At 43.5% G+C, this 130074-nt stretch overlaps 1 protein-coding gene and 1 pseudogene across 2 annotated transcripts; one reads left to right on the top strand and one right to left on the bottom strand.

Moving 5' to 3' along the window:
* Positions 1–31574: 31574 nt before the first annotated feature.
* On the bottom strand, positions 31575–35235 carry LOC123581416 (annotated as a pseudogene).
* Positions 35236–42624: 7389 nt separating this feature from the next.
* Positions 42625–109980, top strand: EIF2AK3 (eukaryotic translation initiation factor 2 alpha kinase 3). Of its 2 annotated transcripts, XM_045446804.1 has the most exons (17): positions 42625–43215; positions 55863–55992; positions 74453–74647; positions 76638–76768; positions 79027–79261; positions 80432–80594; positions 81920–82060; positions 82766–82888; positions 84226–84446; positions 84792–84904; positions 88293–88415; positions 92487–92636; positions 93628–94405; positions 98188–98355; positions 101249–101350; positions 105666–105728; positions 108758–109980. In XM_045446804.1, the coding sequence occupies exons 1-17, from the start codon at positions 42908–42910 to the stop codon at positions 108956–108958; spliced, it is 3345 nt and encodes a 1114-aa protein (XP_045302760.1). In that variant the 5' UTR covers positions 42625–42907; the 3' UTR covers positions 108959–109980. The 2 variants fall into 2 exon arrangements, with proteins under 2 accessions (XP_045302760.1, XP_045302761.1); XM_045446805.1 differs by lacking the exon at positions 101249–101350 and having other exon boundaries at positions 42698–43215.
* The last annotated feature ends 20094 nt before the right edge of the window (positions 109981–130074 follow it).

Raw genomic sequence — 130074 nt, 5'->3', positions numbered from 1 at the left:
CAAAATTGAGCAGAAGCTACAGAGATTCCATATATACTGTCTGCCCCCACCTATGCATAGCTTTCCACCGCTATCGACATCCCCCACCAGAGCAATATGTTTATTACAGTTGATGAACCTACATTGACCTATCACCCAGAGTCCACAGCGCGCATGATGGGTCACCCTTGGCGTTGGACATTCTATGGATTTGGACAAATGTATAATAACATGTATCCACCACTGAAGTATCATACAGCGTAGTTTCACTGCCCTAAAAATCCTCTGTGCTCTGTCTGTTCATCTCTCCCTCCCCTTTAATCCCTGGAAACCACTGATCTTTTACTGTCTCCATAGTTTTGCCTTTTTCAGAATGTCACATCCTTGGAATCATATACTATGTAGCCTTTTCAGATTGGCTTCTTTCACTTAAAAGTACGCATTTAAGTTTCCTCCACATCTTTTCGTGGTTTGATAGCTCACTTCTTTTTAAAACCGAATAATATTCCATTGTCTGAACGTACCACAGTTCATGTATCCATTCACCTACTGAAGGACATCTTAGTTGCTTCCAGGTTTCGACAATTATGAGTAAAGCTGCCATAAGCAGTGTGCAGATCTAGGTGTGGACATAAGTTTTCAGCTCCTTCGGGTATAGCAAGGAGCACAATTGCTTGATCATATGGTAAGAGGAGGTTTAGTTTTGTAACAAACTGCCCGACTGCCTTCCAAAGTGGCTGTACCATTTTGCATGTTAACTAGGTTAACATAGCACGTTAACCAAGTAAAATTTAAATTCAAAATAACTAAATAAACAAACAAAGTGGGCTGTACCATTTTGCATTCCCATCAACAATGAATGATTATTTCTGCTACCCCTCACCCTCACCAGCATTTGGTGTTGTCAATATTCTGGATTTAGACCAGTCTAATTGGTGCGTAATGGTATCTCATGGTTATTTTGATTTGCATTTCCTGGTTGACATGTGATGTGGAATATCTTTTCATATGCTTATTTGTCATCTGTGTATCTTCTTTGGTGAGGTGTGTGTTAAGGCATTTGGCCCATTTTTAAATCAGATTGTTTGTGTTCTTATTGTTGGGTTTTAAAAGTTCTGTGTATGTTTATACAGCAGCCCTTTCTCTGATATGTCTTTTGCAAATATTTTTTCCCAGACTGTGGCTTGTCTCCTAATTCTCTTGAAAGTGTCTTTCACAGAGCAGACATTTTAATTTTAATGAGATCCAGTTTATCAATTCTTTCTTCCGTGGCTCATGCTCTTGGTGTTGCATTTAAAGAATCATTGCCAAACCCACGGTCCTCTGGATTTTCTCCTATGTTATCTCCTAGTTTCATAGTTTTGTATTTTATATTTAGGTCTGTGGTCCATTTTGAGTTAACTTTTGTAAAGATTATAAGGTCTGTGTCTAGATTAATTTTTGCATGTTCCAGAACTAACTGTAACAAATTCCCTTAGAGCTCAGGTCCCAAGAAATCTCTGTGTACTCCTCCTGGTTAACAGCAAAAGTTCCTGCTATTAGACAACAAAAGCTATGATCAGACTTTTCAGAAGCTCAAACTTTCTACTTTTCAGTAATGGAACACAGCCGGTGGATTTAAAGAAGTTTTTCCTACTTTTTGCACATTTCCTATTAGTCAAGCATGTTTAAGTTTACCTTGTATTGTCCCCTTATATATTCAAAAAATTTTTTTAACGTTTATTTATTTTTGAGACGGAGAGAGACACAGCATGAACGGGGAAGGGGCAGAGAGAGAGGGAAACACAGAATCAGAAGCAGGCTCCAGGCTCTGAGCCATCAGCCCAGAGCCCGACGCGGGGCTCGAACTCGCGGACCGCGAGATCGTGACCCGAGCCGAAGTCGGACGCTCAACCGACTGAGCCACCCAGGCGCCCCAGTCCCCTTATATATTCAGCAGGACCAAAATATAGGCGGTGCTTCACCTTATCTATTTTATGAATGCCTTTAACTTTTACGCCAGAAGTCCTTGAAAGAAATACATTTATCCCAAAGCCACACTATCCACTAAGGAGAGAAGTCACCACCTATTCTTTCAAATTATGCTCAACTACCTAGACTGGATCATGCAATATGGACCAAATAAGACAGCCACCAGCGACGGAAGGGGCCCCCAATTTGCTAACACCCTACAAAATTTAACACAAATTATCAATGTTTCCCTCTCCTTCAAGAAATCTCCCCTTCTTTGTTTCCATAGAGAACATGTCTTCCCTTACCGTTTTTCTTTTTTTTTTTTTTTTAATTTTTTTTTTTTCAACGTTTATTTATTTTTGGGACAGAGAGAGACAGAGCATGAACGGGGGAGGGGCAGAGAGAGAGGGAGACACAGAATCGGAAACAGGCTCCAGGCTCCAAGCCATCAGCCCAGAGCCTGACGCGGGGCTCGAACTCACGGACCGCGAGATCGTGACCTGGCTGAAGTCGGACGCTTAACCGACTGCGCCACCCAGGCGCCCCCCTTACCGTTTTTCTTCTCAACCTACTCAGCCCAAGCAGAATGTGTCCACTCAGTTGTCTCATATATTCATTCAGCAAATATTTATGGAGCATTTACTCCATGCTAGGCATCAGGACTACAGCAATGGGCCACACAGACAAACACCTGTTGTCCTGAAGCTCACATGGAAGTCCAGGTTCCCGCTTCCACTCCGGAGACCGGAGCATCTTCCCATGGAAGTGACCCCATTCCCTTGGCACCTCAAAGGCAGATGATGCTATTAAAAGAGAAGCCTACAAAAATAGGCAAAGCATGACGCTTACACAGGTTAAAAATGAACACATTGTTTACTGTTTCAGGTCGCTCGTGAATGAGGGAAACTAGGAAGGTGTTACAACCAGTTTAAAGTAAGAAAAAAAAATCATGTATTTATATGGAGTTGGGATATTGAAATGAACATGCCAGTGGGGGCAAAACAAACTTATTCCACAGCGGGACCGGGATGTCAATTGAACCTCTGCTAGACAGACTTCCCATGACCCTAGAGAAGAATGAATGTAGACGAGCAGACTACCATCAAGAACAATTTTGTATTGTTGTTGGTTATCTATAGCTTACAGACCTTTGAAATAGCTTTCATAGAATCCGATAACCCAGAGGAGTGTCCTCTGCCAACTAGACAATGCAGAGTTTTCCACCGAAGCACAAAATTTTCCCTACAATGCTAATGTTAAGGCTCCCATGGATGCTACCTCTCTAAAGCTACGGGGAACGGGCACAGGATGTCTCAGACTCAGCACTGTGGACATTTTGAACCACACAATTATTTGTTTTAAGGAACAGCAGCATCTCTGGTCTTTGTTCACTAGAGGTCAGTAGCACCCCCACACTCTGCAGTTGTGACCAGTGGTGTCTCCAGACATTCCTATCCTTTGAGCAAAAGCCCTCAGCTTGACTTTAATTAGACCAATTTAGGGAATATGCCCACTCAGAACCAATGGGGGTAGAGGTGGGAGGTGGGGTGGATTTTATTTAGTTTGAACCTCAAATTCCTTAGAAGCTAGAGTCACCTTGGCCCAAGGACTATGGAAAGGAGGGGTAGAATAAAAATTGGGTACTGTTACTGGGTGGGAGGAAGAAATGGATGCTAGGAAGCTGAAAACAGCACAGAGGCACTTGTGCATTGGAGGACCAAGACTGTCAATCTTTTGCTATCGCATTCACCCTTACTGTATTTGTGGTTCAAAGGAGACTGTTCTGAGCTCCTCCTGGAAACAGGTGGAGTTATAAATACATTAAACAGGGGCGCCTGGGTGGCGCAGTCGGTTAAGCGTCCGACTTCAGCTCAGGTCACGATCTCGCGGTCCGTGAGTTCGAGCCCCGCGTCGGGCTCTGGGCTGATGGCTCAGAGCCTGGAGCCTGTTTCCGATTCTGTGTCTCCCTCTCTCTCTGCCCCTCCCCCGTTCATGCTCTGTCTCTCTCTGTCCCAAAAATAAATAAACGTTGAAAAAAAAATTAAAAAAATAAATAAATACATTAAACAATCAATACAATATTAAAATGAGTCGGCAGCTACTGTTTACACAACTACCCTCTGCTACTGTCAGGGACACGGTCTGTGAGTGAGCAATGTGGTAAAGGAAAAAAAATAGCTGGAATTAAAATATTTTTGTGGGCGATTTTCATTCTAGATATTTGACACAAAGCAAGGGAAAGTTGATTTACAATGCTATTCTAGTTAAGTACTATCATAACCAACACCAGATCATTGGAAATGTCTCTATTTCCCTGCAGATGATATATTTAGGCAACTAACAAACCAGAACCATTGTAATGAATGAATGAACAAATTCCAAGCCAGGGTTTTAGGAACAGTCCCCTCTTTCACTATATCCAAATAATCACTTTCTACCTATGTGTCCTGCCTCCCTTGTAACTGTCAGCCCAGACCTTGTCTTTATGTTCAACAGCCACACCCTCCCCCCCCCCCCCCCCCAGTTCAGGCTCTTGTCAATTCTAGATCACCACAGCAGCTTCATAACATCTGTCCTTTTCCCCAGTTTCAACTCCCTTCCACGACCATCAGAGCAATTTCAAAAAAACAAATCTGATCACGTTATCCCTGCTTAAATCTTACAATGGCCCCTCACTGTGCTCACGTTAAGTTCCAAACTTCCTGACAAGGTGTGCAGGGGCTTTCCATGAGCTGACCTTTGCCTTTTCCTTCAGCACTGTCCTTCCTCACTAGCATCCTCAGTGACCAAGCGCCCATCATAGCCAGCCAACAAAGTTTCCCCAGGGTACCACATTCTGTCATACCACGATGCCTCTGCAAAACTGTTGCTTCCACCTAGAGTGTCCTCTCCACAGCTCTGTCATCCCCCAGCCTGCACTGTCATCTGACTAACTCCTACTCATCCTCTAAGACCCAGCTCAGGCCTTGCCTCCTGGATAAGCTTACCACATCACTACTTTTCACACTGAAACACTGTATATGCCTAGGCCTATTTTTGCCCACTAAGAGGGCAAGCTTCTTGATTCAGAGCCTGGAGCCTGCCCTTCTTATGTCCATATCCTCAGGGCTTTATGCTGGCACAAGGTAGACATTCAGTGTATGGTTATTGGATGAGCGAATGGATGAATGGATGGATGTTAACAAAATTAACATGTTAAAATTTTGTACAACCCAGAAATTCTATAATTGCTTACAGTTTATTAAAATATGATTTAACATATATAACATATGATTAACATATAACATCATACAGAACTATATGATGTAATGGAAAGAAAAAGGAATTGAGTTAGAAGAACTAATTTTTGTCCTGTCTTTGTACTCACTGGTAAAGACTGCCTGCATTTCTTGGCTTATGGCTGCTTCCTACATCTTTCCATCATCTTTTTTTTTTTAATGTTTATTAATTTTTGAGAGAGAGAGACAGAGAGTGTAAGCAGGGTAGGGGCAGCGAGAGAGGGGGACAGAGGATCCAAGATGGGGTCTAGGATCTGTGCTGACAGCAGACAGCCCAATGCAGGACTCAAACTCATGAACCGTGAGATCATGACCCAAGCTGAAATCGGACACTTAACCAACTGAGCCACCCAGGTGCCCCTCCAACATCTTGGTCCATAGTCACATCACCTACTGCTCACTCTAATCTCCTGCTTCCCTTTTGTAGAAGCCTTGTGGATACACCTGACCCACGTGGATAATCCATGATAATCACCCCCTCTCAAGAACCTTAACTTAATCACATCTACAAAATCCCTGTTGCCATATAAGGTAACATTCACAAGTCCCAGATACTAGGATTTGGACATCTTGGAGGGGTCACTATTCAGCCTACCACAAATAACCTAAGCAAAACAAACAAACAACAACAACTACAAAAAGACAAAAAAAAAAAAAAAAAAAAAAAAAAAAAGACCCTCAATCTAACCCTCACACATCATACAAAAAATTAATTCACAATGGTTCATAGATTTAAGTGTAAATTATACAACTACAATTGTTTAAAAGATCACTAAAAGGAAAACTCCTTTCGCCCCCTCCCCTGCCACCCACCCCATGCAGTCTCGTGTCCCAGGTCAAAATCAGAGCATTCACACCTGCCATCAGGTCTGAGGGGCCAGTATGTGGCCAAGAGGGTGATGCCAGGTGGTTAAGAGTGGGAGGTGAGTGGGGCACCTGGGGGGCTCAGTTGGTTAAGCGTCCGACTTTGGCTCAGGTCATGTTCTCGTGGTTCGTGAGTTCAAGCCTCACATCGGGCTCTGTGCTGACAGCTCAGAGCCTGGAGCCTGCTTTGGATTCTGTGTCTCCCTCTCTCTCTGTCCCTCTCCAACTTTTGTTCTCTCTCTCTCTCTCAAAAATAAAGATAAAAAGGAAAACTCCTTTTTCCTCTCTGTTCTACTGCTACTCTCAATACTTTACTTTTGACACCAGATATGTGGGTGTTTTCCTACCCCAACCAGTTCTTTGACTCTATGCAGATACCAACTGGGCATCCCATAATTCAATTCAGTTCTGACCCAATCTATCTGGGTAAGTGCAGACCCTCCAGGTGAAGGGCTTGGTCCCAAGAGACGGCCCCCACTTCAGGGACACTGGGTGGCTCAGCTGGTTAAGCATTTGACTCTTGATTTTGGCTCAGGTCATGATCTCACAGTTGGCGGGATCGAGCCCCACGTCAGGCTCTTGTGCTGACAGTACCTCAGAGCCTGCTTGAGAGTCTTTCTCTCCCTCTTTCTCTGCCCCCTCCCCCCTCATGCCCTCCCCCCTCTCAATAAATAAATAATAAACAAATTTAACTAAAAAAAAAATTACTTAAAAAAAAAGACAGCCCCCACTTCAGTGCTAATCACAAGTCCCAGGTTATCACCTAAGCTTCTACTAATTGGCTATAAATTGGAGGTTCCCACAACCACCTCTTTGGGTTCAATAATATGCTAGAATAGCTCACAGAACTCACGAAAACAATTTACAAACTAGGTTATCAGTTTTTTTATTTTTTTATAATTTTTTTTTTAACATTTATTTATTTTTGAGACAGAGAGAGACAGAGCATGAATGGGGGAGGGGCAGAGAGAGACGGAGACACAGAATCTGAAACAGGCTCCAGGCTCTGAGCTGTCAGCACAGAGCCTGACGCGGGGCTCGAACTCACGGACCGCGAGATCATGACCTGAGCCAAAGTCGGACACTTAACCAACTGAGCCACCCAGGCGCCCCTATCAGTTTCTTATAAAGGGATACAATTTAGGAACAGACGGATAGAAGAGATGCATAGGGCAAGGGATGCAGGAAAGGGCTCCGAACTTTCATGCCATCTCCAGGGCACCACCCTCCCAGGATCTGCATTTGTTCACCAACCTGGATGCTCTCCAAACCCCTTATTTTATGGGATTTTTATGGAGGCTTCATTACATAGGCATGATTCATTAAATCACTGGCCATCGGTGATTAAACAGTCTCCCTCCCTAAGGTGGGAGTGAGGCTGAAAGTTACAACTCTCTAATCACTAGATTGGTTCCCCCCAGCAACCAGCTTCTCCCCATCTCTGCTCCCCCCAACCCCATCTTTAAGGGCTTTCTAAAAGTCACCTCATTAACCTGACCTCGGGTGTTGATGAAAGGGGATTGTAATGCATAACACAAGACATTGCTTTCACCTTTATGATCTCAAGCTATTTCAGGAGCTGGGAACAAAAGTTAAATACTATGACAAAGGCTGCTCTTATAGCTCTTATCACTTGGGAAATCACAAGGGTTTTAGGAGTTGTGTGCCAATGGATAAAGACCAAAATATATTTCCTATTATATCACAATACCACAATTGCATAGGAGAACACTTTCAGGACCTAGGACTCGGTGAAGAGTTCTTAAACGTGATACCAAAGTATGATCCATAAAAGAAAAATCGAAACATTGATTTCCATCAAAATTAAAAACTTTTGCTCTGTGAAGGATGCTGTTAATGATGAGAAGGATGAAAAGACAAGCTACAGACTAGGAGAAAATATTTGCAAGCCACCAGTCTGAAAAAAGGACACATATCTAGGATAAAAAAGAATGCTCAAAACTTAATAAAAAAGGGGGGCACCTGGGTGGCTCATTTTGGTTAAGTGTCCGACTTCGGCTCAGGTCATGATCTCACGGTTCATGAGTTCAAGCTCCGCGTCAGGCTCTGTGCTGACAGCTCAGAGCCTGGAGCCTGCTTTGGATTGTGTGTCTCATTCTCTCTCTCTCTCTCTTCCCCTCCCCTGCTTGCACTTTCTCTCTCTCTCTCTCTCTCTCAAAAATAATAAATATTTTTAAACATTATAAAAAGAGAGAGAGAGAAGAAAAAAACAATCCAATTAGAAACTGAGCAGAAAACATGAAAATTCATTTAACTGAAGAGGATATACTGAAGACAAATGAACACACAAAAAGATTTTCAACATCACTAGCCATTAGGGAGACGCAAATTAAGACCCTCCCTAGAGTTATCACTTTACACCTATTAAAACAGCCAAAATAAAAATGGGTGACAATACCCAACGTTGACAAGGATGTGGAGAAAGTGGATCTCTGTTACGCTGCTAATAGAAAGATAAAATAGTACATCACTCTGGAAAGAAGTTTGGCAAACTACTTTAGTTAAAAAGCTAACCATGTGGGGAGCCTGGGTGGCTCAGTCAGCTAAGTGTCCAACTCTTAATTTTGGCTTGGGTCATGATCTCATGGTTCTTGAGATTGAGCCCTGCATTAGTTTCCGCACTGACAGCGCAGAGCCTGCTCGGAATTCTCTAGCTCCCTCTCTCTGTCCCTTCCTCACTCGTGTGCGCACACACACACACACACACACACACACTCTCTCTCTCTCTCTCAAAATAAATAAACTTAAAAAAACCTTAAAAAAACCCTAAACATGCAACTATAATATAACCTGGCAATTGCACTCCTAGACTTTTAGTCCAGAAAAATGGAAACGTGTCCACACACAAAAACCTATGCATGAACGTTCACAAAAGCATTCTCTTTTTTTTTAATATTTGTATGTGTGGGGGGGGGGTGGGAGGGGAGAGAGAATGAGCAGGGTAGGAGCAGAGAGAAAGGGAGAGAGAGGATCCAAAGCAGGCTCTATGCTGACAGCAGAGATCCCAATGCAGGGCTCGAACTCACGAACCATGAGATCATGACCTGAGCCAAAGTCAGACGCTTAACCTACTGAGCCACCCAGGCACCCAACAAAAGTTTTATGTCTAATAAGAAAAACTGGAAGCAACTAAAATGTCCTTCAGTGGGTGGGTGGTGAAACAAAGTGTGGTACGTCCATTCCATGGCACCAGACTCATCAATACAAAAGAACAAACTATTGACACACACAACAACATGGATGGACCTCAGAGCTTTATACTGAGTGAAGAAAAGCCAATCTCAAAAGGTCACATACTGCCTGGTTCCAATTAAATAACATTGTCAAATGACATTATAGAACAGGTTAATGGTGACGGGCTTTAGGAATGGTGGGCAAGAGAGGTGTGAGGATGTGTGGTGTCGATGCCTAACACCTTTTTTTTACTGTAATGTAAGTGCCTGCCATTAAGCTTTTCCACTTCAGAGACGTCCATCTCCAATAAACACATTGCCAACTACACCACTAGATAAAGAGCCAAACTGCCCCACCCATGAAGTTCCCCTTTTAGAAAGCCCTGGTTGACCCAGATAACTGACCATCTGAGTGACCCTGCTTTCCCCTTCCGCGTCTTCATTCCCCCAAAGGGTGAACCTGAGACCCCAGGCACCCCACCCTTGACCCCAATAGAGGCAGAGCCCCAAGTCCATGCTGTTTCTCTCTACCCACAACCTCACTGTGTGGCCCCGGACAAGCAGGGTACCCTCCAGGACTTGGGAGTAACAAACCTTGTTTTTTCAAAGTTCCCTAGTGATTGTTGATGAGGTGTGTCCAATGATCATAATAAAAACCACAAGGGCCAGTCCAGCCACATCATTGGCTCCAAAAGGGGAAATGTCTGTGGGGGCTCACAGTACGGGCGATACGGGCATTTCTAGCCAATAGCATCGCTGTCGACAGGCTGAGACTAGCACAAAACAGTGTGACTATAAAGGGGGTCTTTGTGGTGCTGGAACAGTCGGTCTCTTGAGTGCAGTAGTGGTTACATGAATTTACACATATGCTAAAATAGCACACACAAACACTGTACCAATATCAATTTTCCAGTTTTGGAATTTTCCTGTAGTTGTAGATGTAAAATGTTTGCAACTTCCTGTTCCTATATTATATGTGTAAATGTTTCAACATAAAATGTTAAAACATGCAATTAGATTATATGTAAACTACACAGCAATGAAGTTAATTTTTTAGCAGGTGATCTGTTAAATGAGTGGAAAGATGCAATGTTAAAGCCTGACTTCATCTTTGGAGCCATAAAGAATTGTGCTGTGCCCTTCATTTTCTTGTTTAATCTCAGGGAAATATCTTAAAATCTCTGAGTATCCATTTCATAATCTGTAAAACAGATATAAGACTATATCACAAGGTTGTGGTGAAGAGAAGTAATCTATGTGGAATTTCTAGTTAACATATATATTCCATAGACTTTTGTTTCCCTTGTTTCCTTACCCTGTTATGAGATACCTCATATAAAAGAATTCACAAATCATTTAAAGATATTTTGGGGGGTAAAGAGATGGGCAAATGGGTGAAGGGGAGTGGGTGACACAAGCTTCTAATTATGGAATGAATCAGTCACGAGGCTAAAAAGCACAGCATAGGGAATATAGTCAATGATATTGTCATAAAGTTGTACAATAGCTACACTCAGGGTGAGCATAGCATAATGTATAGAGAAATTGAGTCAGTATGTTGTGCACCTGAAACTCATGTAACATTGTGTGTCCACTATACAGAAATTAAAATTTTTTTAATTCTTTGTCAGGTTTTTCTATTTTAGTGGTTAGAAGTATAGTCATAACATAGGGACTCTCTCTGTTCTTAACCTTCTATGATACATTGAGCTAACGCAGGAATTCATGGTTTACGGGGGAGCGATGCTAAAAGGGACCACCAGGTGGCAGACCATCCTATCTCTTGAAGGGTCAATTTAGTCACTGGAGGCGATGGTAACCAGCTATATTTAGATTATGAAGTCTTTCTGTTTCCTGTTGTGGAGAATTTCTGGAACAGCCCAACTTCCCCAGATTTTCTGGCCCTGGGGTTTTGAATGCTGTCCAATAATGTACTCAATTAAACTTGATTTAACAATATAGCAAATATTTATCCAGGCTCATATGACAGATACCAGTGAAGGGCTGGGGACCAGAGCCATGTTAAATGATCATGCTATACAGCACATTTGCTTTTAGGTTGTGTGTGCATGCTTACTGCAAGGTGTTTTTCTATTAAACCCCCTGTATAAAGTCCTACAAGGTGGCCTGCCAACCACGGCACCACATCTAGCTCGTCGGTAGACCTAAGCTACACTTTGAATCCTGGGGCAGCGTCCACAAGAAAATCGGAGACAGCAAAGCCCAGGAGAATGCAGTCGGGCCAGAAGAAGGTCACTCTGAGGACGTGGCATTTGAGCTGAGCCCCAAATGAAGCCAAGGAGACAGCTATCGAAAGTTCTGGGGGAAAGCGTTACAGACAATGTGCCGAGACCCCGACACAAGTGTTGGTGAAAGCAAAATCCTCTCAGTGAGGCTGGAGCAGAGTGAAAAGGGAAGTGGAAAAAGAGGTGAGTTTGTCAGGGCAGGCAGGGGCCAGTGCAGGCATGGACTCATGGGTCTTGGGAAGGAGTTTGGATTTTGTCGTTGATAAAGTGAAACCATGGGAGAGTCTTCACGCGGGGGGAGGACATGACCCAGTTTGCATTGTAAAAAGATCTCTCTGGCTGCTGTGGGAAGACTGGACGGTGAGGGAGCTGGAGCAGAAGTGGAGAAACCATTCAGTTTGGATTAAACTCACCGTGTTGGACAGGGAAGAACCCCCTCCCCCCCCACTGCCATGTGAGGCACAGAGCATGGTCCAAGGAAAGAGGACCGCCACCAAGGACATCTCCTCCACCAGAATCTCACCCTGGTTTCCCACTCCCTACTTTGTAGCTAAGAAGCAGCTGAGTCGCCCAGCCTGCGACCTCACCAAGAGTCTGCGGTGCGGCCCCAGGATGGTGCCCCCAGAGATAGATGCCAAGCATGTGGAACATGTCCACACTACTTCACCCTGATGAGAGAGACGAGACAGTGAGGAGCTGTGGTGGAAAAACGAGAGAAACACGAAAGCAATGAACACTTGTAGCGTTCTCAGCCCTGACGTGCACACCCGCTGCCCGATCCCACCAGTTTTCCCCTTCTGCCCCGTGTGACGCAGGAGCCGAGCAGAAAACCATTGGAAGTTTCTTGTAGAATCTCAGGATGCAACCGCCATAGCCCTTGAAATGAACGGGGGTGGGCACACAGGACCAGCCTTCCCCATCACGGCAGATACTCAGCCCCAATGTGCCATTGGAGGGATCAGGTTCCAGAGAGCAGCGGAGCCTACGGGGCACCCCCCAGCCGCAGGGCAGCGCTGAGAATCTGGGGAGCAAAGGCAAGAGCTGTAAGAGAGCGAGCGAACCGTAGCAGGTTCCCCAAGTGGTCATGCTGCTTATAGGTTTCTGGAAACCCCATTTCACCTTTGGACTGGGCCTAGGCAGATGGACAGTGATTCGGGAATGAAACTCGGGGCAGACCGAGGCGGGTCAGGGGGTGCTAATGAAAACACTCAACTACACGCGGTCAGTCTTTGGCAATGCCCCACCTCCCTCCCCTCCGGGGCCAAGGAGCACGGGAGACACACAGCTCTGCATTCTGTTGTGAAGAGCATTTGGTCCAGTGTGGTTAAATCAGCCACGAAATGAGGGCTTAAAACAAGCGAGGAGGATCGAGCAAAGGCAGACCGCCTGGGCCGGAAAGGCTGTCACCTGGGTGGGCGATACTGGAAACAAAGAGGGACAGTGGGGCAGAGGAACCCAGGCGCCAGCGTGGAGTCCGGCTTGTGGCCTGGGACACGGCCCGTAAATCAATCATGGATACGGGGCGGCGAGTGTGACAAGTGGTCAAGGCAAACAGGGCTCAGGGCTCTGCAGCTAATTGCCTCTGTGGCCAGTGTGTTTGATCTGGCAGGACCAGGGTGGGAGCAGAGACAGACGTCCCGTGGTAATGACTCAGAGCTGTGCTAGTGACCGTGCCTGAGAACGGGGCCACCTGAGAAGGGCAGCAGTGGGGGAGGGCAGGTGAGCATGGGGGTGGGGGTGGGGGCCCAAACCTCGTCTGAGCCAATCACAAGGCATGGTCAGCCAGTGTTGTTCTGTCCTCCAGCCTTAGGGGGGTAGGCTCTGAGGGGACAGATGGATGTCTACAAAGATGAGCTTCCCCTTGCTGACTCTTTGGTAAAGTCTGAGGTGAAGTCTGTATAAAATGAAGGATAGGGGGCGCCTGGGTGGCGCAGTCGGTTAAGCGTCCGACTTCAGCCAGGTCACGATCTCGCGGTCCGTGAGTTTGAGCCCCGCGTCAGGCTCTGGGGCTGATGGCTCAGAGCCTGGAGCCTGTTTCCGATTCTGTGTCTCCCTCTCTCTCTGCCCCTCCCCCGTTCATGCTCTGTCTCTCTCTGTCCCAAAAATAAATAAACGTTGAAAAAAAAATTTAAAAAAAAAAAAAAAAATGAAGGATAGATGACTGACTCTCTGTATTGATAGGCCACCATCACTTTCAGCATGGTCCTGACTAAAAACACCCCATCCTGCCACTTATACCATTGCATTTGGTCACCCACATATTTGCACGTCTCCCTCACTCAGCTGTGAGCTTTCTGAGAACGGGGCTGGTAGCAAACACCCTCAGAGTCGAGTATTTTTCCTGGCACGTAATTGAGAGTCAAGACTGTTGAATGAGTGAATATTTGTACGACGGGTCCGGAATTTTCTGGCTTTTTTCACGCGGCTACCACAGACTGCTTCCAAGTGGGACTTCTCTCCCCCTGTGACCTTGAATCAGAGAGAGAATGGAGGCTTGTTAATAAAAATAAAACCCAGAGCCCCCAAACTGAACAGCAGACCCAGAATCTCCACGCGAAGTGAGGGCAGAGGGGCTATGAGGTTTCCCTTTGTTCAGACCCTCTGGGTTTTGTCCTCTGCTTGCCCAGCTATGAACAAACTCTTCTTATTATACCTGTATCACAGCGGGAACATCCAATCTCTACTTCAAGAAGGACCGGGCAGGGATACCCAATCTCTGAGTATGAGCGCTCTTTTTTTGTTTGTTTGTTTAACTTATGTGAGAAAACATCTTGTAGACCTCTACTAGCTAGCAGCTGTTTTTCTAGTATTTGTTGACTGAACAAAACTCATAATTAAAAATCTACTGTAGGGGCGCCTGGGTGGCTCAGTGGGTTAAGCATCTGACTTTTTTTTTTTTTTTTTTTAATTTTTTTTTTCAACGTTTATTTATTTTTGGGACAGAGAGAGACAGAGCATGAACGGGGGAGGGGCAGAGAGAGAGGGAGACACAGAATCGGAAACAGGCTCCAGGCTCTGAGCCATCAGCCCAGAGCCCGACGCGGGGCTCGAACTCACGGACCGTGAGATCGTGACCTGGCTGAAGTCGGACGCTTAACCGACTGCGCCACCCAGGTGCCCCAAGCATCTGACTCTTGATTTCAGCTCCGGTCATGATCTCACGGTTCGTGAGTTGGAGCCCTGCACTGGGCCCCGCGAACTGACTGTGCAGAGCCTGCTTAGGACTCTCTCCCTCTCCCTCTCTTTCTGCCCCTCCCCCCCCCCAAATAAATAAATAAAAGGCCTTTGTGGGTTGTCAGACACCTTACAGTGATTCCTTGGTCCCTAAGGTTGGGATGCGACATGCTACAAAAGAGAAGGCAGCTTGGCCCCCAGGTACAACCTCACCCCAGACTCGGGAAACTCCCATTCAGTTGGGATCCTGGGAAAATAAGGGAGTCTCCCTCTCTTAACCCCTCAACTCTTCCTTCAGCGTCAGCTCTGAGTCCCCCCACCCTTCCAGAAAGGCATTCTTTCAAAGTCCTCCAAATAAGCATTTAATAATTCTAGTAGTTCTTGGAGGTTGGATGCCAGTTCAAAGGTCTTTGGCTTTGGCTAGTAAAAAACAAACCTAAATGAAACAAAACACGGGTTTTGGTTTTGTTTTTTTTTTTCACATATAAGAGAGTTCCGTGTCCTTAAACTTACGGCATCGTGGGAAGGCTTGAAGACACAGAATCTAGAAGGCTGAGCACTCAGGAACAATCCCCAAGCCCGTACTGAGGACATAGTCTACCAGGAGCTCTGCTGCACTGGGAGGTGCCGCCCCAATCCATCCAGCTCTAGAACTTTCGCTACAATCCACACAGAAAAATGGGGACCTCACATTCTGCCACTATCCTCACTTAGTCCTGAATTCAAATATCACCTGAGTGTTTACAACTCATGGGATGGGAATCAGATTCAGAGCCCTAGATGCAATGGGAAATGAAGTTTTTTAGTTTCTTGCCTCTATAGTGCAGGAAGGCACATTAGAAGAGGCCGGAACAGACACGGAGGGACACAATCCACAGCATCCACTATACCTGGTCGCACTTCATCTCGACTCTACCCCCAGTGGAAGTCTTGGTATCCTTCTCAGAGTTTCTGGTACTTCGTTAATCCAGTGAGTTATGGACCAACAGCATCCGCACCACCTGGGAGCTTTTAGAAATGCAGAATCTCAAGCCTTATTCGTACTTAATTAGAAGCTGCACTTTAACAAAATCCCCAGGTGATTTGTATGAATATTAAAGTTTGAGCAGTACTGGCCAGACACTGGTGCTCAAACTTGGCCATACATTGGAATCACTGGGGGAGATTTTTAAATTACTGATGTCTCCTTCCCACTCCCAGAGATTCAGATTGTGTTGATCTAGGGTATAGTCTGAGCATTAGGATTTTAAAAATCAAATATACAGTAAAGTTAGAAAACTACCAACCCCCCAAAAGAGAAACATTCGTTTTGTGCTTTGTGCTTTGGCCAGTGCTGAGCATTTGCACGGGCCTCACTGAGATTACATGCTAATTCCCACTCTCTTGCCCTGCTAAGGGTCTCAAGCGATCACAGACCTATGATACTATTTCAAGGACTTGCTCTTTAGTTGGAGAGACCATGAAAATCAGGATGGTGCTAAATACTAACGTTTCCAAATTACCATGAGGATTATATTCCAAGACAAGGGAGTTGCAGGTTGGACTACACCCTTTTCTTTAATTTTATTTATTTATTTATTTATTTATTTATTTATTTATTTAGAGAGAATGCAAGCAGTGGAGGGGCAAAGAGAAAGGGAGAGAGAGAATCCCTCGATCTCTCGAACCGTGCTGGGCTCGATCTCTCGAACCGTGCTGGGCTCCATCTCTCGAACTGTGAGATCATGACCTGAGTGGAAATCATGAGTCAGATGCTTAACTGACTGAGCCACCCAGGTTCCTCTACACCCTTTTCTTAAAGTCTCCTTCTTAGATACTTGACACAATAGCCACCATGTTACACATGTTGATTAAGTGGTCACAGAAATGAATTGGATATAGATGACATCCTGTTTCATCATGGATACGAATGCTTTCAGACCAGTCATATTCCTAAGAATATGCATTGTACACACAATTATACTTTTGGATTAGAGCAATGTTCATTATGATGATACTCTCAGGCTCCACATCTTGGGGCCTAGTGTGGTCCACTGTATTCTATAGCAGATAAATCCTTGGTTTAGTTCCAAGATGGACCCATATTATAACAAAAAAAATTTAAACATAATGGCATTCAAGGATATGCGGTGTTATATGTTATAGGATATGTATATGAATAGAGGGTCTTATCTAGGCTATATGCCAAAAATATTTTCTAGCTTTAGGTACATATGCTTTTTCATTCAGAGCTGGATATATCCCACCTACAAAGACTGAAAAATTAGCTACAGGCATGAAAAGCAGCGTTGTTCATTTCCCAAAGTGTATATGCATTCTCCTTCCACCTTCTGGCATTCGCATTGCCATGGCTTCCACAGTCCATAATGAGGCCATCTTGGATTAGATACAGTTTTTCATTTTTGACAAGACTTAAGTGGCCCCACCCACCTAGACCCCTCTTATACACTGTTAGTATTAGAAAAGTTAACATTTCTCAATGCTATGACCCTTGAGCTAGTTTACTGTGTAAAATGAACACAAAGTTTCAAAGTCTATTTGCATGGCTAGTCACCAGGTACTGTCTGGGCACAGAAGCCTAGCTTCCAAAAGAGTCCTAGTATTGACATCTCTAAAAAGGAAAGATGAAAAAAAAAAAAAAAAAAGGCAAGGGTAAGATTTCAGAATGGGAAGAGAGGAGAAAAGTGAAATTTAGAAGCTATTTAGTAGACGAAACCATAAAATCGCAAAAACAAAGACAAGTAAGTCTTAATGAATCTGAGGCTGGGTCTAGGTAGGCCTAACCAAATCACTATGGCTGCAAATATTCTCTGCCTTCATCTGGACCCGTAGAGCATGACACAAGTTCCCTGACTGTGTGCAACCCATCTTTCCCCACCACACAGCAACATCCGCGAATCTCTTCCCTGGCTCCAAATCTAGTCCTTTGACCATCAAGGTATTGAATGGCATGGTCGCCTTCCCTCTGTTGTCTGGTAGCCAGCAACTCTCCATTTCCATGCTGTCATTCTGTTCGGTGTTTAAATAATTGTACTTAAAGCTTTTAGTATTTGAAGGATGGAGAAACTCTTTGGCAAGGGGACTTTGAAGACAGAACTATAGAATGCCATGTAAACTAAAGCTGGTTTGATACGTTTAAGAGAAGGGCTCTGTCCACATTACTCACAGTACGTGAGTTAAGTGTTTAGTCAGGGCCCGGCCCCAGGGACCCAGACTGCACAGAGGGACAAGCAGCTTGAGAGGAAAGGCATTGCAAGTGACCCCGGAGCCTGGCTGAGTGAGCCTAACTCCACAGCACACCTGGGTGTAATGGTTAATTTCATGTGTCAACTTGGCTACACCATTGTACTCAGTTTTTCGTCAAACGCCAGCCAAGATGTCATGGTGAGGTATATTTTAGATGAGATTAATATCTAAAGCAATAGACTTTGAGTAAAGTAGATTATCCTTCATAACGTGGGTGGGCCTCATCCAATCAGGTGAAGGCGTTAAGAGAAAAGGCCGAGGTCTCCCGAGGAAGAAGGAATTCTGCCTCTAAACTGTCTTGCGACCAGAACATCAACTCTTCCCTGAGTCTCCAGCCTGCCAGCCTGCCTTAAAATTTTCAGACTAGCCAGTCCCTGCCATCACATGAGCCAGTTCCTTAAAATAAGTCTCTTTCTTACTCTCTGTCTCTACACACACACACACACACACACACACACACACACACACACACATGCTTACTTCCTATTGGTTCTGTTTCTCTGGAGAACCCTGGCTAATCCAGGAGGTGACTTACCCACCGGGTCCAGTTTTCCCCATGACACACATCCAGTGAGCTAGCGGGTTTTGGGCTTTGAGAAAAGGAGAAGTGTAACATCAAAGGGAAAACCACGGCACAGAGGCCCTGAAGCTCTTTGAGGAGCAACCCCTCTGAAATGAGTTTCCTTGCTGGCCAGAGAGGAGACAAACCTGATGAAGAGACGTGTAGAAGGCCTCCATGAATGCTGGCAGGCAGTGAGTGAGCAGCGGGGAGCAGCGGCAGCCCACAAAACAGGACCACGTGAGCAGGGTGTGGGTCTGAGCAAGGCAGCCCCTTCGTTCTTCAAACTATAGAGGAAAGAAACTTAACCAGAACTGCAGACTGGCCAAGCCTAGGGAGCATGGGGACTATACCTGTGAGCATCCCAGGAATTTTTGTGCAAGACTGTGTTAGAAGCACTGAGTGTTGAGCGTTGTAACATTACCATCAGTGGGGCTTTACTTTGAGGTCACTTGCTAGTGGGGTTTTCCTGGTGCTAAATTGATTGATAGTATTCTGGTACGAAGAAGCTACTTACAAATTCATCGTCGTGAGATTGGCTAGAAAAATGGAATCAGGTTCTCAGCAATACAATCTCCTCCCGGGTTAAGCAGAGTCAAGTCAGTTTCTTGTCACTTCTCAGAGACTTTAAAACAAATGTGCTTGGGGTGCCTGGTTGGCTCAGTCGGTTAAGCGTCCAGCTTCGGCTCAGGTCATGGTGGCTCGTGGGTTCCAGCCCCACGTCTGCTCCGTGCTGACATCTCAGAGCCTGGAGCCTGCTTCAGATTCTGTGTCTCCCTCTCCCTCTGCCCCTTCCCTACTCACGTGCATGCTCTCTCTCTCTCTTCCTCTCTCTCTCTCTCTCTCTCAAAAATAAATAAGCATTAGCACAAGCAGGGCAGAGAGAGAAGGAGACACAGAATCCAAAGCAGGCTCCAGGCTCTGAGCTGTCAGCACAGAGCCCGTCATGGGGCTGGAACTCACGAACTTCAAGATCATGACTTGAGCCAAAGTCCATCCCTTAACTGACCGAGCCACCCAGGCACTTCCGACCCCACAAAAATTTAAACATGCTTTTCCTGGGGCGCCTGGGTGGCTCAGTTGGTTAAGCGGCCGACTTTGGCTCAGGTCATGATCTCGCGGTCCGTGAGTTCGAGCCCTGCGTTGGGCTCTGTGCTGACAGCTCAGAGCCTGGAGCCTGTTTCAGATTCTGTGTCTCCCTCTCGCTGACCCTCCCCTGTTCATGCTCTGTCTCTCTCTGTCTCAAAAATAAATAAAACGTTAAAAAAAAATTTTTTTTAAACATGCTTTTCCTATTACTCCCCACCTTTCGGCTTCTTTTGTTTGCAGAACAAATCCCTTAGTCTGATGTGGAAGGCTCTTTTCTTTGCAGTCTGGCCCCCTCCTCTCTAGGCATGTCCCTCACATTTTCTGTACAGTGATGGGCTTCTTCAGCCAAACTCCCCCTTCCTGAACCCATCAAGTCCCAACCCATCTTTCATTCACTGAAGAGGCTTTGTTGTTGTGTTGTTATGACAATAAAGGCCTATGTCCACAGGTCTCTTCCTAGCGTGTGCACAAAGGGCCTTCTGGATTTATATAAGAAAAGTGAGGAGCTACTAAGTTCTTTGAGGCCCTTACACCTCTGAGAAACTGAATCCGAACTAAGAACCAGCCATAGCAGCCAGGGTTTATATTGAAAGGGCTTTTCTGAAAGTTTCCTTTCTGTATGATTTTGGTTATTTATAGGCTTTGGTTATGCAGAGGACCAATTAGAGTTTCCTCCTTTAGCCACACAGCAAAGCAAAGCAGAGCAGAGCAAAACAAAACAAAACAAAACAAAACAAAAAGAGTCTCTGGTATTTCCATAAGCTGAGAAATAGACTCAAATGCCTGTGCAGAATGGTGGTACCATGTGGTTAGGCTGGCCGGGAGTTAAGTAGATACATTGATGACCTGTTACAGTACTACAGTTCAAGAGTTTCCTTTCAGAGAGAACATTCTCTCTCTGCCATCCTCCAAGAACCCTTAGTTGGGGGTTGTCTCTTCTCCTCCCTGCTGAGCTCAGCAGTTTATGGCTACCTATTGCACATTCAAGTTCATGGTGTACTTGGCCTTTAAAGTTAAAAAAAAAAACAATTCTGAGGAATGTGGGAGAGCAGAGCTATATATAAAAACTGCCTTGGAGCTCCTGGGTGGCTCAGTCCGTTAAGCCTCCGACTTCAGCTCAGGTCATGATCTCACGGTTTGAGAGTTCGAACCCCACGTCAGGCTCTGTGCTGACAGCTTGGAGCCCGGAGCCTGCTTTGGATTCTATGTCTCCCTCTCTCTCTGCTTCTCCCCTGCTCACCTTCTGTCTGTCTGTCTGTCTGTCTCTCTCTCAAAAATAAACATTAAAAAAATGTTTTTAAATGCCTCTCTGTCTACCTTCTTTTCAGAACCAAGATCAAGATTCTTCTATTAAACAGCACTTTTGGGGCGTCTGGGTGGCTCAGTTGGTTAAGGGTCCAGCTTCAGCTCAGGTCATGATCTCACGGTTTGTGAGTTCAAGCCCTGTGTCAGGCTCTGTGCTGACAGCCCAGAGCCCGATTTCTGCTTTGGATTCTGTGTCTCCCTCTCTCTCTGCCATTCCCCCTGTTCACGCTCTCTCTCAAAACTGAATAAACGTTAAAAAAAAAATAAATTTAAACAGCACTTTTGCCCCCTAATTTAGCAATGAGGGAGAGGGTCATCAGTGAGGTGGCCGAAGGGCCACTCCTCCACCTCACAGTCTGGCTTTTCCAGGTCCTGCCCGTTCTCCCAGAACAAACTGGTAAATAAAGGCACGGCTCCTCCAGGCCCCACCCACTAGCAGCCAGGCCACAGCCGCTTCTGCCTTTGGGGTTTCAGAAAAGCAGATACAGATCAGAGCCAAGAGCCTCTCTGAGTGAAACTGGGGGGCTGGGCTCCGAGGTCAGGTGATTGTCACCCCACTGGAAACACAATTACCAAGCCAACAGGAAGAGCTTATCATCAGCACACACTACCTGCTTCTCGAATTCAGGCCCTGCCAGGAAGCTGCTTTCAAAGAGAAATAAGGGAGCTGTGGAGTGCCGGCAAGCGGAAAGTATGGAAACATCTTCTCACCTCCAAATGCAGCCGCGGGAGAGGAAGCCTGTGTCCCAAGGACAGAGCAGAGGGGCAGACTTAGCGGGCGGACAGCGGAACGCGGCTGGTGGAGGAAGGGTGAGGCATGGGCTGGCACTGGCCTTTACCCAGCAGCTCCCTTCCCTCCAAGTCGTCCAGACTCGGCACTCAGAGGAGGGCGGAGAGCCCTACGGTCCCAGCCAGAGAACAAGTCCAGGCAAACACTGCTCGTTCAACCATTCACTTATTCACTTGTCATTTAGCTGATATTTACCGAGATCCTATCATGCGCCTGCTCGGGCACAGGTGCTGTGGGATGGCAGTCAGCCAGAGGGCCCCCACGCCGGTGGGGGCAGCAAGAGACCGGACAGCACCACCCAATCACCAGCCAGTCAGGATTACCTCTTGCCTTCTTCATTTTCCAGCTACCGGTGCTATTTCTATGCCACCCAGGAAAATGGCACTGACTGACTCATGATCAAGAGTGTGAACGCTGAATTATTTTTCTAGTCCTGGATCAGCACTGATTCAAACTCTTTTCACCAGCCAACTGCACTCGCTTCAATTTTTTTTATGTTTATTTATTTTTGAGGGGGGAGGGGCAGAGAGAGAGAGAGAGAGGAAGACGGAGAATCCCAAGCAGGCTCTGTGCTGTCAGCGCAAAGCCTGACGCGGGGCTCGAACCCATGAACCACGAGATCATGACCTGAGCCAAAGTCGGACGCTCAACCGACTGAGCCCCCAGGTGCCCCCCGACTGCACTCATTTGAGAGAAAATTAATGTCAATTATTCTATAGCCAATAGAATAGAGGCAGGGAGGGTAAGTGTTTATTTTCCCTGCGGTGCACATTCAAAAGATAACCAAGAATTAAATAATGTCCCTAATACCATCAGTGCCTTGGCTTGATCAAAATAAATGTACAAGTGATAGGAAGCAAAAAGGCAGGGAGGAAGAGGAGAAGTGGAGCTTACTAAGAAAGAAGTCAGGAACTTGCCAGAGAGACTCAGTGCCACTGTGAGTGAAGCAAGATTAGAATTTAATAACGCTACCTCCTGGGCCTCTCGTAACCACTGTGCCAAAGGTTATATAGATCTTTCTGAAAACTGGTGAGCAGAGATAACAAGCCGCTCGTTCTCCAAATCTCAGCAACCAAGCTTCAGAACGTGGAAGCCAGCAATTATGCAATGTGCCCAAAGAGGCACCAAAATGATAATAGAAAGACACACCGTATTTTCTTTTTTTCCTAATTTTTGTTTTTAATCTTTATTTTTGAGAGAGAGAGAGACAGAGCGTGAGCAGGGGAGGAACAGAGAGAGGAGGAGACACAGAATCCGAAGCAGGCTCCAGGCTCCGAGCTGTCAGCACAGAGCCCGACGTGGGGCTCGAACCCACGAACTGCGAGATCATGACCTGACCTGAGCCGAAGTCGGACGCTTAACTGACTGAGCCACCCAGGCGCCCCAAGACACATTATATTTTCTATTTTTACGTTTTGGCTCTCGAGAGAATAAAACCTTAGAACCGGAAGCACCCAGAAAAGCCATCTTTAAATTGGTATTTAGCTACAAATGTATTTTATTGTGTATTTAAAGACATCTCAGGAAGGGAATTCCACAGCTTCCTGGATAAATCACTCCACTGTTTAATAACTTCTTTAACTTTCCCTAAATCCACTCTCCTGGGTTTATTTATATGCTCTGGTTTTGTGATCAGGAGTGTTACTATTCTCTGCTTTCACAATTCAGCATCCCCAGTGAGACAACCCTCAGTGGGCAATACGAGACTCTCAAGCAGTGGGATCTGTGGGAGATGGTGGTACAGGTGAATTGGGAAGGAACTAAACACAAGGCTGGCTGACTGGACCGACAAATGGAAACTTCTCTGTCAACAGCACATAGCAGAACTCTTGCCTTGAGATACAGCGAGTCCTCCTGCTCAGGAATCTTTTGTGTTGTTTCTTCTCTTTGGTTCATTTGAACTATATATTTTTTACATTTATTTATTTATTTTGAGAGAGAGAGAGAGAGAGAGAGAGAGAGAGACTGCAAGTGGGGGAGGGGCAGAGAGAGGAAGAGAGCAGGAGCCCAAGCAGGCTCCGCACAGTCAGCGTGGAGCCTGAGGCAGGGTTCAGACTCTCAAACTGCAAGATTATGACCTGAGCCGGAATCCGACGCTCAACCCAGTGAGCCACCCAGGCGCCCCTGAACTATATTTTTTAATGTCCAGGGTGTTTAACACCTGTTTAAACGTCATGGGTCCCCTGCCTCTCTAGTGCAGCCCTTGTTTCTCAGGCTACGCCAATGAAAAGAAAATCAAGGGTCTGGGTTATAGCCCAAGAGATTGACCTGTTACCGCCTACCCAATCTTCTGGTAACTCCAGCTCCCTAGTTGGCCATGCGAAGGCCCCACCCAGAGTTCTTCCTCTCCTCAGTATCAGACGTTTGTTGTTTTGTTCAGCCAGCATCCATCCCCCCATCCGCTGATAGAGGAACTCTGATTTCCCTGTAGGAACGCACCCCTCTCCCACCCACTGAATGCTGTCTTGAGGGGCTTGCTGACCAAGGGGCCCTGCCCTTCTCCAGCTGAGAAGGGACTCATAATCCAAGCTCGGTCAAAGATCCCTCTCTCCAAGGAAGGTGAACTTTGACAGTGTGACTCCGCGGAAAAAAAGACTGAGGTGCTCTCTCCTGATGACTTATCTCTAAGAGCCTGTCCATGGGGATCTCCTTTCTCGAGTCCCCCCAAACTGCCACAGTTCCTGTACTTTCAGAGACTTGGTTGTTCATTCAGCCTTTCCTTTAATTCTGTGAGCTATCCAATACCCAACATCCTTCTTGCGTGTCAGGTCCTAAAGACAGTGGCAAGGCAAATCACATAGAACTGAGACCACCCTGGGCGCCTGGGTGGCGCAGTCGGTTAAGCGTCCGACTTCAGCCAGGTCACGATCTCGCGGTCCGTGAGTTCGAGCCCCGCGTCAGGCTCTGGGCTGATGGCTCAGAGCCTGGAGCCTGTTTCCGATTCTGTGTCTCCCTCTCTCTCTGCCCCTCCCCCGTTCATGCTCTGTCTCTCTCTGTCCCAAAAATAAATAAACGTTGAAAAAAAAAAAAAAAAAAAGAACTGAGACCACCCTATATAAGGAGATATTCTGCGGCAGTGAAAAAAACAAGCAAACAAGGAAGCTGTCTTTGAGCTGAAATTAAAAGATCCCCAAGATATATATCTTTTCAACTTCTTATTGCATAAAATTTCAAACATATACAAAGGTAGACAAAATAGCACAATGAAATGCCGTAGACATACTTCCAGCTTCAAGACCCTTAAACTCATGGCCAATCTTTTTCCATCTATACGCTTACCTACTTCCAACCTTTCCCTCCAGATTATTTTGAAGCAAATCTCAGACTTCATATCGTTTGACCCACAAATATTTTAACATACGTATCTCTTAAACAGAACTATGATACTATTACATCATCTAAAAATTAATTCTTCAGTGTCATTATATTGAGTTCAGATTTTCCTCATTTCTCATTTCCCATCCTCTGCACCCCCCCCCCCACTGTTTGTTTGTTAGTTTGTTTATTTGTTTGTTTTTGTATGTTTTACCAGCCTCCAAATAAGGTACTATGTCTAGAGTCCCCAAGACCACTCCTAGGTTCGGTGATTCATTAGGAGGACTCACAGGACACAGCATATGGTCATACTCATAGCTATAATTTATTACAAAGAAAGGACACAAGCAACATCAGCAAAGGGAAAAGGCGTACAGAATGAATTCCAGAGGAAATTAGAAGGAAGCTTCCAAAAGTCCTTTCCCAAAGGAGCCACACACGATGCACTTAATTCCTCCAGCATCGAATTAGGACAACACATGTGAAATGTCTGCCAGAGAAACTCACTAGAGACTCAGTGACTGGATTTTACTCAGGGCTGATCATATATGGGCACCCATTGCTCGGCATGTACCAAAATTCCAGACTCCCAGTAGGAAAGCAGGTATTCAGCACAAATTACATTGTTTTTATAGTTTATGCAAAGTGAGACATTCTTATTAGGGAATGGTGAGAACCCACCCCAATCTAAGTTCCCAGATGCCAGCCAAGGGCCATCCTTGCAAGCAGGCGTTTTTAGGGTAGCAGGCTCAGGCCCGCTGTGTTAACTCTTTTCTCCACACGTGCACACACTGCAACTGATTGATATCTCTTAAATCTCTTTTATTTTTTTATTTTATTTTTTTTTTTTTAATTTTTTTTTCAACGTTTATTTATTTTTGGGACAGAGAGAGACAGAGCATGAACGGGGGAGGGGCAGACAGAGAGGGAGACACAGATTCGGAAACAGGCTCCAGGCTCTGAGCCATCAGCCCAGAGCCCGACGCGGGGCTCGAACTCACGGACCGCGAGATCGTGACCTGGCTGAAGTCGGACGCTTAACTGACTGCGCCACCCAGGCGCCCCTATTTTATTTTTTTAAGTTTATTTATTTTGAGAGAGAGAGCGAGAGAGCGAGCATGTGTGCATGTGCCAGCAGGGTAGGAGCAGAAAGAAAAGAGAGAGAAGGAAAGAGAGAATCCCAAGCAGACCCCACATGATGAGCACGGAGCCTCATGGGGAGTTTCAACGCAGGGCTCAAACTCACAAAAGGTGAGATCACAACCTGAGCCGAAATCAAGAGTTGGACACTCAACTGACTGAGCCACCCAGGCGCCCCTCTTAATCTCTTTTAATCTACAGGATCACCCCCATCTCTTTTTACCCCTTGTAATTTGTTTGTTGTTTCTCATAGTTCAGATTTTGCTTATTGCATCCCCGTGGAGTTAGTTGAAATATTCCTCTGTCCCTTGTCTTTCCCATGAACTGGTAGTTATATCTATAGGCTTGATGCAATTTAGGATTGGTTTTTAACATTTCTCTGGTAGCAAGATGACTTCATAAGTAGTACCATATACTTTTAGCCGGTGGTATATTACATATGGTTGTCTATCTATTGTGATGCCACTGCCTGGCTCTAGGGTCTACACCCATTAATTCATCAGAGGTACAAAACGGCAGAATTCTAATTCTATCCTTACTTCTTCATTAGTAGAATACTTCTATAAAGAGAAGCCTCCCTCATCATGTTTGATTATTCAGTGGTATAGTTTGTACTGAAATGCTTGATTCACACCCTCCCCCCACCTTTTCCAGTTAAAAACAATTTTTTTAACGTTTATTTTTGAGAGAAAGAGAGAGAGAGCGAGAGAGAGCGGGGGAAGGTCAGAGAGAGAGGGAGACACAGAATCCAAAGCAGGCTCCAGGCTCTGAGCTGTCAGCACAAAGCCCGACGCAGGGCTCGGACCCAGGAACTGTGAGATCATGACCTGAGCCAAAGTAGGATGCTTAATTGACTGAGCCACCCAGGCACCCTAAATTTTTTTTAATGTTTATTTGTTTTTCAGAGAGAGACAGAGCACAAGCAGAGGCAGAGAGAAAGGGAGACACAGAATCCGAAGCAGGCTCCAGGCTCGGAGCTGTCAGCACAGAGCCCGACATGGAGCTCGAACTCATGAACTGTGAGATCATGACCTAAGCCGAAGTCAGATGCTCAACTGACTGAGCCACCCAGGTGCCCCCATTTGATGATTTATTCAACAGAATAAAAAGGCAACCCACAGAATGGGAGAAAATATGTGTAAACCACGTATCTGATAAGGGATCTGGATTAATACCCAGAATATACAGAGGCCTTCTAAGATTTAACAGCCAAAAAATTGAACGACCTGACTCAAAAACAAGGAAAGGACTTGAATAGATATTTTTCATAAAACGGTATATGAATGAATGCCCATTAAGCACATCATAAGACGCTTAAAATCACTATCGTTAGGGAAATGCAAACCAAAGCTACAAGAGGACACCACCCCACACCCATTAGTATGACTGCTACCAAAAACCCAGAAAATAACAAGTGTTGACAAGCATGGGGAGAAATTAGAACCCTTATGCACTGTTAGTGGAAATGTAAATTGGTGCAGCCGTTATGGAAAACAGTGTGGAGGTTCCTCCAACACTTGAAATAGAATGACCGTATGATACAGCAATTCCACTTCTGGGTATATACACAACAGAACGGAAAGCAGGGTCTCAAAGAGATATCTGTGCACCCATGTTCAGAGAAGCATTATTCACAATAGTTACAATGTGAAATGGATGAGCAAAATGTGTTATATACATACAATGGAGTATTATTCAGCCTTAAAGAGGAAGGGGATTCCAGGGTGCCTGGGTGGCTCAGTTAAGCGTCCGACTTCAGCTCAGGTCATGATCTCGTGGCACGTGAGTTCGAGCCCCGTGTCGGACTCTGTGCTGACAGCTCGGAGCCTGGAGCCTGCTTCGGATTCTGGGTCTCCCTCTCTCTCTGCCCCTCCCCTGCTCACTGTCTCAAAAATAAATAAACATTTTTTTAAAAAATTTTTTTAAAAAGGAAGGGAATTCTGACACATGCTAACAATATGGATGAACCTTGACGATATCATGCTAGTTGAACTAAGCCAGACACAAAAGACAAGTACTGTATGATTCCACATCTATGAGGTACTTAAATAGCCAAAATCATATAGACAGAAAGTAGAATGATGATTTCCTGGGGCTGAGGTGAGGGGTGCGAGTTATTGTTCCATGGGTATAGAGTTTTAGTTTTACAGATGAAAAGAGTTTTGGAGATGGATGGTGGTGATGGTTGCCTAACACTATGAGTATATTTAAACCCCACTGAACTATAGCCTTAAAAATGGTTAAGATGTTAAATTTTATGTTCTGTGCATTTTACCACAATTTTTAAAATTGGAAAAGAAAATTACTTGGGAGTTCTTAACCAGTCTGAAGCCCAGGTTGCACCTCTGACCAATTAATTACATCAGATTTTTGCAAGTGGGATGCAGGCATTTGTGTTTTGTTTTGTTTTGTTTTGTTTTGTTTTTTAAAGCTCCCCTAATAATCCCCAGGCTGCCTGGGTGGCTCAGTCGGTTAAGTGACCAACTCTTGATTTCGGCTCAACCCGTGATCTCACGGTTTCATGGATTAGAGCCCCACATCGGGCTCTGTGTGCTGACTTCGCAAATGGAACCTGCTTGGGATTCTCTCTCTCCCTCTCTGCCCCTCCCCCACTCGCGCTCTGTCTCTCTCAAAATAAATAAACTTAAAAAAAAAAAAACCTTTTCTAATAATCCAAGTGGTCAAAGCTGAATCCCTACACACTACTGGAAAATAGATGTCACGTCTTCCTTCTCAAGCTCTTTAGAAAAAACTGTGTGAAATGTTGTATAGGATCTCTGGTATGTTAAAAAAATTATGAAAGCTTGTATCATTTAAATATTTATTCCTCTTGTATCTTTTTTTCCACCCTTTCCCCCTTTTCTTCTTTCCCTTTTCCTCCCTTCCTTTCTTCCAAGTATACCTAATGGAATTTGTGTAAGTTCAGTGTTTGTATGATGCTCTGTTCCTCCAACAATTTGTTTTCCAAAGCAGAGATTTGTGCCTTCCCTGCCCTTCCTCCCTCCAATTTTTATCTTGTCTCAAGATCTAGTTCCAGCCCCTAACTCACCACCCTCTTCCCTTCCTTTAACTTTCATTCCAGAGGTATGAACATATGAATGAATATAGTTCCCACCTAAATAACATGCCTGGGACTTGCCTTAATTTCTAGCATTCCTAAGATGGGTGTGTTCAAGTCCCTCTGGAATCCTCACTTTCTCATATTATTGCATACAGTTGGGTACTCAGGGCTTAGTAAAATATGCCAGCCGATTGAAGAGAAGAAGTCTTCTTTGGGTTCTTTGAGAATCGGTGTGGTAAGGTTAGTTGTTGACAGAGCTGGGTGTGAAAAGCAGGACACTTTAGGGGAGGTGGAAAGATGAAGGCTCAGTGCACCAGGCTCCATGCAAGACCCTAGAGACCCAGTTATGAAAGGCACAGCACCTGCCCTAAGGAAATCACAGTCTAAAGGGGACCTAGGTAATTAAACAGGTGATTAAAATGCCTTAGAATAAGCTCTGTGCTAGAGGTGAGCTAGAGGTGGATTCTATGGAAACTAAAGGAACCAAAACTATCATGAGGAAATGAGGGAGCAGTCAGGAAGGCTTCCTGTAGGAGGCCTTAAATTTTAACTTATTTTTAACTTAAAAAAATACACAGGTAACATAGGTTCACTGTTGCAAATCAGAGTGAATTTAGAAAGAACACTTAAGATAAACGTAAACACCTTTTTGAAGATGTTCTAACTTGTGCCGTGTTGGAGGGAGTTGTGAGACCAAATGTATGATCACCCCCTTGTACACGGTGCTATCCCAGGAAGCCATGCTCGGTGACAAGCACCTGAAAATTCCGACCTAGTGCTGTGCTGAAATCAGTGCTCTGCAAAGAAGCAGGTCCCTGGAGATGCAAGAAGGGGAAGACTGGATCCCAGCCATAGGAGGAGCTCCCCTCCGTTTTCTGATGGTTGGCAACAAAAGTTACCCAACCAATGAAAACACTGAGGGGTCTTGCTATTTGGGGTGTGGCTTGCGCCCCATGTGACTTTTCATTGCATGTATCCCGGAAGCATCAAAGCCCCGTGTCAGGCTCCGCCCTAGGTGTGGAGCCTGCTTAAGATTCTCTCTCTCTCTTTCTCTCACTCCCTCTGCCCGTCCCCCACTCATTCTCTCTCCCTCTCCCTCTCTCTCTCTCTCTCTCTCTCTCTCTCAAAATAAATATATTTTTAAAAAGTCTCCTTCCGGGGCGCCTGGGTGGCGCAGTCGGTTAAGCGTCCGACTTCAGCCAGGTCACGATCTCGCGGTCCGTGAGTTGGAGCCCCGCTTCAGGCTCTGGGCTGATGGCTCGGAGCCTGGAGCCTGTTTCCGACTCTGTGTCTCCCTCTCTCTCTGCCCCTCCCCCGTTCATGCTCTGTCTCTTTCTGTCCCAAAAATAAATAAAAAACGTTGAAAAAAAAAATAAGTCTCCTTCCTGGTTGCACAGATCTGTCAAAAATTAGAAAATACTGAATTGTCCACTTAAAATAGGTGAATAGGTGAATGTGAATTATATCTCAATAAAGCTACTAAAAAAGGGAAAAGCCTCCCTCCTAATCTCTTACCCTTGTGCCTTGGCCACCCTGTTTGTTTTCCCAGAAACAAAAACTGTGACCAGTTTTCTTCTTCCAGAGATATAGAGATACAGAAATGGAGGTGTAGAAATATATACATATATTTCTTTCCTTTTTTTTTTTTTTTTTTTAAGCAGGAAAAGGTTGTACCTTCTCCCTCTTTTGAATACAAAACCCTTGAGAGACAGATGGAGTCCAGCTGCCAGGACAGTAGACGTATCGGCCGTGTGGCCATTGAAGGGAGGCGCAGGCAGGCACCAGAGCTGTAAGCCGGGTTACTAGGCAGGGTGAGCGGAGTTGAGGGTGTATTGATGTAAGGACGGAAGACAGAGGAAACCAGAGACTGCAAGGAAGCCTTTGCTTAGCTTGGAACCCAGGCTCCCTGGTCTTTTGCCACCATAAAAGGTGACCAACATATCCCAGTTTGCATAGGACTTTCTATTTTATTTTATTATTTTTTAAAAAATTGTAATGTTTATTTATTTTTAAGAGAGAGACAGACAGACAGACAGACAGAACGTGAGCAGGAGAGGGGCAGAGAGAGAGGGAGACACAGAATCTGAAGCAGGCTCCAGGCTCTGAGCCATCAGCATAGAGCCCGATGTGGGGCTCAAACTCACGAACCATGAGATCATGACCTGAGCCAAAGTCAATGCTTAACTGACTGAGCCACCCAGGTGCCCCTTATTTTATTATTTTTTAAAAAAATGTTTGTTTGTTCTGAGAGAGAGAGAGAGAGGGAGGGAAGGAGGGAGGGAGGAGGCAAGTGGGGGAGGGGCAGAGAGAGAGGGTGAAAGAGAGAATCCCAAGCAGGCTCCACACTGTCAGCACAGAGCCCAATGCGGGCCTCAATCTCATGAATCGTGAGATCATGATCTGAGCCAAGATCAAGAGTCAGATGCTTAACCAACAAAGTCACCCAGGCACCCCAGGACTTTCTATGTTAAAACAGGAAGTCCCAACTCCCAGAAAATCCCCCAGTCCCAGAATATTAAATCATCCTGGTAAGTTGATCCCCCTTCTTTTCTCCCCAGGAAATGGTGAGTTTTATTTTATCTTTTCTAGGTAGAGGCTTGATTTGTTCTTGAATGTCCCAGGGTGGAGAAAGGGTAGGAGGAAGCACAGAATGTAGAGGTCTATTCCGTGTAATCTTCTCCCTCATTCTCATCTCCACCATCAACAGAGACAGCAGCATACCGGCTTGCAGAACTGAACTTGGAGGCCAGATTTTCTTCAAGTTTCTTTGGCTCAGGTGCAGATCGGGGAAATTGATCCATTTTGCCGTCTTTCCTATGTGACTCCTTCCAGTGGTCTTTCTTCCCTCATCTCCTGAACCACAGCTGGAGTTCCCACTTTGACCTTTCGGGACATTCACCCCATGCACTTCAAGTTCATCTTTCCATGGTGGTCTTTTCTCAGATGGTTGAGCAGGACCCCCCCCCCCCCCCCGCCGCCCCCAGTAGGGGATTGCTGTGGTGTCTGAGCTCTGAGATGGAGCAGGAGGGCTAGAACTTCACTGCACTCGAACATTCTACTTCCAGAGGCTGTTCAGGTTTGGGAGGTTTCGAAGTTGGAGAGTGACAGTCTTCCTCTTGATTGTTTTCTAGAGACTTCTCATGCTCTGTTCTTTGCGCACGTCTGCCAAACGGGGCTAAGTTCCCAGTCCATGATGACTCACTTCCTGTCCTCAACCGTTCCCCTTCTTGAGTTTCTTCACCTTGCCATCTTGGAATCTCTCCCAAGGCTGACATTCTAGTTTTGCTTCATCCAGCTGACATTCCTCTGTTCCTTCTCTCTCCTGCCCCTTCTGTAGCCACTCTTCCACCTCTCTAGCGCCTATGTCGACAGGCTTTGCCATCCCATAGGCTGTTCAAATGGACTGTGCACTGCTGGCAGAGGAATTAGCCTCCTTGGAAGTACCCCACGGCCGTTGACTCAGATTGTTGGGGGGACCTGTGTGCCTAAAGGCATCATGCTTATAACCATCCTGAGAGCAATAATCTCTGGAGCCCCATGACCCATCATCTCCTCTGTCATATCTGTTTTCATAGCGGTCCCTTCTTCCTCAGTGGATATCATCCCTATGGCGCCAACTACCAAATGCTCTTCTGTCCTGCCTATCCTGGAATCATAGCTCCGTCATAGTCTCCGGTGCTTCCGTCGTCATAGTGATACAGTGATGCCATCAATCCATATCCTGGTGCGGGCCATGACGGTACCACATCCCAATGCCCATCACAATACTGGCCTGCATCGTAACAGTCCTGACATTTGTCTCCAAAGCTATCATCACCTCTTCTAGGCAGATTGTCATCAAAGCTGTCTGTTGCAAGATGGGCCCTCCAGTGTGTATCTGTTTTGTCAGAATCCTGATTTCTGTCTCCACCCCAAAAATGGCCATTCCTGTTTTTAGCCTGCGTTTGAGCAGAAACATCCCCTCAGATTCTCCTGTTACATAGAGACTCTTCATTTGAGGCTCAGGGCACTGAGCAAAGAATTCAAACTCAGGTTCTCAAACTTAGCATAACCCAAATCTCTGAACCTCTCTGGGTTGCTGGGTTCACATGGTAAAGGTACAGCAGCAGTGATATCGAATCCTCCACAGAATTCCTTAATGGAGTCTTCTGTCACAGCACAGGGCAAGTTCCCTAGAAAAACAGTGCAGGTGGCGATTTGGGAAGATGGGCCTGCTTGATATCGGGTTCCTGCGCAGCCCTTGGAGCAGTGGGCAGATAGAATGGCCAATTGGAGGAATCCTATACATATGGTCATCATGACTGTGTCGAGTGGTTGAAATATCTCCTTCCAGGTTATCTGTCTCCTCAGCCCAGCCGACTGGTCTGGGGACATAGGTGCTTCGTCCCCCAGTTCCCCATCTTCGGCCACAAAGTCTGTTAAGGAGACAGTCTTCCCCTTCTTACTCTTTTTTTGCTGGGGCTGTCACGTTGGGAGAGGGAGAGCGATTGGCCCATTTATGATTATGAAATGCCCCCCTTTCTTTTTTAGTAATCTTTCGTGCCTTAAACTTGTCATTACCATAGACTGGGAGAAAACACTTGCAAAAGATATACCTAAGAAATGACTGTTATCCAAAATTTACAGAGAACTCTTATTTTTTTTTTTTATGTTTTTTTTTCAACGTTTATTTATTTTTGGGACAGAGAGAGACAGAGCATGAACGGGGGAGGGGCAGAGAGAGAGGGAGACACGGAATCGGAAACAGGCTCCAGGCTCCGAGCCATCAGCCCAGAGCCTGACGCGGGGCTCGAACTCCCGGACCGCGAGATCGTGACCTGGCTGAAGTCGGACGCTTAACCGACTACGCCACCCAGGCGCCCCTACAGAGAACTCTTAAACTCGACAAAGAGAAAAAGAGTAACCCAATAAAAAAAAAAAAAAAATAGGCAAAAGACCTGAACAAACACCTCACTAAAGAAGATATACAGGGGCGTCTGGGTGGCTCAGTTGGCTGAGTATCCAACTTTGGCTCAGGTCATGATCTCACGGTTCATGGGTTGGAGCCTCGCATCGGCTCTCTGCTGTCAGTGTGGATCCTGCTTTTGGATCCTCTGTCCCCCTTGTCTCTGCACCTCCCACGCTTTTGCTCTCTCTCAAAAATAAATAAACATTAAAAAAAAAAAAGAAGATATATAGATGGCAAAGTAAGCGTATAAAAACGTGCTCAAATTATGTGTCATTAGGGAAACGCAAATTAAAATGAGATACCATTATATACCTATTAGAACAGCTAAAATCCAAAACGATGACAATACCAAATTCTGGCAAGGGTGAGGAAGCAGAACAACAGAAATTCTAAATCGTTGCTGGTGGGAATATAAAACGGTACAGCCACTTTGGACGACAGTTTGTTAGTTTCTTACAAAACTAAATAAACTCTTACCTTTTACCCAGTGGAGTTGAAAACTTATGCCCACACAAGAACTTGCACATGGATGTTAACAGCAGCTTTGTTAATGATTGCCGAAACCTACATGCAACCAAGATGTCCTTCGGTAGGTGAATGGATAAATAAACTGTGGTCCATCCAGACAATGGAATGTTATTCAGCACGAAAAAAGAAACGAACTATTTAACGAACCATGAAATGACATGGAGGAAACAACAGCATGTAGGATATTAATCATAATTATTTTCATAGCTGATAGATTTTTTGCTCAAATGCTAAACCCTGTGTATGAATAATTGTAGGAGCTCTATATGTTTTCCTTCTCCAGAGATCATTTAACTTTCTCCTGGCAGAAAGAATAGGGGTAGGTCGCCCTAATCCAATAAGGGTATATAGTATTTTGAGGCTACTTTTTTAAGGCAAGTTATTTCCACTTTATCTTTATTTCCATCTGCAGACTGTCCAGAGTCTCTGCTGGAGGTGTTTTTCAGAGTTCCCACTTCTTGCTGGGCCTTGGCTTCTGTTTTTTGACTCCCTAAGCCTGATGAGACCATTTCACTTGTCAGCCTATTATCTCCTTTCTGCTCAGGCTTTTGATACCTTACCTGCATGGTGCATGGCTAAGGAACCAGCAAATGCCTTGGTGGGAAAAGGGGGTGGAATATTAACTCACTTTTCAATAATTCTCTTTTCTCTGAAATCTGAGCCCTTCCAATCCTGGCTCTCTTGTTAGCCCTGAACTCCACGTTGTGTTCTGCCTGGAGACTCCTAAAAGCTCCCTAAGATGCGCCTCTCTGCTTGGGTCTAGGTCCTGCACTTTTTGCTTATAATTTCAGCAAATGTCTCAGGGGGGAATGATGGAGAATGTCACTCTGATCTCATATTTTCTTTCTTTCCTATTCTTAGCCCTTTGAGTCCTAGATGCCTTGGTTGCTTTCTGATACCTTCAAAGGTTTTTTTTTTTGTTTTTTTTTTAATCTAATTTACCATCATTCTCAGTGAGAGATGTGGTCTAAAACGAGCTCTTAGATCAGAGCTGGAAGCATTTGACCAAATACTGATAGCTAAGATACAGTTTTCAGTCTGGCCCACTCATAAAATTATATGTGGTATGAGGATTTGATTCTCCCATCATTTTTCTTTATTTGAACCATGTAGAACACTTGCTTTTAGAGGATACTATGTTTTTTTGGGTTTTATTTGACAGGAATGAATCATATATATATATATATATATATATATATATATATATATATATATATGCAACTTACTTTTTCTCTGTTGCTTATAACAATTAAAATAGTATTACTTGGTGCCAATTCAATAAACACAAATGTGGGGTGCCTGGGTGGCTCAGGTGGTTAAGTGTCTGCCTCTTGAATTCAGCTCAGAGAGAATTCCAAACAGGCTCTGCACTGTCAGCATGGAGCCCAACGTGGGACTGGATCCCACGAACCATGAGATCATGACCTGAAGCCAAAGTCAAGAGTTCGACGCTTTACCGACTAAGCCACTCAGGCGCCCCTCCTTTTCCTCCTTAAGAGTTTAGCCTCTGAAAATCTGAGACTCACCTTTTTTTAGAGGAAAGGCATGTATAACTGGACACTGGACATATATACACACACACAGCCCATATACATTTGCATGTGTGGGTATATACGTAGGGATTTGTTTCTGCGTTTATGTGCACATGCCTGCAGATCCCACTTTTGGAAAGATCTCCAAGGGGACCAGAAACGATCGTTTGTATCTGTCCAGGACTGGACTGAACTGTGTAAATTCAGTTGATAATTATCAGTTACTATCCCGCTGAAGCCTCAACGCATTTCTTTAGACTCAGTCACTCAGATAAGGGAACTCATGGTGGCTGTGGTAGAATAAAGCATGGTCACAAATCTTCTCTGCCTTGTGGTAGTAATACACATCTCCACTCTAGTGGTGGCCTCTTGGTATATGGCTATGCTGCTTCTCTGCCCTTTGACTTTGCACTTGGCAGCATGGCATACTTTGGCTCCAGGGATGTTAGCAGACATATAAAAGCAGAGGTCTGAAATATACATGTGTGGTGTTCTTCTTTACTGCTAAGTAGCATTTCATCACAAGGCGGGAACTGCAACTTGTTTATCCATTCACTAGTTGATAGACATTTTCAGTGTATCCGGTTTGGGAAATTAATGAGGAACCCCGCTAAACATTCACATAAAGGTCTTTGTGTGAACAAATGTTTTCATTTCTTTTGGGTAAAAACCTAGGAATGGACTGTTAAATCTTTTGGTGAGTGTATGTCTAATTGTATAAAAAGTGGCCAAAGTGTTTCCAAAATAGTTCACCATTTTTGCCTTCAGACCAGCCAGATGAGGGTTCCAGTTCCTCTACACCATCACCAGCACTTGATATTTTTTTTTCCAAATAGTATTTTTCCTAATAGATACGGAGTGGTATCTACATTGTGTGTATTGCTTTGAAGCAATTGTTCATGCTAGATTCAGGCACAGATCTAATTGATGACTCTCATGCACAGCACTTGTGGTAGATTGGATTTTTGCTCTCTGAAATCTTGTACCCATGCCCTTTGTCAGTGACTTTGCAGTTTCTCTCACAAGAGGCATATGTTCCTGCCTCATTGATACTGGGCCTGGCCATATGCTTGCCTTAGCCAATGGAATGCGAGTGGAAGTGCCAGTACTGCAGTCCTATTTTTTGTTTTTGAAAGAGAGGTGCAGAGAGGGGGGCGGGGGGGAGAATGCAAGCAGGGGAGAAGGGCAGAGGGAGAGAGAGAGAGAATCCCACGCAGGCTCCATGCTCAGTGTGGAGCCTAATAATGTAGGACTCGATCCCATGACCCTGGGATTATAACCTGAGCTGAAATCAAGAGTTGTGTACTCAACCAACTAAGCCACCCATGTGCCCAACAGTACTGCAGTTCTGACTCTGGTTTTTTGTTGTTTTTTTTTTTTAATTTTTTTTTTCAACGCTTATTTATTTTTGGGACAGAGAGAGACAGAGCATGAACGGGGGAGGGGCAGAGAGAGAGGGAGACACAGATTCGGAAACAGGCTCCAGGCTCTGAGCCATTAGCCCAGAGCCTGACGCAGGGCTCGAACTCCCGGACCGCGAGATCGTGACCTGGCTGAAGTCGGACGCTTAACCGACTGCGTCACCCAGGCACCCCTCCGGTTTTTTTTTTTAAGTTCACTTATTTATTTTGAGAGAGAGAAAGCATGAGTGGGGTTGGGGCAGAGAGAGAGAGAGAGAATTCTGACACAGCACAGAGCTTGAGGTGGGTCTCGAACACACAAACCCTGAGATCATGACCGGAGCCAAAATCAAGCATTGGACACTCAACGAACTGAGCCACCAAAGCACCCCCTGACTCCAGTTTTAAGAGGCCCTGTAATGTCCACTCATCTTTCTCATGTTTCTGCCATGGCCAGAAGAAAAATGTGTTCTGGCTAGATCAAACCCCCAGGTGAAGGGCATGAGTTCCATATGAGTATAAATGTTTCACAAGCACAAAATCAAAAGACGCTCAAAATCATTAGTCATCAGGGAAATGCAAACCAAAAACACAATGAAATATCACAGCATACTCACAAGAAAAGCAAAAATTAAAAGACTGACAACATCAAGTGTTGTTAAGGAAGGATGTGGAACAACTTGGGAGTCTCGTATGCCACCGGTAGGAGTATAAAGTGAAACCACGGTGGAATAAGTTTGGCTTATTGGACATTTACATATCTTCTTTGCTTTTAAGTTTATTTATTTATTTTGAGAGAGAGAGAGTGAGAGCGGGAAAGGAGCGGAGAGAAAGGGGGGGAGAGAATCCCAAGCAGACTCCACATTGTCAGCACAGAGCCCGATGCTGGGCTAGATCTCACGAATCGTGAGCAGAAACCAAGAGTCGGTCGCTTAACCAACTGAGCCACCCAGGCAGCCCTGGACATTGACACATCTTCCCTCGTGAAATTGCTAGTCAAAGCATTTGCAAAGAGAAGAATTTATACGGGTAAGCACCCAACAGAGTTTGCCACACAGTGAACTATACAGTGCTATATCAGTTGACTATTGCCATAATAATGCTGTGTAAGAAACCATTCCAAAATGCAATGTCTTAAAACAAAAATTTATACTCTCACATCCTTCACTCGGGGATTGATTGACCTAGCCAGAGCACAAATACTGTTTGGCAGATTCTTATCAACTTCACATACACCAACGACATGAGCCAATATCCCATTTCTAGGCATTTACTAAAGAGAAATAAAAACTACACCTATGTACACAGAGACTTCTACATGCATGTTCATAGTAGTTTTATTTTCAGTAGCCCCAAATTGGAAATCTCCCAATGTTACAACAATATGCAATGGGATACTACTCAGCAATAAAAATGAATACAATGTTGCTACATGCAAGAGCATGCCTGACTTTTAAAACATTATGTTGAGTGAAAGAAGCCAGACACAAAAGGAGTATATACTGTACAATTACATTAAAAATTGTAGAAAGTCTACGGTGACAGAAGACAGATCATTGATTACCTGCAGCCTGGGGTGGAAGAAGGACCCTGTGAGGAGACACGAGGAAGTTCTCAGGCAAGGTGGGAATGTTTGGTTATCTTGACTGGCGTATACACCTGTTGAAACTTACCCAAGCAGGCACTTTCCATAGGTACACATATTATACTTTGATGAAGTGGGTTACCAATTCTCTCCTTCATCCTCACTAGCAGAACCCCAGTTTTGTTCAGAGTGCCAGTAGGATCCCTTTGTGGCTCCAGATGACGATTTGACATGGTCCTGGCCTGGGAAAAGTAAGCAGAAGTCCCTCAGTGGGGCTTTTAGGAAAGCTCTGGACAGAGGGCAAATTCAGGCAGCACCAGATACAGGCTTCTCTGCTAACAGACTGAGCCTCGGATTCTAAATCGCTGGCCTGCCTTGCTCACCTTCTGGACCATGCTCAGTTTTAGAATGTCAATTCTAAACTGGGCAACCCCAGGCTACGATACTTAAGCACACCAGCTTCCTTTTGTGGCTCAGACTTATTGATCAGCTATCCTTCCTGGTCCCAAATATTCTTACACTTCTCTGAGGAACTCACACTTATAAGCCAAGGTTCCCAGGCAGCTACCATGACTCTCCATGCTCTCCCCCAACTGGCAGCTATTCTCTTCCCTCCTTCAAGTGATTTTCCTAGTCAGCTGACCATGACTCATGATCATGACTCTTCTTTTTCCAAAATGGAAATATTTTCATGGTTTGTTTTTTTTTTTTCTGAGTATAAAGCTTGACCCTCCTTCCTGGCATTTTCCACCACTGTGCTCTTCTGTCTGTGCCTTTTCATCTTGGCACTTATCTTGTTTTCATCATATAAATATATGTGTGATTATTAAAATAGTGGCTGTCTCCCTAACCAGATAAATGTTAAGCTTCAGAAGGGCAGGGACCATGCCTATTTTGCTCACACCCTTACTCCCATGGTACTCCCTGAATAGTAATGAAGAAGTGAAGGAACAAAACTTCCACATCAATTGCGGGTGGCAAGCAGACTCCTAACTCATTAGCTTGGATTACTGTTCATGCCATGATCATTTTTTGAAAAAGTTAAAAAACCATGAAGATAAGGTTCACTAACATATATACACTAGCTGATTTCAAATGGGCCACTACAAGTAGTCAACGATCATTTTTCATCTCAAGTTAATTTTTTCACACCTTCCTCACTTTGGCAAGAGATTTTATTTCCTGTTTTGTTGAGTAAACCATGGTCAGCTAGTTTGAACTCTCTCATCTATTTTCTTTTTCAAAGTAAGTTATTCTTTAGGGGTATTTCTTCACCTTTCACCATGGAAGGCATACCTTTGCTTCCCCTGATACTCTGGGATCTTGCTTCCTTAATGACTCCCTTCTATCTACAGCAACTACAATCTCTTCCTGTCCATTCGTCTCTTTCCCTTCTATCGAATGAATTCATTCATTCATTCAATGAATATTTTTTAAACATTTACTAAACACCTTGCATTATTTTAGCTCTATTTAGGAATATATCAAAGAGCAAATCCTCATTAGAACTTACAGAGAAGTGGAAGGAGACAGATGATAAGCAAAACAGATATATCAATGATAGTCCTGGGTGCCTGGGTGGCTCAGTCAGTTAAGTGTCCAACTCTTTGTTTCCACTCAGGTCACGATCTCTCAGTTTCATGACTTCGAGCCCCACATCGGGCTCTGTGCTGTGATGGCATGAAGCCTTCTTGGGATTCTCTCTCTCCCTCTCTCTCTCTGCCCTTCAACCACCCATGCTGTCTCTGTCTCTCTCAAAAATAGATAAACTTAAAAAAAGATGACAGTATTTAAGGTCTAAGGAGAGAAATAAATCAGGGGAGGAGTTTAGGAAGTGACCTGTGGGAGGGGTTTCAATATTTAAAAGGGTGGTCCAGAGAGGCTTCACTGGGAAGGTAACAGAGCCTTGAAAGAAGTGAAGGAACAAGTCTTTTGAGCATCCGAGTGTTAGGGGCTGAAGTGTGTACCTTCCCCCATTTCCAAATTCGTATGATGCCCTTGCCCCCAGTACCTCTGAACGTAACTGTATTTGGAGATACGGCCTTTAATGAGGTGATTCAGATAAAATGAGGCCTAATGAGGGTCATAACCTGGCCTGTGGGGGCAGGAAAACCAGTGAAAAGTGTTTTACACAGGAAACACTGAGTTACTGGGTTAAATACAGATGATGAGATGAAGACAGAGTTGTCCTTTTAAGTTAGCAATGATGGCTTCAGTGAGAGCAGTTTTGGTGGACTTGAGCTTGAAAGCCTGACTGTAGTGTGTTTGGGAGGAAGAGAAGAATTGAAGACAAGATGTTTAGAACGCTGGAGAGTTCTGCTGTATTGAAGAGCAAGGAAGTGTGGCAGGAGGTGGAAGAGGAAGTGGGGCTTTTTGTTTGTTTTGCTTTAGGACGGAAGAAATTAGAGAATGTTTGTATGCCAATATTTTTCAAAAAAACTTCAGAGTTTTGATGAGGCAACAGCCTCCCAGCTACAGCCTCCCAGCTACCTTCCTCATCTTTGATGTTATTCTTTTGAATACACTGCTGATGGACGCATCTTACCGTTTCAATCTGCTCAAAAATTTTCAGGGTCTCTTTAACTGCCGTATGAAAAGGTCCATCGCCTGAGATGAACATTCAAATTTTCTCCAGTTTGACCTTTTGCAGTCTTACCTTTCTTCGTCAGAGCCCTATAAACGAGGTACAAAGCATGCCAGACCAGGGTCAGAAGGCTTGGATTAAAGTCATCGTTTCGCAAGTAGTAGGTGTGTGACTTTAGACAAATTAGTCGCCGCATAGGGCCTGGACTCCTTCTCCTTTATAACAAGGAAGGGGGCGTGCCAGGGAGACTGGATCCTCTATAGGCCGGCATCTCTAGCAGGCAGGAATTCTCAGCACCATCACGACCACAAGCAGGATACTCTGCTGAGTCCGTCCTGCCCCTTCCACTTCTGGGGACCACACGTCTTGTACCGCCACTCATTTTCCCTACTTCACGTTGGCTTTTCCAAACAGACCAGGCTTTAGAAGAGCCACAGTGGCAGCTCCTTTAAGGTCGGCCGCCTCCCGGCCACCAGGGACTCGCTTCCCACTCTTCCTTTCACTTGGGACCATCCTCTCCACAGTCAGAATCCGCCACGTATTAAGTGCCGCTTCCAACCAATCAAGAAGAAGTTATCTCAGACCTTTGAGGAGCATCCACTTCTACCAATGATCTTCAAGTCTGCTCTAGCGCCTCATTTTGAGGGGCAAGGCCAACCACAGCGATGGCCAATCTGCTCCGGGGAAATGTATTCCGGGTACCGAGGGGCCTACCAATCAGGTAAGAAGATTGCGGGAAGGGCCTTTTCTCATTGGTAACCGCGTCCGGGAGGGGGCCGGGCGCCGGAAGACGGCAATACGATTTGATTGGTAGGCGTGATGTTGACATCCGGGAAAAGCCCACCTTCTCCAACAGGACAAACCTAGGTCTCCAGAGTGGCGGTGGCCGCAGCCAATCAGAGAAGAGACGCGCCGAAAGTTTGTTCAATGGGCGATGACTGAGGGAGGTTGTCACTCGGGTGGCGGTGGCGGAGGCCGGGCTAAGACGTGGCCGGGCCAGCTCCACTCGGCAGCCCAGACGGTCGGGGAGGCGGCGGGGTCCCTAGCGCGTCCTGGTCCTGGTCAGGGGCTTTTAGCACCGGGAGAAGCAGGCGCCGGCGGCTGCACCTCCATGTCCCCGCGCGGGGTGGGACGCTGATGGAGCGCGCCACCCGCCCGGGGCCGCTCGTGCGGGCGCTGCTGCTGCTGCAGCTGCTGCTGGGGCTCGCGGCTGGCACGGTGGCCGCAGGGCGCGCCCCCGACCTCCCCGCGCCGAAGGTGGAGGCGGCGTTCGGCCTGGGCGCCGCGGCCGCTCCCACTTCAGCAGCGCGGGTGCCGGCTGCGGGGGCCGTGGCTGCGGCCGAGGTGACGGTGGAGGACGCCGAGGCAGTGCCGGCGGCCGCAGTCGAGCAGGAGCCGCGGGAGCCGGAGCCGGACGACGAGGCCGAGCTACAGCCGCGAGGCAGGTGAGCGGCGCGGGCTGAGCGCCCCGGCCGGCGACCCGGGAGTCCACTTGTTTACGCATGCGCTTCGCGGAGGCTGTGGGGTCCGTGGTTCCCCCCTCGGCAGTGGCCTCTAGCACGCGGAGACGTGGGGTGACCCGGGGGGGGGGGAGGGGTGAGCGCAGAGCCACGTTCCCATCCCCCCCGCCAGCGACTGGCCTCTCCCCCGTCCTCGCTTGCGGGCAGATGCAGCATCCTCGAAGGTGTCTGGGGGATGCTCAGGGAATGGAGCGCAAAGGTGGGAAAGAAACAGCACTCTCCCTCTTTCATTGTTTAAGAACTTGATTCATGTTGCAGGGACTCCCCTCCCCTTTTTTGTCTTCTGTGGATCACCCCAATATCCCCGCTGGGGTGATAGCTGTTCGGGGAAAGGACTTTACAAAGAGGTTTCTGTAATTCCCTTTAAACACACCCCTGTGGTGGCTGGCCCCTGGACCAGGGGTGAGGTTTGTGTTGCTCTAATTGAGATCTGCAGAATATCTGCATCAGATCACCTGGGATGCTGCTTAACTGTACAGATTTTTAGGCCCCACCCCAGTTGTACCAAATTAGACTTTCTTGGGCTAAGAACCTGGAATCTGCAGGTTTAACAAGCACTCCAGGCAACTCTTGCACACACAGAAGTTTAAGAGCTGTGGGTAGGTCTTGAATTTTGGCAGTTCTTTGATATTTAGAGGGTTTAAGAGATGTAAACATTTAAGATACGGTTGTCTTGGTTGATTTGCTTAGCCTCCTTAAAAATGTTACGTTAGGCTACATCTTTTTAAACACTTTTCAAAGACTGGACACAAATGTAAGACATTTTAATAGTAAAGTATTTTGCAGGCAGCTAATGTCAGCACAAGTGGGGGAAAAAGTGATGTCCCCTCTAACAAACCGAGTGATAGAAGGAGCATTAGGTAAATTAAACCAGAGAGGGCGAGGAACTGTATTAGAAAGTACTGTAAGCTTGTAATATAGCAATTACTAGATCCTGACAAGTTAGATTTCATTTTCAGTTAAATATCAGAACCTCAATCTATACGCCTGGGATAGTACCACAATTTTCTGGGCACTATTGGAACATTTGTATGTAGATTTTTTTCCTTTTAAATAGCAAACACTTGACAAAATTTTCATAGATTTTGCTAATGAATTAACTTTCCTGGAAGAGTGTTTTTGTTTTCCTTAAACTTCTGAGGCATCTGGTCAAAGTAAGTTACATGAAGTAAAGTAGATGTTTCATTTTTCTTAGGTACAGGCCCACTGCAGCAGGTGCTTACTGGCACTGACAGCCCCCAGGATGCCCTGGGGTTAACAGAGGTCAGAGGCAGATAGTCCCTGTCTTCCAGGAGGTGCGTGTCGTCTAGCAGTGAGGATTAGATGAGGAGACCCGTAATGACATTACAGAACAGAAGGAGTGCCCCGAGTGTCCCACGGTTTTTGTGATGTTCAGTGGGTGGAGTTTTGGGGGTGAAGTAGGTAAAAAGCTCAGAAAAGGCCATGGCAGAGTGAATTGGTTTGTGAAATGTGAGTAGGATCATGGTGAACAAACACTGGACTTGAGGAAACAGGAAGAGGCACAGAAGCTGGAAAGGATGTTTAGGGAACATTTTTGTCTGTATATCTGTGTGTGTGTGTGTGTGTGTGTGTGTGTGTGTGTGTGTGTGTGTCCTGTGTGTATGAGGGAGATACAGACATGCACATATGATGTGTGCTGGGTGGAGAGTTGTGGAAGATGAGGCTAGAACAATAGGTTGGGACCAGATTGTGTATGTAGAGTCTAACACTAGTAACGTCGTCATGCCCTGGGAGCATGCTAGAAATACGAATCAGGCACCATCCTGATCCACTGAAGGAAGATCTGGGTTTTGACATGATCGCCATATGGTTCCCATGCCCATTACAGTTGGAGAAGTGTGTAGAGTATCTTGAATGCCAGGTCTGTTTAAGTTTGTTGTTAAGTGGATATAGAACAGAGGGGAGAGATTTGAGAGATTTGAGACAGAACCTTGGTTCCTGGCAAATGAATTGATTTCCTCCTCCCTGGGCACCCCTGTCCACAGACTGAGTTGAGACGGGGTGGTCAGAAGATGGGGGTACATGTGGGGACGTGGGGAAATTGAGGAGAGCAGGGAAGAAAAGGTGAGGGGCATGGTGTTGGGGCATGGTGACTTGGAGGTACAGGCAGGCCACCCAGAAGGAGTAATTTGGGAAGCAGCTAAAAATGATGGCCTGTAGTTGGAGAGAAATCAGAGTACAGAGTTGAAGCTGTAAGAAAGAGGAGGCTCGTGATAGACCTCAAGACATGCCTTACATCTGGGGCGCCTGAGTGGCTCAGTTGGTTATGGGTCCAACCTCAGCTCAGGTCATGATCTCACAGTTTGTGAGTTCAAGCCCCACGTCGGACCCTATGTTGACAGCTCAGAGTCTTGGAGCCTGCTTCGGAATCTGTGTCTCCCTCTTTCTCTCTGCCCCTCCCCCTGCTTGCTCTCTCTCTCTCTCTCTCTCTCTCTCTCTCAAATAAGCATTGAAAAAAAAAAAAAAAAAGAAATGCCGTATATTTTAGAGAAGATGAGCCAGCAGAGGAGACAAATCCCACGGGTTGGGTTGGAGGTGTAGGGTGAGGACTGAGAAGAATGAGGGATTTGGTGGTAAGCACGCGTAAAGAATTTAAGTCAAGCAACAGAGTGCTCAGATTGCAAGACGGTAAGGATTCATCTATGGTGTTCAGCCCCACTCCCTCCTTCCTGCACTGCTCAGCTTGACCGCAGGCAAGTTCTAGGAGTGGTTATCCGTTCAGAGGAGGGAGCCTGTAGAGACAGGTTGAAGAAGAAAGGAATAGAGGAGGAGATGGAAGTTGTTGGAGAGGATCTACTTGGCAAACAGGAGGATCACTTCTTTCTCAGACACAAGGAGAGTGAAAATAGAGGAGTTTTGCCTGGCAGAGAGTAAGTGATCTTGGGCAAACAGAATCTTCTAGGAAGAGATAGGCCCGTGGTTAGGGGTCTTCCTGGTAGCTTGAGATAGTGTGGAAAGTTGGAGAAGCCTTGGATAAGTAAATTGATAGAGTCAACGAAAGAGACATAGGCCAGGTTTATAAAACTTCCTCCTAAGTGCTCTTTAAAAAAGTGAAAAACCAGACAATATCGGCGTTGCATAATAATAGACCAATATCCTGTTTATTTAAAGGAGGAGGAACAGATTTGAATTAACCAAGCGTTTATTACAAACAGCTGTGAAGAAGAAGTATGGTACTTGCAAAACTGTTTTAAAAAGAGGGAGGTGGGGAATTAAGGTTGTTATTTTTGCTTGTTGTCTTTTGATGCCCAAGAAGCAATATGAGACCCACAGGTTCATTTTTTTTTCTCTTGGTGGAGTTTTCATTGGTTTTATCCAAACTGCTTACTCTACATCTCAAGAGCATGTAGATGAGTAAATAAACTTTTTCTTTCTTTAAAAAGTAGCCAAAACATTTTTAATGTTTTATTTATTTTTTGATAGAGCCTAAGCAGGGGAGGGGCAGGGAGAGAGGGGGACAGAGGATCCAAAGCGAGCTCTAAACTGACAGGCTGACAGCAGTGAGCCCAATGGGGGGTTCACACTCACAAACTGCAAGATCATGACCTGAGCCGAAGTCCCGAAGTCAGATGCTCAACCCACTGAGCCACCCAGGCGCCCTGAGGATACTCTTCTTTATTTGAACTCAGAAGCCTTTACACACTGAGGCATTTTGCAGAAAGGGCCTGGGTTTTCATCAGCTGCTGTGAGCTGTGATTCCAGCATGCTTCTTCTTTTCCTAAATACTGCCTGGGAACTTCATCTGTTGTTTTCCCCCTTTTTGTAAGAGAGGAGCTGCTGCTGGACATTTTTACTACAAAATATTATAAAATACAAAGAGGAGAACTTGTAGGTTACAGAACTAAATGTAAGGGGGGAGGGAATTAATTTTATTTTTTTTTATATTTCACCCTTTTCCATTTGTAAATGGCCATTTTGATTAAAAATGGCTCCTAGAACAAAGCAGAAAGAGTGTGTCCAAAAATGTTCTAATCTCATAGAGAAAGGATATCCGGTACTCATGTTGTCTATAACGTTGAAAACTTAAATGGTATTCTTTAAGGTTTAGCTGATGTGGCAAAGCTATGAAGTATAGCAGGTGAGTTTTGACATCGTTTGTTTTGATTTGGGGCAGGGCTCGTCCTGTGGTATGTTTAAATAAAGGAGGTTTGATTTGAAGATTTACTTAGTAGGTGAGGACTAAGAAGTACAGTCTGATTAGTACTAGTTTGTGTTCGGACAAGAACCTATGCTTTCTTGAATAAGAGCATATGTTTAGGTGAAGATTCCTGGCTACATTAAAGCAGATTTAACCAAATTGCATTTTTTAAAATTAATTAATTAATTAATTAATTAATTAATTAATTTTTAATGTTTATTTTTGAGAGAGAGAGAGAAAGAGAGTGTGAGTGGGGAAGGGGCAGAAAGAGAGCGGGAAACACAGAATCCGGAGCAGGCTCCAGGCTCTGAGCTGTTAGCACAGAGCCCGACGCGGGGCTCGAACTCACAAACTGAGATCATGACCTAAGCCAAAGTCGGACGCGTAACTGACTGAGCCACCCAGGTGTCCCTTTGTTTTTTTGTTTTTTTTTTAAAAATTGTTTTTAATGTTTATTTATTTTTGAGAGAGAGACAGACAGACAGAGCGTGAGTGGGGAAGGGGCAGAAAGAGAGAGCCAAATTGCACCTTTAATTTTGTAGAGTTCTTTTTCCCCTCTCCCTTCCCTCAAAGAAAGGAAATGTGCAATTTAAAAATGCAGTTGTTAATGTAGAAACTATTCACTCAATATAATGTTCTCCTGTCACCTGCTTCTCTTTCACATGGGAAATGTCTACAGGTAGTAAGCCTCCTTTAAAATTATTGTATGAAAGAATTTAGCATCTACTTACCAGACTCTGATAAACTTAATTGTAAATAGGCAGGTATTCTGGGTGTCTGAAGTCAGAGCAAACGGTTTTTCAAAATTGGATATTCATTGTGGCGTAAGGTCATTTCTGCTCAGTTGAGGGCAAATCAGAGCAATAACAGGATAGACGGCATCTTGATGAAATGTCTGGAATGAGTAAAAGCTGCACATTATAGTAATATAGTAGTTGCTATTTATGAAAACTTATCGTTAACAGAACAATAGAGTTTAAAAACCTAAATTCATGCTTCTGTCCAAAACCTCTTGTTTGGTGCATGACCTTACGCAAGTCACATCTTTCTCAGCTTCTGTTTTGTTTTTCTTTTGTATGTATAATAGTGGCTGCCCTGCGAAGATGTTTCATTCAACAAACATTGCATTTCATGTAGGGGCCAGGCACTGTTAGGGCCCACGGGTGGATGCATGGACAGCTCAGCTTGCCTGTAAGCCCCAGCTGTGACAGGGGGATCATTGTATTGAAGAATTAACTACACTAGAATGGATAGTGAGTGATATAAGAGTAGTTTGAGAATAAAGCCAATGGGGATATCGAGTGTGTGAGTCCTTGAATGTGAAGTGTCAAGGCTGCTCTAGGCTGCAAAGCCCAGAGCAGTGATTCCCAAGCCAGGGCTCCTGGATCTCCAAGGCAAAAGTGGAGATCCATGAAATTATCAGTATTTTTAAATAAATAAATGGGAAGTGGATATCCAGTGAGGAGAAGCCTAATTAAACAGTCAAGTTTCTTGGCTTTGAACTAGAATTGTATCAAACTTAAGATAGTAATCTTAGCTATGACTTTTAACAAATGTTCAGTATTTTGTAATTTTTTTTTAACGTTTATTTATTTTTGAGACAGAGAGAGACAGAGCATGAACGGGGGAGGGGCAGAGAGAGAGGGAGATAGAGAATCGGAAGCAGGCTCCAGGCTCTGAGCCATCAGCCCAGAGCCCGACGCGGGGCTCGAACTCACGGACCGCGAGATTGTGACCTGAGCTGAAGTCGGACGCTTAACCGACCGAGCCACCCGGGCGCCCCAAGAAATGTTCAGTATTTTGGTTGGTACTTAAGTATTTCCTCTACAAATGGGGGAGTTTATTAGAAATGATGTTTATTGTGCAAATGAAATCATTTAAGATGCAAGATAAAGAACAAAAGGGAACTTTGTTGAAAAGTTTAGAAACCTGCGTACGCATGCGTGTGTGTGCGTGCATGCACGTGGCAGTGGGATGGGGGGTTATGCCTGATTACGAAAGGCTGTATGTGCTATACCAAGCAGTGTGGCCTTTATTCGGTGAGCACAGGGAGCTTCGGGACTTCATCAGATCTCTATTATAGAAACAAAACTGTTGGAACTGCACAGGGGAGAGAGACCTGAGGCAGGAAAATATGTCAGAAAGGCTTTTGAAGGTGTTCTGATGACAAGTGAGAATCGGTTCTGGGACAAGGGCATCGGTAATGAAGAAGAAGAAGACAATTTAAAAGCTTCAGAAATAGAATCAATGGTACCTGACTGTTGTCTAAATGTAGAACGTGAGGGAGAAGGTAGACATGATGTCTCATGTAAGTGTTAAGTGACAAGGCAAGTGGAGAAGGATGTGGGAGAGAAGATTCGTCTGAACACTTTGTGGCGATAACGGGTGCGCCCTGCTGGAAATGGAACTAGAGCAGGTAGAGAGACGGTGGATGGTAAATACCATATAGGTTTGGGAGCCATCATGTTCCACGTGAAGTCAAAGCCATGGGCATTGGCTAAAGCTAGAACTCCATGGCCTGCTTGCTGGAGATTGAGAGCACCAGGAATGATGGGGTGAAGGGAAGTGGCCTTGTGGAAGCCAGGGAAAGAGAAGGTCCAGAATCAAGACCCGGCCTTCAGCTGCTGCTGCAGGACAGACTTGATGAGGAGAATGGGTCTGGCATTAGGAGGAGATTGTTGAAAACCTCTCTTAAGAGTACCTTCCAAGTGGGACGCCTGGGTGGCTTAGTCGGTTGAGCATCCGACTTTGGCTCAGGTCATGATCTCACGGTTCGTGAGTTTGAGCCCTGCGTCGGGCTCTGTGGTGACAGCTCAGGGCCTGGAGCCTGCTTCAGATTCTGTGTCTCCCTCTCTCTCTGCTCCTCCCCTGCTCACACTCTGTCTCTCTCTCTCAAAAAGAAATAAAGATTAAAAAAAAAAAAAAAAAAAAAAAAAGAGTGGCTTCCAAGGATTGGGTGATGCATAAGAGAACAGTGCTCGCTGTTGAATCCTCCAAACAAATGCCTTTGTAAACTAAAGCAAGGTGTAAGTGAGGGATAGAAGTTTCAAGAGAATTAACTGACAGAGTTGATCAATAGACCTTCTTCATCCATGTCATAGATTAGTTTTTTATGCTAAGGAAACAGCCCTTTGAGGGAAGTCAGTGTTTGCCAAACTGGCCTTGTAGCAAGACTCAACCTGGGGTGCTTGTCAAGCTATAGCTCCCAAGCCCTCTGGGGATGGGACCCATGAATGTTTAATGGCTTTTAACAAGCACCCCCAGATTATTTTTATGATCAGGCAAGTCTGAGTTATTCTGAACTGGTGAAATAGCTGTATCTTACCTGTGAAAAAGCAAGTGGAATGAAGCTGAGAGCAGAAGAGCAGAGCCATGGGGATATGCACAAAGCTCCCGTTCCTAAAAAGAAGAAGAAGAAAAAGCTCCAGTTCTTTCCACAGGAAATGCTGTGTCTGCAGTTCCCTTCAATTCTTGAATAAGTTAAGGGGTTATCATTCTTGTTCATAGAAACCTGAAAGCAGCACGAGTGAATTGTGGGGAGATAAAATGGCTTTATAGTCTCCCTATTTGGGGGAGGATATTCATTTTGCAGCTCTGATTGATGTTTGTTCTAAATGCTTACTGCTGTTCTCTGATTATCGTGCGTTCAGCATTATCTGTCTACTGGATGCTTTTCTCAATCGATAGTATATGGATGAGCATCTCTCTCTTAGAATGTGATTAGATACAACAGTCCAAAGGTTAGCATCTCTTTTTTGCCCCGTAGCGCTACTCAATTTCAGCCACAGCAGAAGGGATACTTGCTTCCAGAGACATGCTTGGGAAGGAGCCCATAGTTAATGTTATGGCTAGCGGGTTGCAGACGAGCGGATGAAGGACTTTGTGTGTGTGTGTGTGTGTGTGTGTGTGTTGACACTTAACAGAGTTGGTAGGGGATTTACTGTTATTTCTATCAAGCAGGTTAAAATAATTAAGGGTACTGGGGCGCCTGGGTGGCGCAGTCGGTTAAGCGCCCGACTTCAGCCAGGTCACGATCTCGCGGTCCGTGAGTTTGAGCCCCGCGTCGGGCTCTGGGCTGATGGCTCAGAGCCTGGAGCCTGTTTCCGATTCTGTGTCTCCCTCTCTCTCTGCCCCTCCCCCGTTCATGCTCTGTCTCTCTCTGTCCCAAAAATAAATAAAAATGTTGAAAAAAAAATTTTAAAAAAATAAAAAATAATTAAGGGTACTGCATTCACATAGAAGAAACAGATTACATTAAATATAAAAAGGCAGTTAAGAAAGTGATATACTTATTTGTTCCTGCCCACAGGTTTGTAGTTCTTCTAATTATTGCCCAAATTTACACTTCTTCTCTGGATACAGTATATAATCTGAAAATATCTTGTTTTAAAAAAAAAAACAGAATCAGGGCGCCTGGGTGGCTCAGTCAGTTAAGCGTCTGACTTAGTTCAGGCCATGATCTCGCCATTCCCAAGTTCGAGCCCCATGTCCGGCTCTGTGCTGACAGCTCAGAGCCTGGAACCTGTTTCGGATTCTGTGTCTCCCTCTCTCTCTCCCCCTCCCCTGCTCCATCTCCAGCTCCATCTCTCTCTCTCTCTCTCTTTCTCTCTGTCTCTCTCAAAAATAAACAAAAAAATTTAAAAAAATTTTTAAAACAGAATCTTTGACTCAGTTAAAATGCACCTCATATGATAGGTTTTCAGTGAAAGAACAGTTAGATGTTAAACTCCAAGTGACTTCTTAAAGTATATTTTTATATCCACCTAAGATATACATATGCATATTTTATTGTTGTGTTTTTCTTTGTTTTGAAGATGAGACCTAGAATTTTACCATTCTTCTCTATATACCTCTAGCCCAAATACCTACATACTCAAAAAATAAAGGTTTTTGTTGCTGTTGTTGTTAAAGTAGAATGTCAGGGGTGATGAACAATGTTGGTTCTGAACTTTAAAAATAGTGTCTGAGGTGTTCCAGTGGTCTCCTTAATTTTTCATGGGTTAACACTGTTTGCTTATACTAAGTTTTGTTTAAATTAGAGTGGCTTTCATTCCGCTATTTATTTGTGTTTAATGATTACTGAACAGAATTAGACATTTCTACAATGGCACTAGGAACGAGGTAACTTGGCTGTGAACCTTGGAATGCTGGCTTAATTATAGATTCTCTTGCTTTTATTTGTAAATTGGCACATCTAAGGTATGGGTTTTTTATACCCTTCATTATAAAATAATATTCTTCCTCATAGTATCCATCTCTCCCCCAGTTCCCAACAGATCTCTTTCAAAAGCAGGGTAATGTGTGGGGAGGGGAGTTAAGTTGTTCTCTTTCTTTTGGTTAGTTATCTAAAGTCAGTAGCGGGGCGCCTGGGTGGCGCAGTCGGTTAAGCGTCCGACTTCAGCCAGGTCACGATCTCGCAGTCCGTGAGTTCGAGCCCCGCGTCAGGCTCTGGGCTGATGGCTCAGAGCCTGGAGCCTGTTTCCGATTCTGTGTCTCCCTCTCTCTCTGCCCCTCCCCCGTTCATGCTCTGTCTCTCTCTGTCCCCAAAATAAATAAACGTTGAAAAAAAAAATTAAAAAAATAAATAAATAAATAAAGTCAGTAGCGTTCGTAATGCAGCAAAAATCTTTATTTTCATAAATTAGATTATGAGTTACCATTTGGAAAATTCAAAATGAGAATTGGTGTATAGTTTGGGAAATAAATTAACAATTTTATTTATCCACTTGATACATTTATTCATTTGATAAACAATTAAGTGCTTTGAAAGGTTTCCAACGAGTTTATTGAGCTCTTTTGTCATGGTCAACTTCTAGCTTCACTTTGATTTTGTATGCTTTGTACTTCAAGTGAAATAGAAAAGAAGAAGTTTGTATTTATAATCCTAAAGTGGAACGTAACTATCTGTAGGTGGAGTTTGCATGGCCTTTGAAGCAGACAAACATACCTAACCAATTCCTAAAACAAGGTTTCCAACGAGTTTATTGAGCTCTTTTGTCATGGTCAACTTCTAGCTTCACTTTGATTTTGTATGCTTTGTACTTCAAGTGAAATAGAAAAGAAGAAGTTTGTATTTATAATCCTAAAGTGGAACATAACTATCTGTAGGTGGAGTTTGCATGGCCTTTGAAGCGGACAAACATACCTAACAAATTCCTAAAACAAGTGTACAACACAGTCTTTCATTCGACAAATATTTATTGAAGACCAATTCTGGATCTGGGAGTGTATGTTCCAGATGGAAGGCACAGTAGCTGCAAAGGCCCTGAGGGAAAATCAGGATGAGTTTGAGGAATCGGGGTAGTCATTCCGGGGGTACCGATTTTGGATGTGCGAACTTTGAGAAGCCTGTAAGACCACCTGAATCTGGCAGGCAGTTAGACATGTGAGTCCAGAGTTCAGGGACAGATACAAATTTGGGAATTGCCGGCATATAGATGGTATTTTAAGCTATGAGGCTGGATGAGACCATCAGATGAAGTACATGGGGGTAGAGAACACTTTAAGAGCTAGAAGAGATGAGAAAGAACCAGAACGCAAAACCGAGGAAGAGTAGCGTGCAACTAAGAAAAAAAAATCAGATCTTAGAAGCCGCATGAAGAGTGCGTTTCACGAAGGGCAAGGAGAAGGCACTGGTCGGGTGCTGCTAGAGGGTCAAGTGAACGGAGACCTGACCATGGGGTTTTTCAGTATGAAGGTTTTTAATGACCCCAACAAGAATCTTTGAAGTGGAGCGGCAGAGGCAAAATGTTGATTAGGAATAATTTAAGACAGAAAAAGGGGAGAGGATTTGGAGAGAGAATATAGAAGAACTCTTTCAAGGAGTTTTGTTCCAGAGGCAGGCAAGGAGTGGATGGAAGCTAGAGAGGAGAAAGGGTTCATTTTGTTTAACTGGTTTCATTTTTAAGTTGGGGGAAATGATACCAGGTTTGAATGCTGACAAGGATGCTCTGGTAGAGGGGGAATGATTGATGTGAGAGCAAGACAGGAGATGTGAGGACTGGCAAATAGAGGTCTGTTTTCTAAACAGAAACGTCGATAGTGGGTGGAACCACGAATGAACAGTTCACCTGCAGTGATAGCAGGGTAGGTAGAATTCTAGGGTCCCTTGCTGATAAACTGAGAGATGTGATGGTGGGATTTCTTTTGATTATATCTGACCCCGAGAGTTCTGAGCTTAGAAGAGCTAGTGTTAGAAGTTGAGGAGACAGGAGAAGTGACATTGTCAACCTAGGACAGTGGGTAAGTATACAGACCAGAGTAGTGTGCTGTGATGGCAGAGCATCATTAATAGCCCCTTCCACGTTGGTGGTCGTGATTAAAGTGAGCCCAGTCAGCATGGTTATGTTTTTCTTTGGCCACATTCAACTGCACGGAAGCGAGTGAGAAAATGCAAAACGTTGGATTTAACCAGGGTCGAAGTTCTGCCAGTCAAGTGTGACAAGTGAGAGGGGACAGGGAGTAGAGGTGGGGGGAGCTAGGAAGCTACGAAGTTCTTAAAATGAAGGACTATGGAATTTACACTGGGTAAGAAAGAGGTGAGGGCGTAATGGTAGTGAAGCTCAAGGTCAAAGTGACAGGATCCCTGGTGGGGTCAGAGATTTGTGGGAATCGGGGAAGTAGAGGAAAGAAGAGGGAAAGAGGGGTTGGTGGCAGAGGATGGAATGTTTGCAATTTCAGTGGGGCAGGGGAGATGCGGTGATTGGTAATGCCAAGGGCTAGGGTCTCACCTTGGCAGTGGTTGAGGCAAGGTAAACAGATAATGAAAACCCAAATAACATGTTAACAGTGATAGTTAAACGAGGAGCTAAAATCCTTAAAGAGTGAGGCTAGTGGCCCAAGGGTCAGTGGACAATTACTAGAAGGGGTAACGGGTGGGGCAGTCTGATCCTGAGGAGTTTTCGAGAGGAGAGAAATAGTGTGGAAATGGCAATGAGGCGCAAGGAGTGCGCCTACCCTGTCACGGGGCCCAAGGGTCAAGGGTTTTGGAAAAAAGAATTCTCTTTGCTCCGGAAACAATGTCCTCAGGAAGAGCTGGCTTTCTACTCCAGCAAGAAGGCAAGTGAACATTGAGGGAGAACTGTGTTTCGGGGTTAAGGCTTTCAGGGCTCAGGGAAGGGAAAAAGACGGCAGAACCGGGAATGTTGAGTTCCAGTGGGGATTACAGTGTAGGGACGAGGGGTGACCTGGGAGTCTGGAGCTCTTCACAAGGGATAGAAACAGATAGAGGACCTACTGCAGGGAGCCTGGTGGGCTTTAGACAGATAGTAGTAGCGAGACTGTGTTTGTGAGGAGGTGGACCCTCCTCCCCCAGGCCTTGAGACGGCCTGGTGTTCTTTCCAGCGTATGCAGTCAGTGCCCAATATCGTACACATCTTTTAAACTTTGTCTTATTATTTTTTTACATTTATAGATCATTAGTGATTATCAGCACTTTAGATGGGCGAATTGCTGCCTTGGATCCTGAGAATCGTGGTAAAAAACAGTGGGATTTGGACGTGGGATCCGGCTCCTTGGTTTCATCCAGCCTCAGCAAACCAGAGGTAAGGATTTTCTGTTACATATTGATTGGAAACAGTTAATAATGATTGCTGACACTTGTAGTCTGCATTTGCTTAGAGAGCTGGGGCTCAGGGCCTGATGGCCCGGGTGTGAGGTCTACCTGCCTTTTGCGAGCTGTGTCCCCTTGGGGCAATTACCTAACTTTGCTGTTCCTCAGTTCCCCTCCTGTAAAATGAGTGGGTAATGTCTTCTGCTTCTTAGGATTGTTTTGAACATTAAAGGAGTTAATCATATAAATGAGTAACTGAGAATACTGTCTGCTGTATCAATATAGCTCTTTATCTGAGCTATAACATGATCACCGTTTCTTCCGCCTTATTATTATCACAAGGTGCCTAGGAATAATAACAAATATAAGTATCTTAACTGCATCTTAATAGTTAGAAATACATGCGGCAAAATCCCATAAATTGTTCCCTACATTTTCCCTCAAGTGTATACGCTAATGGTAAGCACGACATTTTCTTTGAATGTAATTTTAGACAAATTTGATTACTTGCAAAAACAAAAAAAGAAACCGTGCTTCTGAAACTCCTATGGCACATGACTCCAAGACTTGAGCAGGCGACACAGCTCCGCAGAGCTTCAGGGTCCTCATCAGTAAGTGAGGACACTGCTTACTTTGATGAGGTTGGGTGCAGTGCGGGTTAAATGAGGGAAATTTCTTTTTCTCACCTTTCGTCTTGACTCTGATAATTAAGTCTCTGTCCTTTTCTAGAGCTTTATTCTCTTGTTTAAGTCATTTAAAATAAGCCCCTCTCTTGAGTTGTGACTGCCAACACGGAAGCAGTCACCTCTGTTTTCCAGAATACTCTCAAGCCTCCTATCTCACCAGGCTGCTCCTCTGGGACACTCCCTGTGGGTGTTCTTTTTTCTCTTTCGTCACCAACTGTTCCCTTTCAAAAAGCTTTCCAGTTGGTATCAAAGTTGGAAAGGACAAAACCTAACATGAGGGGCTTAAGAATGACCTGATTAGTGTTGATGGAATTTTCTGATGAAAAAACTGCTACCAGTGACCCAGCTACACTCGAATAAACCCAGCCTGGATTCCTTCCTGGAGCACCCAGGCAGGTGCTTTGGGAAATTGCCCCGCTTCCACATTTGTGTGTGCCGAGCCCTCACTGGGTTTTCATAGTGCTTACCATTTATCAGATGGTACAGTGTGCTGAAAAAAATCTGAGAATACTGAACTTCTGTTGTATTGTGAATTATTAATATAAATAGCAATTTTATTATAAATTACAATAATGTGAATCAGGTATAATATTCAAGTGAATTACTACTCAAGCGAAACATTCATTGATTTGTGTTCTGCTGGGATTATGCTTGGGTATGCATGTTTTGCTTTATTTTTAAACTAGACATAAAAAGATGATCAGCAAAATCAGAAGATTGTAAGCTGTTTACATCTGAGGTAATATTACAGTGTGTTGTGGTGGTACAAAGCATGTGTGTGTTTGCAAACTAAAAAATATACTCACGAACGAAAGATAAATTGCATGGTATGACAAAGTAGAATGCAAATAGTTATGATGCCCTGAGTGCTATTGAGTGGGTTTAAGTTACGTTAGCTGTTTTCTTAGGTACAGTTCAACTTTCTCATTTCCTGTGGTTTATCAGGGCTCTCTTGTTTTAAGTGCTTTCCTCCCCACGGACCCCAAACCCTAGACCCTTTGGATAAAATACTTTGAAATGTTGAATCTCAAGCATATTCCCAAAGTTTCACTGTGTCACCCTGAAACAGTAAATGAAAAGCTCACTGGCCACCTTCCATGCAGGGGAAGAAGCCTGAGGCCTCTTTTCAGACCTAGATTTTCATTTTCTATTTTGTGGGAAAAAAACAGAAAATCGAAAGATACTGCCCATCTGGGATAACATAATAGGTTTTCTAGACTTTACGGCTGCCCCAAGTTCTTGAGACCATTTCTTGAGACTACGTGTTCTCCATGTAGATAACGCGAATGACAACAAGAGAAGTTATTTGCTTGAAATTGCAGACCGACTAGACGATAAAGCTGGGATTAAACCGAGCCTTGCCTGACCGTACTCCATTCTTCGGGTTTTGGAGCCATTTCTCCATCCTGTGTGCACCTCCCCTTTACACACTCAGGCTGCTCAAAGAAATTTTAAAAAGAGTTGTTATTAAATCATTTTAAAAAATGAACCCATTGGATGAGAGCATGAATAACATAATTTTATGAAGAATATTTTCCAGTTGAAAAATATTTTCGTAAGAAGCATGGCTTTGTTTTGTGTTTTTATAAGTCTCTTTACTTTCCGGTTTGGTAGAAGATAACTGGATTTTCGTATCTGCTTCTGCGCTCAATGTGTTGCATTGTTGTTTTGGCTGAACTATATGAAGAAGAAAATCCAGGCACATACATCTACGTGGCTGGAAAAGGGAGATGTATTTTAGAAGCCTCTTCAGATGATTGGGTCATTCTTTTTTTAAATTTTTTTTTTTTTCAACGTTTATTTATTTTTGGGACAGAGAGAGACAGAGCATGAACGGGGGAGGGGCAGAGAGAGAGGGAGACACAGAATCGGAAGCAGGCTCCAGGCTCTGAGCCATCAGCCCAGAGCCCGACACGGGGCTCGAACTCACGGACCGGGAGATCGTGACCTGGCTGAAGTCGGACGCTTAACCGACTGCGCCACCCAGGCGCCCCAAGGTCATTCTTTTTTGATACTCTACCAAAACACTTGGAAGTTTCTTAAAGGTTAGTTGCACTATAGAATCTGAAACCTTATCAATGAACATTTTGTACTCTTTTACATTAACATCCATTTGTCTGTCTTGCCTTTTACTCATGCATGATGTTCTAACATCATCTGGCAAATATTGATTCAGTGAGTTATACAGATCTTCCAGATGTTGACACATTTCTTTATAGAATATTTGAAGATCAAATTCGTTATTATCCTTGGATGCAAATTAAAAAAATTTTTTTTTTAAATGTGTTACTATCACCACTGATCTCATCAGAAAAATAGTTAAGTACTGGGAAACTATTGAGCTTACATTGGTAGATACAGGTTTTCCAAAATGCGAATTTTCACTTGAAAACTGTTTTTCTTCCCCCACAAATATGGTCAGTTGTTCTCTTTGCAGTGAGAGGTTCACTTTGTGTATTTTTGAGAAAATGTCTGACGGGTACCCAGCTCTCATAACCATCACATCCCCTCAATTTTTCGAGTAGAAATGGCGCCCTGTGAACAAACAGCCCCCAAAGTCCGTCACACAAGCGCTTTTTCCTCAAGACGTGTTTCATTCAGCGTGTGGCTAAAGTGCAAGTGTGTCCTCGGCAGTCACGCCAGAAGAGTGAAAACGTGTACTCAGGTCCCAAATGAATGAAATCAACTTTATATCGCTTCACCGGAACATTCCTGAGTGAAACTTTTCTCTTTCTTTCTCTCTCTCTCTCTCTTTTTGCTGCAAGTGTGTGCTGGTGAGAAACGCAGTGATCAGTAGTTGGGTGCTCGATGGCGTGCTAAGGCGCTGCCAGTGTTAGTCACCATTGCTTTTATACCATCAGTGCGGATATCACCCCAGTGAGAAAGCAAGTAATACCTTCGCCGCAGAACTTTTTGACTCTCTGCACTTGTAAAAGCATCCACAGGCCACAGTTTGAGAATTGCTGAGCTAGTGTATGATAGAAATAGTATAAGAATATTTGGAAGGCAAACAGGAATGTAGCGTGAGCTTGAGTCCTCTGGTACTCAGTAGGGTGTGCGTTGCTCAACAGCTACAAGTTGTGTTCACAAGTTGGACAAAATACCGTAAAAAGAGGCTCAAAAACTGCTATTTGAAATGCCCTAAATATGACACCAATAGAGTTACTATACCTTTTTAAATGCATCTGATAAAATATTTTACGAAGGTCCCTAACTTTTTGTGAGAAATGGTTAATTTTCTCTTTCTGAAGCTCAGCGTTTGGTAGGGAAGGGTAGTGTAGGGAGGAGGGGTAGATACAGCAGGTGGAAGGAACTGGCCTGGAGATAGAGCCAAAGCCACCCAGGTGACAATAGATAGATCCATGACTCCATGTGGGGACTCCTGTATTAGAATGGCAGTCTCTCTAAGCTTTCATCAAGAGTGGTATGAAGGAGGGGTGAGGAGTGGTATGAAGTTGGTTGAGGGTCTGACTTCAGCTCGGGTCATGATCTCACGGTCCATGGGTTCGAGCCCTGCATGGACTCTGTGCTGACAGCTCAGAGCCTGGAGCCTGCTTCGGATTCTGTGTCTCCCTCTCTCTCTGCCCCTCCCCTGTTCACGCTCTGTCTCTCTCTGTCTCTCAAAAATAAATAAATGTAAAAAAATTAAAAAAAAAAAAAAAAAGAGTGGTATGAAGAAGAAACAGATGAAACCCAGAAGGCCAGGGAAGATGTATCCCCTGTACAGCAATTGGTAAAGCTACTTATGAATCTAATGAAGAGAATTTGATAGACTGTATAATAATTTTTGTTAACTTTTATGTGTTAAGTAATCTCTACTCCCAACGTGAAGCTCAAACTCGTGACCCCAAGATCAAAAGTCTCACACTCTACCGACCGAGTGAGCCAGGTGCCCTGTTTAAATAATTTTAAAGTTATTAATGATAGAGCAGTCAGTGATGAATCACATGCACTTTTGCTGGAATAATAAAATAAAGCCACAGAGGAACTTCCAATGCTGTGTGGGATTGTGGAAGAGGGGCTGGGATTCAGGGACCGAGTTCTCCTTTGGATTCTTCTGTTCACTGACTATGTGGCCTGGCTAAATTCTTCAGTTCAGCAGAGTTTTCATTTCCTTCTCTATAAAATTATGGGACTACACTAAATCCTGAAGATTGTTGTAACTTCAGGAATCAGGTAGCATCAGATACATGAAACTCCCAAATTATCGAGAGGAAGTTTTCAACTTCCCCCCGCTTTTTTTTTTTAACCACATTTAAGGCTTTAAAAAATAAAGCACAAATTCATTAGAAATTGCCATTAGGTGCATATCTCATTGCCTCCTGGCCTGCTCTGATGATATTGTCCTTAAACTTTTCTAATGTAAAGGGCATATAAAATAGTATATTACGTTCTTTTAGTGGTGTTTTTATTATGTCAATGAAAAAATTAACATACAAGATAGGAGAGATTGACAACTCCATTAAAAACAATATTATATAATATTTAGGATCACCTGTATGCTGCAGGGTGGTTGAGATGCCTGATCTGATTTACCATTATTTCCTCTTGACTAGGTAATTTACAGACTTTCTCAAAAGAATACTGATAATAAACCAAGCTAAAACTGGTGTGTGTGTGTGTGTGTGTGTGTGTGTGTGTGTGTGAGAGAGAGAGAGAGAGAGAGAGAGAGAGAGAGAGGAGAAAGAGAATAAATGGTAAACCTAAGTTCATTCCATCAGCTTTAACAGTTGTGCCCTAGGTTCTAAGCCTAATGCTTATGATAATAGCTAAGAATTTTGTTTTTTATTTTTCGAAGGACCACCTGAAGTGAAGTCTGATTTGCTTTCCTCTGGTTATTTATATGCAGATTAAACCTTGAAAAAGCACTAAAGAGGTTTCGCTGCGGTTCCTCATTGGTTGTCTTAAATTTTGTTTTGTAGCATATTAGCATAGTTTTGCTTTGGGGTATCTGGGTGACACTTGGATCACACTTCACCAAATCTAAGTAGATATAATATCCTTGAACTATCTATTTGTCTGTGTCTTGGAACATATTCCTAATTACAAAGACCTTCCTTATCTTTATTTAGAATGCATAATTGTATACATGTAACTAGTTTCTCCTTAGATGATACCTTTACCTTTTCTTTATTTAGAGATACCATATTTGTTTTTTTGTTTCAGTTTTCTGTTAAAATGCCTTTTTTCTTCCCCCTCTTAAAAAGAACAAACAACCCTATTATAAGTCTATACTTAGAGTTTGGGGTTTTATCTTATTTTTGGCATGTTTCTCCCCAAGGCACACCGCCTTTCTGTTTCAGACAGGTGCAGAAACAGACAGCTATGATACTGGAGCTTTCCAGCCTCCTCCCCACCCCTCATCAGAATGCATTCATTGAGAAAGGCCTTCGTAGGTAGGGGGATCCTTTAGAAAAGGCATACTTTTAATGGTTAGCTTGATTTGTTCACAAAGAATCCATCAGTAGACCCTTTGAATGGTGCTTTATTAAAAGAGGATCGGTGATCTCTTTTAAAGGTTCTCTAATTTACACTGAAAGATGTCTGGTCATTTTGCAGTTTTTCATTTGTACACAAACTAGCATATTTTGAGCCTGACTGTGTCATTGAAGATTGCGGTTTATTTGGAAAAGTCACTGTTCAGTCATGTAGCAAGCCAATATGTAAATAATTGCTTAGGTTAATTGCTTTTCTTTTAATTATAGAAATAAAACCATGCTTTGATTCAATTTTGTTTTATTAATCCCTTCGCACGGCTGAAAGCATTGCTGTGAAGTAAACTAGTTTACTCTAGCATGCATGTTGCCGAGTGAGAAATTGATTTGACCCTATTTTTTAGGAAATTGACTTTGCATGCACATTATCTACTTCATGAATGTATAATGATCTAAATGAAGGCAGAGATAGTTACTGAAATCTGTGTTTTTCATCATGAATGCAAAAAGTACACTTACAAAGTGAGTCTGATAGTTTTCCTGGAGGTATTTTGTTCTATAGGTTCACTATAGGTTGAGGAAAGAAAGAATGAATGAATTAAATAATTATCTATGTAGTATCTCAATGCTCTTGGGCATTAATTCACAATTGTTGATGATAACTAATAACACATTGCTTCGGGATTTGTTTTTTTCTCCATTTCCTTTTTTTTTTTTTTTTTAAGCAAAAAACAAAACATTTCCTCTTAAGCATGTCACGTGGGATGCCTTCTCTGACTAATACCCAGATCTGCTGAAAGTTCTCATAATCCCTCGTGTTAGATCATCTAATTAGTTGTTAACCATGCCCCCTTCCTTAGTCTGTGAGGTACGATGCCCAGGAACACTTTCAGCAAAAAAGATTCCTTCATTCTCCCCATCACAGCAATTTCAGTATTTTCAGGGGGAAAAAAAAAGTGTTTCCTTAGCACAATGCTTCAACATTTTTTTTCTCTTAAAGTCACAAATACTTAATTCTGGTACCTAGTCATTTGGTAGGTTGCTCATTTTGGTTTATTAAAAGGTATAATTTTATGTTCCATATATAGTATATCATTTTTGAAGAATTAAAATATACAAAAATATGCCTGTTAACTTTAATATTGTTCATCTTTGTGATCAATAAAGGAGTTTACAGTCCTTCAGAATGTCTATGTGATAAAAGAGAATTTTAGGGTTGATAGAGATTTCTGGTAAATTTAAGACTGGTAACAGTTTGATATATTTAATTCTTATATTGAATTCATCTTTATTTAGTTTTGAGGTTTTGGTTTTTTGGTTTTGTTTTTTTTATTTGAGAGAGAGAGCAGGGAAGAGGGATAGAGGTAGAGAGAATCTTATTTTTTTAATGTTTATTTACTTTTGAGAGAGAGAGAGAGAAAGAACACAGAGAAGCAGAGAGGCGGAGAGGGAGAATCCCAAGCAGACTCTGTGCTGTCAACGCAGAGCCCAACATGGAGCTTGGACCTGTGAACTGTGAGATCATGACCTGAGCTGAAATCAAGAGTTGGATGCTTAACTGACTGAGCCACCCAGACGCCCAGAGAGAGAAAGAATCTTAAGCAGGCTCCGTGCTTAGCATGGAACCTGACGCGAGGCTCTATCCCAAGACCCCGGGATCAGGAACTGAGCTGAAGTCAAAAGTCTGACGCTCAACTGACTGAGCCACCCAGGCGCCCCCCAAGGCTTTGTTTTTAAATGGGGGTTGTAAATCCAGGATTGGGAAAGAAATAATTGACATGGCATAATTAAGCTCTCTACTTTCTCCGTGAATTTACTTTTGGAGCAGCTATTTAAATTCTAAAGGCTTTTTGGAAACTTTTGAAATCTGGTGTTCGTGAACCTTAGTTATTTCTGAAGTTTATTTATAGAGAATAAAAGAAGGTTCAGGATGAATTTACAAGTACTCAGATTAAGAGTTTATATTTTTGTTTTAAACACTTTTAATAAGTATACGTATATACGCATACACACATGAATTACATTAGAGGTTCAAAATAGCATTACGTTTACATAACAAGTCTTGTTTGATTAGTACTTCGTAGTTTGCAAAGTGATGCCAAACCCATTCATATTTCAGCCTTACATAGCCTTGTAAAATAAATACTCTTACTAGCCTCTGTTTTTCAGATTAGAAAATTAGGGCTCACAATGGGTCAGAGATGTGTCTGATGTAGTAAAGCTGAGACTCAACCCTAGATCTTTGGACTTCTCCTCGCCCTCTTTCCGATGCTTCATGCTTTTTGAAATATTTCAGTACTTAACCAGTGTATTTGTGTTTTGTGTACTAATAATCATAATTCTTAATGTGCTTTATCCAGAATAATTGCTGAAAGACATCATGTACGTAGCAGACTTTGCATGCTGCTCAGCATATCGTGAGCGCTTAACTGCCTCTTAGACATCCCTAGTGGAAAAGTCAAAGGTACCTGAACTTAACGCATCCAAAACAGAACTCATCGTTAGTGCCATGGGAGCCTGACAGGGTGTGCACTGGGGTACAGCAGTGCCCAGGATAGATGAGACCCTCGCCCTCGTGGAACTCATGTGGCACTTTGTGGAGCCAGCTGGGGAGACAGATATGAAATAATCACAGCATAAGTAATGTAATTGAGTTGTGGTAACTGCCACATGGAAGGGTGGACCCTAGAGAGCCTTCGCAAAGGTGCCCGACCTACCTGGATAGGAGGCCGGAGAAGTCTCCCCGGAAGGGATCTCAGTTTACAGCTGAGATCTAAGAGGACAAGGAGCTGTCCAGGCAAGAGATGGGCAGAGGGGTGGGAAGACACTGCTCTGGGAGAGGCAGTAGCCTGTGTGGTGGCCTTGCGGTGGGAATTATCACAGCGTGCTCAAGGAGCTGAGAGGAGAGGAAAGGCAGCAAAGACAAGGGTTGGGGGCAGTCGCAGATATGAGTCTGCTGAGCGGGGTCAGGGCCAGGTCATACTGGGTCTAGTAAGCTGTGTTGAACATTTTGGATTTTATCCTGAGCCATCAGAAGCCCTTGACGGATTTTAAGTGGGAGAGATTCCTCCATAGTCAAAGCCGAAAGCATTTCTTGACCTTCTTTTTTGCTTTGAGACTTTCAGTGAGACTCTGATGAATCAAAAGGTTGTCTCAGTGAGGCATTTGTATTTCAATCCAGTCATCTCAAACTGGGGAAGTATTTATATATATAAACATTCGTAAAGTATTCACACCAACTAACAGAACCTGGAAGAAAACAGGAGAGTCCCTAAAATCCTACTAAAGCCAGTAGACTTGAGGCACCTTTTTCTCTCAGTCTCCCCTGACTCATCACTCTGCCGGGATTTTTAAATGTTAGAATTCTAGAAGTTTGGGTGTGGGTCATCTTCTCACCCTACTCTCTTTCAAGGAGGTTGTGCCTCTGTTCCCATGACAGCAGCAGTTCTAAGTTTTCTCTTCAGCTCAGACCTCTCCTCTGAGCTGAAGACCGACTCAGGCAAATGCCTCCTTAACATCTCTACCTGGAGAGCCCTCTCAGTCTCTGGGAACTCACCACGTGTCAACGCGCTCCTGCTCTTCCTCTCTGTACCTGTTCCTCGTTGACCACGACATCCTCCTTTGGTCTTAATTGAATTCTAGAGTGTCCAAATCCCTTTCTGTTTTGACTGTAGAGGAACTGGGGGGGAACAGGGACAGGCATGGGGAAAAGCAGGAGGCCTGTAGATCCCCAAAGCAGTAGAAACATCAGTGGTCTGGGAACCCAAAGGCGCACCTTTTAAAACAGCTGGGGAGACTGAATTTGCAGATCAAGTGCAGTCAGTTAACGTGAGAAGTTTTGTAAAACGGTGCAGTGTTAATTTTTGTCCAAGGTCACGTAGCAAGCAGTAGGCGAAGGCAGGGACCCAGGAATGAGGCTGGAGGAGGTGCATTCATCACCCCGAGGACCCGGCTCCATTTCATATGTTGGATGCCCGCTGTTGTCTCGCTACCTAGGTTAGCAAAACAGCTAGCATGGCCAGGAAAGGAATTGTTCAGGGAAAAAGGGGTTTCCATATAACAAAAAAAGTCAACAAGTTAACACTTCCAAAGGAGTGTTTTTCATGTATTTTACATCTTCCCAGTCTTCGTGAATTTTATCTTTTTAGTCCTTGAGGTCATCATTAGAAGCATCAGCTGTTGCATTATTCTGGAGATGCTTGGAGTTCTTGAGGTGGGAGAGAGATGTGTGCCCTTTTAGTGAATATTCTAGAATCGTTTTTTTCCTTTTCCTTTTCCCTTACAGGCTGTGTTCATTCTTCCTTATCTCTACTGTTGATAAGCCCGAGTCTTACCACATGCTTCTTATCACCCCTTTTGCTTACCCTCTCCTCCCTTTTCACTTTATTGCTTCTTAAACTTGTACTTGGGACTTGGCTTTTGTAGCTCTCAGGGCCAGCATGTTCTTTTTCCCTCTTTCTGAGCTAGGGAACACACTGGGTGCCACTTTTTGGATTTGAAAGTGTTTAATGTTCTCTACTTGAGAAAGTAATAGTGCATGTAAATCCCATTTCCAAAACTACACGAGGGAAAGTTCTTGCTAATAAATTCAGAAAGAATATAAAATTAGAAATCATTGTTTTATTCCCTTTATTGAAATAATAGGTCATCAGTTGATACTAAAATGGTGAAAAGTTGATTGAACATTTTAAAATGGAGGGGTCAGGCTGACTCCTCCAAATCTACTGATGAATAATAGTAACAAATATGACATAACACAGGGGTTGGCAAATTTTTTTGTAAAGGGCTAGAGAGTAAATATCTTGGGCTTTGTGGACCAGATGGTCTATGTAGTTGTAGTAAGAAAGCAGTCCATAAATGAATAGGTGTGACTGTGTTCCCATCAGGCTTTACTGATAAAAACAGGCAGTGGGTCAGATTTGGTTTATAAGCTGTAGTTTGCTGGCCTTCAATATAATAGGAAGTATGCAGCACCACCTATGAAGTACTCTTATCAAAAAAATCCAGCCTGCATCAGATCAAAGCGCCAGGTCTAATCACACACTTTTCAGAAAATGGGACAAAAGAACAAATTAAATGACACGCAAACTCCAGGCTGTGGGACATTCTATAGGATGAATAATAGTCTGGTGTCTCAAGTAAATCAGTGCGTGAAAAAGGGAGTTAAAGGGTTCTTGTGGGGAAAAAAAAAGAATCAAATCTAATATGTGGAGTTTGAGTTCCTTGTTGGAGCAAACCAATTGTATAGTACATCTTTGAGGCAGTCAAGGAGATTTAAATATTAGATGATTTTAAGGGATTACTCTCAATTCTGTTAAATGTGATATCGGCAGGGTAGTTACTTCTCAGCAATAAATACTGAAATGTTTGTAGGTGAAATGGCATGATGTCTGGGATTTACTTTAAATCATTCTAGTAAACAAGTATATGTAGTGGGTGGGTGGGGAACAGACGAAACAATTGGCAAAATTTGGTAATTGTTGAAACTGGGTGATAGACACATGGGGCGTTATTAGTCTCTTTCTATTTTACATGTTTCAAAATGTTCAGAATAAGTTAAAGTTGAATGTACCCCAGAAAATATATGTGTCCATGGCGGTGGTGGGTGCGTGGTACCTAGAAAAAGAGGAAGAACCAAATTAAAAAATATATTTTATATAATTAGAAGAATTTTTGTTTTTATTTCTGGTTATATTCGTTGGAGTAGTAGCACTTCCTACATTTTTCTCGGTTGAAGTTCCTCCTGTCACTTGGAAATGGAATTCTTATTTTCACATTCTGATTTCAAATAGCACTCCCTGATTACATGTGCCACTGGTATTCATTATGCCATTTAGGTTTTGTTCAGAAATAGAAATTGAATTATTTCACTATACTGCTTTGCGATTGCATGGATAAAGATCTTGATTGGCTCTTTGGTACTGAGTTTGCCCACCAGTGTGACAACCCTTCATTTTAAAATTATGCACAGGAAAAAACAAATGGGGGGGGGGTTGGAAACCATAAAACAACAAGAATTTATATTTTTAAAAAGTGACTGATGGAGGAAGCAAGTCACGCAATTAGTGTGAGAAGCAGAGCAGCGAATCAGAACAAATAGCTGCTTGCAGAGACGAATCAGTGGGATGTAAAAATGCATCACCGTAACCTACATTTTTTTCTACCAAGAGATTTGCAGCTGACTATTGAGTGACTCATTCCTATGCTGGGAGGGTGAGGTAATGCTCTTGTGAGGGGTGATGTCATCTCACTACCTGAACCGCATGCATACATCATTTCTTGTGGCTCTCAAGGAAAAGCACCATCTGCTTTCACATATGCAGCCTGAAAGACTCTACAAAGATCAGTGCAAAGGTTAGCGGCCATGGGTATGACTCATCAGCAGCCAATTAGTGAAGAGCAGCTCTTTCAAAGTGAGCTTTTAAAATCACGATCTAGAAATACGACATGATGTCCTGAATCATAGAATGCTTTTTGTTGTTGTTTTGGGTTTTGCACTTTTCTCACTGAGTTAACGCTGTTGAACGTCTAACTTTTAAAATAAGGCAGTTCTTCTCAATATGGTCAATCACCTCAAATCTTCTTGGTTGTTTAAACCATATATATATGTATATATGTGTATAATTTTTTTAGTATATGTGCTGCCAAAGCGAGCACTAAACCATATTTTTTTAAGATTTTTTTATGTTTATTTATTTTTGAGAGAGCGAGAGTGCACACGATCAGGGGAGGGGCAGAGAAAGAGAGGGAGACACAGAATCCGAAGCAGGCTCCAGGCTCTGAGCTGTCAGCACAGAGCTGGATGCAGGGTTCGAACTCATAAGCTGTGAGATCATGACCTGAGCCGAAGTCAGACACAACCCACTGAGCCACCCGGCGCCCCTAAACCACATTTTTAATAGCAGGATGTTTGTTTTCTTTTACATTTGGAGGCATATATATAGATCATCTTTAAAGCAGAAACGAATTTTAATCTGTATTAGTTGGACAGTTTTTTGTTAGCAGTTTTTTAGTTTTTGATTTTTTGCACTCAGGAGCCATTGTGTTTCTTAAGGATCTGCTAGTGTTTTAGGAGAAAAGAGGTTGTTAATGGAAGAGGAAACAAGTCGAAATAAGTGTTATCTGTTTACCACAGACCTTCTAGCCCTTCTTCCTCTTTCTTGTAGTGATGCACACCTGCTTTCCCTGTTTGTCCTTAACTAGTGCTGCTGTTGACTTGACCAGACAACCGAACTACCCATTTTTTAACTTTATCATAATCTGAATTTACTATTCTAGTAAATAGGATAGAGAATACCTAACATAATATGAAAGGGAGACAACAGTAAATACTTGATTTTCTAACTGATAGGTAATTCAAAATGGGAGAATGGGAGATCATATTGCCTACATATTGTTTTTATAAGGTATGTATACTAATGACCTAAATCTGCTCTTAATGACAACTTCAAGTTGGACATTCTACAAAAGATAAAAAGGAAAGTTTTAATTTTTAAAAAGTAAAATAAGGGGGCGCCTGGGTGGCGCAGTCGGTTAAGCGTCCGACTTCAGCCAGGTCACGATCTCGCGGTCCGTGAGTTCGAGCCCCGCGTCGGGCTCTGGGCTGATGGCTCAGAGCCTGGAGCCTGTTTCCGATTCTGTGTCTCCCTCTCTCTCTGCCCCTCCCCCGTTCATGCTCTGTCTCTCTCTGTCCCAAAAATAAATAAACGTTGAAAAAAAAAAAAAAATTAAAAAAAAAAAAAAAAAAAGTAAAATAAGAAAGCAAAGAATAGGGGTGCCTGGGTGGCTTGGTCGGTTAAGCGTCTGACTCTTGATTTTGGGTCAGGTCATGATCTCATGGTTTTGGGTTCGAGCCCCATGTCAGGGTCTGTGCTGGCAGTGAGTGAGGAGTCTGCTTGGGATTCTCTCTCCCTGTTTCTCTGCCCCTCCCCCAGTCACACGCACACCCGTGTCTTTGCTCTCTCTCAAAATAAGCACACTTAGAAAAAAAAAAAAAAAGGATAAAATAGTAATGTGAAAACTCTGAGGTCATATGAAGCGGTATACATACTGGTGCCATTCAAGAATTTATTTAAAATCAAATGTTTGTCAATAAAGAGTAAGAGTTGGAGATCTTTAAATACCCAGAATCAAGATGAACCTTTGCTAATGGTATCGCCTTCTGAGTTTAATTACAGAGCTCCTGCAAGACTTTTATTACCTTTCTTTTCTTTTTGACCTCTTCTTTAGAAATAATTTCCAACTACAAAAACTTGCACGAATAAAAATGATAACAATAAAAAGAAAGGGCCAACCTTTATATACCCAGATTTACTTACCCCAAATCTTGTTTGCTTTATCATTTGAGTTGTCTCTCTTTCTCTCTTTTTTCCTCCCCCTACCCCTCCTACACACTTTTTCCCCCCTAAAACGTGTAGAGATAAATCAGCTATCCATCATGGCCTTTTGTTCTAAATGCTCCACTTGTATTCCTGATAGAGATATTCTCTTACATAATCACAGCATAGTTATCAACTTAGTAAAGTTATGTCGATACTTTAATCTAATGTCTGTATTTTTCAATTTTATCAGTTGACCTAGTACAGGCATACCTCATTTACTGTGTTTTACAGATACTGTTTTTACAAATCGCAGGTTTGCGGCAACCCCGCATTGAGCAAGTCTGTCGGCACCGTTTTTCCAACAGCATTTGCTCACTTCATGTCTCTGTGTCACCACTGGTAATTCTTGCAATATTTCAAACGTTGTCATGTATTTGTTATGGTGTTCTGTGATCAGTGACTGTGACTAGCTGAAAGCTTATATGATGGTTAGCAGTTTTCATCAATAAAGTATTTTTTAATTAAGGTATTATGTTATTTTTTAGACATAATGCTATTGCATACCTAGTAAACTACAGTACAATGTGAACATAGCTTTTATTGGCACTGAAAGACCAAAAGTTCATTTGACTTGTTTTATTGAGGTGGTGTAGAATCAAACCCACAATATCTCCGAAAGATACCTGTGATGTCTTTTATAGTGTCCTTTAGCTCTAGTGTAGCCTCTGGTCTAGGGTCAGGTAGTTCATTTATTTGTCCCATTAGGCTCTCTTAATCTAGATTTTTCTACAGACTTTGTCTTTTCTGACATTGATATTTTTGAAGGATACAGTCTCTCTGCCCTTTTATTTAAAAAGATAGACATTTCTTCATTTTGTGCTTTTCCAGTGCTTCCTGGTTATTTGGATTGTACATTCTTGGCTTAGAATACTGAGTAGGTGATGTGTCCTCTCCTAGGGAATCACATCTGTCACTTATTGATGATGTTCATTTTGATCATCTGGTCAAGGTATTCTCTAAATTCTCCACTCTATAATTATTGGAGTTTTTTTGCTTTTGTTTCTATTTTTAGTTTCTTGTAACTGATAAGCAGTCTGTGGGGAGACACTTTAAGACCATGCAAATATCCTACTCCTTGTCAAAATTTCCACCTTCTTAGACTTAACACCATGGCTGAATTTTGCTTGATGCAGTCTTTACTGTGATGGTTGCAAAATGCTAATTTTTCTAACTTCACCCCTCCCTTCATATTTACCAGTAGACACTTAGCATTTTATTGCAGTAACAGCCCTCCCTTCTCCCCCATGTATTATTTATCTATTTGTTATCAGTATGGACTCACGAATTCTTTTTGTTTTCTTCTTCAGTACATTATAATTCAGTGCTCAATTATTTTGGTCCTTAAATTGCTCAGTGACCAGATTTGGTGAGTGGTATACTTCTATCTGTTTTGAACACATCCTTACTCTCTAGGATAATAAGATTCTAAAGTCTCATCTTGTGCCTACCCTGCCCCAGCCCTTGGAATCAGACATTTCTCTGAGGAGCCTTGATTCCTTTGGTGGGAAGTAGAATTGCATAACACAACCCAGGCACTAGGTTTGGGTGTATTGCTTTCACAGCCACTGCATACACATTGTAAACATAAACGTAGAAGCATTAGCATATGGGGTAAGTATTTCTTAGAGGTACAATAAATAGTTCTTGAGAATGTAGTGCTGTCTCAGCTCATAGAGCGGAAAGCAAGGTACAGTACTAAGGAATGGGCAGTTTTTTGTCAGCAATCTTACACTGCTAAAATTTTCTTGGTTTTCAAAGCAAAAACATAAATGAAGCTAACTTGAAGGCCAGATAGGATTTCAGTGGGCATTTTTGGTACAGGAAGGTGTTCCAGGAAGAAGAAATGACATTGACAATGACATGACTGAAACAGTAGCAGTAACAATTATGCTTAAGTGGTGATGCCCAATTTCTGCCCATGTAGGGAATAGTAGAAGACAAGGAGGAAGAAAAGGTTGTTTGAGGTCATGTTTAGAGAACTTTGAATATCAGATTTAGGATTTGGGGTCTTTATAAGATAATACAGAACTGTTGAAGATTTTTGAATAATGTCATAACAAGCTTAACTCTGACTCAGAGATTAATCTAGAAGATAGGTAGAGTTTAGATTGAGGAAATTGCCAGTTAAGAACTGTAAAGAGGCTGTTATAATAGTTCAGGCAGGAGGTACAAGGATTTGAACTAGGAAATGAAAGAGAGAAGTAGATTAGAATAGTGGTTTTCTACCAGCCCTTTAGAATCCCAGGGTGTGGGGCCGACGCTAGAGGGAGGGAGGATGTGTGAGCACTTTTAGGGACAGTATGGGCATTTTCAAGTAAGTATCTCTTTAATGATAGGATTGAGGAACAAAGAAATACAAAGAGAAATTTTGTTAGAAAAAAGGTAAGGTCAACATTTTATTTGCAATTTTTTTTTTTGTTGTTGATTAAACCCATACTTCTTTTATATTCTCTTTTTCTAAAGTTTTGGGCCTGGATGATCAGGAAAACAGTGTTGTCCTTAGCTGAAGTTAAGTCAAATCGTATATATTTTAAATACCAAAAGGTCAGTGTCACAAAGCCATGCACTAATACCCATTCTCAAGAAACAAGGTGTTCATAGCCAAAACCTTTAGAGTTACCCTGAACTCTTTTCTTTTGCTTATACTATACAGGGAATCCCCCATGAGCTCCTCTGGGCTTGGCCTTCCAGATCTGACACCCTGCGGTACCTCTGGTGCTATCAACCTAATTGGAGCCATCATCATCTCTTGCCTTTGGCCTGCTCTCCATGCCTCGGTCCTTCCCGCTATAGCCTGTCCATCTTCCTTGTGCTTCCTCCAAAGTGGAGGGCGTGCTTCCGCCTTATGGCCTTTGCAAAGGCTATTCCCCAGATGTCAGCATGGTTAACTGGCCCAAGTTTAGATTTTGCTCACATGTTACTTTCTCAGTAGGGTCTACCCTGTGCTCCCTGTTGACAGTCCCCCTCCCCTCCCACACACATTTCTAGTCTCCCTTTATCTTGTTCTATTTTTTCCTGTGTTATCTATCACCTCATATACTGTGATTATTCATTATGTCGTTTGTCTCCTGACACCAGAGTTTGAACTCCACAGGGCAGTGATTTTTTTTTTTTTTTTAATTTGTTTTGCTCAGCGGTCTCTCCCCAAGCAACATCCTCATGCCCAGCTCATAGTAGGCTCTCAATACACATTGTTAAAAGAAGGAAGGACAACTAAGAGCATAAAATCAGTAAGCTTTGTTACCAGGGTTCCGGCTCATAGCAGATTTGAGAACATAAATAAAAGATGGGATACTGCTTGAATTGACCTGTGTTTCGTGGATCTGAGCCTATGATAGTAATTGCCCTGGATAAAACAGGTCTGGAAAATACTGCATATACTATCTGTTTGCTAGAAAAACGTATTGTATATTAGCATATGGACTGCTGTAACCTCTCCTTGAATTCACTTGATCACAAAACTCTCTTTTGGTAGCTCATGTATCATTATGGGACACCCATCACAAACAAAGTTTGAGAACACCGTGCTAGTGTATTACGCGTAGACCCCAGGAGAGATTGGCAGCTCTTTTTACGTTGCTCTTGGTTGATAAATTGTGCCTCTCCACATGCTGCTCAGAAGGAGGCTAGAGAACATCAGGCTCAAGACTCCAGCTCTTTGTCACTACTTGTAAAGTTATGATCCCTTTTAAAATTTACCTTCTGTTTTGGGGGCGCCTGGGTGGCTCAGTCAGTTAAGTGGCCGACATCGGCTCAGGTCACAATCTCGCAGGTCGTGCATTCGAGCCCCATATTGGGCTCCGTGCTGACAGCTCAGAGCCTGGAGCCTGCTTCGGATTCTGTGTCTCCCTCTCTTTGTCCCTCCCTCGCTTGCACTCTCTCTCTCTCTCTCAAACATAAATAAACATTAAAATAAAAAATATTTTTTTAAATTTTGCCTTCTGTTTTAGGTATTTGGGAATAAGATGATCATTCCTTCCCTGGATGGAGACCTCTTTCAGTGGGACCGGGACCGTGAGAGCATGGAAACTGTTCCTTTTACAGTTGAATCACTTCTTGAATCTTCTTATAAATTTGGAGACGATGTTGTTTTGGTTGGAGGAAAGTCTCTCACTACATACGGACTCAGTGCATATAGTGGAAAGGTGAGTGAAAATGTTGGATTATTTGGGGAGGAATCAGAATAAATAGGGCGAGAGGAAATAACTTAATAAGCTATACTATTACTGGCTGAGGTTTATTATTTTTCCCTGAGGATATTATTTGTTTGAATAAATGAATTACAAAGTAGAAAGGGCAAAATATTATTAAGAAAACTAAATGTATCCGAGACAACAGAATAAATAGCAGAGCCAGGAAAAGCAGGAGGAAGAGAACGAATCAATAAGGTCTAGTGTGTGTCAGTTGTGTTTTTCATACATTATATTGAAATCTTCATGATGTTCCTAGCGGTCACACATTCTTGTTTCCATTTGGACAGATGAAGAACCCTCCAAATATTAATAATAATCCCAATAAGAATAATTGCTACTTATTTATCTAGTTTGATCCTGTAATCCAAGAGGAAAGTTGTGTTTATTTTACAGATGAGAAAACTTGAAACTTTATTTATTTATTTATTTATTTTTTTTTTTTTTTAAAATTTTTTTTTTCAACGTTTATTTATTTTTGGGACAGAGAGAGACAGAGCATGAATGGGGGAGGGGCAGAGAGAGAGGGAGACACAGAATCGGAAACAGGCTCCAGGCTCTGAGCCATCAGCCCAGAGCCTGATGCGGGGCTCGAACTCACGGACCGCGAGATCGTGACCTGGCTGAAGTCGGACGCTTAACCGACTGCGCCACCCAGGCGCCCCAACTTGAAACTTTAAAAGTTGAGAAATTTCCAAGGTTCAATTTGACTTAGGTCTGTGTGCAGATAAAGTTATACCATTAAGACCTAGACTCTCTCTAATGTTAGGTTTCAGGATATAACCATCATCTGCTTCTAAGATTGGTCTTACAATATAAATCTCTTATTAGGAGTAACTAATTAAATACATCCTTTTTAGAAAGGTAAAAGTCTTGGGATGCCTGGGAGGCTCAGTCAGTTAAGCGTCTGACTTCCGGCTCAGGTCATGATCTCACAGTTAGTGAGTTCGAGCCCCACGCTGGGCTTTGTGCCGACAGCTCAGAGCCTGGAGCCTGTTTCGGATTCTGTGTCTCCCTCTCTCTCTGCCCCTTACGAGCTTATGCTCTGTCTCTCTTTCCTTCAAAAATAAATAAACATTAAAAAAATTGATTTTTTAAAGAAAGGTAAAAATCTTTTTTTTTTAACTCTTAACCTTGATATGTGAATATTTTGTATATAGACTTAAGACTAGAACAAGGAAGAATAGAAAAATGATCTTTTGCCCCTTGACTTTCTCATGCGTTAACGATTCCTTATTTAAGTGTTAGGCCCCTAGCCCCCTCTTGCTCTTGCAGATGCTTTTCTGCCTTCTCCACTACCCACATCTGCTTTGTACTGAGGAGGCCTTGTGACCCTCTATGTCCTTCAGTATTCTCATCTCTAAGACAGTGGAATTGACCCCTGTCGTCCGGTTCTCTATTTGGTGTGCTGCTGCAGAATTCGGGTATTCTAGCACAAATGCTTCTTTCTGTGAAGATTTTAGCTCAGATCATACTAAGAGTCCTTCTTTGTTTTTCTAATGAAGGTGTGAAGGAGGTACTTTTAAATAGTATGGCTACTAAAAGAGATTTACGTCTTTAAAAACCAAATTCTTCCATCCTATGGGAACTCTGAGGCCAATTTTTTTTAATACACCTGGACTTTTGTTAATGAAATTCTTGCTAAGAGATCACAACCGTTTATGTCTTCTCGTGTATCATCCTTGAAAATCCCCCAAATAAAACTAAAATTATCTAAATCCTTAAAATAAGGATTTTCCCTTAATAATTCCAGAAATAAATATTTATTGTTTCTTTTGTAGTTCTAAGTAACTCGTTTTTGGAATTGGTAGTCTAACCGATGTTTCTTAATACTCGGGTATTACAGATCCCCACAATTTTTTTTATAAATCATATAGATTCTTTTAATATCTCCGATCTCCTGTAACTTATGTATTCTTTACAAAATTTCTATCTGTCTTTTCAGGTGAGGTATATCTGCTCAGCTTTGGGTTGTCGCCAGTGGGATAATGATGAAATGGAACAAGAAGACATCCTGCTTCTGCAGCGCTCCCAGAAAACTGTTAGAGCTGTTGGACCTCGCAGTGGCAATGAGAAGTATGTATTCAGATGATGTGGCTGTTGATCGTTAGTTCAGCAAAACCCAAATTTATCAGATTTTTTTCTTTATGGAAATTTCCTGAACTGTTTTCTTGCCCAAAAAACACACAGCTCTTTTAAGAGAAATGTAGGCCCTAAATTAAAAATGGCCTCATGGGGGCCACCTGGGTGGCTTGGTCGGTTAAGCATCTGACTCCGGCTCAGGCATGATCTCACGGTTTGTGGGTTCGAGCCCCACACCGGGCTGTCTGCTGTCAGCGCAGAACTGCTTCCAATCCTCTGTCCCCCTCTCTCTCTGGCCCTCCCCTGTGCGCAAAACACATGTCCCCTCTCTCAAAAATAAACATTTAAAAATAAATAAATAAATAAATAAATAAATAAATAAATAAATGAAAACGGTCTCATGGTTTTTAACAAATCCTGAATCGAGACTCCCACCATATGCTTCTGGAGATGATAACCAGAGGAAGGCCCATACAATGAATGTAGCAACCTCACTGATCATACAGATCAGTGAAAAGCTCTTAAGACAAAGTTAATGCACTTTATTTCAACTTGGGCCTCTTTGACCCTGTAGTTCTCTCTAGTCAGTAGTTTCATAGTGTGTTTGACAACCCAATTTTAAAATAACATTTTTGTCTATTTTCTCAAAGCGTTGAAGTATAATTCATTTGGTCAAATGCCTTTTTGTTTCCCTTTTCAAATAATGAGTTCCTTATGTAATTTTTACATTTAAATATGGGATTAAAAACCAAGATGGTTGGATTACTTATGTTGGTCCTAAATCACATGCTTGATTTTTTTTTTAACCTACCTAATATTTAAATTTTAACTTGCCTCTGTAGTAAAAATAATTTGAGATCTCATCTTTATCTTTTGAAAGTGAACCAGACTTTCAGATATTATCTAATGTGATGCAATATAATTCAGTTTCCTTTCCTGTTTTCTTAAAATCAGTTAAGAATGTATTTCTATGTTCACTGGACTGTGAGTAGGGCTTTGCATCTGCTGGCAATCTGACCTTCTTTTTCCTGATGGGATTTTGTTTCCTTTTTTTTAAAAATGTTTTTAATGTTTATTTATTTTTGAGGGAGAGAGCAGGCAGGGGAGGGGTAGGGAGAGGGAGACAGAGGATCCAAAGCGGACTGTGCTGACAGCCACCCAGGCGCCCCTGGGATTTCGTTTCCTTAAGTGTTTGAGTGCTTGCTGGGTGTCCAGCCACCAATAGGAACAGATGTCCATCTCAACAGAATTTTGAGTTACCAAAATAAGAAGAGTCTGGGGTCTAAGATCCATGTTCCTTAAGTTTATTTATTTATTTATTTTATTTTTTTTTTTTTCCAACGTTTATTTATTTTTGGGACAGAGAGAGACAGAGCATGAACGGGGGAGGGGCAGAGAGAGAGGGAGACACAGAATCGGAAACAGGCTCCAGGCTCTGAGCCATCAGCCCAGAGCCCGACGCGGGGCTCGAACTCACGGACCGCGAGATCGTGACCTGGCTGAAGTCGGACGCTTAACCGACTGCGCCACCCAGGCGCCCCTTAAGTTTATTTTTTAATAGATGTCAGGATTATTAGGTCATTTTCTATCTCAGTGACAAGTCATTATACTGTCAAAAGTTAAGTGATCTGTGTATTAATTGTAGAAGAAACATTGTTACTGCCACTTTATGGATGAGGACACTGAAATTCAGGAAAGGTTCAATGACTTGACAGATCTCGGGAGAGATTTGAGATTGGAGCTGAGGTGGTATGACCTTCAGTCTTGGTACACTGAATTACATTGCCTTTTGGGGCTATGTTTTCATATAAATACAAAACCGATGCATTTATCTTGCTGTGTACATTGATTTATTGGGACGAATTAATTTCTCTGCACTTGAATGAAATGTGCCCAGGCTTTAATTTAATTGACAAAGCACACTGCTGCTGGCCTCATTTTAAGGTAACTTTGATGTGTGTTGAGAAAATCGCTCTGATTTGGAAATGTGAACATTTGTTAATTTTTGAGAGAAAATCTGTCCCATAGCCATTGTCAGTTTACAACTCAGATCCCAGGTTTCTAACAGATCAGGACAAGGTGATGCCCTCTTGTGGCATAAATCAGCAAAGCACTCCCAGAAAATTGTGTTGAGTTACTCTTTGTCTCCTCACAAAATTTTAGTGTTTGCTTCTTGAATCTGGAACAGTTCTTTATGATTTGATCCCTTTCCTTAAGTGTAAATTTCTAAAACAAACCTTTGTAAATTTAAGGTGGAATTTCAGTGTTGGCCACTTTGAACTTCGGTATGTTCCAGACATGGAAACTAGAGCCGGATTTATTGAAAGCACCTTAAAGCCCAGTGGGAACAAAGAAGGGTCTAAAATTATTTCAGATGTGGAAGAACAGGAAGCTGCCATGATGGACACAGTGATAAAGGTGTCGGTTGCAGACTGGAAGGTTATGGCGTTTAATAAGAAGGGAGGACATCTGGAATGGGAATACCAGGTACCTAAACCCACCGAGAATTTATAAATACGTTGTTTTCCTTTCCCAGTTTGACCAAACTTATCGGGTAGAGGGAAATATCTCTCATTTTAGATTCTCAGCCTGTTCTCTCTGCCCTAAGAAATGTGCGGCTCTACACCCGTTAGGATGGCTACTCTGAAAAAGGCTACAGAAAACAAGTGCTGGTGAGGGTGTTTGCAGTCTCGTGCACTGCTGCTGAGAGCGTACATGGGCACAGCCGTATGGAAGACAGCACGGAGGGCCTTTGAAAAATTAAAAAGAAAACTACCATAGGATCCAACAATCCTATTTCTGAATATATTCAAAGGAAGTGAAATCAATATCTCGAAGAGATATCCGCACTGCCATGTTCAGCGCACCATTATTCACAATAACCAAGATAGAGACGCAGTCTAAGTGCCCATAGTAAGGCATGGGTAAGGAAAATGGGGTGCGTGTATGTACGCAGTGAGCTATTATTCAGCCTTAAGGGGGGGAGATCCTGTCACTTGGGAAATCGTGGATCAACTTGGAGGACATTATGCTAAGTGAAATAAGCCAGGCCCAGAAAGGTAAACAGTGCATGATCTCTTGCATGTAGAATTTTAAAAGCTGAACACACAGAGCAGAGAGTAGAATGGTAGTTGCCAGGGGCTGGGGAGCAGGAGAAATCGAGAGATGTTGGTCAAAGAGTACAAAGTTTCGGTTATGCAGGATGAATAAGTTCTGTGGATGTAATGTACAGTGTGGTGACTATAGTTAATGGTACTATATACTTGAAATTTGCTGAGGGTAGATTAAAAAAAATCTTTTTCTTTGTTGAGGTATAATTGATGAATAAAAACTATGTACATTTGAGCTACACAGTGTGATGATTTGATATATGTATATGTTGTGAAATGAGGGTAGATGTCAAAAGTTGACACGAAAATAATGATGTGAGGCGATGGATATGTTAATTAGCTTGATTGTGCTAATCGTCTCACAGTGTATATACTGTATCAAAATATGGCATTGTATACTGTAAATATATGCATTTTTTATTTGTCAGTTATACCTCATTAAGCTGGAAAAATTTTTTCAATTGTGATTTTTAAATGTCATTTTAGGAGTTGAATTATGTAGATACTGCTTGAAATTCTATAAAATTTCTTGTCCATTTTTGTTTAGTTTTGTACTCCCATTGCATCTGCCTGGTTGGTTAAGGACGGAAAAGTCATTCCCATCAGTCTTTTTGATGATACAAGTTACGCATCTAATGATGAAGTTTTAGAAGATGAAGAAGACATTGTAGAAGCAGCTCGAGGAGCCACAGAAAACAGCGTTTACTTGGGTGAGTAGATGTCTCTTATCTAGTGACAGGACATACTGACATTTAGGTTTTATTCCTACATCATTCCTTTCTACTTCAGCGGTGCCTATAGTAGTTGTAATTCCTAAATACAGTCTCTGGCTTAGGTTGCCCTTAAGATTTATACTTTGATTTACATTCCTGTTTTTTTCCATTTATCCACTTCTTTTTTTTTTTTTTAATTTTTTAATGTTTATTCTTGGGGGAGAGAGAGAGCGAGTGAGCATGAGTGGGGAAGGGGCAGAGAGAGAGGGAGACAGATGATCCAAGCAGGCTCCGCACTATCAGCACAGAGCCCAATGTGGGACTCAAATTCACGAACCGTGAGATCATGACCTGCATCGAAGTCGGACGTTGAACTGACCGAGCCACAGGTGCCCCATCCATTTATCCAATTCTGAAACTTTCAATTACCATGGCATATTCTTTTTTCTGAGATCTGTATCAGAAAGGCTTAGAGGGGCACCTGGGCAGCTCAGTCAGTTAAGCGTCTGACTTAGGCTCAGGTCATGATCTCGCAGTCTGGTCCGTGAGTTTGAGCCCCATGTTGAGTTCTGTGCTGACAGCTCAGAGCCCGGAGCCTACTTCAGAATCTGTGTCTCCCTGTCTCTCTTCCCCTCCCCTGCTCGCACTGTCTCTCTCTCTCTCTCTCAAAAATAAATAAACATTAAAAAAAAAAAAAAAATGGCTTAGAAATGTTGCTGGGGCTCCTGGGTGGTCAGTTGATTAAGTGTCTGACTTTGACTGAGGTCATGATCTCATGGTTCGTGGGTTCAAGCCCCGGCTTGGGCTCTCTGCTGTCAGCACAGACCCTGCTTTGGATCCTCTGTCCCTCTCTTTCTTTGCCTCTCCCCCGTTCAAGTGCACGTGTGCGTGCATATGTGCTCGCTCTCTCAAAAATAAACATTAAAAAAAAAAGAGAAAAAAACTTGAAAAAAAGAAAGAAATGTTGCCATCATACAGTATGTTGTAAATTACTCATATATCCTCAGAGTCTAAAACTTTCTACGTTTGTATTTGCATCCGGATTAATTGCTTGGGACTTCCCTACTAGAAGAGTTTTCCAGTAATTACTGAAAATTATTATTCAGTGAGAAATACTGTAACTTATATATAACTTTCCGCCCCTATTTTTGTTTGGGTCACATTTGAGTGCTTCGGGCTTGATTCTTCTTTGAAAAGCATTTTGTAGCACATAAAGAAATACCTGGAATTAATCTAATTTTATTAAATCAAAATGACCCTTTTTGAAAAAAATCCTTGGTGCTTGATTCTAAACATAATTGATACTGTTTTCATTGACTCAGGAATGTACAGAGGTCAGCTGTATCTGCAGTCATCAGTCAGAATTTCAGAAAAGTTTCCTACAAGTCCCAAGGCCTTGGAATCTGTCAATAATGAATATGCAATTGTTCCTTTGCCAACAATCAAATGGAAGCCCTTAATTCGTAAGTGAATTAGGAACTTTTGTAATATTAGTGAGGTGTTCAGAGGCCTAATCATGACTGTCTTCGTCCTGGTATTGAATAGCACAGAGATTACAATTCATAGGTACTCTTTATTTTCTGACAAACTAGGAAGGCATTTGAGATGCCAGTGAATTTTAATTATCTTTTACATGATTTCATTGAAATAACAGCTGCTTCTAGAGAAATCAGTTGTTACTAAGATATTTCTCCAGACAACAGAGAAATATTCTTAACCATTCACTGACTGTGACTGAGTATCATTTAGCTTTTAACATATTTACGTTAAGAATATTTATGAAAAATTGCTTCTCGGCCTTTTGGCTAAGATCAAGTGAAGAATACTTATGAGACATTACTGGTTATTACAGCATATTCTATGAGACACTTAAATGAGTTGAATGCAGATATTAGACCACCTACTTCCTTCAGTTATCTTTCTGTAGCTTGTGTAGTTTTTTATCACATACATCACATCCTATTTTAATTACTTGTTTAAATGACTCAGCTTCTCTACAAGGCTGTGCTTTTCGGGGGGAAAGACCTTTGAGCCATTTGTGTGACTTAACATATTTGAACATTTTGTGACTTAACATATTTGTGGCTGAATATCTGTGTTTGGAATGAATGAGGTTCACGCAGTTTCCCTGAAGCCTTAACATGTAAGATTTTACCATTTTCTTTTAGATTCCCCATCCAGAACTCCTGTCTTGGTAGGGTCTGATGAATTCGACAAATGTCTTAGCAACGATAAGTTTTCTCATGAAGAGTACAGCAACGGTGCGCTTTCAATCTTGCAATACCCATATGGTGAGTGTGAGGAAGCTTGCATTGAAAATGCTGAGGTGTTTCTTTGCATTTATTTATTCATTTGAAATGAATGATTGCAATTCAAATGAAAGGTAGTCATTGGAAGGTAGAAAATAAAATATCTTGGGAGGCATAGTGTGAATGGTGGCCAAGGGTGTGGGTTCCGTAGTTAGATTGTTAGGGTTCATATCCCAGTTTTGCCCCTGACACCAGGTTGGGCACACCCAGCTTATCTGCATCTTCGTTCCTTCATCTGTAAAGTGAGGATAGTAATCCTAGTATTTATCTACTGGGCTGTTTTGAGGCCTAAATGAGATAGATAATACACATACAGTCTTAGCTAACTAACACTGTGTGCTGCAAATAGTATTCAATAAGCATTCATTCTGGTGATTAGCTCTCATTTAATTAAAAGCCTATTTAATATAAACTACATAATATCAGCCTGGATAATGAAGAAAACAGATGTTTCCCATAATACTGTGTGAAATGCTATAAAATGAGGTGATGTTAATTTTGTCCTTCGACAGGGGAAATTAGCGCAAAAGTAAGAGGAGGTAAAATTTGACATGAAATACATTCCTGGGTATTTAAAGTTAGGATGTATTTAGATATGAAAGTATTCCCAACAGTTACATGTTAAGAAAAACTCTCAAATCTGCATTAGGCCAAAGCATAGATTCCTCATCAGTCACCCTAGATGCTGGAACTGGGAAGTTATTGTAGAATTTAAATTGACAAAAACAGAAGAAGGCTCTGACCTAGAAACATCAGTCTTTATCTGATGCTGATCAGAACACAAGGTAAGAGAGAATTGTGTAGTCTGTCCACGTGGTACAAAATAGAAGCCAAAAAGACAGGTTGCTTCCCAGGACAACCTCATTCTGACAGCGTGAAATGAACCAATGAGCGCGTTGGAGATGTTTTCTTTTCAGTTTGCGAAGAATGACTGATGGTATTTCATTGATGTCTAAATGGAAGTAAAGTTTAAAATCCTTGGAGGAAGACTGAGTACTGTCTAACTCTCCCGAATTTAAAGAATTGAATTATTTAATGAGGTAATGAATGGGGTGGCCCTTAAGTTTTCTTTCTAGTCTTATTATTCAGTACAAAGAAGATCTGTGATGCTTATGGAATAAAGGAAAATAGGTTTGTATAAGAAAAAAGGAAAAGTAGAGTAATGAGGCTATTGAAATATGTTAAAGAAGAGATGAAACTTTAATCAAAGGAATTGGTAATAGAAGTGACAGGAAAATAGAGAATTTTTTAACAATTAAATGGTGGCTCTATATTGGTTTATCTTTAAAAAAAAAACTTTTTAACGTTTGTTTTTGAAGATAATGGTTATTACCTACCATACTACAAGAGGGAGAGGAGCAAACGGAGCACACAGATCACAGTCCGATTTCTCGATAACCCAAATTACAACAAGAACATTCGCAAAAAGGATCCCGTTCTCCTCTTACACTGGTGGAAAGAAATAGTCGGAACTATTCTATTTTGTATCATAGCAACAACTTTTATCGTGCGTAGGCTTTTCCATCCTCATCCTCACAGAGTAAGACCTTTTTAAGAATTCTAATGTATCTCAAAGGGGGGGGGGGAATAATGTGTGGGGGTGGGGAAGAGGGTACTACATTTACTTAGGTTTACCATGAAATCATTATTGCCCATCCCTTCCTGTCCACTGACCTACGACCCCTTGACTCCTCAACCCATTGCAATCTGTCTTGCACCCCTACCATTTCACTTCCCACTGACCAAGAAAATGCTGTATTTTGTGTTCTCACAATACGCTTATTTTTGTCCATATTATTTATTTTTTTAATGTTACCTTATAGTTTAAGATAGTCAGCTAACTTCGGTTCAGTTTTGACAGTGATTTTTCTCCCCACCTTACCAGCAAAGGAAGGAATCGGAAACTCAGTGTCAAACTGAAAGTAAATACGATTCCATAAGTGGAGACGCCAAGGACAGTAGCTGGAATGACATAAAAAATTCTGGATATATATCGCGGTAAGTCTTACCATAAAGTATATGAGTGTGTGGTGCATCTTCTGGTGGCAACTGTTGGAATCAAAGAAGAAAAGACCTCTAAATTAAGATCCTGTTTAACTTTTTTTAGTTTGTTTATTTTGAGAGAGAGACTGAGAATGAGAACAAGCGAGGGAGGGGCAGAGAGAGAGGGGAACAGAGGATCTGAAGCAGGCTCTGCATTGACAGCACAGAGCCTGATGCGGGGCTCAGACTCACAAACGGTGAGATCATGACCTGAGCCGAAGTCAGCCACTTAACCCACTGAGCCACCCAGGTGCCCCTAACTTTTTTTTTTTAATGCACAAATGTCCAGGTAAGTAAAACATAGATTTAACCCTCAAGTAACTTAAACTTATTCAAAGTGGTATATACCCTAAGAAAGATAAAAATAGTGTTATAGAAGTTCAGAATTTCAGCCGCCAAATTAAGTTCTTACCAGAACTTAACTTAGCTATTGAGGATCTACCACGTACTGGGCTCATCATTAATAGTACCAAATTGTTATTGTGTTATTAGAGTATGGTATAAATCTCTATATGTTACTTAATCCTCAATTATTTATTTCATCCTTATTCTGTCTAGAATAAGAAATAGAAAAATGGGGGAATACACCAGTAGGTCATTTTTAAAAATAGAAGAGGGAGGTGAGTCACCTGAAAAGTAGGCAATTCAAATAATTTGAAAGTAAAGTAAAAGAAAGAATCTGTTAGCATCTATCAGGTATATAGTTTTTTATGCTTTGTGGTACAGGGAATGGTACTGTGGTTCATTTTCCACATTACATGGTTTATTTCTATGTTTTCCCTTTGTTTTGATATCATACTTAACACTTGGTAATATGGAAACAAGGAAGAGATACAGAACCTCACTGTTCAATACCTAGGGTAATGATTTGATGACAGAAAGATTGAAAATTACAGCTAAAATATGTGATACTTTATCTGTGGACCTAATTGATCTACGGTGCATTCATACTGTATTATGACAAATGGAGAATTGACTGTAATCAATTTGTTTTAGCTACAAGTTGCCCAAAGGAGAATTTACTAGGTGACTAAGAAATGGCAAAGGCTTTAGTACCCTTCTAATAAAGATGCTAACCAATATGTCAGTGGACAGCAACACCAGCAGGTAGAGAGAGGGAGCGAACTAGGGACCCAACAGCTCTTCATTGGGTAGAGTCTACTACTGAAGCCATTCGTTGTTCATTCAACATTTACTCTAAACAACCGAGTACAGGAAAGTATTCCAGGCTTTGGGAAAAACAAAAAGACTAGTCCTATCCTGAAGGGGCTTAAAGTCTATGAGAGAAGATAATACGGGGCAAAACGGAAACATACAAGAAAAAAGCCGTGAACTATAAGTGACTCAGTCTGGTTGTGATGATTCTGTAAGTGGAGAAGAGGTTGTCATAAACGACCATTTTCATTGGCCAAATGTCATATGGTCACATTTTCATTGAACCTTAGATTGTGAGTAAGGAAGAATTAGGTAAACACAGGGAGGAATGGGGATTAGTGAATAAGCATATATCTGTAAGGCTGTTGTGAAGAGAATTAGAATAATGTACTCTGAAATTGAATTAGTCTTTATTTTCCTTTAACTTTATTCAATATGGAGAGTACAGCTGATTGTTTTTCAAATACATAAGCCCTATAATAATACCTAATGTTTATTGAATGCCTACTATATTGTAGGCATTATAAAGAACCTGAGCTCTGGGTCCAGTCATGAGTTCAAGACCCAACTTTGTGATTTATCAGTTGGGACCTTAGGCATGATGATACTTACCTTTATAGAGTCTATAATCTTAAATAAGATGTCTCTCATTTCAGATGATGTATTTATTTTCATATGGATGTTTTCTTTAATATAGGGCAAAATTCAATTGGCCCTTCAGAAGTAGGGTATGGATTTCATGGGCTTTGTAGCTGGGGAGATGGATTTGTACCAAAGTGCCTTGACTAGCTATTTTTAGGGATACAGAGTATTGTTCTTCATTCTCTGTGAAGGTAATTGGCCCATGGAGGATTTGGATCAATTGCCTCTCCTCCTTAACTCCATGCTCTAGCCAGCTGAGCCAGCTACTAAATTAATAGGAGTGTGCAAATCATAAAGTAATAAACTTAGCCTTATGAGAGACAGTAAAGATAATCTAATCTAATTCAACTACTCCCCATCTGCCTGGAGAACAACTTCATAGCAGGCATGCATGCATTCATTTATTTTTTCATATATTGTTCGATAGATATTTGTTAGATCTTCTGTTTGCCAGGTAAGCTCAGCCTCCGGAAATATAAAGAGAAACAAGAATGCTTTTCTGCATTCAAGGCCGCCACAGTTCAGCGGCAGTGGGGAGAGTGAGCTGAGTACGAATAACTGCAAAATATCAAGATTACGTTTAAGCAGTTCAAAGTACTGTGTGAACAGTGCTATGAGAACATTAAGACGGGTGTAGGAAGGCCCTACGGCAATGGCGAGTTGAGCAGAATGAAGGAAAAACAAGAGTTTCATTAAGTACAAAGAAGTGTAGGCCATCTCAGCAGAGCAAATAGCAGAAGCAGAAGTGCCGAAGTTGTGAGACCTCGTGCAGGCTGGCTGGAACACAGCACAGAGCGGTGAGGTCGGGCGTGGAAGGGAGACCAGACTACAGTGTGCAGCCCGGCCTTTAAGTCACAGATGCTGAGTTAGCCGGTGGTGAGCACACTGACTCAGGAGGCAACCCAGCCAATTGCAGACATCTTCGGTTCCTAGAAAGATTTCTGGCAAAAAAAAACCCCAAAAAACAAAAAAAAAAACCACTTAAATGTAATAGGATTGATTACATTTTTGCCATAAAAATGCACTGACATAGGATTAAACTGTGTTTTTCTCATTGAGTGCAGAATGCCACAGGAGGCAGAAGTTTAGAGAATTAAGGATGGAATATTTTGGTAGGTGTTGGAAAGTATCAGACAGGTTAGATCAGTAGTGTGGTTGCTATAAAAACAAGTGATTAACAGGTGATTCCCAACTAAACAGGAGCTTTTTTATTTTTTATACATTTTCTTGGAAAAAATTAGAATGGGTTTGCTTCATTTATATAAACAGAAGAACAAAGAATGCTAGTAGTAGAATTTAAACTACACTCTGAGGGCACCTGGCTGAGTCAGTTGGTGGAGCACGTGACTCTTGATCTTAGGGTCATGAGTTCAAGCCCCACGTTGGGGTTAGCATTTACTCAAATAAAAAAAAAAAAAACAAAAAAAAAACCCTACACTTTCTATTAAAATAAGTTCTATAAACTTACAGAGTTTAGACATTTTTTATACATCATAAAATAAGATTGAACTATTACCTTATTAAAATTTCTTTTTTTTTTTTAAAGATATCTAACAGATTTTGAGCCGGTTCAGTGCCTGGGACGCGGTGGGTTTGGAGTTGTCTTTGAAGCCAGAAATAAAGTTGATGACTGCAATTATGCTATCAAGAGAATCCGTCTCCCCAACAGGTAAGGGAGGGACACTGATAATGAACCTGGAACTAGGACCATATTACTCATCCCACAGGCAATACATCCTTCTTCCTATACTCCATAGATCCTATAGGAAACATAGTTTCTGAACTTCTGAATCTTAGCTTCTGAGGGCTACCAGGTAACCAGCTGTCTAAAAGGGGTGATCTAGGGGCGCCTGGGTGGCTGGCTCAGTCAGTTGAGCATCCGACTTCAGCTCAGGTCATGATCTCACAGTTCGTGAGTTCGAGCCCCGTGTCGGGCTCTGTGCTGACAGCTCAGAGCCTGGAGCCTGCTTCCGATTCTGTGTCTCCCTCTCTCTCTGCCCCTCCCCTGCTCATGCTCTGTCTCTCTCTCTGTCTCAAAAAAAATAAATAAAACATTAAAATAAAAAAAATTGAAAAAGATTAATAAAAGGGGTGATCTATTTATTTATTTTTTTAATGTTTGTTTATTTATTTTGAGAGAGAGAGAGCATGAGCAAGAGAGAGGGAGAGAAAGAGAAAGGATCCCAAGCAGGCTTCACACCTTCAGCACAGAGACCAGTGTGGGTCTCGATCCCCCAAACTGTGAGATAATGACCTGAACCAAAACCAAGAGTTGGACATTCAATCAGCTGAGCCACCCAGACGCCCTGGGGTGATCTATTGAGATTGCTTTGTCTCTACTTAGAAAATCTGCCCTTGTTTTCGATTCTTAACCACTCAGGGCTTTCCCACGGTGAATTATGATGACTATACACTTGACTACATAGCACCATTTAGAAATAATCTATTTATTGTGGGAAATAGAGAAAGTATTAAAACTCGTCTGTGTCTTTCCTCCCCAGAAATATTATTACCATTTTAGGGTGTTTCCTTTTGATTTTTTTGTCTGATCATAAATTTACTTTCTTATTAGCATAGTTACCAGTACAGTACAGTTTTATCTGTTGCTTCCTTCATTTAATTCTTGGTGTTTTACATGTTATTAAGAGTATTTTATTAAAATGCTAAAATACACTAAAAGTATCTTACGGCTGGATGATAGTTCAACTGATACATGTGAAATATTTTAACTGTTCCTTTTTTTGTTTTTTTTAAACATTTGTGTTTCAAATTTGTTGTAGTTAAAAACAGCTCTGCAGTGTTCATCTTTATTTATTTGTCTTTTTAAATGTTTATTTTTTTAATGTTTATTTTTGAGAGAAAGAGAGAAAGAGACAGAGTGTGAGTGGGGGAGGGTCAGAGAGAGAGGGAGACACAGAATCTGAAACAGGCTCCAGGCTCTGAGCGGTCAGCACAGAGCCCGACATAGGGCTTGAACTCACGAACTGCGAGATCGTGACCTGAGCCGAAGCCGGACGCTTAACCGACTGAGCCACCCAGGCGTCCCATGTTCATCCTTAATATAAATGTTTTACCACATCTGCTACCTTAGGATAGATTCCTGGAAGTAGGATTTCTGACTCAGAACAGTGTCATGCTTAAGATGATTGCCTTTGAGTAATGCCTCCTTTTCCATCTATTTTCGCATGCTCCTATTGGTTCTTGATTAAATGTGCACTGATTGCTCAGTGTCCTTGTAACTGGTAGTTAAACATTCTGTCCAACAGATAGGGACACAGGACTGGGATGGATTTGTGTACTATGTGACTAATTCTTCTCTTTGATATATAATTTTTGAGTAGTTTGCATATTCATATGTGTAAGTTACCACGTAGGATATGAAATTAAGCAAAACTTCTGTCCCCGAGAACCAATAACTCTTTGAAGCTTTTGTGTACATACAAAATAATTTTGTGTATATACAGATAATTACAATACAAGGAAGACTGTTACCTGGTGGCCTAGATTAGTAAATAGCTTCCCATGACAAAAGTGCAGATGTAGCTGAAATCAAGGAAGGCCAGCTTTATGGAGGTGGTGACATCTGGGCTGGGTGTTCAAGGGTAGCCTGTCTCTCAGTAGACGGATGTGTGAGGGAGGGATGTCTCACTACACAGATGGCCCGAGAAGGGCTCTAGGGAAAGCACTTGGAGGTGGCACAGAGAACAGTGAGCATTCTGGCGTGGGTGGAGTAAAGGGTAAGGATGGGGGAGTGTGGAGGAGATGTAAGATGTGGGTTTCAGGACCCTACATGCCAAGCAAGGGGGGTTAGACTTTGTTTCGTAGACAGTTGGGTCTTTGAGTAGAGAGGTGACACGATCAAAGTGGAGGTGGCTCTGGAGGTGGTACGTGTAGGTGGCTGACATGAGGAAAGGGTCAGAGATAAATGTTTGTTAGGTTTTTGGTTTGGGTGTTTTGGGGTTTTTTTTTGTAAGTTTAGTCCTAAGATGTGGAACATTTGTGCGCAGTAGTGGGGACGGGTGAGAAATGAGTGAGTGTAATGAATTGAAAAGGAAGAGCTGATAGGACTTGGTAACTGAAGGTGGGGACCTAGAAGTTGAAGAATTCAAAAATGTAGCAGGATTCTCAGATTGGGAGAGTAGGAAAACAACAGCCAAGCACAGAGGGCAGAGTGGGAGTGGCCATCCATCTCCTGGGGAGGGAGGAGGATGTCACTTGCATTCATTATGTTGTTTCAGGTGATAGTGGGATCCCTAGATATGTGAGATTAGATCCATCAGAAAAGCTGTCAAAGCAGAAAATCGAATCCAGATGCTTTTCTTTTAAAAAATTTTGTTTACACTTTTATTTATTTATTTTGAGAGAGACAGAGACAGCGTGAGCTGGGGAGGGGTAGAGAGAGAGGGAGAGGGAGAATCCCAAGCAGGCTCTGCGCTGTCAGCACAGAGCCTGATGTGGAGCTTGAACTCCCGAACCTTGAGATCATGACCTGAGCCAAGATAAGAGTCAGACACTTAACCAACGGAGCCATCCAGGCGACCCACCAGACGCTTTTCTAATACACTTCATTGCCTGTGATATTCAGTATGTGAGACTTGCCTCAAACAAACATGCTAATACAGGTTTTTTGCATCATAATATGTGCTGTGCCAATTATGTATGTACCAGTGTGTTTGTTCTCCATCCTCCTGAGCTGCCATTCTGAGCTCCCTTTTCTGAATACTTTAACACCTATTCCTCTTTTTAGTGATTTAACAAACATTAAACTTAATCTTTAACGGTCTGTAGTCATTCATTTTTAGTCATCCAAGAGACAATAGATATGTCTGTAGCATTTATTTTTAGAAGAAAAAAACCTAAAAACATGTATTTTTAAAATTTTTTTAATGTTTATTTATTTTTGAGAGACAAAGACAGGGCATGAGCAGGGGTAGGGGCAGAGAGAGAGGGAGACACAGAATCTGAAGCTGGGTCCAGCCTCCAAGCTCTGAGCTGTCACCGCAGAGCCCGATGTGGGGCTCGAACTCACGAACTGTGAGATCATGACCTGAGATGAAGTCCGACACTTAACCCACTGAGCCACCCAGGTGCCCATAAAATACATGTATTTTTTTTTTTTAATTTTTTTTTTTTCAACGTTTATTTATTTTTGGGACAGAGAGAGACAGAGCATGAACGGGGGAGGGGCAGAGAGAGAGGGAGACACAGAATCCGAAACAGGCTCCAGGCTCTGAGCCATCAGCCCAGAGCCTGACGCGGGGCTCGAACTCACGGACCGCGAGATCGTGACCTGGCTGAAGTCGGACGCTTAACCGACTGCGCCACCCAGGCGCCCCTACATGTATTTTTTAAAATACAAAACCTACCACGTGGAGTTTTAGAATTGTGCCACTAGGCTAACTCATTTCTTTCTTTCTTTCTTTCTTTTTCTTTTTCTTTTTTTTTTAAGAGAAAGAGTGCATGAATGGGGTAGAGGGGCAGAGAGAGAGACACAGAGAGAGAGAATCTTAAGCAGCCTCCGAGCTGAGCATGGAGCTCAATCCCATGACCCTGGGATTGTGACCTGAGCCGAAATAAAAAGTCAGACTTTTAACTGACGAGCTACACAGGAGCCCCTAACTCCTCTGTTTCTAATTTTACATTCAAGAGAGATTTTTATTTTCTTATTTTTTTACTATTAGATACGATTACTTTTTCAGATAAGAGCAACCTTCAGTGTTGTCTTTTTTCTATATTTCAGGGAATTGGCTCGGGAAAAGGTAATGCGAGAAGTTAAAGCCTTAGCCAAGCTTGACCATCCAGGAATTGTGAGATATTTCAATGCTTGGTTGGAGGCACCACCAGAGAAGTGGCAAGAAAAAATGGATGAAATCTGGCTGAAAGATGAAAGGTAACTTGGTTAGACATAGACTTAAAAACTAGTACTTCCTTTTAGGCTAGTTTTTCCTTCTGTGAACAAAATATTTCTGTAACTAGAGATGTGTCTTGTTTGTTTGTTTTAGGAAAAACTGCTGTTCTCTGTCATGTTTTAGAACGTTCTCTAGCCACTTGTTAATTGAAAAGTTTATTTTTTAGAACCTGAATTTTTGAAATTATTTGTAGATAGGGCTCTACAAATTGTAAATCACTGAGGGATTTACGGTGGCTTTTCTCATCAAGAGAGATTGTCTGCTTTTGTCTCCAGTTTTTTTTAATTTTAGATGTTTAGTTTCTCAGTAGTTAACAAGTCACAACTCTTTTTCGAAGTAGGTTGTACGTATTTGCAGCTAAAAATACTTAAACTTACTGAAGGTAATTCCTATATCTTGGGAAAGAAGGCTCTTGTAAAGAGGATTAAATGAGAACGAAGAAGAGGCAGGCTGCAGACAGACTGTTTACCAAATAGCTGGGATTAAATCCCAGCCGACGTGTGCCAAACGCAGCCCCAGATCCACATGAAGCCATTTGTTCAGGTGGCACTTGTTATAGACGCAGTCAGTAGCCAAACCATGGAAGGACCCAGTGAGGTGGTCCTCAGCTCAAGGCCCTGGGAGCTGCTGCCCCAGTGTGGACGAGGGATTCAGAATCACGGCCGCCGAGGAATCCTGTCTTTGGTGGGCCCTCAGTGCCTTGTGTTTTGCATAAAGGCCTTGGCTGCTCTGGCACAACAGATAATGGCTTCGAGTATAAAACGAAGCTTTCCAATTTAAATTTCTTAGAAGAAATGGATGGAATATGACCGTTCTTTGTCACATATAGCATGTTTTTATTTAATCTGTGTGTCGTTTGCCATTTGGTAACTGGCTTTCTTACAGACGAAGCTTTTAGAATAAAGAGTACAGTTCACATAATTTAATCAGCACATACTCCCTCTCTTCCCTTTGTATCTCTCCCACTTTTAGCACAGACTGGCCACTCAGCTCTCCTAGTCCAGTGGATGGACCATCCGTTAAAATATGCAGAATGGACCCTTTCTCTACAAAGGAACATATTGAGATCATAGCTCCTTCTTCACAAAGGAGGTCTTTTTCAGTAGGGATTTCCTGTGGCCAGACAAGTTCATCTGAGAGCCAGTTCTCTCCACTGGAATTATCAGGAACGAACCACGGAGATACCAGTGAATCAGTGGATGCAGCCTACAACCTCCAGGACAGTTGCCTTACAGAGTGTGATATGGAAGACGGTACCATGGACGGCAATGAGGAGGGGCACTCCTTTGAACTTTGTCCTCCTGAAGCTTCTCTTTATGGAAGGTCAAGGGAGCGAACATCCTCTTCTATAGTGTTTGAAGATTCTGGCTGCGATAACGCATCCAGGAAAGAAGAGCACAAAACTGACCGCCTGCATATTGGCAACCATTGTGCTAATAAACTGACTCCTTTCAAGCATTCCAGTAGCAAATCTTCTTCCGAACCTACCTTCTCTATTTCTCCTCCAAGACCGACCACTTTGAGTTTAGATCTCACTAAAAACACTGCAGAAAAGCTCCAGCCCAGTTCACCGAAGGTATATCTTTACATTCAGATGCAGCTGTGCAGAAAGGAAAACCTCAAAGACTGGATGAACAGTCGGTGCACCATAGAGGAGAGAGAGAGGAGCGTGTGTCTGCACATCTTCCTGCAGATCGCAGAGGCCGTAGAGTTTCTGCACAGTAAAGGGCTCATGCACAGGGACCTCAAGGTCTGTATTCGGGGAACACCGCCCAGGGGTTTCAGTCTGACGTTCTGTGATTGAGAGCAGTTCTTTCGCTATTTGTCGGTCTCTAACTGAAGTGCCCTCGGGCAAAGGAGAGTAAAGGCATCAGAGAAGGGAGCAGAGGTCAGGGGAAATAGCCTGAAGGAACCTCTGCAAAAAGAAGTCTTGTGTTTTGAAAACTTCGGGCAGAGCATACCCTGTCCTCTATAATGTGCTTATGTTCATTTTACAGTAAAAAGTATTCCCGGTCCTCCTGATGAAAAGGACCAATCCACCCTGAGCAGATATACCCTGTTTATCCTATGGCGTTGGGTAACCCTGACATAAGTTCCAGAGGGCCCCAGAGTAGCATGGTGAAAGGACCCACGAAGGAAGGGGAGACATAGGTTCCGCATTAGCCATTTGGGGAAGGGTGTGAGAAGCTGGATGGGGAAAGAAAGCAAATAGCCACATGATTGTTTCTAGCTCTAAAACTTTTGATTCTATTTTTGGTATATACGGTATTGAATATTGTGGCAATATGATATGCTAAATTATATAAGATTCTTGCTAAAATACTCAGTATTTCTTCAACGTGTGTCTCTGAAATAAGTATATGGAACTTTTACCTGGCTAATTTCGGCCGTCTTCCATACGCTCATAGCGATCATCGGCACATGTGTAGGGAATATATAAATACTCTCCTGATGACGAAGTAGCTGAAATTATTGATTGCAGGCATTTTCAGTTTTGTTGCACGTGACCACACACTTTTGTTTCAGGCACCAAAGTAGCTACTTGGACAAGTTATTTTCTTCTCAAATCACCAGTAGTTTTTTTAATCCTTGAATATGTTTTAAGAGTTTGGAATCACAGGGATAAGAGTTAGGAATAGTTCCTATTTTCCAAAGTAATCCTTATTGAGGTATATATAATCACTGTGCTTCAGTGATTTTTAGGGTGGGCCCAAACTGATGAGCAGGAGTTATTTTGCACTGCAGGAAAAGTTCAGAGATGATTTCTTTTGGTTGGAAGGGAGAAGACAACTTCCAGGAAGCCAGATCCCCTTAACCAAAGGGTGCTGGCTGTTTGAATACGGTAAACGTTTATCATCTGGTTGGAAACACATTCTTCTTGTACTTAGCACTTACTATACACACAAGATTCCAAGTTGAAAGGCAATGTAATTATGTTTTCACTGATGATGTATCCTTCTGCCGATTTTATAATGTTAATGAGATATTAGTGAATATTTGTTTAATGCCACAGTGTTGTCTAAAGGTTTTTTCTGCGTTTGTCTATCCACCAAAAAAATTCCAATTTCCCCTTAGTTTTTCTAGAAATCAAAAAGTTTGTTCCTTTGTAAAGACCTGTTGTTTTTAAAGACTTCCAGTGTGCCAGAAAAATTACTCCCACAATTTTTATTCCCAGTTTAAAAAGGTCTGCATTCTGTTCATTCTGACCCAAGGCTCTGAGCCATGTTAAACCTTGCGGCCCTTCCACTCCCCAGCTTTTGTTCCTTGCCCAGTTTTTGTCATTGGCGCTCCCCATCCCCCAGTTCTCCAGGCTTCTAGTCTCTTCTCTCTAGCTGGGGCTTCACACTGGGCTTTTCGCAGTTCCTCAGGTATACTGTGTCCTCATAGAACCTGGTATTTCTCCTTTAAATTCTCATCACACTTGTATTATTTATCCTTTGGTTTCCATGTCTGTTTTGTTCACTTGTTAGTTCCTTAGTACAATGTCTGGCACATTCTGTATGCTCATACCATTTTATTTTTAATATTCTTTTGTTTATGGGAAAAAAGCATTTGTACCGATTTAACCAAAAAGGAAATGTATTGGCCATATAACTGAACTATCCAAGATTCAGGTAAAGCTTGATCTAGGATCAAGAGATGTATAGCCAGAACCTGGCCCTACCCCATCGCCATTTCGTGTTTCCATTTTCAGGCATGGTCTCCCTTCACGGTCTCAGGATAGGTATCAGCAGTTCTCAGGGCTTCATGTTGTAAGTCTTTGAGGGTCGTTGGATAGGGCATGGGAACAAAAGTGTCTCTTTCCCCCAATATTCATCAGAAATCCTGGGTTTCTTTCTAATTGATAAGCCAAGGACACATATCCACCCCTAACCCAGTCTCCTAGCCAGGGGATGGAACCATGCTGACTGGCTTATATAACCTCTGGGGTAGTAGCCTCAGGACAACTTCTACACGAACCACAGGGTTGCTGCACACTTGGGAAGAAGGGAGTTCCCCAAGGCAAGTCAGGATATTTCTGGTGGAAGCACAGGGGGAGATGCTGGAAGACCAAAAAAAAAAAAAAAGTCTGTTACAGTGTTTAGTAAATAACAACTGACCCCAGAAAAGAAGCAGGGAGGGAGAAAGATGAAACGTAAGGCAGCACGGTCTATTGTTGTCTCTCACATGGGGTCATTTGGGGGAGAGCAGGATGCCATTACTGTAGACTTTGGGTTTTGTGCAATAACTTACTGCTTCAGAGTCGAAACTGTAGAATCGTATTTTGCAGTTTAGGAGTAAAATGTTATTTAGCAGTATTGGAGGCCCAGTGACATGCAATGTCATGAGCTAAATGACTTCCTTTTTCCTTATTTCAAGGGCTACGACAGTGTTTATGTTAGCCAGGGTTAGCATAGGTGCTGAAGGAACGATGCTGTATTTCACGCGGGCAGTTGGAGGAACCCACAAGAAATCTGGTTGGATATATCCCACAAATAGTTGTATGTGAGGGTTTAGAACTCAGGACAGTGGTCTGGGAATATATGGGAGCCTAGGGTATTAGAAGAGGCAGCACAAGGTAGTAGTGAAGAGCTCTTATTCTCCTTGGTAGCCTACTTCCCCCTCTCAGACACAAACCCAAAGGTCAGTCTGTTTTATTCATTCATCAAATAGAAGTGATGAGCTACCATAGGGCAATGATTGTCCTGAATGCTGGCCATGTGGCAGTGAACCAGAAGTCTTTTTCTTAGGGAAACTTGAACTTGAATTTCCTGGGTTTGAATCCCTGATCCACCACTTGCTAGATGGGTAACCTTGGGCAATTTACTTAATTGTTCTGGGCCTCAGTTTTCATATCTGTAAAATGGGGGTCTAAAAGGACTAATACGGTTGTAAGTATTACATGAGTTAATAGTGGTAGACTGCTTTATTTTTTTTTAATTTTTGTTTATTTTTGAGAGAGAGAGAGAAAGCATGAGCAGGGTGGGTGGGCAGAGAGAGGGGGGACAGAGGACCCAAAGCAGGCTCCGGACAGCAGAGAGCGCTGCACTGAGAGCAGAGAGCCCAATGCGGGGCTCAAACTCACAAACTGTGAGATCATGACCTGAGCTGAAGTCGGACACTTAACTGACTGAGCCACCCAGGCGCCCCAGTAGTGGTGAACTGCTTTAGAACTGGTGCATTACCAGTGTTATGTATGCCTTTGCTGTTATTATTACTGTTAACTATCATGGCTTAAGTCATAAACATAAAAAGCCTGCCCAAGGAGAGTCGAGAACTGAGATTGAGGAGGACTGGGTCCTGGAGAATGTGAATCTCTAAGAGTCTAAATAGATGTTCAATCAATGCTAGCTCCCTTTGTCACCCCTCCCTTTTCCTTACTCAACATTGGATGATTGCTTTTATTTTTATATTAGTCCATTTTAAAGAGAAACATGTTTGAGACTATCTAGTTTCTTGTATATATCTTCTACAGTCATTTAAATAATTCTCTTCACTTCTCTTCTTCTCCATATACACCCACCATGCCTTTGTCTGTCTTATTTTTTCCAGCCTTCCAACATATTCTTTACAGTGGATGATGTGGTCAAGGTCGGAGACTTTGGACTAGTGACTGCAATGGACCAGGATGAGGAAGAGCAGATGGTTCTGACCCCAATGCCAGCATGTGCCAGACACACAGGACAAGTAGGGACCAAACTGTATATGAGCCCAGAGCAGGCAAGTTTTTTGCTTTCTTTCCGAATTGAAAATGGATTTTCAGTTAGAATGGCCACAAACTAGATGAGCCCCAGGAATCTCCATCCACATTCTCTTTAAAATACCCAATACAGGGGCGCCTGGGTGGCGCAGTCGGTTAAGTGTCCGACTTCAGCCAGGTCACGATCTCGCGGTCTGGGAGTTCGAGCCCCGCGTCAGGCTCTGGGCTGATGGCTCGGAGCCTGGAGCCTGTTTCCGATTCTGTGTCTCCCTCTCTCTCTGCCCCTCCCCCATTCATGCTCTGTCTCTCTCTGTCCCAGAAATAAATAAAACGTTGAAAAAAAAAATTTAAAAAAAAAAAAAATAAATAAAATACCCAATACAATAAAATCTGAAAATCATGGAAACTGGTAGTAGTATTAACAGACAGCACAGCTAGAGTGCCATTTCTACAACCTGAGTTGGGGATGAATTAAGAAAAATACAGCGCATAAAACACACTCACCCCTGCACCAAAACCTGACAGTAACCGGAAATTTAGAAAAAGACTTGGAGGGGCGCCTGGGTGGCGCAGTTGGTTAAGCGTCCGACTTCAGCCAGGTCACGATCTTGCGGTCTGTGAGTTCGAGCCCCACGTCAGGCTCTGGGCTGATGGCTCAGAGCCTGGAGCCTGTTTCCGATTCTGTGTCTCCCTCTCTCTCTCTCTGCCCCTCCCCTGTTCATGCTCTGTCTCTCTCTGTCCCAAAAATAAATAAACGTTGAAAAAAAAAATTTTTTTTTTTTAAATAAATAAAAAAATAAAATATATTTTATCAAAGCTCTCAATTTTTTTTACCCTTCTAGGAGAAAATAAGTGAGCAGAGACCAGCTACTTTTTTCTTGGTTGTAATTACCAAGAAATATGGTCCAAGTTCTAATATTGCACAGTGATAAAACAATCAACTTAAACTCTCAAAGGGTATATTCTACCCCTCTTGAGATTTTACACTTAATTCCTTAATTTTTAGATATTTTGTAGAGATCACTTTGTATGATCACTTTTTGTAGAGTTCATGAAGCTACATTGTTTTTTAAATATACGTAATAGTACTTTTTCCACCTCCTTATATATCAATCTATTCTGTATGTAGGAAATCTATGAATGTATAAAGAAAAATTTAAAATCACTTACTAAAAAATCTCTAAACATTAACAGTGGTTCTTATTTCTTTTTTCTGTATATGTATACACCCTTTACAACACGTATTTATACATACTTTATTTTGGAAAAGAAACTTGGGATTCTAGTCCATAAAATTTTGGATAAAATATTAAAATTAAGCATTTCCCACATTATTAAATGTTTTTAGAAAATAGCTTTGGGTATATAGTATTCTCTCTGTTAAGCAATTTATTCAATGTTCGTTTTGGGCATTTTAGTTACTTACTTACAAGTTTTGCTATTAGGAGTATTACTTAAATAACTATCCCTGCGTACAAATCTCCCCATTTCCACCTACCTTTGGGTGGATGAAATAAAATAGGACTATTAAATGGAAGTCAGTGTTTACTGCAAGTTCCTTTTCATGAAGGTGTGTTATTTTCCAAATAGTGTGTGAGGGCGTCCTTTTCACCGTAGCCCTAGAAGCTCTGTTTTTGAAGAGTTTGGGGAGTTTGGAATACTTCCCAACCCCCAAAGATAAGAGGGAAGGGAAGAGGGAAAGGTAATGTCACCAATGTTGGCATTGACACTCTCTCGAGCTGATACTCTTTACACACAGAGGCAGGCTGGCTGGTAGAAGGAGCCTGGGAGGCTGGTATCAGCTGCCACTTAGGAGGTGGGAGAGGGCTTCGAGTCCCCCATTAAGAAATGCCACCATGGGGGCGCCTGGGTGGCTCAGTCGGTTAAGCGTCCGACTTCAGCCAGGTCACGATCTCGCGGTCCGTGAGTTCGAGCCCCGCGTCGGGCTCTGGGCTGATGGCTCGGAGCCTGGAGCCTGTTTCCGATTCTGTGTCTCCCTCTCTCTCTGCCCCTCCCCCGTTCATGCTCTCTCTGTGTCTCAAAAATAAATAAAAAACGTTAAAAAATAAAAATTAAAAAAAAAATGCCACCATGGAGTGCTTTCAGAGTAACGCCCTTCTCTAATGTTTGCCAAATGTGAAGTTCTCTGCCTAGAGTAATCTTCACACATAAAAGGGTTCTTCTAAGTCCGGGGAGGTCACTTTTAATTTGAATGAGGCTTTGTTTTATAGAGCAGTTGGGCTGTAATTCGTCTGTTCATTTTAACAAATAAGTTTTTATTGAGGGCCTTCTCTATACTTAGCCCAGTGCCTGATGGTGAGAACACAAAAGCACACAAAAGCGGCAGTTTCCTTCCCTCCAGGACTTTATAATCTAGTCGTGAACAATAAGAAATATACGCATGTAAAATACAACTAAGAATGCAAAGCAGTCCACAATTAAGTACCATAATGAGGGCTAACCACAGTTGATTAGTGGTTTGGAGTAATGAAGATTTTCTCATAAAAATGGGTGAGGTCTAAGATGATTAGAAATGAGAGATCTGCTTTAGATAGTGTTGGCTTTGAAAATCTTCACCTCGAGGGGAGTTGAGCAGCTTTTACTGGCTCCCACAAACTTTTTTAGCACTGCAAGGCTCCAGGTTTCTTCGGGGCCTATTTTACTGATGCATATCTCTGAGCAGTACCTGGGCTTTCCTTCTGTAATGCTGAATAGTTTAATTACTCTTGCTGTGGTGAGTTGAAGAAAAGAGGCTGGGAGTGATGATTAACTCTTTGCTGACGTTTTCACCCATAGGATTACATTTAAGCCAAGAAGTGACTGGGTCAACTTTGGGATTCGCTAAGGCTATATTAATTTTGTACGACCTCTGTTAATTTTTTTCTAATATTTCTTCTTTATATGGGATTTCAGATTCATGGAAGCAACTACTCTCATAAAGTGGACATCTTTTCTTTAGGCCTCATTCTGTTTGAACTGCTGTACCCATTCGGCACTCAGATGGAGAGAGTCAGGGTAAGTTCCCCCTACTCAGAAAAGATGCAAAAAGAAAATACTCAAGTTTACAAAAGAAAGGATTTTAAAAGGAGAGTAACTTATTCTGGATACCATCAGACTAGTTGACTGTAAGTGGAAAAGGTCACATGAGCTTTACAGGGATGATTTGTAGACTGTTTACTTCCATTTAAAGCTCAGTTTTCAAAAATTATTTGATTATTCCTTGTTGCTTAAATTCATCATTAACAGTATCCTACACTCAGTCAATTTGTAATAAGTGCAAAGCTAGGGGGACCACGAGTAATGGGGGCGGAGAGGGAGTGACGGTGGTCTTTGGTCAGAAAAGAGTTTTTCTGAGGGCAAGTGGCCACATACTCATACACTTAAAAACTGGCAAATTAGGGGCGCCTGGGTGGCTCAGTCGGTTAAGCGTCCGACTTCGGCTCAGGTCACGATCTCGCGGTATGTGAGTTCGAGCCCTCGTCGGGCTCTGTGCTGACTGCTCAGAGCCTGGAGCCTGTTTCAGATTCTGTGTCTCCCTCTCTCTCTGACCCTCCCCCGTTCATGCTCTGTCTCTCTCTGTCTCAAAAATAAACAAACGTTAAAAAAAAAATTTTTTTTTTAAACTGGCAAATTAAGCATAATTGATGTTTTTTTTCTCTGAAAATAAGCCATGACCATGGCTTTTAAGGAAGACTACTGAAAGTCTTTAAAAAAATTTTTTTAAGCTTTAGATTGAGAGCAGGCAAGTACGAGTGGGGGAGGGGCAGTGAGAGAGGGGGAGAGAGAGAGGGAGAAAGAGGGAGAGAAAATCCCAAGCAGGCTCCACACGCAGCGCGGAGCCCTATGAGGGGCTCCATCCCACGACCCTGGGATCATGACCTGACCTGAAATCAAGAGTCAGATGCTTAACCAGCTGAGCCACCAGGCGCCCCAACTACTGAAAGTCTTTTAAAAGGAGGCCATTGTCACATTTCCCCCCATTGTTCATAAGTGGTCACCCTCAACTTTTCTAACTGCTATCCATAGTACTTACCTCTGTATTTCTAAAGTTTGTTCTTATCACCATTTCTATGTCAGTTTTAGATCTTATTTATTGACTCCTGTCCATAGTAGAAGAGGAATATAGTTCTCACATAGTATCAAAGGGCTCCTATTTTCTAACCAAAAGGACCTACCAAGTACTCTGTATAATAAATGGGAAAAAAAGAAGAAAATTAAAAAACGGGGATGACTAAATTTCAGAACACTCTAAAAACTTCTAGAAAGATATGAAACAGGTCCAACATATGTAAAGAATCAGAATCATACGGCATCAAAATTTATGTTGTTACAAGTATATCAAAGAACTCTGTCAAGAAAGTGAAAATCCCCTACAGAATGGGCGAAAATATTTGTGAACCATAGATCTGATAAGGTCTAGTGTTCAGAATATACAAAGAACTATTACAATTCAAGAACAAAAAGGCAACTCAATTAAAAAATGAGCAAAGGACTTGAATAGACATTTCGCCAAAGAAGGGATACAAATAGTACAAATCAAATGCAACAAAAAAATACAAATCAAAATCACAATGAGATACTACTTCACACCATCTATGACAACTGTAATAAACAAAACAAAATAACAAATGTTAGGAAGGATATAGAGAAATTGGAAGTCCCATACTTTTGCTGGTAGGAATGAAAAATGGTACAGCCACTGGGGAAAGCAGTTTGTCAGTTACTCAGAAAATTAAGCATAGAGTTACATGTGACTCAACAGTCTCACACCTAGGTATTTCCCCAAAAGCAATGAAAACCTAGGTCCACATACAGACTTGTATGCAAGTGTTCACAGTAACATCTTCATAGTAGCCAAAAAGTAGAGACAACCCAAATGTGAGTCAGCTGATGAAAAACAAAATGATGTGGTGTGCCTGTGCTATGGAATGTCATTCAGCCATGAAAGGAAATGAAACACTGACAAATGCTACAACACTGATGACCCTCGAAAGTGTTACACTGAGTGAAAAGCCAGACACAAAAGGCCACCTGTTGTAGGATTCCACTGATGTGAAATATCTAGAATATGTAAATCTATAGAGACAAAGCATATCCGTAGTTGTCAGGACCTGGGGGTAGATGGGGATGGAGAGGGGCTGTTTAATGGGCTGCTTTTTGGGGTGATGAAAACGTTCTCCAATTAGATAGTGGTGATAGTTGTACAACATTGTGGACAGAATAAAAACCACTGAAGGCACTTTTAAGCGGTTAAAACTACATTTTATTTCGATAAGAAATATTTTTAAAATGTAGTTATGTAAAAAAAATTTGAGTTAAATGAAGCCAGAATTTATCTTGACCGTGAAAAATTGTTCTATGGGCTACACCAAATAAGATACTCTTTGTTTTCTTTCTGATACATTTTCCTCCCAGAATGGCCTTTTCTCAATTGCTTAGTTTTCTGTGAACCTTTATTGTCATTTTTAACATGTTCAAAATCTGCCACATATCTATCACACAGTATTTTCTCAGTGCTCAGTATAGCTTATCTGTCTGGTTTTGGGGGTTTTGTTTTGTTTTGTTTGCCTTTTCTTGGAGTCTTTCTTCTCAAAGCTTTTGTCCTCCCATCTGAACTGAATACCCCCTGGACTTTCTATAAGATGTCACCCAGGGCACACTTCCCTTTCCCCGCCTGGGTCCCTGTCTCCCAGATTCCACGGTTCCCCTCTTCCTTGCACTACTCCCTTATTTTGCTAGAGCACATTCTGCAGCCAATTCCTCAAAAAGAATGTATGAGAGAGAAATTTTAGAGTCTCCACGTTTCTAAAAAATATCTTTCCCGTCTTTAAATGTAATTGATGAATTGGCCAGCTTCTAATCCTGGATTGGAAATAATTTTCCTCAGAACCTTGAGGGCATTGACTCCGCCTTACAGTTTCCAGTGCTGCAGAGCTGGTGCTTCTCCGATACCTGATTCTTTTATGTGGAATCTTTGGAACCGTTTTGTTTTCCTTTCTGGAGCTCTTACGAAATTCAGTCCTTTCGTTGATCTCTTTTCCCCTCACTTAATGTACTTAACACCGGTAGGTCCTTGCAGTTAGAAGATGTGACCCCTTCAGTTCTAGTAAATTTCTTGTGCTAGTTCTTTAGAAATTCTTCTCCACTTTTCTGTTTTTCTATAACTCCTGACTTAATCCTATAATTGGCTAATTTTTTCCCTCCTATTTCCCATTTGTCTGTACGGTTCTTTTGTAAGAGTTCCTTAACTCGTTATTCCAATTTCCTAAGTTTTTATTTTGACAATCCAATTTTTAATGTCCAAGATTGTTCCTTTTTAGAACATTCCATTCTTTTTACGTGGATTCACTATCTTCTCTTAAATCTGAGAATCTTACTTTAAAAGTTTTGTTCTCTATTATGTCTTTCTCTGGAACATAAAGAGAGTGATAACATGTATGAAAACTTCCCAATGAACTTTGAAAAGCTTCGTTTTATACTCAGGATTCAGCACAATTAACTTTGTTTGTTTGTTTTGTTTTGTTTTGTTTTCACTCAAAAAAAAAAATAAGAAAAAGAAAAACAGGGGTACCTGGCTGGCTCAGTCAGCAGAGCGTGAAACTCTTGATCTCAAAAGTCATGAGGTTGTGGGGCGCCTGGGTGGCGCAGTCGGTTAAGCGTCCGACTTCAGCCAGGTCACGATCTCGCGGTCTGTGAGTTCGAGCCCCGCGTCGGGCTCTGGGCTGATGGCTCAGAGCCTGGAGCCTGTTTCCGATTCTGTGTCTCCCTCTCTCTCTGCCCCTCCCCCGTTCATGCTCTGTCTCTCTCTGTCCCAAAAATAAATAAACGTTGAAAAAAAAAAATTAAAAAAAAAAAAAAAGTCATGAGGTTGAGCTCCACGTTGGGGATAGAGATAACTAAAAAAAGAGAGCGAGAGAGGAAGAAAGAATGTACTCTTTCATATCAAATACAAAGAGGCTAGATACAAGTAGAAAAAGTTACCCACGTAAGGTCACAAATATTTATTCATGAATGATTGAGGGTTTTTTTACACAAATCAATGTGTTTTCAGTTAAAATCGAGGTGTCAGAATAATATGTACAATTCAAGCATAATTGTATCTGAATTATTTTCTAGATTTTGATGATTTGATGGCATGTAAGATCTGTGCTCTGGAAGCACTTCTGTGTAGATTGTCAGGTCAGGAAAAGCTATTGATAAATTTTCCGTCTGTTTAATACTCAATTTTCTTCTTAGTCACTCTGTGAGAGTATCAAAAAATACGTTTAAACAAATAAATCCATATGTCAAAACCGATTTAAAAACCAGTAACACTTTTCTTTCTTTATAGATCTTAACTGATGTAAGAAATCTCAAATTTCCGTCACTGTTTACTCAGAAATATCCTCGTGAGGTTTGTATAATTCTAATCTTTTATTTTCTTGTGAATCAAATTTAGAACTTAAAGGGTCTTGAGCCATTAATTCATCAGCTTCCCATTTTACAGATGAGGAAGCCAGAGGTCTAGAGAAGAAAGGGACCTGATCCCAAGCGTACACAACTTGTTAAAATCACAGACTGAACTTGGGTCTGGGGTCCTTGGTGGGGCCCTCAGCCCCGTGTTCTGTGTTCCCTGCTGGGTGATGCCCTATGTGTGCATCCTGTGTGTCCTTTGGCTTGAGTAAGGCTGAACTCCTAGCGCACTCACGGGCATAGAGCTGCTCCTGGGACCGTGCCAATAATCTCTTTATTTCAGTGAATTTGGGAGGGACCTTAAAAACTCCCTGATTTCTTTAAAAAGCAGGGCAGCGGGGGGGGGGGGGGGGGGGGGGGAGGGTCACTAATTTCCATTGATTATGTGTGTTGGAGTGAAAGCACTCAGAGCAACACTGTAAAATGGTTCAGCGGAGTGGGAGGGAAAATTAAGCTGGTCTTGATGGAAGAAATTGTATGTAATGAACCTTTGAAGTTTGTTTTTGCTACTTTTGTTATTTTTATTTCATAATATATTTGGTCCACACATCATTTTATAAATCTTGAATTTTCTTAAATAATTAAACTGAAGTAAATCAGACTGGGTGTTAATTATCAAATTAGAAAAAAGTCCAAATTTATCTGTCAGTGAAGAACTGCATTCAAAAATTATCTTTATAGGGGTGCCTGGGTGGCTTAGTTGAGTGTTCCACTTTGGCTCAGGGCATGATCTCGACGTCTGTGAGTTCAAGCCCCTCTTGGGTGAACTCGAGCCCCACTCTGGGCTCCACACTCTCTCTCCCTCTCTCTCTGCCCTTCACTCACTTGTGCTCTCTCTCTCTCATAAATAATAAGTAAATTAAAAAAAATTTTTTTTTTAATCTCTATTTTTTGAGAGAGAAAGAGAGTGTGAGCGGGGGAGGAACAGAGAGAAAGGGAGACACAGAATCCGAAGCAGACTCCAGGCTCCGAGCTGTCAGCACAGAGCTGGATATGCGCTCAAACTCACAAACCGTGAGATCATGACCTGAGCCGAGTCGGACGCTTAACCGACTGAGCCACCCAGGTGCCCCAGTAAGTAAATTTTTAAAAATGACCTTTACAGGAGTGTCTGGGTGGCTCCGTCAGTTAAGCAACTGACCACCTCTTGATTTCGGCTTAAGTAGTGATCTCATAATTTGTGGGATCAAGCCCCAGGTCATACTCTCTGCTGGCAACGTGGAGCCTGCTTGGGATTGTCACTCCCTCTCTCTCTGCCCCTTCCTGCTCGTGTGCTCTCTCCTGCTCTCTCTCTCTCTCTCTCTCTCTCAAAATAAATAAACTTAAAAAAAATGATCTTTATAATATAGAGATACACTAAGCTAAAATGAAATATATTTTACTAAAAATTACTTTGTTATATATTTTTCAAAGTTGATGATTCAATTTCCAAGGTGGCTTATAAGAATATATATTACATTGGGGCACCTGGAAAAATACATGATACATTGGGACACCTGGGTGACTCCGTCGGTTAAGCATCTAACTCTTGGTTTCAGCTCGGGTCATGATCTCCCAGTTCATGAGTTCCAGCCCTGCATCGGGCTCTGTACTGACAGTGCAGAGCCTGCTTGGGATTCTCTCTCTTTCCCTCCCTCTCTGCCTCCCCTGCTCGCTCACTTTCTCTTTCTCTCAAAATAAATAAACTTTAGGAAAAAAAGAAAAAAGGACCCACACTAACAAGTGTTATAAAATATATATATATATATATATATATATATATATATATATATATATATATATATATCACATTAAGGGAGCTCAAAAAAATCAAGAAAAGGGGTTAGGTACTGATCTCTGGTGTGATTTAAAAAAATTTTTTTTAATGTTTTATTTATTTTTGAGAGAGACAGAGACAGAATGTGAGTGGGTTGGGGCAGAGAGAGAGAGGGAGACACAAAATCCAAAGCAGGCTCCAGGCTCCGAGCTGTCAGCACAGAGCCCGACGCGGGGCTCGAACTCACGAACCACGAGGTCATGACCCGAGCCGAAGTCGGATGCTCAAAGGACTGAGCCACCCAGGCGCCCCTCTGGTGTGATTGTTTTTAATTGAAATTTTCATTGAGATAATTGTACATTCATATGCAGTTATAAGATGGAATTATTTTTGTAATGTTTATCTTGAGAAAGGGAGTGAGCATGAGCAAGGGAGAGGGAGAGAGAATCCCAAGCAGGCTCTGTGCTATCAGCACAGAGCTGTAAGCAAGGAGCTCAGCGTGGGGCTCAGTCTCACAAAACCCAACATCATGACCTGAGCTGGAATCAGCAGTTGGTCGCTTAACTGACTAAGCCACCCAGGCACCCCTAGATGGAATTTTTTTTTTTTTTTAATGTTTATTTGAGAGAGAGAGAGAGAAAGAGAGAGAGAGAGAGAAAGAGCATGAGCAGGGGAGGGGCAGTGAACAAGGGAGACACAGGATCCGAAGCAGGCTCCAGGCTCCGAGCTGTCAGCACAGAGCCCGATGCGGGGCTTGATCTCATGAACCACGAGATCATGACCTGAACTGAAGTCAGTCGCTTAACCAACTGAGCCACCCAGACGCTCCAAGATGGAATTATTTTTAAAGACAGATTATGTCTGTGTTTCAAGGATATGATTTAAGACCCTTTATTATATGTTAGAAAACAATCAATTCAATTACCATGAAATGGTCCGTGTTTATTTGGACCAGGGATTAGCAACCTATGTCCCACAGGCCAAATGCAGCTTTCTGTCTAATTTTATAATAAAGTTTTATTGGGCCACAGCCATGCCCATTTATTAAGATCTGTGGCTGCTTTTGTACTTTCCTGGCAAAGTTGAGAAGTTGCGTCAGAAACTAGCCCACAGACTTAATATATTTACAGAAAAATTTTTCTGATTCCTGATTTAGCAGACTATTTCACGGTCTAAACCTGGCCCTTCGTGACAAGACAATTTTTATATTTCAGTATGTGATGGTTCAAGACATGCTCTCTCCATCCCCCATGGAACGGCCTGAAGCTACCAACATTATTGAAAATGCTGTATTTGAAGACTTGGAATTTCTAGGAAAAACTGTACTCAGACAGAGGTCTCGCTCCATGAGTTCATCAGGAACAAAACATTCAAGACACTGCAGCAGCTCCTGGAGCCCTTTGCCAAGCACTTAGCCTTAACTTATGTTCACACCCCAACAGGTGACACAGAATGGCCTCTTAGGAATGTGGCTTTCCGAAATTGTGAACTTGAAAAGTTTGTTCTTCGCTCAGTTTTATTTTGGACTACTCTTTCTAAGTCATATTTAAACTGGATTTGGGGGCATAACCTAATTTGAGCCAACTCTGTACTGCTATACTCCAGAAGAGGGCTCTCACTAAATCACGTGTGGTCCTTGTTCTTCGTGGGTCTCTTGAAACTGGCTGGCCAAGCTTTATAGCCCTCATCTTTGTCTGGGGGCGGGGGGGGGGGGGGGGGCGGGTAGAAGCAATCCCTAAAATATAAAGAGAGAATTAAAGGGAAATATTTTTATAGTTCAGAAGAATGACAGTTCCTACATGTGGTAATTATATTGTTCTAGAAATATGCTTTCTAGAGACACAGTGGTGATTTTGAAACTAATTTCCAAAAAAGCTGACTCCGTTTTTGACCTGGTGGGTGGATGAAGAATCTGCACTATTTTGGAGGACAAGTGGCACAAATTGTATAATAATGGTTTATGTCCATAGCTAGTTTTATAGTGACATTTGTAGTATTGAATAGCTTTATTCCTTAGATGGTTCTAGGGAGAGTTTAAGAGCTTTTTGTACTTTTACCTCCAATAAAGGGAAAATGAAGCTTTTTGTGTAAATTGGCCACACGTTCTGGTTTGGGGAAGGAAAAAGCTGTAGTGAGACATGAATCGTATGTTACGACTAACTTCTTCAATGATGGACTTTTTAAACCTAATGAAATCTTAAATGTTTTATGTGTAATCCTGTAGGCTGGTACTTTCCCCAAACTGATTCTAGGTAACAGTTTCATCATCTAACTAGCTAACATGTTTTTATTTTTCACTGTAAATATGTTTATTTTTTATTTATAAAAATTCTGAGCTCAATCCATTTGGGTTGGTGGTGTACAGAACGCACTTAAGTGTGTTAAGTATTGTGACTTCTTTCAAGTCTAAATGATTTAATAAAACCTTAAAGACTTATTTACAGTTGGCTCTTCTTCGGGGGAATTGGCTCCCAATGGTAGTTTTGCAAATTTATAAAACAGGATCATAGGTCTAGGAAGGGTCATAACCCTACTCTCAAGAAAACTTGCTCTAGGGGCGCCTGGGTGGCTCAGTCGGTTGAGCGTCCGACTTCAGCTCCGGTCACGATCTCGTGGTCCGTGAGTTCGAGCCCCGCATCGGGCTCTGGGCTGATGGCTCAGAGCCTGGAGCCTGCTTCCCATTCTTTGTCTCCCTCTCTCTCTGCCCCTCCCCCGTTCATGCTCTGTCTCAAAAATAAATAAATGTTGGGGCGCCTGGGTGGCGCAGTCGGTTAAGCATCCGACTTCAGCCAGGTCACGATCTCGCGGTCCATGAGTTCGAGCCCCGCATCGGGCTCTGGGCTGATGGCTCAGAGCCTGGAGCCTGTTTCCGATTCTGTGTCTCCCTCTCTCTCTGCCCTTCCCCCGTTCATGCTGTGTCTCTCTCTGTCCCAAAAATAAATAAACGTTGAAAAAAAAAAAAAAAAATAAATAAATAAATAAATAAATATATAAATGTTAAAAAAAAAAAAAAGAAAACTTTCTCTAACCTTTTTCAAACGGTGTTTTCTCTCTTCTTTCCCAAAGACTTGACAAAACCTAGTCTTTTTCAGAAATCACGGGACTCATAACTAGGAGACGTCTGCTCGGGGCCTACCCTGTGCCAGGGACTGGGAACAGAAAGAGGACCCCGCCCTGAAGGGAGCCATCGCAGGGACCAGGGCCCGGGAGACACCGGCTCTGCTGGCGACACAGAATGTCCGTCCGGCACGTTCCGGGGGGAGGCGCATGGCATGCTGGGCGGATGAGGCGCCGGCCAGCCAGGCACAACTTTCAGGGGCCAAAATGCAGGATTACTTCCGTTTTGCACGCAAATAATGTCTGCCCCACAAAGTTCAGAGCCATCTGTAAGCTGGAAAAGCGCGTCACGGGCATCTGTGTGTCTCCTCAACCCTCTGTGCTTCACGCGGCGGCTCGAGCATCACCGTCCTTCCTGGGTTCCGCTTGGCCCCTGGCCAGCCCGCCACCCTCTTGCTTCTTCATCTCTTGGCCGGCCTAGCTGTCCCCTTACCTCTTGCCTCTTCACCCCAGCGAGGGATGCTGTTGAGATCCTCCCAGCATGCCACTCAGTCCCAGTTGCGGACCCTCCCTCCCTCACAGCCCTGAGAGCTGGCCGTGGCGGCTGTCATCGGTGCCCTCTCCTGGTGACGCTCAGGTCCCAGACAGGTGCTGGACCTAGGTACCCGGGAACCAAACACAGGTATTACAGTTTCTAGTCAGGGTTTTGTCTACTCCCTTGTACCAAGCTGTCTGAGGATTTGCACACTTCTTTTATGATAGAATCAGGCCTTCTTCCATTTTCGTTCTGCGTGTGCCTTCGCTGGCCACCAGCAGGAAAGCAGGCATGGGGGGTTTAGGGGCTGGGCCAGCGGCTCCTGGCAAGTCCTCAGCGTAGCCAGAACAGCGTCTCCCGAGTCCTCACCCAGAGCCCTTTGTCCTGACTCCACACCCTACCTCTCCCTTCAAGTTGTTGCTTCTGGTGTTTTCTGGCGCTTTTCCGGGCCCCTCCCTCCACACTCGCCTCTCCCTCCAGCACTTTGTCGTTGTCAGGCCACAGATGAGCCAGTGCTCGGGTGCAAATCCGGCTTCTTTGGTAGCTAAGGTCCCCACGGGTAGGGGCGCACCTCCCCGCCACCCCAGCGACATCTGGCACAAAGCTTGGCACTTGATCACACAGTTGTGGCGCTGAATTTGGAGGATGTAAGGGGATGACAGGCATAGCTGCAGCCCTCGGGAAGTGGCCAAATGAGGAGGGAAAGAAACGTACCAGTCACTGCAATAAATACTTGGTAAAAATGGAGACAAGATGGCGGAATAATCCTAATGCTAAAGACAGAAGTCTCAATTCCTGGAAGTTTCCGGAAAGAAGGGGGGCCCTATGCTTTAAATGAGAGGAGAAATGGGCTGGGACACTTGGCACCTTGTGGCTCTGTCCGATGCTGTCCCAGTTGGCTCCTTCCTCAGCTGTCACTAGAGTGCACCCACCACCTCCAGCCAAGCCTGCATGGGACGGATTCCGGCGGGAGAGCCACGCATGCCTACTGACACGGAGCCAGGAGGAAGCTCACGCACATCTTTCAGGTTCTGCCCTCCCCGAAGGCAACAGTACTCCAGTGAGTGCTGGTCCAGAGGTGAGGAAGACGTGAGAACTTCATCAACGAGCCGCCTACTCTGCCCTCTGCCTCCCAGTGGTCCACTAAAAAGCAGACACTGATGATGTTTGGGGTGGTCTGCCTTTTCCCTGTTGTTGCTCACTGATCCCTTCTCCCTGGATGCTTTTGCACCAAAAGCAATTCTATTTCTACAACAAAGTGGAGACAGAACAAGTTTCCAATCCAACCATGGGCCATAGAGTGACTCAGTCTTACTCCTGGAGAAGTCAAGGAGTAAGCAGAAACACTGGATGTTTTCTAGTCCACCTCTGGGGACATTTGCTCCTTCCACAACTAGATTTGCGAGGCACTGCTTAAGGAGACGTCCTCCTCCAGATTCTACCCATGCAACTTCAGTAGCTGCCACTAGGGGGCTCGTTTTCACCTTTTTCCCCCACAGGAAGCAAATTGTTGAGGGTGGGGATAAAAAACATTCTTGCACCTGTAAGGGTATCACCCCCCCCACCAAAGAGACAACACATTAAAAGAACAACATAACATGCATGTCCACACATGACCGACAAGAACATACCAGATATGATAAAGTTTAACCACAGCATGTCTCATAATGCTTTTGCCACGAGCCGCCTTTAAATTCAAGTGCACAATGACTTAAAACAATAAACAGGGGACAATATGTGCCGACTGCTTGCAACAGTCCTGGCATCCCTAATCTCTCCATGAGCACCCCCTCTTTGGAGCAGCAGAGTGGCTTCCTCTGGTTGCTCTGCGCCCCAGATTGCACTAAGAAAAGACTGGAGAAGGCAGCAGAAACAGCCCAGGGGAGGACTTGTGGGCAAGGGGAGGAATAAGGGAGCTCTCAATCATGGTAGTGGAGAAAATAGATGAATTTGAGGACTGTTTTTGAGGCAGGAAGGCCAGGACACTGGAATTAAATGAATACAGACGAAGGAGTAGATGGCTCCCAGATTTCGGGTGCAGGAACTTGGATAGAATCCAGAAGAACCAGGGCGTGGTTTGGGGACAGATGTGCTCTTTGAAAAATGATGAGTTTCCCAGGAGTCAATGCTAAAAATTTGGGGCTTATTCCGGAGAAAATGCGAAACCGTTGAAAGTTGCTGGGCTGAAAAAGAACCTGCTGAAACTTTAAGATCGTCGTGGCGAGTGAGGAAGAGGGTTGACTGGAGGGAGAAGGGGCTGGAGACAGAACCAGGCAGGATGCGTTCATCCAGCAAGAGTCAGAGGCCCTGAGCCAGGTCAGTGGGAGCTGAAAGACATCCCTTGTCCGACCATTACAGCGGTGCTGGCCCCCAATAGCCCAGGGGAGGACCCCTGCCACTGCTCTGTACTGCTGCCTTCTGAAGGATTTCTCCAAAGGGGGTGCTTCAGTGCCTGGCTTCCTATCTGCCTTCATCTGAAATGCCATGAGCTTTTAGAGAGCACCCAGAGAACATCGTCAGGATGACTTCAGGATCGACTCCTGTCTTGCTGGCAGGAAGAATGTGGGTAGGAAAAGGTTAAAGAACAATGGAGAGTTTGCAGGCCCTGAGCTCAGGTGCCTCCGGGGGGATCCTGGGAAAATTCTCACTATCCAGAAAGGTCACAAACCTGCCTAGAGGCAGGGGGGGGGGGGGGGGGGGTTGATACTGAGAAGTAATGAAGGTTAAAGGATGTTCTCTCTCCAGTTGAAGAAATCCTCAGGGGGGGCGGCTGAGTGAGAATACATTCAGCCTGTGGACATTATACAAATGAGTCAGCAGCATAAGGGAGTTATAAAATGTCTATTCGGCAAATAAACGACAAACAAACCGCAGAGGAGTGTGACCGGGACAACTGCAACCAAAAGCAGCAGCCTCTATATCTGTTTAAATGAGATGTTTCCGTAGGGCATAAAGAAAGTTTAGAAGTATCCACACCCAGGGGCGCCTGGGGAGCTCAGCTGGTTAAACCTCTGACTTGTTTTCAGCTCTGGTCATGAGTTCGTGAGTTGGAGCCCCGAGTTGGGTTCTGCACTGTCAGCTTGGGATCCTCTCTCGCGCCTTCTCTCTGTCCGCCCCCTGCTCACGTTTTCTCTCTCTCAAAATAAATAAACTTGGGGCGCCTGGGTGGCTCAGTCGGTTGGGCGTCCGACTTCGGCTCAGGTCATGATCTTGCGGTCCGTGAGTTCGAGCCCCGCGTCGGGCTCTGTGCTGACAGCTCAGAGCCTGGAGCCTGTTTCAGATTCTGTGTCTCCCTCTCTCTCTGCCCCTTCCCCGTTCATGCTCTGTCTCTCTCTGTCTCAAAAATCAATAAACGTTAAAAAAAATTTTTTTTTTAATCTTTAAAAATAAATAAACTTAAAAAAGAGGAGTATCCACACCCTACCCAAGGCCACACTGGCTACCTCAGGAGAGTGAAGTTGGGGGAGGGGGAGCAAGGGGAAGATTATTAACTTCAGTCTCCATTGTATTGTTTGACTTCTTCCAACAGGATACACTGCTTTCGGAATTAATACTATTAAATTAACTAGAGAAAGGAAACCAATAAATAGCATTTACCGTATGTTCATTGATCTCATTTTGTACCCTGCTCTATCGTTTAGAAAGATTTAACGTGGTCACATCTAATTCTACTAAGGCCTCTGCAACTCAGACATTTTCACTGCTGTTCTGCACGTGAGGAAGGAACACAAAGATTCGGACAACTACAGGAACACAGCAGGAAGCTTGTAATAATGCCCTCACCAGACCACCACCCCCTTAGCATAACAATCCTACTTGGCTGAATTCGCTTCAATCCAGAGGGCGTTTAGGGGAGTGACAGGTGACAAGACCTCAGCGGGCTCTGGCATCACCTTGGGCCACATTACTATTTACTTGTTTTTGATTTTCCTTGTGCTGTTTCCTCTAGTGCAAGCATTGTGAACATTCAGCAGGAAGAGATACAATGTTGAGCATAGAAACTGGTAAGTAGTAAACAGTAGGTAAATGGATAAGTGTAATCTCACCTCAGTTTCCTGAACTCCAAAATGGGCATAACTGGGCAAGACTTATTGCAAGGACAAAATGACCGAAGTGTGGGTTAGAGCCATACAAATATGTGCATATATGCAACTCTATAATTGTAAGACCAGAGGGAAAGAAAGACAGAGAAAGAACCGCTGGCTATTCCTGTTGGGTACCCAAAGAACAGAAAGGAAGGAAACAGGAGGTGAAGAAGGAAAGAAAAACCACTGCACAGTAAAATACGTAGCACTAAAACGAGTCTGCAAAAGTGTAGATACTGAATATGCGTGTGACGAGGACTAGAGGCTGGCTTTTGATCACGTGAGGATAACGTGTTATGCTGATGTGAAAGTATGCTTGTTATTAAAGCAACCAAGGAGCGCCCTTTGTTGTTAATCCTGGGCCGTTTGGCGCTGCCTGTAGGGCAAGGGCGAGGGGCTCGTGTTTGCTAATTCCTTCTTTCTTCCCGGACTTTGACCCCAAGCTGCCGGTCAACGGGGCAGCCGGCGAGTCTTCCCTCGATTGCCTCCGCGGGGAGCCGAGGCGCGGTGTGGCCAGAGGGTTTGGAGATCAAAGACGTGAGGATGCGCCCCGGCCGGGGCCGGACGTCTGGCTCGCTCGCAGCCGGGAGCGGCGCCAGGAAAGGTCGGGGAAGAACCCGGCCCCGGGAGGCAGAGGAGCTCACACTGGCCACGTGGGGGCGACAAGACACCGGGGGAAGCCTGGGGCTCCGCGTTCCCGCGCGCAGGCCCGGGGTTTGCGGTCCCTTCGTGGGGTGAGGGGAGGGGCCGCGGCCGGCGGTGCTCGTTGGGGAAGGGGGCGTGCGGCGGGGGAGAGGCTGCGCGGGAGCCGGAGGAGATGGCAGGAGCCGCGGGTCCTCGCAGGTCGATAATTGCTGTCCGCCGCCGCCCTCCAGCTGTGCGGCTCCGCCCGGGACCCCGGCGCGCTGCGCGGCGGGAGGACGGGCCCCTGGTGGCTTTCCGTGGCACACGGTTCGGGGCCACCTGCTGCGCACCCGGTCCTGCACCTTCATGAAATCGCACCCTAAGCCTCACAACCACCTTGGGAGACGTTAGCGCCCGCGTCTTATGGAGGAGGAAAGTGAGGGTTACTAAGTCTAAGGATTTACCCCATCCGTGGGTGTAATCAAGCAAATCACAAGTGAGTTGTAAGTATTTTAAAACGAACGCATGAACGCAAAGAACTCAACGTCGCTACTCATCAGGGAAATACAAATGAAAGCCACAACGGGAATCTCGTTTTTCCTGTATTTGATGGCAAAAAGATTTACCTGGGATGCATTTCAATGAATTCTCTAGTCAGTATCTGTCTGTATTGGAAAGCTAATTCCTCTTCCCGCAGCAGGTCTATTTCTGGATCTGTTCTACAGAAATAATCACACAGGTATATTAACCTTAGTGGGAAAGGCAGGTAAAGAGATTATTTAAATGTGATTTACTCCCTGTTGCCCTACTGCTGTAGGAGCCTGGGGTTCAATGGGGCACTTGCCAATTCTGATGATGGGGCCTTCCAACCTTTTCTCTGTAATCACAGCCCTCAGACGTCGGCATTGGGGGAAGCTTCCAAGTGTAAGTACCATTCACCTGCAGCAGAATCTCCAGGGGTGCTTACTAAAATACACTTTCTTTGGGGACCTTTTTTAAGATTTAAAAATCAAAAGCTTGGGGCGCCTGGGTGGCGCAGTCGGTTAAGCGTCCGACTTCAGCCAGGTCACGATCTCGCGGTCCGTGAGTTCGAGCCCCGCGTCAGGCTCCGGGCTGATGGCTCGGAGCCTGGAGCCTGTTTCCGATTCTGTGTCTCCCTCTCTCTCTGCCCCTCCCCCGTTCATGCTCTGTCTCTCTCTGTCCCAAAAATAAATAAACGTTGAAAAAAAATTTTTTTTAAAAATCAAAAGCTTCGGGGCGCCTGGGTGGCGCAGTCGGTTAAGCGTCCGACTTCAGCCAGGTCACGATCTCGCGGTCCGTGAGTTCGAGCCCCGCGTCGGGCTCTGGGCTGATGGCTCAGAGCCTGGAGCCTGTTTCCGATTCTGTGTCTCCCTCTCTCTCTGCCCCTCCCCCGTTCATGCTCTGTCTCTCTCTGTCCCAAAAATAAATAAACGTTGAAAAAAAAAAAATAAAAAAAAAAAAAATCAAAAGCTTTAGGGATGGTTGCCCTAGAACCTACATTTTTTCCCCCTACATTTATTTATTTTGAGAGAGAGAGAGAGAGAGCGCGGGCCCTGACAGGCAGAGAGAAGGAGAGAATCCCAAGCGGACTGTGGGCTGTCAGCACAAATGTTGGGGCTTTATCCCACCAACTGTGAGATAATGACCAGAGCTGAAATCAAGACTGGCTTAACTGACTGAGCCACCCAGGCATCCCAAACCTACATATTTAAAAGCTCCCCAGGTGATTCTAAAGCACCTCTTATCTATATTGAGAGCATTTTAAAATACTGGCACCTGGGTGGCTCAGTCAGTTAAGCATCCGACTTGGGCTCAGGTCATGATCTCACTGTTCATGAGTTTGAGCCCTGCATTGGGCTCTGGAGCCTGCTTGGCATTCTCTCTCCTCTCTCTCTGCCCCTCCCCTACTCATGCTTTTTCTCTCTCTCTCCTCCTAAATAAATAAACTTAAAAAAAATTTCTTTTAAGGGCACCTGGGTGGCTCAGTCGGGTAAACATCCGACTTCACTCAGATCATGCTCTCACAGCTCGAGAGTTTGAGCTGCAGGTCGGGCTCTGTGCTGACAGCTCAGAGCCTGAAGCCCTTCTTTCTCTGCCCCTCCCCTGCTGTGCTCTGTCTCTCTCTGTCAACAATAAATAAATATAAAGCATAAATAATTTTTTTTTTTAAATTCTGGGCCCTTTAGAAAATGCCAAAGGGTGCCGGGGTGGCTCAGTAGGTTAAGTTCTGACCCTTGATTTCCGCTCAGGTCATGATCTCACAGTTTGTGGGTTTGAGCCCGGAGTTGGGCTCTGTGCTGGCAGTGTGGAGCCTGCTTGGGATTTTCTCTCTCTCTCTCTCTCTCTCTCTCTCTCTCTCTCTCTCTCCTCTCTCTGCCCCTCCCCTGCCCATGCTTTCTCTTTTTCAAAATAAATAAATAAAGCTTAAAAATTTAAAAAGAAGGAAGGGAGGGAGGGAGGGAGGGAGGGAGGAAGGAAGGAAGGAAGGAAGGAAGGAAGGAAGGAAGGAAAGAAGGAAGGAAGGAAGGAAATGCCAATAGCCAGGCTACATTCCAGCCCTATAACTCATAACCTCTGGGTGTGGGGCCCAGGTACTGGGAGTTTTTAAAGCTCCCGGATGTTTTCCAGGGGCAGTCAAGGCAGAGAAGCACAGGCCTTGCCACTCATAGTGTGGCTGCTGGACTGGGAACATGGGCAGACATGCAGAATGTCAGGTTCACCCCCAGACCTGCCGGGTCAGAATCCACATCTCAACAGGAGCCCCAAGGGATCCACACGCACATTAATATTTGCAATAGAGCATGTGTGAGGTTTCAGATATATTTCAACCTTCCTCCTGTAGCCTAGCCAAGCTGGACTGCAGAGAGAGCAGGCTGGAGCTCCAGGCTGCCCCAACAAGATAAAAAAGCAGGCGGGCCAGGGCCCCCGGGTGGCTCCGTTGGTTGGGCAACCGACTTGAGCTCAGGTCATGATCTCACAGTTCTGACCCGACCAGAGGTGCGCTTCTGCGCTGTCGGTCCGAATCCTTGTGTTTTTTCTTTTTCTCCTGTTTCTAATCTTAAGAGCTAGACTGTCGGGGTTCACATCATAGCTCGACCACTCACTCTCGCTTGTGACTCTACTGTGCCTCTGTTTCCTCATCTATAAAATGGGGATAGTAATAGGGCCTGTCCTCATAGGGCTGTTAAGGGCACTAGTTAGCGCAAGTTATTCTATTGCTTTATCACCGGTCTCTTCTTACTGACAGGGAAGCTCGCTGGGATCTTCTTGCCTGACTCTTCACTGTGGGGAAAACAGCCGCCAGAACGATGTTTGACGCTTGTAAGGCCGTCAGTTTTTCCAGAGGATTGTACACTGCGGTGAGCACGGTGCCCACTGCATTCTTCTGCCTGTGTTTCGGAATGGCCTGAGGAGCTGTTATCCCCATGTTATCCCCACATATCCCCACGAGATGTGATCTGCCCTTCAGCTCTGTGTCATTGCAGCCCCCACGTGATTCTGATGCAGCCCGACCATGGGCGGGGTGTGAGAACCACTGGGTTAGATCACCTGAAAGTCCCCCCAACTCCGCATGATACGAAGTTTTATTTAAAAAGATTTTATTTGTTTATTTATTTATTTAAAAAAAAAATTTTTTTTTCAACGTTTATTTATTTTTGGGACAGAGAGAGACAGAGCATGAACGGGGGAGGGGCAGAGAGAGAGGGAGACACAGAATTGGAAACAGGCTCCAGGCTCTGAGCCATCAGCCCAGAGCCCGACGCGGGGCGCGAACTCACGGACCGCGAGATCGTGACTTGGCTGAAGTCGGATGCTTAACCGACTGCGCCACCCAGGCGCCCCAAAAAGATTTTTTTTTATTTAAAAAAAAAAAACTTCTTTTAACATTTGTTTATTTTTTGAGAGACAGAGAGACAGAGCACGAGTGGGGGAGGAGAGAGAGGGAGACACAGAATCCGAAGCAGGCTCCAGGCTGTGAGCTGTCAGTACAAAGCCTGACCCGGGGCTTGAACCCACGAACTGTGAGATCATGACCTGAGCCGAAGTTGAATGCTTAACCGACTGAGCCACCCAGGCAGCCCTAAAAAAATTTTTTTAATGTTGACTTATGTAAGAGAGAGAGAGGGGGAGACACAGAATCCAAAGCAGGCTCTGCACTGTCAGTGCAAAGCCCGATGTGGGGCTCAAATCCACAAACTGCTAGATCACCAGTTGCTCAAGTCTGATGCTCAACTGACTAGGCCCCCCAGGCACCCCAGAAGTTTTATTTTAAAGTGAATTATTGGGCTGCCTGAGTGGCTTAGTCGGTTGAGTGTCCGACTCTTGATTTCAGCTCAGGTCATGATCCCAGGGTCGTGGGATCGAGCCCCACATGGGCCTCTGTAACTGAGTATGAAGGCCGCTTAAGATTCTTTCTCTCTCTCTCTTCTGTCTGCACCTCTCCCCTGCTCTCTCTCTCTCTCAAATATAATAATAATAATAATAATAATAATAATAAAGTGAATTTTTTAAAGACTTTTTTTTTTTTTTCAACGTTTATTTAGTTTTGGGACAGAGAGAGACAGAGCATGAACGGGGGAGGGGCAGAGAGAGAGGGAGACACAGAATCGGAAACAGGCTCCAGGCTCTGAGCCATCAGCCCAGAGCCCGACGCGGGGCTCGAACTCACGGACCGCTAGATCGTGACCTGACTGAAGTCGGACGCTTAACCGACTGCGCCACCCAGGCGCCCCTAAAGTGAATTCTTAACACAGTACATGTTCATGGGTAAAACTTCAAACAGTGAAAAAGGATGTGGAGTAAAATATGTCTCTACCTTGAACCCTAGACCACCCTTCCAGGGTCACCCTTGATTTCAGTGTCTTGTGTATGCTCCCAGAAATCTCTGAGACCTGCACAGGCATGAATGTAGGCATCCTCTTTTCATCACAAATGAGAGACAATATACATTTGCTTTCCTTGGTTCCTAGTCCAGAATGATCATCCAGAATGTTTCCTAGTCCATCTGGTACACACAGCTGCTTGTGTTCCCTTTGTGGCTATACCATGAGGCCAGTTCATAGACACCTAGATTTCTTCCAGGGTTTTATTATAAATATCATACATAATAATGCTATGTGTATACCTGTACATGGTCATTGAATATCTGTGTGACTTTATGCATTGGGACATTCCTACGAGTAGAATTACTGAGCTGAAGGGTAAGTACTTTTTTTTTTTTTTTTTTTTTGAGAGAGAGAGAAATAGAGAGTGTGTGCTCACGAGCTGGGGAGGGGAGAGAGAGAATCTTAAGCTGGCTCCATGCCTGGCTCGCAGCCCAATGCAGCGCTCCCTCTCACAACTACGAGATCATGACCGGAGCCGAAATCCACCCAGGCGCCCCTGTAAGTGCATTTTTACCAACCAGAAAGGCTGTACTAATTTAAAGTCCTAAAACAAGGGATGACAGTTGGCTTCTCTGCTCTTCCAATAATACAGTATTGACTTGTTAATGTCTCCTAGTCTAAGAGGTATAAAATGACATCTCTGTCGTTTATTTGATTATGAAGTTCCGCATCTCTCCATATGTTTAAAAGCCACACGTATTTCTGTTTCTGTGAACTTTCCGCGTCCTTGCCCATTGTTCGGCTCCCCTCCCCCCACCGCCTTTTACTGCGAAGCTTCTCAACAGTTCTCTATACTCAGTGTTTCCGTTGCTTCTGTCTCATTCTCTCTTGCCTACCCTCTTCCTCCACCCTCACCCCAACCCGGGCTCCTTGCCAGGTCATCAACAGCCTTGCTGCATCCAGCGGTAATTCTCAGAGCTCTTGCTTCCTGGCCCAGAAGCAGCCTCTGACCCCACTGATCCCATGAGGGCTCCCTCCTCCCTGACACCTCTCTTCTCCTGGTTTCCAGAACACCACACTCCCCTGGTTTTTCTCCCACCTCACGGCTCCGCCTCATCTCCCTGACTTCTCAACCCTGACCTGCCCCAGACCTCAGTCCTTGGACCAGTTCCACACTGTGCCAATGGCATCGGCTGTCCCGGTTTTCAGTACCCTCCACAGGCTGTCAACTGCCAAGTTTCTATCCCCAGCTGGCCCTGACCTCTCCCCTGTGTGGCCAACCGAAATCTGCACTTGGATGTCCTGGAGGCATTTCTAATTTAATGTTGCCAGTTCCAAACCGATCTTCCCCCCCAAACCCACTTCAGATGTCATCCTCTCCCAATTCAAAAAAAAAAAGCAGCTCACCTTTCCAGTTTGCACAAGCCCAAAACATGGCGTCATCTTGACGCGTCTCTTTCTCTCACGTGCCTCCCCAGCCGATCTGTTAAGAAATTCCATTGGCTGCCCCTTCAAATACATCCCAAAGCCGACCAGTTACCATCTCCACAGCTGAAGCTCTGGCCCCATTGGCCAGCGCCGCCTGCCTGGATTATCCTAATCCACTTCTCTGCCTCTGCCTCTGTCCCTCTCAGTCTTTTGGTAACCCAGTGGCCAAAGTCTCTCTTTAAAGCTAGAAATCGGCTTAGGTCATCTCTTTGCTCATTTCTTGCCAGGGGGCTCCCATGTTGTGTGAAAGAAGACCAGGAATCTTTGCAACCACTCACCCATGTGTAGACAATAATGTGGGACCCTGTGACTTCCCTGACCTCATTCTGCTGCCCTCTGGCCTCCCAGGCCTGACCCTTCAGGGTCTTTCCTGGTCATTTGGCCCCACTCGTCACCGTGAGAAGATCTCTCTTCCCTTCGGGGCTTTGCTCAAATATCACCTTCACAGCGAGACCTGCTCTGATGAATCACTTAACCTACGCCCCTCGGCACAACTGTCTCCTCCTTCACACCTGTTGCACTTTTCTCCATATCACTCATTGCTTTCCAGCGTATTATATACTTTCCCCCTTTACTCTGTCATTTTCCCCAACGGGTATTGAATCTCCTTGTCTTAATATTGTATTGTTTTTATATATTTATTTGTTTATTTATTTTTTGTGATATCCCCAGCACTTAGAATTGTGTCAGGTGCCTACGTGTTAAACAGATATTTGCTAACAGGGCAAATGACGGCATTAAAAACTAGTTTTTCTCCTGCATTGTTGGTCTTTTTCTTCTTGGCGTATAAGGGACTCAGAGGCTTTCATCCTTTGTATTGTCAGTGTTGTCCCAGTTTGTTCTTTGCCTTTTGATTTTGTTTATGGTAATTTTTCCACACAGAAATTTTGATTATCGTGTAGGCAATGTGTTGATTTTTTAATTTTTATTATTTAAAAAAAAATTTTAATGTTTATTATTTTTGAGAGAGAGAGAGACAGAGTGCAAGCAGGGGAGGGGCAGAGAGAGAGGGAGACACAGAATCCGGAACAGGCTCCAGGCTCCGTGCTGTCAGCACAGAGCCCGATGCGGGGCTTGAACCCAGGAACTGTGAGATCATGACCTGAGCCGAAGTCAGATGCTTAACCGACGGAGCCACCCAGGCGCCCCTGATTTTTTTAATTTATGGTTTCCAGGCTTTATGTCATACTCAGAGAAGCTCCCTTTCATATGTGTGTGTATACATCTATTGTGATAAAATATACACATAACATAAAATTGACTCTCTCGCCCATTTTAAAGTGTGCAGTTCAGTAGCGAGAAGTACATTCACATTGCTGTGGCGCCCCATCCCCTCTTCTCCCCGCCGTGGGCAACCACCACTCTACTCTCCATCTCTCTAGGTTTGACTACTTTAGGCACTTGACATAAGTGGAGGATATATCTATATATATTTTAATGTTTGGAAATTAATGAACGCATTCTGGCATAGTGCTTGGCCCAAACACTCTTTTTGTTTTTGTTTTTGTTTTTTAAGTTGATTTACTTATTTAGAGAGAGTGAGCGGGTGAGCTAGTGGGGGAGGGGCAGAGAGAGAGAGAGAGATGGGGGGAGAGAGAGAATTCCAAGCAGACTCCGCACTGTCATCACAGATCCCGATGCGGGGCTTAAACTCACGAAGCATGAGATCATGACCCGAGCCGAAGTCGGATGCTTAACCGGCTGAGCGGCCCAGGCACCCATGGCCCAAACGTTCTTGAGATGTTCCAGGACGTGCCTCCTCTGATCTACCTCCTTCTCCCCCAACCCCTCCCACACCCACTCCCAGTGGTGTTTATCTCCAGCAGGGATTTACTGGTGTCTGCCCCGAGATTTCCAGAACCCTGCATCCTTTGCTGCAGCTCAAACTGTGATCCACAGAGTACCAGCGACCCAGCTTCCAGGCGAACTGGATACAAATACTGATTTCTGGAGTTTGCCCCAGACCTACTGACCATCCAGACCCGGTGAGCTGAGGAATCAGCATTTCACCAAGGTGCTCCGATGCGAGGCACTCTTTCAGAGCTACTGCTCCACGGTGAACGGCTGCTTGATCCAGAAAAGGCACACTGCCGTACAAGCCCGGGGTGTGCATCCCCACTCAGCCTTAGCTACTTGTCCCCTCTGTGAAATGGGAGCAAGAGCTCGGGTGTCACAGAGATGAAATGAGATTGAAGGGAGATACCATCTGCGGCTGTGTTTTGTAAACTCTGAAGAATATACACATGTAAGGGCCCTTCGCATTATCTTGGAGCCTCCCAATCCTGTTTCTGCAGCGTCATAATCAGGGCCCCTCCCCAGGCCCAGGAATGACAAAAACATCCCTTCAAGTTGACTTCCAGCTGGGGGGTGGGGCGCAGCGCAGGGCAGGGGCGAATCTACCAGCGACAAGACAGGTGTTAGCTTGTTGTCTTTTATGTCAATAATTGGAAAGGAGCCCTTTGTTAAATTTAAAAAACTTTTTAAGGCCCTCTCCTGCATATTCTTATCTGCATCTTGCGAAACGAACATAATTACCCTCTTTTTACAGACGCTAAAACTGAAGGTTTTCATGGAAGTCAGATTTCATGGAAGGAAGATATTCCTATCCTGTGACATTTGGCCAGATCGCCTGAGCCCCCGGTAACCGCCCCATAATAAACTGGACGAGGAGCTAAGAGTCTTCTTCTGAGAATATTAAAATGTCTATTGACCAAAGCAGGCTTCTCCTGAATCTATTGATTAAACACAGTTATTGCACTAGGCCAGAATTGGGACTAGGAACGTGCAAGGGGGTGGCCCAAACCCGGTTTGGAGTTCCCACCGTCCTGCTGTCTCGCCAAAGAAGACTCCACTTGCTAAAGAGTAGAGTTCACTGGGCAAAGCCGTGGGCCGTCCTCAGGAATGTCAGGTAACTTCACCTGACATCACCAGGTACCGAGAGCTTCCCTGGTTGAAGGCGGACACACAGCCCCGCCTGGAGCCTGAAACTGCCAGAGGCAAGAGCCAAGAGAGCTGCTACAGAAAATGCCTGGAGGTCAGGCCCGGGGCCACCTCGTTGCTGTGCTTCCCCTCAGAAAGCCCTTCCTCCCTCTCACCCCCTTCATTCCTTCACTATTTACTGAGCACTTGCTATAGGCCGGCTTCCGGGAACAACAAAGATAAATAAAACCGTCATAATTCTAAAGACCATAAAAACGAAAATTAAAAAGATCTAACAGTGACTGAGCGGTCTCGGCCAGGCCCTAGGGGTTCAGCCAGGTAATCCGCACAGCACCACCCCTCGGAGAGATGCAGGGATGGCAGGCCTTGGGAACACTCAGGAATTGCAGTGTTACGGGCGGGGGATTGGCCAGACAGGCTTTTCAGAAGAGGCAATAATTCGGGGGGGGGGGGGGGGGGGAGACAGAAAGAAACAGCAAGTGCGCAGGCGCCGACGTTGGCCTGTTGCCTGTGAACTTGAGGAAGGCAGGGAGCCTGGTAGGAAGGGTGGCACAGGTGAGGGGCCCCAGAGGCCAGGTCCTGCCCATGAGAAAGAATGGGGAAGCATGATATGGGGAGGGCCTGCAGGGGGCGCTCCGGCTGCGGTGGGGTCTGAGGCAAGACCAAGTCAGAGAGATTTCCAAGGTGGGGCTGTCGTGCCTGCAGTGGCTCTTGCCCAGACACAGCTCAGGGTCACCTTGGGGCCTGCATGTGGGACTGTGTGGCCAGTGCCTCACGAGCCATGTGTTGGGGTCTCTATTCATCATCGTCGCTGGAGCCAGCGACTCCCTGTGCTGTCCTGCTCCGAGGGGCCCAGGTCCCAGCCAGCCTTCCTGCTCTGGCTCCCGTGGACCTGTCCGGGCATGACTCTGTGATCCATTTCAGATCTTCAGCGTGGCCAGTCCCAGCCCTTGGAAGTCCATGACGAGGGCTGTGACCTCCTGAACACCTCGAGATTCGGAATCCAGAGGGAGCCCTGCATCTGCCCATCTTCTTGGTGGGGCAATTGTTCACACCATATGGCAGGTTTGGAAACTTGGACATTAGGGAGCAAGACAGCATCATATTAAAGGGCTTTCTATCATTTATTTAGAACAAAACGGCATGCAACATTCTAAAACTGACTGGACCACTGGGGTTAGAATCAGATGCTTCTGGGATTCAGATTCTAGCTTTGCCATGTGTGGCTTTGGGCCGATACTTAACTTCCCTGAACCTCTGTTTCTTCATCCGTTTGTGAGGACAGAAGAATGTTTGTGATGTATGCACACAGCCTGGCTTACAACAGGTGATGGGTAAAGGGTGGCTATTGTTACATTTTTACAACCAAATCACTTTGTGGAAGTAACTATGTGTTAAAACTGTCAGTGGACCCGTATGGCCCAACGCTGGAAAAAACGTTCACAAGCATTGAAAAGTGGTGAGATTTCACTCATAAACTTTCTTTTACAGACATCCTAGAAGCCATTTTGGATAAAACAGATTCACGAAAGAGTGTAATAGGGCAAGGAGAAGGGACACGCTAGCAAGAAAGCATTTTGCAACCCATGAAGAGATAAGGGTCATTTGTGAAATTATTCAACCTCACCGGGGATCAGATTATACTATCCAACTAACAGACTTTCTCTTTCACGCTCTCCTCCTTCCCTCCCTTCCTTTCTTCCTTCCTCCCTCCCCCTCCTTTCCCTCCCTCCCTTCCCCCTTCCATCCCCCTTTCCTTCCAGCCTTCCTTCCTCTCTCTTTTTTTTTAATCAGAATAGCAAGGATGACAAGGATATTATGAACGAATACACTTAAAGATGGCTAGCCATAGTCTACAGGTACGTCTTCCTTTTTTCCTCCTTTCCTTTCTTCCCTTTCCTCCCTCCCTTCCTCCTTTCCTTCCTGTTTAATTTTTTGTTATTTATTTTTGAGAGAGAGAAAGGGAGAGAGTGTGGGGAGGGACAGAAGGAGACAGAGAATCTGAAGCAGGCTCCATGCTGTCAACGCAAAACCTGACATGGGGCTAAAACCCACAACGTGAGCTCATGACCTGAGCGGAAGCGGGGTGCTCAACCAACTGAGCCATTCAGGTGCCTCATCCTGTTTTACTGTTTATGATGGAAAATTTAAACATGCACTAAAGTGGAGAAGAAGGCAGGATGATGGACTTCCATGCACCCATCACCAGCTACAGTTATTTTGTCACTGATCTTGTTTTATTTATTCCCTCGTTCCAGTAACACTGCTTTGCTACAGCATTTTAAAGTAAATTTCAGAGGCGCCTGGGTGGCTCAGTCAGTTAAGTATCCGACTTCAGCTCAGGTCATGATCCCCCTGGTTCATGAGTTTGAGCCCCACATCTGTGAGTTCGAGCCCCACATCAGGCTCTGTGCTGTAGAGCTTAGAGCCTAGAGCCTGCTTTGGATTCTGTGACTTCCTCTCTTTCTGCCCCTTCCCCACTCAAGCTCTGTGCCTCTGCCTCTGTCTCTCTGTCTCTCAAAAATAAATAAGCATCACGAAAAAATAAATCAATAAAGTAAGTTTCAGACATCATCTCTCCTGTATTTCAAAATGAAATCTCACTGGGGCACCTGGGTGGCTCAGTCGGTTAAGTGACCGACTTCGGCTCAGGTCATGATCTCAGGGTTCGTGGGTTCGAGCCCCGCGTCAGGCTCTGTGCTGACAGCTCGGAGCCTGGAGCCTGCTTCGGATTCTGTGTCTCCCTCTCTCTCTGCCCCTCCCCTGCTTGTGCTCTGTTCTCACTCTGTCTCTCAAAAATAAATAAATGTAAAAAAAAAAAAAAAAAGAAGTCTAACATAACCAAAAGGCAATCATCACACCTAAAAAAGATTCCTTGATATTAAAGATACGCCTGTTTAGAACGTGGTTTGGTAATACTCATTGAGAATATATACATACACTTTGACACAGTAACTTTGCTTGTTTCTCTAGTTACGGAAAAAAGTTTATTCTGTAGCCTAATTTGCAAGAGAAAAAGACATAATTGGAAACAACTTGAACATCTAACTGGTAATTACGGTATGAACATGCAAGCGTGTTTGTAAAGTTTTCTTTTTTTAAAACAACTTGAACATCTAACTGGCAATTACGGTATGAACATGCAAGCGTGTTTGTAAAGTTTTTTTTTTTTAAAGATTGTATTTTTAAGTAATCTCTACATCCAACACGGGGCTTGAACTCATGAAGGATATTTATAAAGTTTTAAGGCTGAATGGCGATGCTTATTGCTAATGCAACGAAGACCAAGCAGCGTTTAAAATTACATATTCAGGGGCACCTGGATGGCTCAGTTGGTTAAGCATCCGACTCCTGATCTGGACTCAGGTCATGATCTCATAGTCATGAAATTGAGCCCCGAGTTGGGGCTCTTCGCTGACAGCACAGAGCCTGCTTGGGATTCTCTCTCTCTCCCTCTCTCTCTGCCTGCCCCCCTCCACCTCTTGCATAGTCTCTCCCTCTCTCTTCTCTCTCTCAACAATAAACTTAAAAAAATAAATAAAATTACGGATCCAGTAGGAGATTTGTAAAAATGCCTATAAAAGGTCTCTCCGAGCACTGACTATATCTTAGATGCTGTGCAGTGTTTACTCAAAAGGTGGGAGCATTATGAATGCCTCTTACAGATGAGGAAACTGCTGTTCAGAGACATGAAATCACTTTCTAGAATACCCCTCAGGTGCTAGGTAGTAAACTCAGGCATGGGTGGAGCCCTAGATTTGTCTGGCTCTACAGCCCAAGGATCTGACCGAGCATCTGCTATGCTGGGAATCAAAATGTTACCAGTAGTTACTGGCTGAGCAGTGGGATTAGAGGTGATTTCTTTTTCTTCTTCGTGCTTTTCTTCACTTTGCAGCATTTTCCACTGAAGCTATTCATTTTATGTTAGCAAAAAATATGTTCCGATTACATATTTTAAATTGTGTATTTAAAAGTTCAGGGAGAACATATTAGGAACATGTGCTATACAAAGAACTAGCATGGCCAATGTGCAAAAAAAAAAAAAAAATCCTATAAACTGGTAGAAAAAAGATAATTCAGGGTAAAAGATGTGATTCAGAAACCCAATGGCAAATGATATAATAAAGACCATGGGAGTGCCTGGGAGGCTCAGTTGGCAGTGTAACCAATTTGTTTCCAGCTTAGGTCATCATCTCATGGTTCTGGGGATCAAGCCCCAAGTCAGGCTCCTTGCTGACAGAGTGCAGCCTGCTTGGGATTCTCTCTCTCACACTCTCTCTGCCCCTCCCCCACTTGTGTTCTGTCTCCCTCTCTCTCTCTCTCTCTTTCTTCCTCTCTCTCTCTCTCAAAATAAATAAGCTTAAAAAAAGAAGAGATCCTGTATCTCACCAGTACCCAAGTAATGGCAAATTAAAACCACAATGAGATGCCATTTTCTCTTTATCAAATTAGCACAAATCAGAAGGATTGATAATGTCCATCATAAGGAGATGGGGATAAGAGGCACTAGTACCCACTGCTGGGAGGATGGGGGCACTTCTAATGGTATCTATTAACAGCAAACACCCACCCCATCAGACCCAGCACAAACCCAGCCCTTGTAAGACTCTTACAGAAATAAAAGCAGCAAGGATATATGTTCACGAATTGTTACTGCTGTATTATTTGTAGGAAGGAAACTGGAAAAGCCTCACTGCCCACAAATGAGAGAATCATTTAATACGTCACAATCCATCAACTCAATGGAATATCAGCCAGCTGTTAAAAAAAATATATATAATTAGATCTGTCATGGTTTGTGAGATCGAGCCCCACATCAGGCTCTCTGCTGACAGCTCGGCTCCTACTTGGGATTCTCTCTCTCTTCCTCTCTCTGTCCTTCCCTCATTCCTCCTCCCTCTCTCTCTCAAAATAAATAAATAAACTTTAAAATAATAACGATAATTGCATCTGGG

Source organism: Leopardus geoffroyi, chromosome A3 (genome assembly GCF_018350155.1).
Source record: "Leopardus geoffroyi isolate Oge1 chromosome A3, O.geoffroyi_Oge1_pat1.0, whole genome shotgun sequence".
NCBI classification, from domain to species: Eukaryota; Metazoa; Chordata; class Mammalia; order Carnivora; family Felidae; genus Leopardus; species Leopardus geoffroyi.
Note: the sequence above shows the minus strand (reverse complement) of the source record. Positions and strands in the feature narration are given on the sequence as shown.

Excerpts from the sequence above, each read along its gene's own strand:
- EIF2AK3 (XM_045446804.1), top strand. The coding sequence starts at position 42,908 with ATGGAGCGCGCCACCCGCCCGGGGCCGCTCGTGCGGGCGCTGCTGCTG. Across the intron at positions 80,595-81,919 it reads AGAAAACAGCGTTTACTTGG|GAATGTACAGAGGTCAGCTG; the intron begins GTGAGTAGATGT and ends TCATTGACTCAG. Across the intron at positions 82,889-84,225 it reads AATCTTGCAATACCCATATG|ATAATGGTTATTACCTACCA; the intron begins GTGAGTGTGAGG and ends TTGTTTTTGAAG.